General features: G+C 45.8%; 9 protein-coding genes across 12 annotated transcripts; 7 read left to right on the top strand and 2 right to left on the bottom strand.

Moving 5' to 3' along the window:
- The first annotated feature begins 8,132 nt into the window (after window positions 1-8,132).
- Window positions 8,133-16,796, top strand: OVOL1 (ovo like transcriptional repressor 1). Its single transcript, XM_089483572.1, has 4 exons — window positions 8,133-8,232; window positions 14,684-14,874; window positions 15,529-15,715; window positions 16,093-16,796. The coding sequence occupies exons 1-4, from the start codon at window positions 8,133-8,135 to the stop codon at window positions 16,398-16,400; spliced, it is 786 nt and encodes a 261-aa protein (XP_089339698.1). The 3' UTR covers window positions 16,401-16,796.
- A 12,952-nt stretch (window positions 16,797-29,748) lies between these two features.
- On the top strand, window positions 29,749-43,212 carry LOC149302073 (solute carrier family 22 member 6-A-like). The gene is made up of 10 exons (XM_089482939.1): window positions 29,749-30,154; window positions 33,954-34,057; window positions 34,553-34,707; window positions 36,207-36,375; window positions 36,832-36,955; window positions 37,810-37,925; window positions 38,326-38,540; window positions 39,964-40,072; window positions 41,299-41,502; window positions 42,188-43,212. The coding sequence occupies exons 1-10, from the start codon at window positions 29,753-29,755 to the stop codon at window positions 42,273-42,275; spliced, it is 1,686 nt and encodes a 561-aa protein (XP_089339065.1). The 5' UTR covers window positions 29,749-29,752; the 3' UTR covers window positions 42,276-43,212.
- Window positions 43,213-46,481: 3,269 nt separating this feature from the next.
- LOC149302072 (solute carrier family 22 member 6-A-like) lies at window positions 46,482-55,067 on the top strand. Its single transcript, XM_089482973.1, has 9 exons — window positions 46,482-46,892; window positions 48,630-48,733; window positions 49,317-49,471; window positions 49,554-49,722; window positions 50,967-51,090; window positions 51,668-51,783; window positions 52,537-52,751; window positions 54,004-54,112; window positions 54,860-55,067. The coding sequence occupies exons 1-9, from the start codon at window positions 46,482-46,484 to the stop codon at window positions 55,065-55,067; spliced, it is 1,611 nt and encodes a 536-aa protein (XP_089339099.1).
- Window positions 55,068-60,332: 5,265 nt separating this feature from the next.
- LOC149302071 (solute carrier family 22 member 6-A-like) lies at window positions 60,333-69,717 on the top strand. The gene is made up of 10 exons (XM_089482978.1): window positions 60,333-60,737; window positions 61,885-61,988; window positions 62,835-62,989; window positions 63,696-63,864; window positions 65,012-65,135; window positions 66,142-66,257; window positions 67,221-67,435; window positions 68,769-68,877; window positions 69,017-69,220; window positions 69,633-69,717. Exons 1-10 carry the CDS (start codon window positions 60,333-60,335, stop codon window positions 69,715-69,717), a joined length of 1,686 nt encoding a protein of 561 aa, XP_089339104.1.
- A 3,282-nt stretch (window positions 69,718-72,999) lies between these two features.
- LOC149302070 (solute carrier family 22 member 6-like) lies at window positions 73,000-78,554 on the top strand. Its single transcript, XM_089482913.1, has 9 exons — window positions 73,000-73,395; window positions 74,100-74,203; window positions 74,414-74,568; window positions 74,868-75,036; window positions 75,216-75,339; window positions 75,553-75,668; window positions 75,775-75,989; window positions 77,479-77,587; window positions 78,347-78,554. The coding sequence occupies exons 1-9, from the start codon at window positions 73,000-73,002 to the stop codon at window positions 78,552-78,554; spliced, it is 1,596 nt and encodes a 531-aa protein (XP_089339039.1).
- Window positions 78,555-81,370: 2,816 nt separating this feature from the next.
- LOC149302069 (solute carrier family 22 member 6-A-like) lies at window positions 81,371-92,856 on the top strand. The gene is made up of 10 exons (XM_089482944.1): window positions 81,371-81,868; window positions 83,307-83,410; window positions 84,225-84,379; window positions 85,595-85,763; window positions 86,636-86,759; window positions 87,535-87,650; window positions 89,497-89,711; window positions 90,014-90,122; window positions 91,506-91,709; window positions 92,637-92,856. The coding sequence occupies exons 1-10, from the start codon at window positions 81,461-81,463 to the stop codon at window positions 92,731-92,733; spliced, it is 1,701 nt and encodes a 566-aa protein (XP_089339070.1). The 5' UTR covers window positions 81,371-81,460; the 3' UTR covers window positions 92,734-92,856.
- Window positions 92,857-95,283: 2,427 nt separating this feature from the next.
- On the top strand, window positions 95,284-107,693 carry LOC149302068 (muscarinic acetylcholine receptor M1-like). The gene is made up of 2 exons (XM_089482940.1): window positions 95,284-95,377; window positions 103,493-107,693. The coding sequence occupies exon 2, from the start codon at window positions 103,591-103,593 to the stop codon at window positions 105,133-105,135; it is 1,545 nt and encodes a 514-aa protein (XP_089339066.1). The 5' UTR covers window positions 95,284-95,377; window positions 103,493-103,590; the 3' UTR covers window positions 105,136-107,693.
- A 65-nt stretch (window positions 107,694-107,758) lies between these two features.
- Window positions 107,759-124,814, bottom strand: LOC149302067 (zinc finger protein ubi-d4). 3 transcript variants are annotated; one of them, XM_089482941.1, is made up of 12 exons: window positions 124,704-124,814; window positions 122,515-122,675; window positions 121,887-121,994; window positions 121,245-121,408; window positions 120,277-120,369; window positions 119,531-119,609; window positions 118,405-118,446; window positions 113,828-113,965; window positions 113,021-113,149; window positions 112,673-112,785; window positions 112,259-112,340; window positions 107,759-111,017 (listed from the first exon to the last, which is right to left on the bottom strand). In XM_089482941.1, exons 1-12 carry the CDS (start codon window positions 124,733-124,735, stop codon window positions 110,941-110,943), a joined length of 1,218 nt encoding a protein of 405 aa, XP_089339067.1. In that variant the 5' UTR covers window positions 124,736-124,814; the 3' UTR covers window positions 107,759-110,940. The 3 variants fall into 3 exon arrangements, with proteins under 3 accessions (XP_089339067.1, XP_089339068.1, XP_089339069.1); XM_089482942.1 differs by having other exon boundaries at window positions 112,259-112,334; XM_089482943.1 differs by lacking the exon at window positions 118,405-118,446.
- A 5,312-nt stretch (window positions 124,815-130,126) lies between these two features.
- CDC42EP2 (CDC42 effector protein 2) lies at window positions 130,127-136,715 on the bottom strand. Of its 2 annotated transcripts, none has more exons than XM_089483502.1 (2): window positions 136,667-136,715; window positions 130,127-131,714 (listed from the first exon to the last, which is right to left on the bottom strand). In XM_089483502.1, the coding sequence occupies exon 2, from the start codon at window positions 131,251-131,253 to the stop codon at window positions 130,534-130,536; it is 720 nt and encodes a 239-aa protein (XP_089339628.1). In that variant the 5' UTR covers window positions 131,254-131,714; window positions 136,667-136,715; the 3' UTR covers window positions 130,127-130,533. The 2 variants fall into 2 exon arrangements, with proteins under 2 accessions (XP_089339628.1, XP_089339629.1); XM_089483503.1 differs by lacking the exon at window positions 136,667-136,715 and adding an exon at window positions 132,743-133,300.
- Window positions 136,716-141,179: the final 4,464 nt, after the last annotated feature.

Below are 141,179 nucleotides of genomic sequence, written 5' to 3'. Positions count from 1 at the left end.
AACAACTTGGAAAGCACACAACAACAACGACAAGGCTGGGGTTGCTTTGCACAACTCATTAGAAATCTGAAATGCATTCCCCGATTCATAAAATGCTGGAATTCTTCACCAGTTTGCTAACCACTCATTACTACTTCCTCAAGAACAAGACAGCACAAGACAAGGGAACTCAGGAATGCTTGTTGCTGTGTGCCTTCAAGTTGTTTCCGACTTATGGTGACCCTAAGACAAATGGGGTTGTCATGGCGAGACTTTGGCTCCGAGGAGATGTGCCAGGGCTGTCGTCCAAGGCTGAGAGAGTGTGACTTGTCCAAGGGCACCTAGTGGGTTTGCAGGGCCAAGGCAGGGCTTGAAACCTGGTCCACAAAGTCATGATCCAGCAACCCAACCACTATGCCACCCCAGCTCTTCCGGTTTATTTTCAAGAGAGCGCCAACAATAGCACTGCTTGCTTTGCATTGTCCTGGCTTTTCGGGATGCCCACTATATAACACGCCACCTTGGGCGTCATCATTCCTGTTAGTTTCTCCCTCTCCTCCTCCTGGTATTTGGAGGAACCTGTTACACTGGCGCCACGGCCGGTCCCTTTGGGCGTGAGCAGCGTCTCTCGGATGTGTTCGTATCCACTCTGGATTTCTTGCTGACAGGCAACGTTATTGGGCTGGCAGCGGGGGCAGGAAGGGCGTGGGGGTGGACGGGCAAACTGGAACCTGGGCCTCCCTCCAGGCCGCAATACCCATAACGCCGGCTTTTCTGGGGCCACCGCCTAGCAGCTTTGGCACCCCAGGAATCTGACAACTCTCTCTCCTCTGTATCCTCCTCCTTGTCCTCAGCCTTGGGCCTGCAAAACGGCATTCGCCAGTGAACACCAGAGATGGCCAACCTGTGGCCATCCAGTGGTAGTTGGATTACAACTCCCATCAGTCACAACTATAGCCATCCCTCCAGCATTAGGGGCACAGGCCCCCTGTGAAAGTGGGCAAACTACAAATACATTGCCACTGTTTCTCTAGGAATCTCTAGGTCCTCCAGTGCAACTCTGGTCCACATCTGCCAGATGTCGCATCGGCGACTATTTAATGTTTGATATTTTCGCTTTTCTCTTCATCCATCTTCGCCCACTATCTTCCATTGACTGCCCTGTTTGCTTTGTTTCCACCATTTGAATTGCATTGCTTATTATAGGCATTGTTATCAATGTTGGGTTATGATGGATGGGTGGGTGGGTCTGTGGGAGATTGCATTGCATTTATATTTTAATGTTGCAAGCTGCCTCGATTTCATTGGAGAGGCGGGGTATACATAAATATTATCCTTATCATTATCATTATTATTGTCATCATCTTTATTCTTATCCTATTCTAACACTTCTTACATTCTCAACTTTGCATTTTGTTTTGTTATTTTTAAATGATTAGTTGCCCCAATGAAATGCTTGCTGGCTTCATCCTTGCTTGGGTTGCCAGCGTCGTCTTTTTTTTGTCTTGCATCGCCTTGAGATATCGTTTGAGACATGGCAACCGGTATAGATATAGATGTAGATCAGTGGTGGCGAACCTATGGTATGGGTGCCAGTGGTGGCGAACCTATGGTATGGGTGCCAGAACCTATGGTATGGGTGCCCTCTCTATGGGCATGCGCGCTGTTGCCCCAGCACTGAGTTTGCCAGAGTTAGTACCTAGAAAGCCAAAGGAATGTGGCACTTTGCAATAAATAAGTGGGTTTTGGGTTGCAGTTTGGGCACTCGATCTCTAAAAGGATTCGCCATCACTGATATAGATATTGATCAATTAAATACATTTTAGAAAACTTTGGAAAGGCTTCCTCCCTAAATGATGCCAGCGGTGGATATTAACATTCATCCTTCATTTGCAGAGGTTAGTTACGACAAGTCATCGGAGAGGCATCTTGGAAGAGAGAAATCCGAAGAGGAAGGCCTGGGGCCGTCGGCTAGCTGAGATCTCACGGCTCAGAAATGCGCACTGGTGTTTTCCGTGCCGAGAAAAGACAACAGGACATCATTTCAGGTTACACAATGTGCTCTCCAGGGCTAGCCCTGCTATTAGACAAAAAGTGAGGCAACTGTCTCAGGCGGCGTTGCGGCAGCTTCACATTTGGAACTTCAGGCCCATTGAAAGCCATACGACACGACGCAACTTCCATCAGAGTTTGTTTCTGAGCTTGGAAAGGGTTTGGGGGCATCTTGTTCCTTTGCTTCAGGCAACAAATACTTTAGAATCATAGAATCCTAGAGTTGGAAGAGACCCCAAGGGCCATCCAGTCCAACCCCATTCTGCCATGCAGGAAATCTAAATCAAAGCATCCCCGACAGATGGCCATCCAGCCTCTGTTTAAAGACGTCTAGGATGGCTTTGGTAATTTTAGCTCTCTGTTTCACCTCCACTTTGGGTGTATTGACACTGTAGAAATATTGCAATTTCACACACACGCACATGCGCACGCACACACACACACGCACACACACACACACACACACCAGTTTAAGTACTGTAGCACCAACATATGGCATCCTTGGATTTGTATTATAAGGTCTTCTCTGCTCAAGAGTGCTGGTTCATCACCAAAAAAACCCCATGATTCTGTAGGATGGAGCGATGGCCCTTAAAGTGGGGTGAAACTGCATTATTTCTACAGTGGAGATGCACCTTGTAGACTGATCCCAGGAGTGTCAATTCTGTCCAATCCCCATTTCATACACAGATGCTACACAAATGCTTTGAGGGTTGGATTGCCAGATCTCAGGACTTGGCCCCGAGTCCCTAGTTTTTCGGGTTCATCTCTGGGCAGGAGATGAGGGTCCAAACTTCTCAGCTTTGGGAGGGCTCAGCTCCAGGCAAATCTCCAGCTCTGCTACAATTTGCAGAGTTTAATTCATTTGATTTTGATGGCAGGGGAAGACAAGAGCAAACCTCTGCACAAATGCTGCCAAGAAGACCCTTCAACAGGGTCGCCATAAACCGGCCGTATGCTTGGCCATACATTGGAGATGACTTGACTGGAGTCGGCGCTTTCCATTGCTGAGAATGCAGTTTGCATGTTGAATTCTTGCAGGAGTTAAAGTACGCTGGAGACCGAGGAGGAGGGAATTGGAAGGAGGAGAGAGAAACCGGGGCCTTTTAAAAGCAGCTGAGAAAGTGGGATGGCGGAGGATGAATCAGGGCCGTTGGAGGGCATGAGTTGCAAACCAGCACTATTTTTTTTCTTCCTGATGTTGCAAGTTTTCGTTTGAAGCTACAACCAAAGACATTTCTTTGACAGATGAGGAATGTTGTGAGTGAAAAGGATGCCCAGGACCCCTTAAGACAGCTGCTCCACCAAACTGGGGCCCCACATCAGGACAAACCGGTGTTTGCAGGAACCCCTGGCACCAGGAGTGGCATTTCATTGCCAAGAGGTGGAACGCGTTGGACAGGTGCCTGCTGAGCCAGCTGCAATTAAACCTCCTGGATGCAACCCAGAAAAGCCGGCGGGTTTGCCTTTGGACCCAGAGACCCGATGTGGCCTCTCTGTGCACACCGGGATGCCAAGGGACGCGACGCGGCTGGCTCCCGCGTGGCACGTACGGTTCAGCCCTCACCCCAAGCAGAGGAACCTGTCTGCTGGCACCGCGCAACATCGATGTCGGAGGGGTGGGGGACATGTTCCCGTTCAAGGAACGGGAAAGGAAAAGTCACTGTGCGCTGCTTCCAAGCGTGTGGCTCACCTCCCTGAGGGAAGACGGCAGGGTTTGCACTGTGCTCACACCCCTTAGCGCCAACCACCGCAAAGGACCACGTGGCACCCAGGAGGAGCATCACCCATTTTGCTGGGGCCAGTGGTCTGATGTTGCTTTGACACACGAGACGGAGAGAGCATATGAGGTCCCCTTCTTCTCCTATAGCTAGGGTTGCCAGATCTGAGGGCCTGGATCTCCAGTTATAGAGAGACATAGAATCATAAGTGTTGGAAGAGACACCAAAAGGTCATCCGGCCCAACCCCACTCTGCCATGCAGGAACTCACCATCAACGCACACTTTGCTACACTTTGCAAAGCTTCTAAATAATTAATCTCCCTTCCTTCCACTTTCCGCTCACTTATTTAAATTGTTGCAAATTAACACATTGCTGCAGCTTCTCTATATTGCATTGACTTGCCAGCTTCCTCCTTCCCTCCTTCTCCTTGTGGTGCCAGGGTTCACCTTCCACTCAGCTCCATGCCCACCCTCTGGCTGGAAGTGCACATGTTTGCACCTTCAGGTCGCCTGTCAATGTATGGCAACCCCATGAGTTTTCTTAAGCAAGGAGGTGGTTTTGCAAGAAGGCTAGATGAAGTGATCCTTATCCTGTCTCCCTTGGTTTAGGCAAAAGCAAAACGCAGCAGCCTCTCCCAGCTTGGCAAGTTGCTCTCCAGTAACATCTGCTGCCCAGAAACACATTGCAGTTCTAAGTTCATATCTGAACCAATACATGATTTTTGCTGTGACTTGTATGCAAAGGTTGATGGATCATAGAATCATAGAGTTGGAAGAGACCCCAAGGGCCATCCAGTCCAACCCCATTCTGCCATGCAGGAACTCTCCATCAAAGCATCCCCAACAGATCAATTAATCCATACCCTGGAGAAAGCTCATGCTACCAATTTCTTTCTTTCAGTTGATACTACTACAACTACTACTACTACTATCATCCTCATGGCTTTGCCACTTGCTCCTTGAGGTGTGTGCCGCTTTTGCACACTGGCGCAGGCTTGTGTGCCACAGTTGTGCATCGGAGGCATCCCAGAAACGACCAGGCCCTTTTGGAAACCACTGCCTCCAACAATTGCCCCGGAGGGATGCGGTGTGGTGCGGAGGAGGGAAAGAGTGCGCCGGGCTGTTGTTTGTGCCGCCGAGGATCCTTGTGGAGGCGGGCGGTGGAGCATATCCCAGCGGTAAGTCAGCTGGGCGGGTGGTGCGAGGTGGTAATTCATGCGTGGGTTTGCGTGCCCTGGTGCCTCCGACATCGTGTTTACCGTCTCCTTTTTGGAAATACAACAGGATTTGGGTGTGGATCCAGAGGCTCCGTCCTTCCTAGGAAGAAAAGTCGCCCGTGGGTGAAGGCGAGTCCTGCGTCTTCAAGGGAAACCAGCCTCATCCCTTGCCTCACTTACGGACTCACAGGCGAAACCTTTATTTAACCTGTTTACCAGCAGTGTGGCGTAGTGGTTTGAGCATTGGACCAGGGTTTGATTCCTTGCTTGGCCACGGAAAGCCACTGGGTGATCTTGGGCAAGGCACACTCTCTCAGCCTCAGAGGATGGCAGTGGCAAACCCCCTCGGAAGAAATCGTGCCAAGGGTTCGTCTCAGGTCAGCAAAAGTTGTAAATGACTTGAAGGCACACAACAACACAACAGCCTTTGCCAGCATGGCACAATCTTATTGGGTTGTGGAGGGACAAATGTGGATCATTGGTACCTGCTGGTGTCGGGATTCCCCATGGTTACCAAGATCGGGGGAAGTTTCCATTAAATGCCATGGACAGTAAAAAAAGGACCCTTATATAAAATGGCAAAATCAGGGTTTGCTTTTGGCTTGTCCAAAGTTACCAAACGGAGAGGCCCTGGCCAACAAAGAGTAATCTCTTGCTGTAGTCGTGTGCTTTCTTAGGGTGACTAAGGCAAACCTATCCTGCCCAGGGTCACCCAGTGTGTGTGTGTGTGTGTGTGTATATATATATATATATCCCACTTCATTTCATGCCAGCATTCTCTGAAGATGCCAAAGCCACAGATACCAGCGAAACATCAGGAATATACTCTTCTGGAACATGGCCACATTGCCCAAAACACCCACAAAAACCTATGGATGTTGGCCATGAAAGCCTTCGACGTCACCCAGCGGGTTTCATGGCTGAGCTGGGATTCGAACCCTGGTCTCCAGAGTGGTAGCCCAAGACTGGAACCACGATGCCTTAGGGTCACCGTAATTCAGAAACAACTTGAGGCCACCCAAGAAAAACAATGCTTAACTTCCAGAATCGCTTGGCCAAAATGCCCAAGAGCCATGCTGGCTGGGTGACCTAGAAATGCCAAACTGTGCTGGCTTCTCTGGGAATACTTACTCTTCCAGAAAGATAATAGATAGAATAAATAATATACATTGGGGGAAATAGTATAGAATTCATTGCTTGGTTTATTTTATTTTATTTTGTATTTTTTTAATTCTGGTTTTTTTATTCTGTATTTTTTACCCCAATATTCTGTGTTTTTATTTATTTATTTATTTATTTAGTCTGTTTTTTTTTTACTCCAATGTATAATATTTATTATTATTATTTCAAAAAATATTTCCAAGCAGGACAATAGTCCCCCTTTATAACAATTTATATCTTTATAATTATTTATATCTTTACCTTTCCTTTAAATATATATATATATAGAGAGAGAGAGAGAGAGAGAGAGCATCTGCCGGAGTTCCAAAAACCCCTCTGCATCCCCCCAAAAAGCTGAATGCTCAAGTCCCATTAAAGACAATGGGAAAATCAAGGTTTGCTTTTGGGAATATATATATATATATATATATATATATATATATCTCGATGTTTGCCTTATTTTTGCCAGAGCCTTTTGATCCATCCTTTAAAAAGGTCTCACTAAGGGCTCTGGCCTTCTTTCTCTCTGCTTTCTCCCCCTCTTGGCCCTATTGTTCCCTCCAGCTTTGGGTTTGCTAAGTGTTTACTAAGCCTCTCCTCCCAGGTGAAGAAAGGAAAGAGGAGGGTGGGGGAAGAAGGATGAATGGAGGTATGCCTGCCCCACCTTCCCAAATCCTTCCCAAATCCTTCCCAAGTTCCTCTTTTTCTGGGGCGGGGAAGCAAGAAGGCCATGCAACCGAAAAAGAGGTCTGCAATGCCAAGAGATGTTGCACAAACCAATGGACCAAGCTCTCATGTATCGCAATGCGTTGTCAATGCTGAGGCTCAGTGAAAGAAAGAAATGTATGTGCAGCAGGCGCTTTCGGAGACTTCAGTCTACCAAAAGCATCTGAGGAAGTAGTTGGAACTCTAGGAAAGCACATGTTGCCAAATTCTTTCTTTCGGCGAGTCCCAAAGGTGCTTCTAGATCTCTCTACATACTGACGCTAAGGACTAACATGGCTCCATCTTTGAAAGAAAGCCTTCCTAGACTTAAGCCTACTTCCTCAGATGCATTTCGTCTATGAAAAGCTCTATTAAAGCTTACAAGTCTCTTAAAGCTTCTTTCGATGAGCCTCAAAGGCACTCCACGATCTCTCCCTACTGAGTCCACCGATTAACAGGGCTATATCTTTGAATCAGAAGTGTTGGCTCTGCATCTGTAGTTGGAGAACTAGAACCCCCTTTTGGTCTTGTCCTCGGCTGAGATCCCAAAGGGCAGGACTTAACATCGATGGGGAGTTCCTGCATGGCAGGATGGGGTTGGACTGGATGGCCCTTGGGGGTCCCTTCAAGGAAACCACCCAAAGGGGACCTTCAGCCTTGTCCCTCCCTAGCCTTAAACTCTCAGATCCACCTCTCCTCCTCCTCCTCCTCCTCCTCCTCCTCCTCCTCCTCCTCCTCCTTTTCTTCTTTCTCCTTCCCCCTTTCCAAACCGGTTTGGCAGGAGGCAGGCCAACCCAAAAAGGTAAGGACACCGTTATTTCCCAACGCATGCGCCCTCCCCTCCACACCCCCCAGAAGCATCTGATCTCAGAAGAAGGTGAGCCTCTTAGTCTAGGCTTAGGGCTAGTCTCAGCTCGCTTCGGAACAAGCCAGGATCGACCCAAAGGAAAGAGGGAAAGAAACCTGGACAAACTGGGCTCTTCCCTGGATCCAGGTGTGAGACTCGCCTTTTGAAGGCTTTGGTCGCCTTTGGAACGTTCGATTGTCTCCAACGTTCCGTCCTTGGAACCTTCGGAGCCTCAGCGTTCCATCCTTAAGAGCCAGGCTCTTTTCTGCCTTGCTCCAAACTCGATTTTAAACCCGACTTTTTGGGTTTGGGAAGAAAAGAGGAGCTTCAGAGGACCCTCGGGGCTTTTTAAAGGGCAGGAAAAAGGCTTGTTTTAATTGCTTTTATTAATACTAATATTATTATTATTATTAATATTATTAATAATAATTATAGGAGTTTTGTCAAAGATGCCCCGAGCTTTTTTGGTAAAGAAAGCCTGCGTTTCCAACGGGAAAAGGAACTGGAGCGAACTCCCCGATGAAGAAAGAGGAGAGATCTATGTCCCAGGTGAGTCTTAAGAGCAGGAGAAGAAGAAGTACATTGGATTTAGTTTAACCTTTAAAGTGGTTGTTGTTGTTTTCAAGTCGGATCTGATTTTTTGGGAGGCCAAGAAACCTATTTCTTGGGCCAGTTTTTTTCCTCCAGTGAAGAGTTGTTGTTATTATTGTTGTTGTTGTTGTTATTATTATTTAATATTTATGTAATTATTCAATATCTATATAAAATATTTAAATAATTATTATATGATTTTTAATAATTATTAGTTAATGTTGTGTGTTTTCAAGTCGTTTCTGATTTTTTTGGAGGCCAAAAAACCTATTTCTTGGGCAGGTTTTCCCCCCCCCAGTAAAGATGTATTATTATTATAATTATTATTGTTATATAAAATTTAATATATCTATTTTAAATAGATATTATTTAAAATAGATATATTAAATATTATTAAGTTAATAATAATTTTATTTTTATTTTATTATTATTTTATTATTAATTAATTAATGTATGTTTTCAAGTCATTTCTGATTTTTTTTGGAGGCCAAGAAACCTTTTTTTGGGGGCAAGTTTTTTTTTGCAATAAGGAGGTATTGTTATTATTATTATTATTTATATAATTATTTAATAGTGATATAAAATATTTAAACAATTATATAATATTTAATATTATTTTATTAATTATTATTAATTATTATTATTTTATTAAACCCCCCCAAAACAGGGAGACCTTTATGGGGCCCTTTGTTTCTTCCATCAAGCCTAATAATAATAATAATAATAATAATAATAATAATAATAGGATATTATTTATTTATTTATAAAACGCTGTAGGTTCAATAAAAATAAAGACTAAAAAATAAAACAAAAACCTGCCAGTGGCATACATCCTGCAAAGAACCATAGAGGTTCATACCTAATAAATATGGATGGATGGATGGATGGATGGATGGATGGATAGATAGATAGAGCGAGCCCCCATGGTTTGACCCATTATGGATGGAAATGCAAAGCCAAAAATAGTTGGGTTTAGCAAAAGTAGTGTTTTTTTATGGGGGAAGAAAAGTATTGCCTCGATGGTTTATGGGTTGAGAGTGTGTCTCATCTGAATGGGATTCCTGGGGGTCTTCCATCTTCATTGACTTGGAGGGAGATCTAGTTTAGGGGGTCTGAGATTGGAAGCAAAGCAGCCCTCTAGCTTTTCCTTACTTTGACCTAACTTGCAAGTTGTATTGATTTTTCTTTTCCCAGAGGATGCTGGGAAGTGTAGTTATGCAAAACCCCCATCACCCCCCCTTCCTTCCTTAATTCCTTCCTTCCTTCCTTCCTTCTTTCCCTTTAGGAGCAGTAATGGTTCAACTGTCTGCTTGGTTCATTGGGAAGCCCCAGGCGCAAATGGAAAACCAGCGTTTGCATTGGTGCAAGGAGGATCAGGCCCACTTGATCCCTTGAGATCCACCAAGCAAAGGGGATTCTTTATAGATTCTTCTGGCGCAGACTCAGCAAAGAGATCCAGTGTCTTTTTAATAACCATTTTAATAATGCTTTCGGATGCTCTTGGGTCTGCGGTCCGAAACGCACTGCAGAAACCATCCAGTTTGGGACAGTGCTAGGGGATTCTGGGAACTGTGGCTTTCAGGAGACATTGAGCCGCCTCTGTCTTGGGGCCACAATAAACTTCAACTCCCCTTGTTCCCTAACGCTCCTTGAGCCGAAAGCGGTCTCAGACTGGATTGTTTCTGCAGTGTGTTTAGGATCTATCTTGTGTTGTGTGCCTTCAAGTCATTGTTGACTTATGGCAACCCTAAGGTGACTCTATCTTGGGGTTTTCTTGGCAAGGTTGGTTCAGAGGAGGTTCGCCATTGCCTTCCCCTGAGGCTGAGAGAGTGTGACTCGGCCAAGGTCCCCCAATGGGTTTCATGGCCGAGCCGGGATTCGAACCCTGGTCTCCAGAGTCATAGTCTAGCGCTCGAACCACTACTCTCAGGAACACTATGCCATTCACAATCCACTATGCCTGGATTATTCTTGTTCTCTTTGCAAACATAGGAAGAGCCCTGATGCAAGGTCTCCAAGGCAAGAGATGAAGCACAGATTTGTCGAGCTGCAGCACTGCAAGGGTCCCCCAAAGGCCATCCAATCTAACCTCCTCTCAAACCTATGGAGGGATCCATTTCAAACATCCCTGAAATGTATCTGTTTAGGGAAGGAGCATCCAAGATTGAATCATTCTTAAAAGTGAAGAAAATGCAAAGCTATAGCCATGTTAGTCTGTAGAATCAGTATGTAGAGAGATCTAGTAGCGCCTTTGAGACTCAATGGAAGGAAGACTATCTGCATCTGAGGAAGTAGACTTTAGTCTAGGAAAGCTCATGCGGCCAACTTCTTTCTTTCAGTGAGTCTCAAAGGTGCTACAAGATCTCTCTAAAGTAAAGTTATAGTGGGGCCATCGATCCAAGCTCAGAGGTAGACTACCATTGAGCATGGAAGATCCATTTAGAAGTTCCAGTTGCCAGCCCCACATCATGGTGGATATCAGATCTGGCTGATAGGAGTTGTAGTCCATCTCATCTGGAGGGCAACCACAATGAGGAAAGCTGATCTTATGCCTGCATTGATTCCCAAACTTTGGTCCTCCAGGCGTTTTGGACTTCAACTCCCAGCAGCCCTAGACACCTGGCCAGTGGTGAGGAATTCTGGGAGCTGCAGTCCAAAACACCTGGAGGACCAAAACACCTGGATGTCCTGGCCGTTCCAAAGCACCATTGACTGGGTGCCTTCTTCTATAACCATCTATTCATCATACATATCTCTAAAGCACTGATTCCCAAACTTTGGTCCTCCAGGCGTTTTGGACTTCAGCGCCCAGAAGCCCCAGCTGGCTTTGTCAGTGGTCAAGAATTCTGGGAGCTGCAGTCCAAAATGCCTGGAGGACCAAAACATTTGGATGCCCTGACTGCTCCAAAGCACCATGGACTGGGTGCCTTCGTCTATAACTCCATCTATTCATCGTATCTCTAAAGCATCGATTCCCAAATTTTGGTCCTCTAGGTTTTTGGACTTCAACTCCCAGCAGCCCCAGACACCTGGCCAAGGGTCAGGAATTCTGGGAGCTGAGGTCCAAAACATCTGGAGGACCAAAGTGTGGGCATCACGATGAATACAAGTTCGGTTTGACCCCTGCCCACGAGTGGCACCAACCTCTGCCCACCTTGGAAGAAGGCAGCTGGTCCATGGCGCTTTTGGCGCAGCCAGGAAAATGCCAAGTGCAGGGTTTGTAGTCCTCCCTGCCAGTCTCAGCAAACATCACAAGGCTCCGTTTTGGGAGCCTGTAATTAGCAACTAATTAATCGGGCTGGAAGCCTGGCAGAGGTTTCTGCTATAAAGTGCAACCTGAAAAGGCTTTGAAGGGGAATCTCAGCAGCGCCGCCTTTTTGGCCCAAAACTGGGAGAAAGAGCCGGTCTGAATTAGAGGATGGAATAGTTGGATGACAAAGTCTGTGTGGCTGTGTAGGGTATGTAGGGTGGCATAGTGGTTTGAGCATCGGACTACGATTCCGGACACCAAGATTTTTGTGGGCTTCTTGGACTATGTGGCCATGTTCTAGAAGAGTATTCCTGACGTTTCGCCAGCATCTGTGATTGGCATCTCCAGAGAATGCTGGCATGGAAGAGAGTGGGGCATGTGTGTATATATTTGTGTGACCCTGGGTAGAGAGGAGTATATGGCAGGGGGTTGGACTGAATGGCCCTTGTGGTCTCTTCCAGTTCTATGATTCTATATATATACCCCACTCTCCTCCATGCCAGCATTCTCTGAAGATGCCAGCCACAGCATAGCATGCACCGACTGGCATCATCTTTCCACAGCTGCAGATTCCCAGGATTAAAATAGGGACCTTCTGCATGCAAAGCGAGTGCTCTGACCCTGATTTGCAATCCCCCTCGAGCTAAAGATCCCACTGGACTGTCTCTCATCTATCTCAAACAGCATGGCCTATGGCCTGGGGTGATGGGAGCCATAGTCCCACAACATCTGGGGCAGGGGCAGATGTTCTCCACACCTGGCCTTGACCCATTTTCCAATGCGCCACCTCCGCTCTCCCTTTGAGGCGTCACTTGCTGGGCAGGGCTGAGCATAGTGACATCAAAAGAGAGAGAAGGAAAGACCATTGCAACGTGGCGATTTTGTTTTTATGGGACTACAACAAGTCTTTTTCTACTTTATGTGTTGCTTTGTTGGGGACAGGGCAGGTGCTTGGAGCATAGCTGGATTTGAATTCGACTCCGGAACAGGCCAAACAGCATAGTATGGAGCGTACCTCTGAGAACGCGCAGGCAGCTGACTAGTCACCATAACCGTCCCTCACGTGTCCGCAATTAAAAAGAGTGGGCAAAGCGGAGACTTTCAGGAAGGGTTGCGTTTACGGCGCCTCGCCTTTCCGATTGCAACCGCTTTGGCACAAAGCGTTTCGTCTCCCTTTTTAATTAAAAGCCAAAGAGAAAAAACAACAGCGCACATGTTTGACAGGCTCCAAGTCGCTCACTGCCGGTTTATGTCAGGCGCCTTTGGACGGACTCAAAGCGGGATGCGGATGCTCCTTTGGTGCAAAGGCAGCTTTTTGGAGCTGCGCACATGTAGTCATTGGACAGAAAGAGCATTCCTTCCCCCCTTTTGCCATCTATTCCGAAAATGTTGTCCTGCAAGAAATTACAGGGGATCCTTGGTATCTGCTGGGCTTTGGCTTCCTTGGTTCCATCAATGCCATTTTATTAATCCAGTTTTGCTTTTCGTCTACAATGTCCAAAATTTTTTGCATTCTCTAGATGCTCCAGTGCAACTCTGCCAGAAATTGACCATAGAGTAATGTTGGAGGACATAGAGATTGCTAGAGAAAACATTTCTCTAGGCCTTTTTTAGGTCCTCTAAATTTTAGCTTGGACTTTTGCGGATTTGATTCTTATATTCTGTATAAGAATCCCTAGGTCCTCCAGCGCAAATTCGGTCTTCTGCCTGAAATTGGCCATAGAGTTGCACTGGAGGATCTAGAGATTGCTAGAGAAAACACTTCTCTAGACTTGATTCAGTGCAACTCTGCCCGAAATTGGCCATAGAGTTGCATTGGAGGACCTATAGATTGCTAGCGAAAATGCTTCTCTAGACTTGATTCTTATATTCTCTCTAGGAATCTCTAGGTCTTCCAGCGCAACTCTGGTCTTTCGGCTTGGGCAGATGTTGTGTTATCTCGGGTAAAACTAATAATGTATTCCAATTTTACGGCAGTCCTGTGCTTCTAACCCCAGCGAATGTGGAAAGCTCACTGTTGTGGGATTCTGGGAGCTCTAGTCCTCCTCCTCCATAAAAGAGCATTCCCAACCTCTGGCCCTAGCAGCGTGCCACCGCCAAGTGCTGAGGTGTTCCTTCTCTTTGCAACGGAGCCAGGAACAAACGGGAAATGGGGCCGATGCACCTTGGATCGGGATGAAGGTGGTTGCAACACGGTGCCCTCCCACTCCGCCTTCCCCGAGGCAGGTGTGACAGGAGCTGGAATGGTGGCGCCGGCCCCGGAAACGCTTAATTAACTCCTAGGGCTGGGCCGCACGTTCCAGTAGCATCCCGGTGAACCGGTTCTCGGGTGTTTACTTGCCATTTTGCAGCTGGAGCCGAGTGCGGAGGAGAGGACCCCAGGAAACGTCCCTCCTGGTCATGAAGGCTAGCGTCACATTGATGCTCTGCGGTTGTTGTTGCGTGTCCCCAAGTCATTATTTGACTTGGGGCAACCCTATCATAAGGTTGTCCTGGAAAATTTCTTTAGATGTGGCTTGCCATGGCTATCCTCTGAAGCTGAGAGAGTGTGACTTGCCCAAGGCCACCCTTTTAAATAGAGATTCGAACCCTCGCCTCCATAGTCCAATGCTCAAACCACAACCCTATGTTGATCCTCTTACTGATACTAATTTAAGGATGCTTTTTAATGGCTTTGGTGTTCAAGTGTTAAGGATGAGCTATGCACGCCTCTGTTTTTGCGAAAGGCAGGCTCAATAAAATGTTAATGCAACTATGCGCCACTATGTGACTATGCCTTCCTTATAGGGATTGCCTTTGTGCCTTTTAATGTAGAAAACCCTGTCTGGATACATGGGGCGGAGTAGGACGGGATGTCCTTAGACTTACAAAGTGGTTTGGGTGGATTCTAATTCTGGATTCTGATTCTTCTTCCAGCACTCCAGCTGTCATGTGCTTTCTCTGTTTTAGGACTAGATTCAAGTCGCTGGAGTAGCAAAGGAAATATATTGAGAGTCATAGTAAAACGATAGCATTGGATGGTGATGGGTTCTCGCTTTGCTGGAGGTCTTCAGACAGAGACTGGAGGACCATTTCTTGGGCATGACTTACATCTAGGAGGGGTTTGGATGACCTCTGGGGACTTCTCCAATTCTATAATCTTGTTTTCTCTTCCTCTAGTCTCCCTGGGGGGATATGCCTTATGGAAAGACCCGGAGCCTTCCGTTGCCGAGCCCCCTTCCTATCCGATGCCTTTGGATATGACCATACGAAACTCTACTTATACAGCTGCACAGCCCCATTGCACAGCCCAGGTCCCAAGCGGGACGCAGCCGGATGCTGAGTCCATCTTCCTGCGGCCCAAGATCAAGGTAAGGACCCGACATGATGGTATTGCTCCATGATAAAACACCGAAGACCAGAGGTTCTTCTCTAAATTTACACCAGCTTTCAGATGTGTTGGACTACAGGTCCTACTGTCCTGCTGCCTGGGGATGGTGGATATTATAGTTCAACCTATCCAGAAGTCTAGCAAGCTGGATTTCCAATGGTGAGAGGAAAGGACATCATTGATCTGAAACATCGAAGGACTGCCATTAGTCTAGCGGTAGCCAACCATAATGGATGGTCTGGTCCTTATTTGCCCTGGTAGTGGGCTGTATGGTATCATGACCCTATTTCTGCCCCAAAATCACAACTAGAAGTGACTTCTTTGGTGTCATGTTGTTGCAGCATGCCTTCAAGTCATTTCGGACTCCTGGCAACCCTAAGGCAAACCTATCATAGGGTTTTCTTGGAAAGGTTCTTCAGAGGGGGTTTGCCATTGTCATCCTCTCAGGCCGAGAGAGTGTGACATTGCCCATGGTCACCCAGTGGGTTACAGTAGCCAAGCTGGTATTCAAACCCTGGTCTCCAGAATCCTAGTCGAATGCTTAAACCATTACACCATGCTGGCACTACACAGCCAGGCTATAACTAGGAATACTGGACATGATAATGATGTGCCCCTCTGCCCTTCTCTGCAGGTGACCCAAGGGGATACTTCAAGTGAGCAGTTTTCCTGCCCTTTCTGCCAGAAGGGCTTCTCCTACCAGCGCATGCTGAACCGTCACTTGAAGTGCCACAGCCAGGTGAAGCGCCACCTTTGCCCATATTGCAACAAGGGCTTCAACGACACCTTTGACCTCAAACGCCATGTCCGGACACACACAGGTGAGCTTTGCCAGGGATGGGTACCTAGAGAAACAGTTGGCTTTGCTGTACAGGTAGCCCTCCATATCCATATATCTTTTTTATCCACAGATTCAAGCATGCATAGCTTTAAAATATTCCAGAAATATATATATGTTCCAAAAAGCAAACCTTGATTTTTGCCCATGTTTTATAAGGGGCAGCATTTTACTCTGCCATTGCATTTAATGGGACTTGAGCATCCATCGATTTTGATATCCAGGGGAAGTCCTGGAACCAAACCACAGCAGATACCAATGCCTTACAGTACTACGAATAGTAGCCTTTATTTCTCTGCCCGGAGGAGCAAACCAACCGCAGCTCACCCCTTTCTCTCCCTGCCCTCTTGACCCTTCCAGGTGTGCGTCCGTACAAATGCGAGCTTTGCGACAAGGCCTTCACCCAGCGCTGCTCCTTGGAGTCCCACCTGAAGAAAATCCATGGTGTGCAGCAGAGCTACGCCTACAAGGAGCGCCGGGCCAAGCTCTACGTCTGCGAGGACTGCGGCTTCACGGCCGACAGCCAAGAGGGGCACTTGCTACATCTACAGGAGCGCCATCCCGACAGCCCGCTGCTGCGCAAGGCGTCGCGCAAGGCTACTCCTGCCCCGCATGGCACCGTGGTGCCACCTTCCACGGATCTGTTGCAGGGGACGGCCCACCTCTGAAACCTCTGTGTGTGTGTTAGTTTGCATGAGTGTATGTGTGTGTGTGTGGGTAGGGGAATATTAAAAATGCCTTGGGAGGAAGGAGGTTAGTTCCCACCTGCCTTTGCCTCTCCTCTTGGCAAAGGTAACCTTCCTCTAAGCTCAGGGATTCTCAGAGTTCAACGTTGGTGCCGTTCCAAATGAATGGCAACCTTGGTTCGAACCTGTGAAGGAAGAGACAAATTGATTTCTATGTCATGTAGAAAAGCTGATGGGACTCAACTTTTGATAGTTGACTCTTAATCCAGGTACTGGATAGTTGGCTCTTGATCCAAGTACTGGCAATGAGATCAGGTCCTCTGATGTATCCAAGGGTAGCAGGCCAGGCCAGGAGATGATGAAGTATATACAGCTCAATCTTCCATGGAGGAAAGTGAAGGGGCTCAGGAGGAGTGATGGTGGTCAAACCTGTTACTCCAGTTGGCCCTCCACATTTGTGGCTTTGACTTTGTGGATTTGATTATTCACAGATTTTATTAATATGTGCTCTCTAGGAACTCCTAGGTCAGTGATGTCCAAACTCTGGCCTTCCAGGTGTTTTGGACTTCAGCTCCCAGAATCCCAGACTATTGGCCAAGGTGGCTGGGGCTTCTGGGAGATGAAGTCCAAAACACCTGGAAGGCCAGAGTTTGGACATCACTGACCTAGGTCCTCCAGCACAACTCTGTGGTCAGCTTCTGCCAAAAGTTGCACTGGAGGATCTAGAGACTCCTAAAGAGATCACTTCTCTAGGCATTTATAAGTCCTCCAATTATGGTCACCATTCTGTGGTCAACTTCTGGCAGATGTTGAGCACTGACTTGTGCTGGAGGACCTAGACATTCCTAGAGAGAACACATTTGTAGGACCTCCAGCTACGGTCAACTGCTGTGGTCAACTTCCCACAGATGTTGACCACAGACCTGTGCTGGAGCACCTAGAGAGATTCCTAGAAAGAACACATCTCTAGGCATTTGTAGATCCTCCAGTTATGGTCAACTTCTGTGACCAACCTCCAACAGATGTTGACCACAGACTTGTGCTGGAGGACCGAGAGATTGCTAGAGAGAACACGTCTCTAGCCATTTGTAGGTCCTCCAGCTACGGTCAACTTCTATGGTCAACTTCTGTGGTCAGTTTCTGGTAGATGTTGACCAGCGACTTGTGGTGGGGGACCTAGAGATTCCTAGAGAGGTGTTCGTTCTGGTTAAGAAAAGGGACATGGTTTTTCCACTTCAACAGGGATTCTGAACCCCTGACCCCAGTGAATGTGAAGAGTCCTCTGTACTACCCTGTCCCTTGCAGTTGCTTCAGTGCCTTATATTGTTCCTGTCATTTAAAATGCTTATGGCAGGGATCTAGCGGAGAAACCCAAAGGAAAATATAGGACAATATATCCTTATACACAGAAGGTCTCTAAACCAATGTATAAGTCCATCCAGTTTTTGCATCCTTTCCTAAGTGTTACATCAGCATTGATCAGATTTCCCTTGTTTTAGTGATCTACCTGGGTCACATTTTAGTGATCTACTGGATCACACTTGATCTAAAGCAGGGGTGGGCAACTGTGAGAGTCTAGGAGGCCATGTTAGATCCCTAGGAGACTTTGGCGAGAGCCGCTGTAAATGAAAACCAAATATTTTTGCCGCCCCAATGTCTTCTAGTGGCTCCGGAGGGGCATTTTCACCCTCCTTTTAGTTCTCTTTGAGTCCTAAGTACCTTAAAGGCTCCAGATCCCAGATGATCAGGAAAGCTAAGCAGAGTCAGCCCTGGTTAGTACTGGGATGGGAGACCACCAGCAACTTCCAGCTGCTGTAGGCTATATTCCAGAGGAAGGAACTGGCAAAGGCCCTTCCTTGGTCTAAAATGATTTGGCTTCCAGAGAGCCAGTGTGGCATAGTGGTTTGAGTGTTGGATTGCGACTCTGGAGACCAGGGTTTGAATCACAGCTCGGCCATGAAACCCATTGGGTGACCTTAGGCAAGTCACACTCTCTCAGCCTCAGGGGAAGGCCATGGCAAACTTCCTCTGGACAAATCCTGCCAAGGAGACCCCAGGATAGGTTTGCCTTAGGGTCACCTAAGTCGGAAATGACTTGAAGGCACACAACGACAAAAACAACCTCTATTGAAGACCACCACCCTGCCTTTCCTTGCCACTAGATACCTTCACCAGGATCTGACATTCTTGGCTGTGAAGGGCAATCTAGTCTCTAGCCCTATATTGTGCGGTTTGCTTAGACCTCTGTCTTGTAAGCGGCGATGATGATGATGATGATGATGATGATGATGATGATGATGATGGGGTTTTCTGCATGCTTGTCTTCCTCGTCCATCTCCTGAACCTGGCATGATCAGTCCTTGCCAATAGCATGGTAACCAGATGTCTAAGGGAGGACAAGGAGGACCACACAATGTAGGACATTCAAGAAAAATGTAGGATATGTACCAAACAAAAGCTGAAACCTCAATTCAGGCTTCTTAGTCATGTTCAAAACAGAGAAGATTTTGGATTTGCTCCCGGACCGAAGGTTTAAAGTTGGAGTGTTGGATTGCGACTCTGCAGACCAGCGTTCGATCCGACGCCCTGGAAAAGGAGGACATCTGGTCACCATGGTCAACGGTCCCTGAATAAAACCCGCCAGGCATTTTTGCTTTCGAAAGAACACTGGAAATAATGGTGAGACCCACTGCATGAGTCGGTTTTGCGGAGTTGCAAGGACATGACCATGTCGGAAAAGCAAAAGCTGAAAGCAAAGAACATCAGGGACCAGTGTTGTTACATTTCGGGGTGTTGCAAATAACCAGACCTTGCAAAACGTGCATCTTTTTTGGACTACATCTTCCATTAGCCATGTTGGCTAGGAAATAATGGGAGCCGGAGTCTCCAAAGGACGTTTCTAAGTAATGTTTACTTGCGTTACATTGCTTTGTGTGTGTGTGTTTTTAATGCACAACTGAGCGTTGGAGAATGGTAGTGTGAGTGACTTCTCAAAACTTAAGAAGCAGCGAATTACTTGGTTGTTTAAAAATAATGTTAGATAGAAGGAAAATGGTCACAAAGAGGGAGCTCATCTCATGAAATACCTGCAAATCTAAGTTATTTAATTTATTTTTTCTTTTAATATTACTATTTTGGGAAGGGAGATTGTTCTGCCTTAGGGTTCCCAAACCATCCGGTTGCCTTTCGATACTATGCAACTTGACCAAGGTAGGATGGAGGAAAGAGTTAGATAGGTTTGTGTCGGACTGCAAAAAGTCTCGGACATATATCTTGACGGAGTCGAAGGCCGCATCTGTATTGCAGAAATAGTCCGGTTTGATACCACTCTGACTGCCATGGCTCCATAATGTGGAATTAGGTGAATTGTAGTTTTGTGAGTCATTTCTCTGGCAGAGAGCTTTGGTGCGAAAACAACCTGCACTTATCCCTCCATATTTGCGGGTTTGATTATTCATGGATTTGATTCGTATGTTCTCTCTAGGAATATTTAGGTCCTCCACTGCAACTCTATGGTAAGCTTTAACTCAAAGTGGCCCTGAAAGACCTAGAGATTCCTAGAGAGGACACTCTACTAGGCCTTTGTAGCTCCTCCAGTGAAACTCTATGGTCAGCTTTAACTAAAAGTGGCCCTGAAAGACCTAGAGATTCCTAGAGAAGATACTCTACTAGGCCTTTGTAGCTCCTCCAGTGAAACTCTATGGTCAACTTTAACTGAAAGTGGCCCTGAATGACCTAGAGATTCCTAGAGAGGACACTCTACTAGGCCTTTGTAGCTCCTCCAGTGAAACTCTATGGTCAGCTTTAACTAAAAGTGGCCCTGAAAGACCTAGAGATTCCTAGAGAAGATACTCTACTAGGCCTTTGTAGCTCCTCCAGTGAAACTCTATGGTCAACTTTAACTGAAAGTGGCCCTGAATGACCTAGAGATTCCTAGAGAGGACACTCTACTAGGCCTTTGTAGCTCCTCCAGTGAAACTCTATGGTCAGCTTTAACTAAAAGTGGCCCTGAAAGACCTAGAGATTCCTAGAGAAGATACTCTACTAGGCCTTTGTAGCTCCTCCAGTGAAACTCTATGGTCAGCTTTAACTAAAAGTGGCCCTGAAAGACCTAGAGATTCCTAGAGAAGATACTCTACTAGGCCTTTGTAGCTCCTCCAGTGAAACTCTATGGTCAACTTTAACTGAAAGTGGCCCTGAATGACCTAGAGATTCCTAGAGAAGACACTCTACTAGGCCTTTGTAGCTCCTCCAGTGAAACTCTATGGTCAGCTTTAACTAAAAGTGGCCCTGAAAGACCTAGAGATTCCTAGAGAAGATACTCTACTAGGCCTTTGTAGCTCCTCCAGTGAAACTCTATGGTCAACTTTAACTGAAAGTGGCCCTGAATGACCTAGAGATTCCTAGAGAGGACACTCTACTAGGCCTTTGTAGCTCCTCCAGTGAAACTCTATGGTCAGCTTTAACTAAAAGTGGCCCTGAAAGACCTAGAGATTCCTAGAGAAGATACTCTACTAGGCCTTTGTAGCTCCTCCAGTGAAACTCTATGGTCAGCTTTAACTAAAAGTGGCCCTGAAAGACCTAGAGATTCCTAGAGAAGATACTCTACTAGGCCTTTGTAGCTCCTCCAGTGAAACTCTATGGTCAGCTTTAACTAAAAGTGGCCCTGAATGACCTAGAGATTCCTAGAGAGGACACTCTACTAGGCCTTTGTAGCTCCTCCAGTGAAACTCTATGGTCAGCTTTAACTGAAAGTGGCCCTGAAAGACCTAGAGATTCCTAGAGAAGATACTCTACTAGGCCTTTGTAGCTCCTCCAGGGCAGTTCTGTGGTCAGTGTCTGTCGGACATTGACCACAGAGTTGCACTGGAGGACCTAGAGATTCCCAGAGAGGTGTCCTCTCAGGTAAAAACATGGCATTTTTGTTATTTGTGGTTTTTCCACATTCACGGGGGTCGTGTGCCCCTAACCCTAGCGAATATGGAGGGACAAGTGTATAATTCTTCCATAGCATTGAGCCCTGGTGGTGAAAGGGGTTTCAAACTGGATTATTTCTGCAGTGCGGACACAACCAAGTGGAAATAGCTATTTGAAACCAGAGAGCAACAATCTGTGCCTTTGGGATGGAGACTGCACAGTGCAAATTCAGTCACAGTGCAAATTCATTTGGTTCAAAACACACACTGCAGAAATAATCCAGTTTGAGATTGCTTAAACTCAGTGCTAGGGAATCCTGGGAATTGTTTGTTGTGCCACCAGGACTCTTGACGGAGAAGGCTCAGTGTCTCTCATTACAGTTCCCAGAATCCCCTAGCATTCAAGCGGTCTCAAACTGGATTATTTCTGCAGTGTGTCTTGGACCCCTGACTATAATTTAGAGACATGGCTAAAATGGTATTTGTGTGTGTTGTGCGAATGGGTGGATTTCCTTAAGGATCGCCAACTTTTCCCTCCAGCGTTGCACTTCTGCTCTTAAGAGCAGATTGCTGCCATGTTGCGTTTTTTAAACTGACTTTTAAAAGCGTAAATCTTGATGTTCAGAAGTGTGGGAGCGACTGATATTTTTTAAACTGCACAGTACCTGTCACTGCTTTCGTTGCCATGATGCCATCCAAACTCTTGTGCCATCCAAACCCGTGTGCCAGAAGGGTATCGCCATGCCCATCGGTAGAGAAAGAAGCATGGTTTGTGATATTTCCAGAGAGCACAAAATGGCTGACGCGCAAAGACGGACAAAGGCGACTTGGCGCATGCGTGGTTGTTGCGCAGGCGCAGCGGCTCATGACATCCTGTGGAACATGGGCGAAAACGTATTTTCTGAAGTTGTGAATCTTGTTTACATATTGGTCGTCTTCCTTGGACCGCTGGGGAACAAACCAGGCCTGTGAACTTTTATTATAATGTTATGATTCTGTTATTGTTATTAATAATCAATAAACCCCTCCATTAGTTAAAATAAAATAAACATCTGTCTAGTGCGTGTTTGTCTAGTGCGCTTTGAATTTAAATAGTAGAGATGTTTGTACATTACGGTCAACATGGGTACAGTCTGTGCATATAGGATCCTGACGGAGAGGTGGGTAAGAATTATTATTATTATTATTATTGATTTGGAACAAACCTCCAAGGCCATCTAGACTGTCAGCGCAGGGATCCACAGGTAAAACACGCATGAGATGTGGCACCCAAACTATGCTTAAATACCTCCAAAGGTAGAGAATGGCTCAGACTCTCAAGCGGTCTGTTCCATTGTTGAACCGGTTTCACAGTAAAGGTCTAGAAGCCATGCGCTGTGATGTTGCTGGGTATGTTTAGCCCTGTTTAAACATTTGAAAGGATGTCGTATTGAGGATGGAGCAAGCTTGTTTTTTGCAAAACACTAGTTTTCGCACATCTATTTTTGCCCGATCCAGGTATGGGCTTGAGCAAGTGAAAACGGCTGTTATAGCGCACCTTTTTGTCCAACTCAGTTGCATCGTGTACCTGATCCAGACTCCTGGTCTACTTTTTGAACCAACAATACTTTCCCGTCCTTCAAATGGTACGCCAGGAATCTGGATCAGATACGCGATGCTGCTGAATCGGTCAAAAAGGTGTGTGGCAAGATCCGTTTTCACCCTCTCGAGCCCATGCCCGGATCGGGCGAAAATAGACGTGCGATAATCTCCTAGGATGCGGAGCAATGGAGTCACACTACAAGAAAAGAGATTCCACCTAAACTATAGTTTTTTGTGGGGATTTTGGGCGATGTGGCCATGCTCTAGAAGAGATTATCCCTTATGTTTTGCCAGCATCTGTGGCTTTGGCATCTTCAGAGAATGCTGGCATGGAAGAGAGTTGTATGTGTGTGTGTGTGTGTGTGTGTGTGTGTGTGTGTGTATCCCAGTAGAGATTTCCAATCTCCGAAGTTTAAGGCTTTCATGGCCGGCAACCATGGATTTTTGTGGGTTTTTGTGGGTATGTGGCCACGTTCGACTTGACATTGGAAATCTTTATGGGGATATATATATATATATCCAACTCTCTTCCATACCAGCATGCTCTGAAGATATGATGATTTCAGGTTGCACAGCAGACGTCATGAATACACACACACACACACACACACACACACACACACAGTGATCGATAAATATGTCTTTCCTGATGAAGAGATCCGGGGGTCTCAAAAGAGCGCAACTAGGGTTGCCATGTCCAGATTTTGGCCGGGACATTTGCGGGTTGTGGAAGAGAGTTATGGCAACACTAAGCGCACTATTATTATCATTTTGACTTTTAAATTGGTTGAATAAAGCTATTGTCTTAATAGGGATTTTGGCATTTTTTTCAATGGCCCACAAAGTTTGAATTTTCGGTCTTAAAAGATGGAGAGGAGGATAACCTCCATGGCCACCAGAGGGCATAGAGGGATCATAGCTAGCAAGTATGCGCCATGTGCCATTTTAATTTCGTATGTATTGATTTGCAAGAGAAATGCTTTTTAAAACAGCAAACGGCATGTCCTTTCTAAACGAGGAGTGGCGAGCGCATAGGCTCCAAATGTTGAGAGATCTCACTTCCCATCGACCCAAGCAAAGCGTAACCAAATAATGAAGGATGACCTGAATTACTCATCCAACAACACAGGAACTGCTCCACATTTCCCATCCCTATTGTAATTTTGTATATGAATCAATACACCTGATTATTGCTTTGACTGGTATGCAAAGCTGATTGATCGATCAATACACAAAGACCATTGCATTTAACCCTCTGTTCAGCTGCTTTTAAAATATCCCCGTTTCTCTTTCCTCCTTCCAGTTTCTCTCTTTGTCCTCATTTTAGGACTTTATCACACAGGGACCATTGGTAATATAAACGGGGATTAACCCATGCAAATCGTGCATTTGCAATTAAGATTTCTGCACGACGTCGCGATCAAACGGCCGTTATCCCGGGAATATCCTGGGAATATTGCGCAATTGCAATAAAGCTTTTCACACGATGTCACGTCGAAAAGCAACTAAAGTGTCATTAACTTTTGAATAACCAGGCAATAAACAGCAACAAAACTACATCTCTCTTAAGGACAGTCGCCCTTTTGCCAGGGACGCTATATAGCCAAGGCTTTGAGGGCAGGAGTCCAGGGTTCTTCGGTCCGGCCAAATGGGCACAAGGGTTCCTAAACTTCACCAAACAACATTTTTGATGCCAAGAAAGCGATGCGCATGATCATGCCCCTCTCACTCCCCCGAAACGCCGGTGAAATCAATAAGTCCAGAGTCCAAACTTTCCTGACTGCATCACTGCCCTGACCTACCTTGCAGAGTTGTCGTAAGGACAGAAACGGAGGGGGAGAACCAGGTATGTTGTCTCTGGGACCTGGGATATTATAAATGCAGTTAAAACAGGGAGTCTACAAACTGGTCTTTGTTGGTAACCTACATTTATATGCTTTCAATCTGTTTTACGCTTATAGTGACCCTAAGGGCAATGGATGGCAGGGTTTTCTTTGCAAGATTTGTTCAGAAGGGGTTTGCCCTTGCCTTCCTTTGATACTAAGAGAGTACGACTTGCCCCAGGTCACCCAGTGGGTTTCCATGGCCGAGCCAGGATTCGAACCCTGGGCCTCTTCCCCACTACCTTTTAAATCGGATCAGTTTGAACCGATTCAAATGACCCTGGTTCCCGCTTTATCCAAATCGTTGAAGCGGTTCCAAGAGGGGTGCCATGCCCCAGGCCCATTAAACCCGCGTCTTTTTTATGCTAATTTTTTCATCTTTTCTGATGATTCTGCACAAGTGTGAACCAGAAGCGGATCGGAAGCTATTCAAATTTCCGCTTCGGCCGGCTGGAACTGAATTATTTTGTATCAATTCATTCGTGAATGGGAACCACAAGTGGGTTATTTTGGGGCCAGAAAATGCGACGGGGGCAAATGTGGCGGGAACCACACTCCGCCGTCGAATCGATCCATCGGTTCGGATCGCATGCTGATTTTATCTGTAAATGGGAATGGGTCCCTGTGGTCTCCATAGTCCAAGGCTCAAACCATTACCGATGGTCTAAACTGTCAAAGTTGGGGTAAAGTTTGCTTTCTGAATTTGGCTGCATCAGCCAACTTGGATGCATACCTCTTCCTCAGCTTTTGGGTTCTTCCAGTAAAGGAGAAAGGCAGAGTCCAAACGCTGTTCACTGGACCAAGAGAGGACCTAGCCTCCTTGTAATGGAACCATCAGCAAATAATGAAGATGTAGTTGCAAAAGGTCGACATTTAATGAACAGGAGGAGGCCTTCTGCGGAGCCAGAGCATTGGCGCATGGACGCATCGGCTGCTGACTCGAAGATTCCTGGTCTGGGCTGTGTATCTCGGGAAACCTCATATACCTCATTGGATCTCTCCTAAAGCTGATCTCTATAACAGCGCTTTGAAAGAGCAGCTTTGCAAGAGTTTAGGTGCTTTGGGGTTTTGCTTACCGGCCAATGCCTTTACGCTGTAAAAATAGAAAAGAGAGCATGGCTGGATCTTTAACATCCACAGCAACAAATGTATTGAATGTGAAGTCGAAGGCATTAAGTACAACAGCATAGTAAAATAGCGGCCTTTATGTAGAGAGATCTTGCAGCACCTTTGAGACTCATTGAAAGAAAGGAACTGGCAACATACGCTTTCCTAGACTTCACTCTCCTTCCTCAGATGCATTTGGCATCCTTTTATATAATGCAAACTCAAGGTTTGCTTTTTGGAATGTATATATTATATATTTGCCCCCTTGTCTCCTTCCTGGGTGAAAGCTGGAATAGTCTAGTGGTTTGAGCATTGGGCGATGACTCGAGACCAGGGTTCGAATCCCATCTCAGCCGTATAAGCCCCTGGGTTACTTTGGGCAAGTCACACTCTCTCAGCCTCAGGGGAAGGCAATGGCAAAACTCCTCTGAGCCAATCTTGCCGAGAAAACCCCAGGATAGATTCGCCTTACAGCCTCCATAAGTCGGAAATGACTTGAAGGTGTGCAACCACAACCGCAAGAAATATGGTGGAGGAGGGAGGATAAGGGATTTCAAGGTCTATTGGAAAAAGAAGGCATCTTATACCTGGACTGTACTTGGTCTTTTTGCTCCAGTGGTATATAGGTTTGGAGCATGGTTTGGAGCATGGCATCCTCTGCCACTGAGTCATATTCTCTGCTCTTTTTCAGTTTACCTACAGGAGGCAATTGGTCTTTTTTGTAATGCAATGTAAATGTAATGTAACAGTTCTCCTTTCAATGGGTCATTAAGAGCCATCAGCTTTGCAAAAGACCAGAGTCAGAAATGGTTGGAATGGCTTTATTGATATGGATCTCCCCAGACAGCTGCCTGGATTTATGAATTCTCCTCCAGGGCCTGGTTTATGGGGCTTCATGGAGAGCATTTGTCTTTCAGCATAGACCAATGCATGTGCTGCTCACATGTCAGGAGTGGTGAGTTGATTTTTAAAGCCTCTTTTTGAATATCATCCAGGATTTAGACTTCAAGTTCTCAGTCAGCATCACCAGACTTGAAGAATACAGTAACTTGAAGGTATACAAAAACTTCTGGAGGAGCCCACAGTTCCCACCAGTGACTTAAAATGATGCGCCAACAGCTGGAAGGAACAAGACTATTTCCATCTGGGTCTATTTCCACTCTTTCTATTCCTTTCTAAAGTTCAATCCAAGCACCACCTTCCTCCATAGAACCTTTGGTCCTCCATTAGTTTTGGATTTCAACTCCCAGAAGCCAACAGTCAGGAATTCTGGGAGCTGAAGTCCAAATCATCTGGAGGACCAAAGGGGAACCACTGCCCTAGATCATCCTTGCACATTGTGGCATCCTTCTTTCTCGTTCTTTCTTGGGTTAAATCCAGAATTAGAGAGCCTGGAGTTGAGTGTTGGACTTAGAGTCCAGGAAACCAGGATTTGAATCTCTGCTCCGCCATAGAAACCCATTGGTTAAGTCACACTCTCTCAGCCTCAGGAAGGCAATGGCTGAGAGAGTGTGACTTGCCAAAGGTCACTCAGTGGGTTTATGTGGCCGAGCCGGGACACTAACCATGTTCTTTAGAGTCATGGTCCAATGCTCGAACCACTATTATATGTTGGCTCTACTTTGGGTTGACAATCCCGTTGCTGCTTAATTCTGGAAGCGGAGAACCTGAATGCTAGCTAGCCCCAGGCCTTCAGCCAGCGGGAAAGGGAACGCAAACAAGTGTTGCAAAGTCATATTTCGATTCCAACTGTTAGTGGCTCCGTCCAAACAAACGGGCAAACAAAGAAATACGCCAGAGACATTCAGATCTCAGTTGGATTATTTTCATCCACATCTGACATCCTCTGTGCCATGGAACCTCAGCCTCCGAGGCCAAATCCGGCTCCCTTTTTGGGCTGCCAATCTCACCCTGGAGTCTTCCCTGTGACCATATTATTATTATTTACTTTTATTATTATCTTATTTTCTTATATAGGGACTCAAGGCGGTGTGTGTCTCTCCTGCTTCCCATACTGCAAGGTTGGATTGCATCTCCTAAGGCTATATTAAAGGAAGCAAGAGCCTTCGACTAAAACATGCTGAGATTTTCGTTTCCATGAGCTGGTGTGGCTGCTGTTCTATTAACTGAGCTGTGGATTTGCACCCAGGACTTTGGCTTGGAGCTAAGCCCCCTCCAAAACTGGAGTGTTGTGCACCCTTGTCTCTTGTTTGGGTGACAGCCAGCGTGGTGCAATGGTTTGAGCATTGGACTATGACTCTGGAGACCAGGGTTTGATTCCCAACTTAGCCATGAAACCCAATGGGTGACGCTGGGCATGTCACATTCTCTCAGCCTCAGGGGACGGCAATGACAAACCCCCTCTGAACAAATCCTGCTGAGAAAACCCCAGGATAGGGTCATCGTAAGTCGGAAAGGATTCGAAGGCACATAACAACAATGTTGGGTCCCACCATTTTGTGTTACCGCTAGAATGTGGTTCTAGAAAACTTATTCGGTGATTCCCAAACTTTTGTCCTCCAGGTGTTATGGACTTCGACTCCCAGAAGCCCCTAGCCAGCTTGGCCAGCCATCGGGAATTCTGGGAACCGAAGTCCCAAACATCTGGAGAACCAAAGTTGGGAAACCCACTTGGCTCTCCAAGTTGCAAGTGCTTTAAAGCCTCATCGTCGCCCCATTCGCACTTGCCAGAATGCCATACAAAGGGAGAACCTGATGCTATTATCTTACCTCTCTGCAAATGTCCTGTGCACCAATTCCTCCTTCCTTCCTTGGAAAGCATGTGAGACGGCACTTATGCCTTTGACCCTGAGCGCAATGGGACTGTTGCCTTGCCAATGGAGAGCATCAGCTGCTCTCCCTAAAATTTCCACTCTCCTGGAAGCCTTGCATCTTTGCCGGTGCTGTGACTTATAAAATGCCCGCTTTGGGGGGTTGAGAGAGTGGGGTAGATCAATGATCGACCCGTTTCCAGCTCCAGAAAACAAACCCAAAGTGGTCCGGCTCTTACTTCTTCTGCTTGCCCTTTCTTCCACATTTCTCCCTGACTCTTCTTCCTTCCCCCCCCCAATTTTTGTTCCCAAACTGTTAATCCCTCAAAACGAGAGTAAAACTTTAACCGCTTGAGCCGCTTACTGTTTTACATAAATAATCCACCCAAAGATCCAGCAAAGCCAGGAGACGTTTGCCCGCTAAGGACGAAACAAGTGGGCAAAGTGGGAGATTCCCATCCGCTTTGACACAACCGGGCAGAGAATGTAACGCCTTTAAAAAGTGCAGGCAACTGGTTAGAGACACCTCTCATATTTCTCTTACCGTAGGAATGTATTGATTTTGCAAAATTGGAGAATAAACATCAAGTGAGATATTTTTCTCCCTCTCCTTCCAAAAGAGGCCTGGGGAACTCACAGCTGGAGGAACGGAGACCCTCCGAATTCTGGCAAGCTCCTGGCACAGCCCCAGATGGGCACAGGATCCAGGGTTTCCTGGAGCGACCGTTTCTGACCCCAAACAAACCTGCTGCCTTGCTGAAAGTGGGTTATTCGATAAATTAAAATCAAGACACTCCCTTTCCTTGGACAATCTTTTTATCTCCCACAGGAACAAGCCAGAGACCCATTGTGCCCAAAAGTGCCTGCCGTCCTATTCTGCATCACTACCCGGCTCATCTTACTACAATCTTGCAAGCGGCAGTCGACCGGCTAACCATATTTGCACTCCTCCTTTTAAGCTTTGGAAGGAATTTGCTTTTGGATTAGCAAGGAGACAAGGGCACTGTTTGGGCGGCATCCGTACTTAGATATACGTTGCACCCCTGTGACCCCTTCCAGGGGTTTTCGTGAACGCCATGACTTTCGCCGAATTCCTGCAGCAAGTCGGTGGCATGGGCCGCTTCCAGATAATCCACACGGTGCTCCTGACAATCCCCATCGTATTGATGGCCAGCCACAACCTTCTCCAGAACTTCACCGCGGCGATCCCGGAGCATCACTGCCAGATCCGCATGAGCGCCAATGGCAGCGGGCATCAAAACGCCACTTACTCACTAGGCGCCAGCGGCCTTCTGAGGGTGGGCATCCCTCTCAACAGTAAACAGCAGCTGGAGAAGTGCCGTCGGTTTGTGGACATCCAGTGGCACCTTCTCAACCCAAACCTCACCAAGGCAAACCAGACCAAAATGGACACCGAGCCATGTGCCGACGGATGGGTATACGATAGGACCCTGTACTCTTCCAGCATAATTTCAGAGGTGAGATGGGATCGATCCTGGTGTATCTATGGGAATCCATGCTTGGGGATGGGTTAAGGTATGCTCAGGCCCTAATGCACGCTAACTTTAAGACTTCTCATAGTACAATCCTCCCTCCAAATTCACAGGCAATCCATTCTGGACCCCTGTGAATTCAAAAATTTGCATATATTCAAGCCTCATAGGCTTGAATGGATGTGCGCTCCCTCCAGTGCGCATGGACCGCAGGAACGGGCACCATTAACTTTAATGGAGGTTGGCCTTCCCTGAATAACCAAAACTGCGGATCTCAAGTCCGTGAAAATGGAGGGGTGACTGTATTACGAAAAAAGCTGTGTACGATTTTAATAGAAATACAGTATTTTATAATAATTTAAAGACCTTTCTTAATCCAGAGATTTGAACCTCTGATTTATAAATCTATTCCCAGCACCAGGTAGAGACCAGGGTTTGATTCCCATCTCTGCCATGAAACCCATTGGCACCCTTGGGCAAGTCACACTCTCTCAGCCTTAGGGAAGGCAATAGTAAACCTCCTCTGAACAAATCTTGCCAAGAAAACCCCAGGATAGGTTTGCCTTAGGGTCGCCATAAGTCGGAAACAACTTGAAGGCATACACATCATGCTGGCAGAGGTTAGACCTGGATCTACAGCTTAATTTGGGGGTGATTTGAGGGTAAATCGGCGATGGCTGCTGACTCTGGGTGGCTTAACAACAGAAACAACCCCATTATACAGCTGGAATAAACAAAGCTCGAAATATGCAGGAGCGCATTTTGTATGCAGAAATGCGGAGATGTGTTCCATTCTGGTAGTTCGCACAAATCCCTCAGGATCAGGCTTCTTTGGGCCGAAAGGGTACGTCTTTTGTCTCAGCCTCCTTGCTAGACCTCAGGGTTTTAGTAGAACAAATAAATGAAATGCAGAAGCACATCTCAGGAGCCTGATATCTGCCAGAATAGAAGGGACAGATGACAGGAGATAGGCAGGTAGGACCGCTAGCATGCTTAGGGTCACCTAAGTCGGAAAGGTACACAACAACAACAACAACAAAGTAGACAAGACCTGAGACATTTTATTCAACTGTCGAATGATGAGTCAGCCCAAAGGTGAATCCCATTGATTTACTAGGATTACTGTATCCAGGACTAACAAGAGGATTTGTATCAATGGCAAAGATCCTCGGTGCGCTGTGTGCCTTCGTTTCCGACTTACGGTGACCCTATCCTGGGGTTTTCTTGGCAAGATTGGTTCAGAGGAGGTTTGCCATTGCCTTCCCCTGAGGCTGAGAGTGTGTGACTTGCCCAAGTTCAACCAATGGATTTCACGGCCGAGGGCGAATCAAACCTGGTATCCAGAGATGTAGTCCAATGCTCAAACCACTATGTTAGACGATGATAGAATTCAAAGATATAGCCATGTTAGTCTGTAGAATCAGTATGTAGAGAGATCTGGTAGCACCTTTGAGACTCACTGAAAGTAAGACGTTGGCAGCATGAGCTTTCCTAGGCTTCAGTCTATTTCCCCAGATGCATATAGAACCTCAGATGCATATAGTGGAATGGAACTATATGCATCTGAGGAAGTAGACTAAAGTGAAGGCTATGAAAGTTCATGCTGCCAACTTCTTTATTCCATTTAGTCTCAAAGGTGCTACAAGATCTCTCTACAGCCTAAAAGTAAAGTTATAGTGGGGCCATTGATCCAAGCTCAGCGGTAGACTACCATTGGACATGGAAGATCCATTTAGAAATTCCAGTTGCCCCTGTCCCCTGAACCAAAAGAGATGTTAGTGGCACATGTAAGCCACTAACAGAATGTGTTGCATTTTAACTAGTGGCATAAAAATATAAAGATCAGCTATACTGGGTCAGACCAAAGGTCTCTCTCTCTCTCATCCAGTGCTCTGTTCTTGCAGTGACCGGTCAGATGTCCAAGCTGGTGGTCCTGGATCTGTCATCATCTCTCAGCCTGTCCTACCCAACAGGGTTGTTAGAAGGATAAAATATGTGTGTGTGTTTTTGGAGGGGGAAAAATACCATGCATGCCACCAAGAGAGAGTCAAGATAGTGGTTTGAGTGTTGGACTATGACTTTGGAGACCAGGGTTCAATTCTATGAAACCAATTGGGTGACCTTAGGCAAGTCACGCTCTCTCAGCCTCAGAGGATGGCAATGGCATACCTCCTCTGGACAAACCTTGCCAAGAAAACCCTAGGATAGGTTGGGAAACGACTCGAAGGCACGCAACAGCAACAGCAACAAACCTAGTATTTGTTGGCGTGGCAAACTCCCGTCCAAGTAGCCAAGATCAAGATCTTCCAAGATCAGATGGGATCTGGTGCTTTGAAGGTATTTCAGGAGGCTTGAGAAGGATGGGACAGGTAGGCTAAGAAAATATTCCACACAAAAGTACACACACACACACACGTGTGTATGGATGTTTCCAGCACAGCAAACAGTATTTGGCACCCAAAGGTTTGCCACTATTGGTGACTATGTTACGTCTGCATAACTAACATCTCCTGGCCTGGTTCCTTCTCTGAAGCTGAGAGATTGTGACTTGCCCCATGGCTTTCCATAGCCAAGTGGGGATTTGAACATAGTGGTTTGAGCATTGGTCTAAACTCTGGAGACCAGGATTTGATTCCCAGCTCATGCACGAAACCCACTGGGTGACTTTGGGCAAGTCACACGCTCTCAGCCTCAAGTGAAGGCGATGGCAAACCCTCCTCTAAACAAATCTTGCCAAGGAAAGCCCAGGATAGGTTTGCCTTAGAGTCGCCAAAGGTAACACAACAACAACAACAACAACAACAACAACAACAACAACACTGGCCGAAGCTTTCCAAGAAGCAGAAGGGTTAAGCAACAAGAGCCGCAGGAGGTGTTTTGTGTCTTATGGATAAACAGGCTTAATTGACAGACCCCCCCATCAATGCTTTCCAGTCCAAAGGCCCTGCTGGGAAGAGAGGAATTCAAAACCCAGCAGGAGATGAGGCTGGCAGCCAGCCCAAGGAAAGGAGCAGCTGATGATTCTGCAGCAAGGAAGGAAGGAAAGAAGGAAGATATATATATATATATATATATATATATATATATATATATATATGAATTTCCCTGCTCCCCTTTCCCCTCTTACAGAGATGTCCCATACATTTGGAAGGTTCAAGTCAGAAACTGACTCCCAACTTATGCACATGTACCTGGAGGCTATGCTCATGTGCACGGTGCATTTTGCACCAGAGGTGTTTTGTGTACCTCCCAAAATGTCTTCCCAGGAGCTATCGAGCCCTGACAGCATTGCTAAGGTGGCCAAACAGTCATGGTTTCCTTGTTGTTGTCCGTCTCATGGAAACCTTACCTGAAATACCTTGAAAGCACCAGATCCCGCCTGATTTTGGAAGCTCTTGATCATGGCTACTTGGATGGGAGATTGCAACGCCAACAAATACTAGGTTTGTTGTTCCTATTGCATGCCTTCGTTTCCAACTTTGGGCGACTCTAAGGTGAATCTGTCGTGGGCTTTTCTTGGCAAGATTTGTTCAGAGGATGGTTTGCCATTGCCTTCCCTTGAGGCTGAGAGTGTGTGACTTGCCCAGTGTCGCCCAGTGGGTTTCAGGCTGAGCTGGGAATCGAACCCTGGTCTCCAGAGTCATGGTCCCATACTCTCAATGCTGATTGAGAGTCCCTGCATGGCAGAATGGGGTTGGACTGGATGGCCCTTGGGCTCTCTTCCAACTCTAGGATTCTATTATTATTATTATTATTATTTACTGTGTTCTTTCTTTTGTGACAGTGGGATCTAGTGTGTGACCGACGGAAACTTCGGGAGATGGCCCAGTCCATCTACATGGCTGGAGTGCTGGTGGGGGCCCTGATTCTGGGAAATCTGGCTGACAGGTACGTTGGGCCAGGATGATGGGAGGTATTGTCCCTTTCCCGCCACCCTTAGAAACACACCGAGTAAGGACTCAAGCAAAGGCCGCCTTGGTGGCTGCTCCCAGGATCCGGGACCTCCTATCAAGAGTGTGGCCCCGGTGGCCCAAAGTAATTTTTGCTCTCTTGTGTGTCTGTGGAAGGCATCTCCGCCACATTTTGGGCTCCCTTGGAACAATATTGCCCTTCACTTTTAAGAAACTCGCATCTATCCTGAACAGACAGGCCCAAATGAAGCTGCTTCGGGTCACTTTGGAGGTATGCTGTTTAAATGATGTATGCGTCCTAAGAGGCCGGAAGCTGTGCCAAAAGGAGCGCAGCTTCTGGCTTCTTACGATGCATGTGTCATTTAAACAGCATAACTCCAAAGTGACCCGAAGCAGCTTTATTTTGGCCTGTCTTTTTTGGGCCCTAAATGCTCAACTGGTGTTTTAACTTATTGCAATGCCACCCTTGCAGGTTTGGCCGCAAGGCGCTCACCATTTGGTCGTTTCTGCAAATGGCGGTGACGGGGACCTGCGCAGCCTTTTCGCCCAACTTCATCTCCTACTGCGTTTTCCGGTTCCTGAGTGGGATGGCGCTCTCCGGATTCGGCCTGAGCATTGCCTGTTTGAGTAAGAGATGGAGCGCGTGGAGTGAAATTTGTGAACCTTTTACATATTGTGAAGTCAAAGGCTTTCATGGCTGGCATCCAGAGTTTTTTGTGGGTTTTTGGGGCTCTGTGGCCATGTTCTGGAAGTGAGCTGGGTATATATATATTTCCATGCCAGCACTCTCTGAAGAAGCCAGCCACAGATGCCGGTGAAATGTCAGGAATAAACTCTTCTAGAACATGGACACATGGCCCAAAAACCCACAAAAAACTTTTACAAATTGCATTTTAAAAAGTCTTAACGTCTGAAGTGTCTTTGCAAATTAGATTTCAGTTACATGTAGCACATTGGTTCCATGTTTATTTGAGTGCTCACATGTATGAGTAACCGAACGCACAGAGATGCACGGAAATGTGGCTTCACAGTGTGACTAACAGATCTGAAATGTGAGGTTATTTGCATTGTTTTGCTAAAAGCAACCATGTCTGAATGATCCCTCGGTTGGTGCTTTAGTGATGCTTTAGTGGTGCTTTTCTGCAACTGCATGGGATGAGACAAACTGGCCCCATTGGGGTCCCTTCCAACTCTATGCAATTCTAATTCACATTTATAGTGTTGTTATTGTTGGCTCGGTACATACCGCCCCAAACTGCGCGGCATCCCTCTGCCCCAAAAAGAACCCAGAAAAACTTGGCACACTTGGCGCACCATTGGCACACTCGTGACGTAAGTGACGCACAGCAACACCTATATGCCGCACATCGCTTACGTCACATTGGTGGCCCCGTATGGACAGGAGGCCACCATTACGCCACCGCCACGACATCCTGGGGTTAGGGACTGTGCGGTTGGTGCGTGGTCTCTAACCCTAGAATCGATGCCTGGACGCAGTTTCTTGGCGGTACGTACCGGGCCTTCGTTTAAAGTAAGGGATATGTAATTTTAATAATAATAATATTAATAATATTAATAATAGATTTTATTTATATCCCGCCTTTCCAGAAGGATCAAGGCAGGTTACAATAGAATACATAAATACACAATACATACATAATGTATTTATGTATTCTATTGTAACCCATGTTTATGTATTTTATTGTAACCTGCCCCGTATTTATGTATCCTATTGTAACCCGCCATAATGTATTTATGTACAGTCCACCCTTGGCTTACATGAGGGATCCATTCCGCCCCCCCCCCCCCCCGCGATAAGCCAAATACCACGCATACTCAAGTCCCATTCAAGTGAATGGGGCTCGTGCATGCGGCGGCATGGTGGCGTGGCGGCACGCGTGTGCCAGAGGTGCGTGTCCTATTCATTCGAATGGGACACGCCGCCCCTTGTGCTCCATGTGCTCCTGTGCAGCTTTGCGCGTATGCTCAAAGCCGCATATAGCGCACCCTCGTATAACGCAGGCACACTGTATTCTATTGAAACCCGCCTTGACCCTTCTGGAAAGGCGGGATATAAATAAAATCTATTATTATTTGACTCTTAACGTGTTTCCCTTTCCTTCCAGTTGTGGAGTGGATTCCCACCCAGTTCCGCACGATCACCATCGCCGTCACCGGCTTCACATATACGTTGGGACAGATCCTCCTCGCTGGCTTGGCCTATGGCATCCCCGACTGGCGCTGGCTCCAGTTTACCGTTTCCGCACCTTTCTTTTTCTTCCTCCTCTACTCTTGGTACGTGGCACTCGGAAGGACTTTTGCCTTCTCTGTCTACTTCCAGCCCCTGGTATGGCAGGGCAGGGCAGGGACTGGCAAGAGAAGGGCAGGGGAAAATATTTGCAGATCTGAGATACTATATCCCACTCCTCCGAACGATAGAAGCGGCTTGCATTAAAATAACCCAATAAAATACAATATCAATGCAATATCATATAATAACATGATAACCCTCCTATCAGTAATAATAAAATACAATTAAATGAGTGATTATTGTGGTAAAGGACCACGTGTTCCAGATCATCCGTAATGGATCTGCTGCCGAATGTTTGGGTTTTGCATATTATGATGATAGATGCAAGCCAAGTCCAAGTAGGAAAATTGGTTTTCTGGGGGAAAACTCTTTAAGCCTCTGTCAGTTTGTGGAAGGATCTTGCCACGGAGGTGTGACGCACCTTGTCTCCTTTTGCGCAGGTGGTTTGCCGAATCCGCTCGGTGGCTGATCCTTTCGGGAAAAGCGGGTACAGCTGTCAGCGTCCTCCAAAGAGTCGCCCGCATCAACGGGAAGCAAGAAGCCGGAGCTAGCATCACCACAGAGGTAAGAAATAGCCATATAGCTATCTTGGCGGTTGCAAATCCAGTAGCGTCTGGGGAGGTTATTCAGATGCAGAAAATAATCCAGGTAGCAATAGCAAGCACATTTCTAGACCGCTTACCAATGTACTAAGCAGCTTACAAAGTGTACCATCTGAGTTGAATCACATGCGTTTCAAATGCATCCAATGAGGTTTTTCGGGGAGCGGCAAAACCCCCCCACTGAACCTGGGATAACTGATTTCGGGGGGCTGTAAAACTCTGTATGCCTTGAAATGCTTCGAATGCATTTGCATCCTCAATTCCATCTTTATTTGAGCGCTGACATGTGTGAGCAACAGAGATGCAATGCACAGAGATGCGGTTCCATAATGTGAACAACAAACCCGGAATGCATGAGTGAGATTATTAAAAAGGACGTCTGAATGACCGCACTGGATCCTATTACATAGTTATTGCTATGTACATTCATGGGAGTGAGACAAAGGAGCCCAAGGCATTTTGTTGCCGGAGCCAAAGGACAAGATGATATCTCTCAACAACCCAAACTATGATTCTATGATTCTATGAAACCACATGCAGGTGTCCAAAAAAAGCAGATGTCTTCCTCAGTGGTTTCCATTGCAATAGGTTTAATAAAGAGCATTCAGTGGTGGTTGCAGAATTCCCAAGGAATTCAAATGATCCTCCCTCCATTCTCGTGGTCTTCAGATTCTTTTCCCTTGTTTATGCGCAAGGGACGAACGGAGGGAGAATGAATGGTGCGCACTAGCTTGCCGATGAAATGGAATGCAAGATTTCCATCTATAAAAGCAAATGTCTCAGTTCTGACCCCGTTTTTTATTTTCTGTCCGGCAGGTCCTGCTATCGAACATGGAGAAAGAGTTGTCCGTCACCAAGGCTTCTTATACCATCTCTGACTTAGTGCGCACCCCGGTCATCCGGCGCATTTTCTGTTGCCTCTCTGTAGTGTGGTAAGAAGCGCAGCCCAAAGTGTGGGCTGCATCCGCACCACAGAAATAACCCGGTTTGGCACCGCTTTAACCTCCGCGGCTCAGTGCTATGGGATTGGGGCAACTGTAGTTTGATGAGATGTTCTGCCTTCGCAACACATTACAAATCCCAGTATTATAAAGCGTTGAGCCACGGCAGTTAAAGCGGTGTCAAACTGGATCATTTCTGCAGTGCAATTGCAACCTCAAAAAAGAAATATACTTCCAGAATATCAGAAAGTGATGTGAGAAGAGGAGAAAGATATACTGCTCCTCCCTTTTGAGTACCACGGGTTTTTCTTGGCACGTATCTTCCGAGAGGGTTTGCCCATACTTCAGCCGTTGATGCCAGATCACTCCCGGTTCCTTCTATCTTTGGCAGGTTCTCGGTGAGCTTCTCTTACTACGGATTGGCGATGGACCTGCAGAATTTCGGGGTCAGCATCTACCTGATCCAGGTGATCTTTGGGGCGGTTGACTTCCCGGCCAAAGTGATCGTGACCATCACCATGAGCTACATCGGCCGGCGGTTCAGCCTTTCGTCCTTCCTCATCGTCGCCGGATTCATCATCATCATCAATATATTTGTGCCCACCGGTGAGTCTCTTCTCATTGGGGACTATCAGACGGGGGACGGGATGTCCATGTCCGGTCCTTTTCCCATCCTTGTCCCATCCTTCCTGCACAATTGCGGAAGGACTTTCAGATGACGTTGCACTGATCCTGTCATTGTCCCATCCGGGAAGCGCGAGTGACTACAAATAATAATAACAACAATAATAACAATAATAATATTTTTATCTCACCCCTTTCCGGGGTGTCTTAAACATTAAAATATACATTCCAGTAAAAATGCATTCCATATCTCACAACCCCTCCCCCTAAAATACAATTAAACAGTTGATCATTTAAAATGTCACTTAAATGATAGCAAACAAGCGATTGCTCCAAAGCCTTTCAAATGACACTGATCCTGACATGATCCCATCTGTAAAGTGGAATTGTCCCATCTTTGTCCTTCATTTTGCACTAATGGAAGAACCCGTTAATGCAATTCCACTTCACCGACAGGTTTATGGCATGATCAGCGCGACGTATGATAATGTATTTCCCGCAAACGCTGTCACGGATGAGATAAGGACGGGCTTCGCTCCCGTCCTCCATCTGATAATCTCCATTGACCACAACCACACCTCACTTTCCACCTAGGAATGTGGCAAGATCAGATCAAGATTTGGAGAAAGGAAGCAGACAACCAGGACCTCTTTATCCAGAGTGAACAACTTGGAAACATAGGGGGGCATTAATACTATGAAAACAACCCGGTACAAAACTGGGTTATTTCATTGGCATTCACACTCACCCCGAATGCATTCAGTGCACTTTGCAAGGAGGCTACCCAAAACCCCACTTAACCCGGGATATTTCATACCAGTTTTTTCCCCGCGTCTTTTTGAAAGATCCACCTTGATCCGCGTCTTCGGCAGTGTGAATACGCTACCAAACCGGTTCAGATCGCTCTGTATCTTTTAAGAGAATAGAGGCGGTTCCATTTTATCCCGAAACGATGACATGTGTGAAAAACACTAGGGTTAATATGATTCGGAGAGATTCGGGAACACAAAACGCAATGGGAACAATGATCCTGATATGCATCAGCATGGCGATGCATATCCTTTTGGGGCAAAAAAACTGAGTGTGAATGCCCCCATATAGAATCGTAATATATAGCCTGGGTAACATGCAATGAATCATAGTGTTGGAAGAGACCCTCAAGGGCCATCCAGTCTATCTCCTTTCTGCTAATGTAGGAAGACACCATCGAAGCACTCCTGATAGATGGCCAATGGTTTTTATCTTTGTATTCTTAAATTGGGCTATGAAAGGTCTGCCTTTGTTGACTTGCTTCGACTGGGAAAGTTATGGATTGGTCTGGAAGGGAATGAGTGGTTTTGGAGGTCCCACATCTAGGATTTGGGTTCAAATCATGCTGTAATCTTCCCTTTTTCTGCCCCAAAAGAGCTGCAGACTGTTCGGACAGCGCTGGCCGTCATTGGGAAAGGATGCTTGTCGGCGGCCTTCAACTGCACCTTCTTATTCACGACTGAATTGTACCCGACACCCGTCAGGTGAGGGACTCACTTTTGGACACCTCTCCGCACTTCTTTCCTGCTCCGTCCAAGGCTTCTCTAATTGGGGAAAGAGAACTTTTTGCAAGCCGCTGCTTCTATGGCACACAGTTGGCGCTGCCACCAAGTTGCGCCAATACAATCCCAATGAAAGCAGTCACTAAGTAACCCCAGAGTATTTCCTGGAAGGGACAAAAAGGAGATCTGAAGGGCTTTGGCTGGAGGCCGCGGTGGTGATGCATAGGGTTGGATCCAGATGAATGAACAAACTATTAGTCTATTTTGGTCACGGCTCTTAAAAAACGGAGAATACCTAACCTAATTTCTAAAATTAAAAGAAGGCAGTAATTGAAGCTACATCCAAATCTGATCAAAGATAATTGGAAGAATAAAGACACCAGAAGATGCTGCGGCAGTTTGCTTTTGCCTGATCCGACTGGGAAGGATGAGATGCTATCTCTCCTCTCTTCCTAAAATCCCTTCCTAAAATCATAGAATCATAGGGATGGAAGAGACCACAAGGAATAATAATAATAATAATAATAATAATAATAATAATAATAGATTTTATTTATATCCCACCTTTCCAGAAGGATCAAGGCAGGTTACAATAGAATACAAAAATACTGTATATACATAACACATACATAACAAAAAATGACATATCCCCTTATCCCTGACTTTAAAACTGAAATACTGACACTATAAATGCAAATTAAAATCAATTGAATGCAAACTACTTTTGTTGTTCGAACTCAGTTTGCAGAAACTGGAGTAAGCTGAAGCCAAAGGAGGGAGGATAAGAGAGAAACTGGGACACTTTAAAAGCATCCGAAAAAGTGGGAAGGTAGAGGATTATTCATCAGGGCTGTTCCTGACAAACTCAGGCAGTTGGAGTACATGTCATGGCATTTTATTATTTTATTACTATGATTGATTGATTGATTGATTGATTTATATCCCACCTTCCTCCCGATATCGGGACTCAAGGCGGATAATTGAATTTAAAACAATCCGAGTTAGACAGGTGCCATCCTACGCATGATATGTTTATGTGGGTCTCCTCCTAGGCATGATATCCTCATGGCAATGCTGGGAAGAATGAGACGGCTGACTCAAAGTCCCCCTGCGAATGCTATGGCTCAGTGGGGGAAACTAGGTCTCCCATGGCTGAGACCAGTCCTCTACCCACTATAACACACTGCCTTTTCTATCCCCATCCCCAGGCAGACTGGGCTGGGGTTCGGCAGCACCATGGCGCGGGTGGGAGGCATCGTGGCTCCGCTGGCCAAGATGATGGAAGACTACTATGCCCTCCTGCCACCGATCGTCTATGGGGCCGTGCCCATCTTTTCGGGCATCATTGCCTGTTTTCTCCCGGAGACCCTGAACGTCCCACTCCCAGATACCATCGAGGATGTGGAGAACAGGTGGGTGACTTTGGGAAACAGGCGTCTCTTGATGGAGCCACTTCAGATAATGATAATAATAATAGTAATAGTAATAGTAATAATAATAATAATAATAATAATAATAATAATAAATGTATTTTCCGCAAGGAGAGGTGAAACTCTGTGGTTAGGGTTTGATCATAGAATTGCGCTGGAGGACCTACAGATGCCTAGAGAAGTGTTTTCTCTAGGAACCTCTAAGTTCTCCAACACAACTCTATGGTCAACCTTTTGTTTGCGGGATGCTTTCAATGTGCAATGCAGAGTTGCGCTGGAGGACCTCGAGATTCCTAGGAGTTTGTCACACTTTGGGTTGATTTTGACGTTAAAGCGCATTGAAAACATCCCGCAAACGAAGCAGAAATGGCGAGTCACGGTGCGAACGATTATCACATGCAAAGGCACAAATACTGATATCAGAAATGCATTGTCGCCGAAATCCCGAACGTCAAAAGATGCACGTTGATGCTTCTTTGTGACCACTTTCAGGGCGGGTTTTGTGCGACTGGATAAATCCGGGATATTCATGGGATAAACTCCCGATCTCCTTTGTGTGATAAACTCCTAAGACAGGTTTTAATACTGAATGGAATGATGGATGGAACCAGAGGAAGGATGGGTTGGATTGACCGGTTGGTGAATTGTCTTTTCCTTTTCTTAAAAGGGCCAGAAAGAAGACCAAGGAAGAATTAGCCCAGGAGAAGATTCTGCTCCAAACCCAAGATAAAGCCCTGTTTAGAGACACTTGCTGATGGTCAAAGCTCTCCTTGGATCTCCACCTCTCCCAGTCATTTGGTTTTGGGGAAGAAAGGACCACAAAAGACTGACCGTTTGTTGTTCCGTCCATCCTGGGATCACCTTTTACAAAGGGTTACCTTTCACAAACTGGGAAGTCTTGAGAAGGTCTGAACTTTCTGGACATTTTTGAAAGCACTCCAAAGGTCTCCAAAAGATATAGTCTTTCTTCATGTCCCCCGAGGGTCAAACTAAAATGGGCTCTGAGATAATAAAAAGGACTGTCCAGATCAGTAAAAAGCCTCCAAGTAGTGACCCGTAGGATGAAATCCATTGTAAATGATCGATCAATTGATCGATATTCAAACCAAAGTGATATAATGAACAAAGCCTAAGCGTAAAGGAAAGTATTAAATCACAAACCAGAGAGCCATGTAAAGTCCATCTGCAACTTTGTCGACCGGCAAAATATGTTGTTGTTGCTGTTGTTGTTCTTGTTGTGTGCCTTCAATGGGGTTTTTCTTGCCAAGATGAGTTCAGAGAGGGTTTGCCATTGCCATCCTCTGAGGCTGAGAGAGTGCGACTTGACCAAGGTTACCCAATGGCTTTCATGGCTGAGCGGGAGTCGAACCCTGGTCTCCAGAGCTGTAGTCCGACACTCAAACCACCACACCATGATTTGTTATTGCCTTTGAATCTTTTCCGATTTATGGTGACCATATCATAGGGCTTTCTTGGCTGGTCATCATCTGAGGCTGAGAGAGTGTGACTTGCTCAAGATCACCCAGTGGGTTTACATGGCTGAGCCAGGATTCGAACCCTGGTCTGCAGCATCTTAGTCCATTGCTCAAACCACTTTGCAACAATGCTTACTTACCGGGAAAAGCAACTGATTGCAAATTACTAATTTAATCCAAACGACTTCACCCTTTTCAGACACAGAAATAAAACACGTTACCCACCGTCTGTCTCTTGGTCTCTCTACTATACAGCATTGGGTCTCCAAAGGCCTGATTCCCACTACCTTTTAAACTGGATCACAAATTGGTTTGGACCAGTTCAAATGACCCTGGTTTGCACTTGAACTGAATCGCTGAAGCAATTTGGAGAGGGGGGGACCATGCGCTAGACCCATTTAACCCACGTCTTTTTGACGCTGATGTTTTCCACGTCTTTTTGGATAAATTGATGCCACGTAAGTGTGAACCAGATGCGGATTGGAATCGATTTAAATTTGCCTTTTGGCTGGCCGGAGCAGGTCCGCTTTGAACCGATTCATGCATGAATGTGAACACAAGTGGGTTGTTTTGGAGGAAAAAAAATGTGATCGGGGCAAATGTAGTGTGAACCACGCACTGCTGTTGAATCGATCCATCGATTCGGATCGCAAACCAATTTATTTGTAAGTGGGAATGAAGACAAGGTTGTAACTGGAGCTGCTAGGCACCTTTCTCTCACTGTGCCAGAAACTGAATCTGGGACCTTTAGCATGCAAGGTATAGACTGCCATGGAAATACAGCAGCATTTGCTAAGAAAACCCTATGCAATTCGTAGGGTCTTCCTAAGCTGACAAGCAACTTGAAGGCACATGCACTCATATGCACCCTTCTTATAGTTCACCTAAACAGTGATGTTGTTGCCTCCGCCAGATTTGGTAAGCAGAGGTCTCTTCATATAAACCAGAGATGGGAAGCATGCATGCCCTCCAACTTCTCCAGTTTTTTGCAAGAACAGTCCTGATCAATCTCTCACTCCACTTTTGCAGCTGCTTTTCAAATGCCACAGTTTCCCATCGATCGGGATAGAAATGAGTAGGAATAGTTTAATCCCGCACAACCCTTTCAGGAACCACTTCCATTCTGGGACTGTACATTTAAGTCCCGCCACTTGCAAAAAGCAGTTAGATGTCATTCTGTGTTCCAGGAGACTTCAAATCAACATCTGTGTTTGCTTCCCAGTTTTGAAAATATCAGATGAATACGGTGGACCCTTGGTATCTGCTGGGGTTTGGTTCCAGGACACACTGTGGAGAGCAAAATCCGTTGATGCTCAAGTCCCATTAAATATCAATGGCAAAATAATAGGACATCCCTTCAATATGGCCCACAGAGGCTTCCCAGATCAATGCGCATGTTTCTTGAAGCCCTGCTTTTCAACAAAGAGAATGGGCACATTGGTGCTGGGATAAGAACTATGGACCTCTCTAGCTGACCTTATCCTCTCCATTTCCTACCCATGCAATGGAAGGGAGAAGCTGGTATTCTAAGGGCACATGGCACACTTCTGAAGCCATGGATGTGGCCCACCACAATGCCATCGGGACTGCAGGGTGCCAAAAGGGTTGGAAATCTGGACTGTCACCCTAATCTGCTCTGGTCGACATGATATTGCGCATTGGCACACCACCCATCACCAGTTGACACTACACTGACAGTCAGACCTTGGCCATAGGTTTAACAGATCTGGTCCTGAGTCTCCACTTTTCATGCTCACCAGACCTTGAGCCATTTGATTATTTCCTGTTTCCACCAATAATAATAATAATAATAATCAGGTTCCAGACCTTTTCTTATGGCCCTGTGGCCTTCAAGAACAAATCTGATGTTCAACTAGAGTGGAAACCAGAACTGATGACAGGATGCCAGCATAGGACTTTATCACAAACGTCATGTGAAAAACAACCCACTTTTGTGGGCTGTTTCCACTTTAAATCCAATTTCTGCACAGGATCTGTTTCTTGTGATAAAGTCCATAGTTGCGAAGTCAAAGGCTTTCATGGTCGGCATCCATAGTTTTTTGTGGGTTTTTCGGGCGATGTGGCCATATTCTACAAGAGTTTATTCCTGCTGTTTTGCCAGCATCTGTGGCTGGCATCTTCAGAGAATGCCAGCCACTCTCATGGAAGAGAGTGAGGCATACACAGATTAACATGGTAATTACTCCTTCCTATCCAGGGTCACACAGTATATACAGTGCTCCCTTGCTTTACGTGGGGATCCGTTCCGGACTCCCCCGTGTAAAGCAAATTCCGCCTATACTCGAGCCCCATTTAAATGAATAGGGCTCATGCACATGGTGGCACGGTGGTGCGGTGGCATGCACACGCCATGGGCACATGCCCCATTAGTCCCTATAGGATGTGCCACCCCTTCTCGCCGCGCAGCTTTCAACATATGCTGAAAGCCACGTAAAGCGCGCCCGCATATGATGCGAGCGCACTGTATATACACCTCTCTCTTCCATGCCAGCATTCTCTTAAGATGCCAGCCACAGATGCTGGCGAAACATCAGGAATAAACTATCCTAGAACATGGCCACATAGCTCAAAAAACCCATAAAAATCTAAAGTCCATAGTTGCTTATAGCTTTCCCTTCTGTTGTTCCACCAAAGAAGGCCTGCCTCGTTGCCTAGGACAGAAGGAGATATGGTCCTTTCCTGATCTCCAACATCTTCTGCATCCTTTCAACCTCAAAATGAGAGTACGGTACTCTCATTGCGTTTCAGCTCTAGCTATCCGACAAACGGCGGGGGCTCTCAGGACAGCCTGGATAGGTCCCAAGGAAAGTTAATTCCTAACACAGTTGCGTGAATAATACACCCAGACACGTGGCACAGGGTCAAAAAAAGGACCACGGCTCTTCATCCACCATGGCCCTTGGTGCCAAAAGATGCTCCTGGCATTCGCCTCTCTCCCTTTTTGACAACCTGTTCGGCTAAACAATGGTAACACTTTAACTCAGAGATGGACTGTGGGCTTTATATATTCTGCTCTTTAGGATATGTTTCACCTTCAGCTGGTTTGTTGGAGGATAGGACTTAGTGGTGGAAGTCCTATCTGGAGGTGGAACCAAGCCTTGCTCTGAGCCCTTGCTCTTTTTAAGGAACCAAGAGAAAAGAGGCCATCATGGAGCAGGCGTCCTTCACTGGCATGCGCAACACCGTCTAAGCAAGAAGATAGAAAGATGACCAAGCTACTATGTAAGGCAATACATCCAGATCCAAAGGTTATCCTTTAGAGATCCTTGGGCACCTTGTGGTAGCCACCAAGACTCACGTTCGTGGACAACTCATCTTAGTGCCTTTTCCAGTCCTTGTTTTCAGACTTGTTGCAACCAACTGGTAGATCCTGGCCCAAAGGTGGTCAGTGATTCCTCATCCCTCCATTTCCTCGCTGGTTTTTAAGAAGCGTCGCACAGCAGGGATCTCCCCCTGATCGGCGCCATGAGCTTCGCTGAGGTTTTAGAACACGTCGGCAGCATGGGACGCTTCCAGATCATCTACGTGACGCTGCTGTCCCTCCCCGTTTTCATGATGGCGTGCCACATGGTACTGCAGAACTTCACGGCGGCCGTCCCGGATCACCACTGCTTGGTCCGCCATAAGGACGGTGGGTTTGGGAATCGAAGCCTGGGAGAGGAGGACCTCCTCAAGGTCTCCATCCCTCTGGATGAAAAGCAGCGTCCCGAACAATGCCGCCGCTACGTCAGCCACCAATGGTGGCTCTTGAATGCCACCATGCTCAATGGGACTTATGGTAACACTACTGTGAACAAGACTCACTTGGAAACAGAGCCGTGCCATGATGGGTGGGTTTATGACCGGAGCACCTTTCCCAACACCTTTGTCATGGAGGTGAGGTTCTTATACAGAGTGTTATACAAGTTTTGTCGCATTATCTACTGTACTGTACTCACGCTCTTATACATTTTATTTAACCTTTTATATAGAGTTTCTATATATATTCTATATAGCTTTGTGGGCTAATCAATAAACATTGATTGATTGATAATTTAATTGCATTTTAATATTACTGATAGGAGGGGTAGGGAGCGGAAGGGTTATAATGTTATGGTATCGTATTGATATTGTATTTTATTGGTTTATTTTAATGTAAGCCACTTCGATCGTTCGGAAGAGCGGGATGTACATAAATTATTATTATTATTATTATTATTAGTAGTAGTAGTAGTAGTTGTTGTTGTTGTTGTTGTATCTGCTGGAGTTTGGACCCCCTGTGGATACCAAAATCCATCCATTTTTAAGTCCAATTATATACAATGATGTAGAAAAATGATTTCCAGATGGATAGACTCAACCAAGGAAGCCACAGCCCTACGTCTGCAAGATCTGAGAAGAACAATTGAGGACAAAGGGTGACTTGGAGGTCTCTCATTCATGGAGTCATCACAAGTCGGATTGCCTTGACGGCAACTTTTCTCTTGCACCAGGTGCAGTTTTTCATGGTGTTTCTTGCCCTGCAAGAAAAGACTTAAGGCCCAAACAGACAGGCCACAATGAAGCTACTTTGGGTCACTTTGGAGGCATGCTGTTTAAGTGACACAAGCATCTTAAGAGTCCAGAACTGCGCCAAAGCTGTGCTTCCGGCCTCTTAAGATTCATGCAGCATTTAAACAGCATAACTCCAAAATGATCCAAGCAGCTTTATTGTGGCCTGTCTGTTCAGGCCCTTAGACAAATATACCAACAGCTGTCTATATGTCAACCCTGTGATATATAAGATGCAGTGATGGTGAACCTTTTACAGACCGAGTGCCCAAATTGCAACCCAAACCCTACATATTTATCACAAAGTGCCACGTTCCTCTGGCTTTCTAGTAACAAACTGGTGAACTCTGTGCTGGGGTGACAGAGCATGTGCCCACAGAGAGGGCTCTGAGTGCCACCTCTGGCATGTGTGCCATAGGTTCACCATCACTGAGATAGGCTCAAAGAGAGAGAGGGTTTTGCCCAAGGTGGACTTCAGGGCAGAGCAGGGATCTTTTGAATCTGTCTCTCTTTGGCCCAGATTGGAGACTCTCTGACCCAAGATGGAAAATCGGGGGCACTGTTAACCCCCACGTATATTATGTAATTTTATACATAACATTTAAAAATGATTTTGTGCATGAAACAAAGTTTGTGTACATCGAACCACCAGAAGACAAAAGTGCCACTATCTTAGCCATCCATGCGGGCAGTTTGGGATTTTGGAGTACTTCAGATTTCGGCGTTCCAGGTAGCGGAGACCCATCCTCTATTGCTTCCTGGTGGTTAAGGTTTTAAGACGAACCAAACTGATCAAACCAAAGGTGATGTTTTCCCCAACTTGAACCACGTTATAAAAAATCTCTGGCCATTGGTTATGCTGACTGAGTTTAAGATTGTAGTCCCAAATGGTTGGAGGTCACCATATTCGGGGAGCTTGTTCCGACATCTTGTTTTCATTCCATGGCTAACCACTTCTAGCTATCCAAAGCCCATGGAGGTCTTTATAGTTGGGCAACACAGGGAACGTCAGGTCCTCTGGTATCTCCTAAACCGTGTGTTTTCTCTTCTTTCCTCCTCCTCCCAAACTTCACCCCGTGACAGTGGGACCTGGTTTGTTCTTCGAAAACCCTGAAACAAATGGCTCAGTCTCTCTACATGGCTGGCGTCTTGATCGGAGGCATTGTGTTTGGCGGCCTCTCAGACAGGTGAGTAAAGCTTAACCTCAGCCAAAGCATTTTGGAAACCCCACAGCATATCGAGCGCATCGAAGAGTATCTTTGGAACATGTGCAAAGTGTTTGTTTTTAAAAGACAAACTGGTGTCGCTTTACCCATTAACAGTAATGTACACTTGAGTCAATTGGCTTGGGCACAAGGTGCTCCAAGGACTTGTTTTGGACTTGACTTGGCAATAAATGGTGCATTCACCCGACTTGACTCAACTCAACTTGTGACTTGTATTTTTTAAAGTGACTGACTAGCTATTCCTGGGTTCGAAAGCCAACACTGAGGTCTACTCTGCAGCCTGTCCTTGCTGCAAATAGGAGGATAGGCTAGATCCTTCTAAAGCTATTTTTCCTTAGGACAAGTCTTGAGACTCAACTTGAGACTTGATCTTGCAAAGACTTGAGGCTCTACTTGAGGCTTGTAGATTGAGACTTGAGACTTGACAGCAGACTTGGAGTAAAAGACTCCAAGGACATCTACAACCTCCAGCCTTATAATCCTACTGCTCTCCACCATGCGTTTCTTTCCCAACATTTTACTCCTTTTCCGTTTCTCCTCCCAGGTTTGGACGCCGGTTGATCCTCATCTGGTCCTACCTGCAGCTGGCCACCTCTGGGACCGTGACGGCCTTCTCCCCCAACTTCACGGTCTACTGCGTCTTCCGCTTTCTGACAGGGATGGCCTACTCAGGCGTGGTCCTCAATTGCGTCTCTCTCTGTGAGTGCTTGGCATCGTCTCCCATAAAGTAATAATCCCATAATGCCTTGAATTAATAATCCAACCATTGACTTTCCCACAGGTGTGGAATGGACACCTACCAGGACCCGGCCCATCCTGGGAGCCTTGACCGGCTATGCCTATACCACTGGACAGATCGTCCTGGCAGGTCTGGCGTACCTCATTCCGGAGTGGCGTCACTTGCAACTGGCTGTCTCCTTGCCCTATTTCCTCTTCTTCTTCTACTCTTGGTAAAGCCCTTGCATAGTTATCCAAGTATTTGTTTTTAGAATATTGTGGTGATGCACAGCTTACTTTTTAAGACTGCAATCTCCAGAATCCTCCAGCTGGCGTGACCATGGGCCATGCTGACTCGGGGAGCTTGGGGGATGTAGTCAAAAAGGTAATTATAGTGTTTTGTGAGATTTTTGGGGCTCTGTGGCCATGTTCTAGAAGAGTTTATTCCTGACATTTCACCAGCATTTGTGGCTTTGGCATCTTCAGAGAATGCTGGCATGGAAGAGAGTTGTGTGTGTGTGTGTGTGTGTGTGTGTGTGTGTGTGTGTGTGTGTGTAGTCCAAGGCTTTCATGGCCAGTGTCCATAATATTTTGTGGGGTTTTTCAGGTTTGAGAAGAGTTTATTCCTGACGTTCCGCTGGTATCTGTGGCTGTGGCTGGCATCTTCAGAGAATACTGGCATGGAAGAGAGTGGAGTATATATATGCTCCTCCCTACTCAGGGTCACACAGTATATCTATATCTCTATCTATCTATCTATCTATCTATCTATCTATCTATCTATCTATCTATCATCTATCTATCTATACACACACATACATACATATCTCACTCTCCTCCATGCCAGCATTCTCTGAAGATGCCAAAGCCACAGATACCAAAGAAACGTCAGGAATAAACTCTTCTAGAACATGGCCAGATAGTCCGAAAAACCCACAAAAAACTATGGATGCTGGCCATGAAAGCCTTCGACTTCCCAAAAAGGTAATTCTTCATAGCTCTGGTCCAGAGACTGATGCTAAAAAGGTATTGCTTACAGGGAACACTCTTTTCTGAACCTACAAGTATAGGGTGGGGTGCCCTATTTAAATTTCTTCCTACTTTGATGGCGCCACTTCTGGGACCAAATTAAAACAGTTAAGATGGAGTCCCACAAGTCCCACAAATGTACATTTTCTATGTCCACGTTTGAAATGTAGTTTTTGGATTGTACATTCCAATCATTTATTTATTCATATGGAATCTTTATCCCCAATCCTTTAGCCATACAATCATAGAGTCATAGAATCGTAGACTTGGAAGAGACCCCAAGGGCCATCCAATCCAACCCCACTCTGCCATGCAGGAAATCCAGATCAAAGCATCCCCATTGACAGATGGCCATCCAGCCAAAAAGGAAGGTATTGTTATTGTGTGCCTTCAGATTGTTTCTGACTTGGAGAGACTTTAAGGTGAGCCTATCTTTTTCCATCCGCAGGTGGTTTGCCGAATCCGCCCGATGGCTTGTGACGGCTGGAAAGCTGGACTGGGCCGTGAAGGAGCTCAAGAGGGTGGCCAAAGTGAATGGGAAGCCCGACGCCGCTGACAAGCTGACCGCCGAGGTAGAGCCGAAATACGAGTTTGATTTAGACTCTGGTTAAGGGAGCAGAGGCATCCTGCAGCCTTTCCATCTTTAATGGCAAGTTTGGTCCTAGAGGCAAGGATAGCATGGAAAGTTTCTGCTCCAGAAAGAATGAGGAGCGGCTCCACATATTGCAGCATTTTATTTACAGTTTAAGGCTGAAGCGCCCTCTGAGATATCATACTATGGCAATATTAAGCAAAGCTGTGCATGAAATTATGGAAGGCTGACTATAGATATGTGTGTGTGTGTGTGTGTGTGTGTGTGTGTGCGCGTGTGTGTGTATGTGTATATATGTATGTGTATATATACAGGTATGTATATGTGTATATGTATGCATATGTATATACGCATATATACACATACATGCACATATGTATATGTATGTGTATATATGTATATATACATATACTATACATACTATACAGAGTTACACACACGCACATATATATTTAGCTCCACTTTGCCCTGTTTAGTATTCTAACTGTTTTTAAAAAATGAAAGAAAAGTGTTTTCCTTTCCTTTCCAAACCTCTCCTGCTTTTCATCCTTTCCTAGTTCTTGCGGTCCAAGATGAAGGAAGAAATGGCATCGATGAAATCCAGCTACTCCATTGTGGATTTGGTGCGGACACCCACCATGCGCCGTATTTCATGCTGCCTATGCTTTGTGTGGTGAGTTTGGACTCTCAGAAAGGTTGCCCTAGTCCATGCGTTGAAGACTACAATGGCCATAATCTTCTAGGCCATGGTTTATATTGTAGAATTTATTGAATTGTATTTTATTTGTGTATTGGATTTTAATCTTTGTATTATTGCGCTGGATCTTATTGTGATTGCAAGCCACCTTGATCCTACAGGAAGAGGTGGGATAATAATAATAATAATAATAATAATAATAATAATAATAATAATAATAATAATATACGCTCCTGTCTCCTAGAAGCCTCCAGGAGTGGCAATTCACATTGTCAATAGGTTGCAAGTTTTCTAGTTGCGGACAGAGAACTGGCCCATTCATGCTTGACTTAGTTTCCAATGGAGTCCATTGCTTTCCAAAGTAGTCTATTCCACTGTTGAAGAGCAGATGCCTTCAGACCTTCAAGCCGATTCTTTCTCATCATTACCCAACATCTCCTTTCTTTTCATTGGACCCCAAATGATCCGACGTCTGAGCAGGGGTTCCCAAACTTTGGTCCTCAAGGTGTTTTGGACTCCAGCTCTCATCATTCCCAACTGATGGCCACGGGATTCCTGGGAGAAGACATCCAAAACACCTGGAGGACCAAAGTTTGGGAACCACAAACAAAGTTTGGGAACCAGCTTGGGAATGATGAGAGCTGAAGTCCCAAACAGCTGGAGGACCAAAGGAAACCCGTTGCCTTTGTTGTCCTTGTGACATATTACAACGGTGTCTTTCTTGCCCAGGTTCTCCACCAGCTTTGCCTATTACGGTCTGGTCATGGACCTGCAGAACTTCGGGACCAACATCTATTTGATCCAGGTGATTTTTGGAGCTGTTGACTTCCCGGCCAAGTTCATCTCAGTGCTCACGATCAATTACATCGGGCGCCGGTCCACCCAAGCTGCTGCTCTTATTTTGGCCGGACTGACCATCCTGGCGAATATCTTCATCCCTCAAGGTAAGATGGGTCCCAGTTCTTCTGGTACGAGGCATGAATGGGGCCAGGAGGCCTCTAATGGGTCAAGACATAAGGGATTATGGGTGGAATAAACCCAAAGATGGGTGGATTGGGGTGGAGAATGGAAAAACTTCTTGCTCAACCCAACTGTTGACCATCTTCAGGACTACTGGCATCTCACTATGGAGCAAAATGGATTCTGGATTTGGAAAGAGGAGTCAGTCTCAAAAAGCTCATACTCTTGTTCCAAACACCTGAGGGCTTAAATCAAGGATTCCCAAACTTTGCTCCTCCAGGTGTTTTGGACTTCAACTCCCAGAAGTCCCAGCCAGCTTGGTCAATAGACAGGAATTCTGGGAGCTGAAATCCAAAACATCTGGAGAACCAAAGTTTTGGGAATCACTGACTTAAACCGTTCCGTTCTGGTGTCCCTAGATCTGACTTCTCAGGTATCAGCCACTTTTATTATTTTATAAAATCCTTTTGTTTTATTTGTAGGGTGTTGTTATTGTTGTTGTTGTCGTGTCGTTTCCAACTTACGGAAACCCTAAGTTGATGCTATCACAGGGTTTTCGCGGCAAGTTTAGTTCAGAGGGAGGTTGCCATTGCCTTCCTCTGAGAGAGAGTATGACTTGTCCAAAGTCACCCAGTGACTTTAAGGCTAGAAAATGTGGCGACAACCACAGAAAAAGAGACACAGAAGAATTAATTTGTGAAGAAGGATTTCCCTGAAACGCATCAAGAGGACAAATAAAAGCCTTTTCAAACTACATGTCTTGTTTGCAATTCCCAAAGTGGTCCAGGTGCCATTCGGCAATGAGAGAGGTCTCCAAGGACTCCAGGAGTTTGCCATGGCATACCAACCATGTCTTGGCCAACCTCCTTGGCACCTTTGGGTGGATGAACTGGGTCCTTCTTGGGACCTTCAGTCTCACGGAGAAGTGTACTGGCACAACTGACCCTGGAAGGCAGTTGGCACAATTGACATTGAGATGCCACTCGGTGTGGTCCGCACCTGTCGCATCCACCTAGAAACACTCCTGAGACCAACTGCCAGGTAATGCAAGTGATATCGCCCTTGCTAGACCAAAGTTTTGAGGCACCTCTATGGTCCAGATGATGGTGATGATGATTCCCAAGCAAGTCTACAGGGTGCTTCTGGCTTTCACAGATGTTTAGGAGGATAGCGGAGAACTCAATGTGGTCCTCCTCACATTGCATCTCTGAATGCTCATGCTTCCTCTTCTTCCAGAGATGCCAACCTTGCGGACGGCCTTCGCTGTCTTTGGAAAGGGTTGCTTGTCCGCCTCATTCAACTGTGTCTATTTATACACTGGAGAACTTTATCCAACGGTGCTCAGGTAAGTCTGGAGAAGACCCCAAAATGGATATATATAGGAGTTTCAAACAAGAGCTTGGGCTCAGAGCACAGAGTGAAATAGGGATGCGTTTCTAATAGCATTGCAAATGTAACATTTGGAACAGTTCCCAGACCATGCTAGCTGGGAGTTTTCTGGGAATTGTAGTTTGAAAAAGTAACTTTTCCAGGCACTCGATCCAACTCCCTGCTTTCCTCTTCTCTTTGGTGCTTCCTCCGCATCCTTCTCGCTCCTTTATCTCTGTGACTATAGTCACCTCGCTATCATATGTTTTGTTCCTTTCCCCCAAATTGCCAAGATGTTGCAAAATTAAAGGTAGAAATAGGGTTTTTTTGTGGGTTTTTGGGGCTATGTTCAAGAAGTTTATTCCTGACGTTTCGCCAACATTTGTGGCTGGCATCTTCAGAGAATGCTGGCTTGGAAGAGAGTGGGGTATATATACTTCCATGCCAGCATCCTCTGAAGATGCCAGATGCCACAGATGCTGGTGAAACATCAGAAATAAATTCTTCTAGAACGTGGCCGCATAGCCCAAAAGACCCACAAAAACTATGGATGCGGGCCAAGAAAACCTTTGACTTCATAAAGCTAGAAACTCTGGTTTCCACTCCAGAACACTATTTCTCTTACCTGAAATGAATGGTCAAGGGTTCACTCTTGGCATTTTCTAAAAGATCCCTTGAAGGATGAAGAATGAATAATGTGTTTGCTTTGTTCCCGGGTCTTTAGGCAGACTGGCATGGGCATGAGCAACACTATGGCCCGCTTGGGGGGCATGGTAGCCCCGGTGGTGAAGTTGTCTGGCGAATACCTCCCTCTCCTGCCCCATTTGTTCTATGGGGCTGCTCCCATCGTATCCGGAGTCGCCGCTGCCTTCCTACCGGAGACGCGCAACGTCCCCCTGCCAGAAACAATCGAACAAGTGGAGAACAGGTGAGCATCAAGGAGATATCAAATTCCTAGCCATGGAGACCAGGGTTTGATTCTCGGCTCAGCCATGGAAACCCACTGATTGATCTTGGGCAAGTCACACACTCTCAGCCTCAGAGGATGGCAATGGCAAACCTCCTCGGAACAAATCTCGCTAAGAAAACCTCATGATAGGTTTTCATGTGGGGGCCGCATGATGGTCGGAAATGACTTGGAGCCACACAACAAGGAAGATGGAAGTACAGCAAATGTCCACAAACACACATATTAAAAGATTCTTCTGCAGTGACCAGTTAATAACCGTAAGTTGGAAACTGCCATACGTTTCCAACCGTACGTTGGAAATGACCATAAGTTTCCAATGGTACATTGGAAATGACTTAACAACACACAACAACAACCACAACAATTCTATATCAGCTACTTGCAGAATTAACGCAGCCATGCATTCGGCATCACTTTAACTGCCATGGCTGAATGCTGTGGCCCAAATCTTATATACATCCTATGCTGTGCTTTGAGATTTTACATATGAAAACAAAACAATGCATATGTTCAATGGATGTTTTGTCTTGTTCAGGTCACAGAAGAGGAACGACGAGACACAGGAGCAAAACCACCACCAAATGCAGTCTCTGATCCACCCCATGAAGCCCGAAACAAAACAAGCCGCAGTTTAAAAAGAGAAAAGGCAAGCCCCTGGACCGTCTTTTTTGAAGGCTCTTGGCTCGTTCTTCCTCTTTTTATTATTTCTCTTTGGGAAAATGACCAAAGGTTGTGCCTTGGGAGACGTTTCGGAGAGACGGATGAATTCACCAAAGTTGATTGGGGGAAATAGTCCAGACTTTGGGGAGGCCAGGGTGGGATTACATGACGGTACTTGGGATCCTTTACACATCTTAATTCATACTCTGCCAATGAGAGCGAACGTCAGGTGCTACCCATCAAAAAACATGGTGCGACTATGGATTTCTGGATATTTGCAGACTTTTTGAGGATTTTTGATTTTGCATGGGGAGGAAGAAGAAAAAGCAAGCGGTGGAAGAACACAAGCTGGTTATGGGTTGGAGGACAATGTCATTTCTGGTCGCTCTCCTTTGTGAATGAGGCAAGCTCCTTGGCTATCCAGTGCTTTCTCTGGAAGGGATCCATTGCTGGCTACAGTCAAATAATAATAATTGCCCTTGCATTTTAGCAATTAAAGATGATCGCCATCAGATGGGCTACAAGTGTGCTTTTACATACATGATGAAAGTAGAGTTCCTTAGAAAACTGACCTTTCCAACAGTGCCAAGCTAGACATTTCTCTCCTAACAAGTGGGATGTGGGACTTCCTTTTCAAAGCCAAAAAACAGGGAAGGCTCCAAGGAAAAGGTATCATGCTCTGGACTCTTCCACCCCACATAGCTGCATGCTCAGAAGCTCATGTGGAAATGTTCGCACACTCTTTCTGTTAAAAAAAAATGCTGGGTTTTCATGTTTTTCAGAAAACATATCCAGGGCAGTCATGTTGGCCATATTGCAAAGTCCGATAACATCCAAAACCTGTCAAAGGGTGACGCATTTATTGACACCTCTGCAAGTTCAGTTGCTCACATGTGCAAACACTTCAATAAATATGTGGTTGGTGATGCAAAATGTTTTCAAAGCACATTCAAAGCATGCAAAGTTATATCCCGGGTCCATTCACATCAGTTATTCCCACAGCTGAGAGTGCAAATCTTTTAGGAAAACTAGGTGGGCAAAATATGACATTGATTATCCCGATTAAGTCATAAGCCCCCCACAAAAATGTCATCGGGTGCATTCAAAATGCATGTGAGCAACAAAGATTCAACCCAGATGGCACTTGGGTTATTTTCACCATCTGAATAACAGTCTACGGCCTCATTCCCACTTACAGATAAAGCGGTGCGCGATCTGAATCGATGGATCGATTCGACATCGGAGCATGGTTCCCACTACATTTGCCCCCGTCTCATTTTCTGGCATCAAAGTAACCCGCTTGTGGTCCACGAATGGATCGATTCAAATTGATTCAGCTCCAGCTGGACGAAGGGCAAATTTGAATCGGTTCCGATCCATTTGCAGTTCGCACTTATGTTGAATCGATTTGGTGAAAAAGACGCGGGGGAGAAAATCAGTGTCAAAAAGACACGGGTTAAATGGGTCTGGCGCATGGCCCCCCCCTCGCCAAATTGCTTCTGCGAATCGATTTAAGTGGGAACCAGGGTCGTTTGAAACGGTTCAAACCAAACTGCAATCTGGTTTAAAAGGTAGTGGGAATGAGGCTGTAGCAGTTTCATTTGCCGGTACTAAAGGGAGCTTATATGGGTTGGCAAGGGAACTCCCTCTTGCTATTTGCCTCAGGCAGCAGAATACCTTGGACTGACCCCAAGGAAAGGAAATTAATTCAGGGCAATTCAATTAATTCAAATTAATTAATTCAAAAGTAATTGGTCCCGGCAGAGCCAAGGGGGCTCTCTGGTTGCTGTCCAAGGATGCTGGATGCGGATGTGGGCCTTTCCAGTCCTCCTCCCAGCTTCCCAATCCACTTTCTGCCTCCCCAGGTTGGATTTACCCTTCCATGCTTCAAAAGAGCCCCTGTCCAATGCAAGCAAACAGCAATGAATTGTGCCCAACCAAGTCCAGAGGCGATGCATGCGACATTAATGCTTTTGCGCTCAGCCCTGTTGCTCTTGGCTGGCCGTTCAGAGACTGCGGGGAGGGAATGCAACACTCAAAGGAGGCCTTCTTTTTTTCTTCCTTCTCCAAAGCAACTTGCACAGATCAGCTAACAACCTTCCTTCCTCTCCCTGCTTTTGTTTTGCTTTCTAGTCCTGTTGCTGTGGAACAACAGGATGGGTTGCAAGAGCAAGGCTGCCAATGGATCCGCGGAGGGCCTGGTGGCTTGCTGTGGCTGTTTGTGTGTTCTTTTTGCCTTCCTTTCCGACTTATGGCGACGCTAAGGCGAACCCATCACAGGGTTTTCCTGGCAAGTTCCTTCATTGGGGATTTGCCATTGCCTTCGTATGAGGCTGAGAGTATGTGACGTGCCCTTTGCATGCTGGTTGCTTGCTGACCAACTTTTCGACCCCCAAAATGGATTGCTCAGGGCAATACCTCTGGTAAGGGTACCTATTACCCAGATGATTGTAACATCTTTCTACTCCTTAATGCCACATTTTGATACGTCATTTCATTATGCTCCATCATCAAAAGGAGTAATGAATTACAGGTAACTTGGTTACATAATAGCTTGCAATAGGCTTGAGAAAGTTCAGATTCATACTGGGAAAGGTCTACTCTATATCCTAAACACAGGAACATTAAACCGTTCCATATTCCTTTGCAGCCAAAGAGTTGGTTTAAGGCACTGGGTTCTCTTTTCCTCATTCAAGAAGTGAGTGCAGAACTTGGGATGTGTTCATTGTGGGTCGCAACAAATACCATTTTCAGACTTTGCCATAAGTGCTCTTGCATTCCCATCAAGGACAGTTCCAGTTAATCCTCTGCCATTTCATATTTCCCAGCTGCTTTTATAATGTCCCAGTTTCCCACTTTCCCTCCTTTGTTATCAGCTTACTCCAAGAGCTGCAAACTGAGATCAAAATGCAAAAGGAATTAGTATCTGGACCAGCAAGGATACTGGGTGCCATGGGTATATCAGTCACCGCAACCAGAGAATATCCATCCATGTCAAAGTGCCCACAAAGAATTAGTTATGCATCCATGCCATCCTGCCTCCTGCATTGTGCCCGCTAAACTCCTGCTTTGTAACCAAACTTAGAAGTGAAATGGCTGATGCTTCATTTTCCACACACTGTCCTAGCCACTGACCCATAGAGGATGAATCCAGCCCATTGCACATGAACGGCTGGGTGCGTTCGAGATGGCGCCAAAGGGTTGTGCGCCACCCAACACAAAGCCATTTGACTGCTCCTTGGCACCGTTCCCCAATAAATTCCAGTCAACATGCCTTTCTGTTAGGCAGAAAGTTGCCATCTTACCAGATTGGGCAACTGCACTTTGCCCATGGGATTCAAGAAGGGAAATGATCAACCAGTTTTCTTTTTGGAGAGAACAGATCCAAGCTTCAAAAGTTGGATGTAAGAGCAAGAAAGAGCAAACGTTATGCTGGCTAGCAGGATCGATTTCTCCTTTTTGTGCCCCACAAATGTAGGCGCATTTCCTTATAGTCAAGTATAGACACTATTTCCTCAGATGCATCTATGGACTTTATCATGGAAGGTAACCAAAGGCTAATCCAGGGTCATCCAAGGTATTTCACGTAATTTCACAAAAGATTTTCAAATGACGTCACATGCAAACGGATTCACAGTCAGTTCACATTTGCGTGAGTATGAAATGCATCTCCAGTTCAGACATGGGATTCTGTTCTCCCTGCGCATGCGCAAACACACTAATTCGAAACCATGGGTATGTACTCATGTGATGATTTCATTCACATTTGCACTGCTTTCTCTTTCGGATGGACGCTGTGTTCGTCTGTGCGTGTGATAAGCTACTACATAATTTCTTGCCTTTTCGGATTGCCGTCCCTTTCTTCTTCTTTCGGGACGGTGATACATTCCTCCGTGTGAAAAAGTCTTATGAAAGCTCATGCTACAACATCTTTTGCACACGATCCCTTTGCATATGTATATCACAGGAAAACTGAGACCAGGTATACCCCTCTATGGACTTGTTTATTCAGGCCACTGTTCAGATGTTGCTAACTATGGACAAGAAGCAGAGTGCCTTTGGAAATGATATATTTTCCCTTGGGGGACATAAAAAAAGATACCAGCTCCCACATTGGGTTGGATCATGAGTGCGCCTATCTCAGCTCCGTCTCCTTCTTTGGCACTGCTGACATGATGCAATGCAAGGTCCAATGGTCCAACTGGCTCGCCCCTTTCCCCACATCCTCCGAGCATCTTTTTTGGCACATTTAACCCATCGCCGCCCCCCAGAAGGAATGGCTCTTTAGGTAACAATTTAACTCGTGTAAAGTTTTATATAAGTTAGTGGGGCAAATCAGAGGGACTTTAAACCACGCCGAGCAACCAAGAAGTTCCTTAACATGCCAAGGGCAACCGAAGTGGAGAACACCAACACTGTTTGATGGAGAAAGAAAACTTGGGACGTTCATAGATTTCAACCTGCAAAATCCAGGAACCATTGAATATTCAAGTTGATTATATAAGTGTGAATCCCTATTTTCTTCTCTTCCTTTGGGGCCGAAGGTCCAGCCACCAGCTTCCTCACCATGACGTTTGCAGATATTCTGGAGAGCTTGGGGGGCATGGGGCGCTTCCAGAGGTTATCGGTCGCCTTCCTGGCCCTCCCTTTGGCCATGTTAGCCAGCCACAACCTTCTCCAGAACTTCACAGCCGGGGTTCCCGGGCACCACTGCCAGATCCGCATCACGGCCAACTACACCCGCTACGCCAACAATGTCACCAAAGAGATGGGAACAGAAAGCCTCCTGCGCATCTCCATCCCCACGGACAAGAACCAGAAGGCGGAGAGGTGTCGCCGGTTTGTTACCACCCAGTGGCGGCTCCTCGACCCAAACGCAACTCTGGCCAATGACACCAAGGTGGACACTGAGCCATGCGCCGACGGATGGACCTATGACAGGAGCATGTTCAGGAGCACCATAGTCAGTGAGGTGAGCATTAATGGATTACGTTTGGTCTGCTTTCGAGAGAGTGGGGTCAATATAGCTTAGCAGACAAAGCCAAGAACGTGATGTCAAAGGCTTTCATGTGCGGCATCCATAGTTTCTTGTGGGTTTTTTGGACTATGTGGCCATGTTCTAGAAGAGTTTATTCCTGATGATTCGCCAGCATCTGCGGCTTTGGCATCTTCAGAGAATGCTGGCATGGAAGGGAGTTGGATATATATGGCGAACATATATATATATATATCCCTAAGAACCCCCCAAAAACTAAAGCCAGTGTTTGCCAGTCGGTCCCTACCTTGCACAAAAATGTTTGGGAGTCTAAATATCCATCTCAGTCACAACAGCATCCAAAGTGTGCATTCTAACGTCAATAATAATAATGATGATAATAATGATATCATCATCATCAGAATCCAAATGCATTTGTTGGGAGACACTTGAGGTAATTGATAGGTTGATCTCAAACCTTACGATGTATGGTTGCCAAATTTCAACCCCAGTTCTCAAGGCAAAGAGGAGGAAACTCAAGGCAAGAGCACCATCTTTGAATGTGTTGCTACTAAATGTATCCAACTTAATGGCAGCACCAGGGCCTGCCTTTTCTGACTTTGCAAGGACACATCCCTCGCTTTGAGGTTTTGGCTCCGAAATCCCAGGGTCTTGTACTTTCCTGAGCTGACAATCCTATTACTGTGGGCTTTCTTTTGGTCTCATAGGTAGCACATCAAGTTGGGTGATGCATGTGATCAAGCATGCCCAATGATTCCCAAACTTTGGTCTTCCACGTGTTTTGGACTCCAGCTCCCAGAAGCCCCAGCCAGTTTGGTTAACAGTCAGGGATCCTGGGAGCTGAAGTCCAAAACATCTGGAGAACTAAAGTATGGGAATTACTGGTCTAGCCTATGGGTTTCCAAACATTGGTGCTCTAGGTGCGTTGGACTTCAACTCCAAGAAGTTCCAGCCAATTTGGCCAACCGTCATGAATTCTGGCAGTCCAAAAGACTGGTCTAGCCTAAGAGTTAGACAAGCAATTTGAACGATAAGACACAGGTCAAGGTTTTCTCGAATTCGCTAGGCTTCATGTGGTCCATGTACATCTCACATAGCTTCTGATCTACCCATATTTTGGCAGTGGGACTTAGTGTGCGACTCCTGGACCCTGAGGCAGATGGCTCAGTCCATCTACATGGCTGGAGTGCTGATTGGATCCCTGCTCATTGGTGGCCTCTCAGACAGGTGAGATGTCAGAACCGAGGGCATTGTCATTGGTATGAAAAGGCGCATGGATGGAGTCTTCTCCAATGATCGGTAAAGGGTTGGGTTGTCTCCTTCATTGGGAGTGTGGAGTGGAGAGCATATCCGTATCCACAAATTCTTTATCCACAGATTCAACCACCCATGGCTTGAAAATGCTATACATAATATAACATCACCAGGGAAGGAGGGGTTTGCAACAGGTTTCCTTGGCCAGGGAAATGCGCATCTGTACATATACAGTTGGCTCTGTTGTATCTACTGATTCTTTATCCATGGTTCCAAGCATCCAAGGTCTGAAATATATTCAATACATTTGAATATATTGAATACAGTGGGCCCTTGGTATCTGCAGGGGTTTGGTTCCAAGATGCGCCTTGGGTACCAAAATCTGCGGATGCATGTGTCTCATTAAGTATAATGGTTTGCCTTGTATATTTTGAAGCATTTCCAAGCCGTGGATGCTTGAATCCGTGGATAGAAGAATCTGTGGATAAAGAGGACTGACTGTCTATATTTGAATATATATCCATAGATATATTTGAATATATATCCATGGATTTTGGTATCCATGATAGGTCCTGGAACCAAGGCCCAGAAGATACCAAGGGCCCACTGTAAGACTAACAACAACAACACATTGGTAAATCCCACTGATCCAATGGGTCTCCCAACAATAGGATTGAGACTTAAATAAAATCATATGGTCAGGAAGATTCAGAACTCCTGAGAATTCAGTGCAAGAAGGGAACCTTGGGGCAAAAAGATAATTGGAGGTCATCTTCACGTTGCACATGAAAACATGTACAATCCTGTCTGTATTTTTAGATTTGGACGGAAGGCCCTCATCATTTGGTGCTACCTGCAGATGGGGGTCGCGGGCGCCTGCACGGCCTTTGTGCCGAATTTCACCGCTTACTGCGTCCTCCGCTTCCTATGCGGCATGGCCATGTCGGGGATCTCGCTCAACTCCGTCTCGCTCTGTGAGTATGCATTATCCCTGTAGTGCGGATGCTACCCTGGTTTAATTCCCTGATCAGTGACAGATCTTCAGAATAGAAGGTAGCCTGCAACATTCCTGAGAAATGGCCATCCAGCTTCTCATTGCAGGTCTACAATATGCAAAGGTACAGTGCCTTGCTTTGAAATAGAATTACCCTCAATAGGTTTTTTGTGGGCTTTTCAGACTATGTGGCCATATTCTACTCGACTATAAGTCGACCTCATGTATAAGTCAAGGGCACGTTTTGGGGCCAAAATGATGGATTTTGCTATGACCCATGGATACGTCGAGGGTAAAACTTAGGGGCATTATAGCAAAGGATCTAAAGGACGAAGCAAAGCAAAACAATGTCAACTTACAAAATCCCAGCAGACATAACTCTTGGTACTTACTCTTCAGAATGGATGAGAGAATAGAGAAGGCCAGTGCTTCACATATTATACTCTTGCTTTTCACCCGGTTCCTTCTTTTAAATAAGAGTTCACATACATTGACCTGTAGATAAGTCTACTAAGGTTTCTTGGATCAGTTTTTTGACCTAAATCCCACTGTGAGCAAAAACTTATATACCGTTCTGGACTCCGGTGGAGAGTTGTTGAGAGATAGTGGGAACATCTCCGTTGTTTCCCTGTTATATACCTCTTCCGATATGGAAACGAACACTTCTTGTTTTCCTCTTGTCTAAGGCATGGAGTGGATCCCAACCAAATACCGCGCCATCGTCGGCACCATCAATGGCTACTGTTACACCACTGGGCAGTTCATCCTGGCAGGAGTGGCGTATGCCATCCCGGATTGGCGGTGGTTGCAACTCGCTGTCTCCCTGCCTTTCTTTGTCTTCTTCCTTTACTCCTGGTAGGTCAGCAAGTCAGATGAAGGTCTCTTGCATGTTGTTGGGGAATGGAAGGGTTTGCAACAGATTTCCTTAGTCAGTGGAATCTGCATCTGGATGTATCCATAGTTGTGTGTGAGTTTTTCAGACTATGCGGCCATGTTCTAGAAGAGTTTGTTTCTGATGTTTCGCATGTATCTGCGGCTTTGGCATCTTCAGAGAATGCTGGCATGGAAGAGAGTGGGGTGTGTGTATATATATATATATACACACACACACACACACACACACACACACTTCGCTCTTCCCAAGGTCACACAGTATGTACTGTGTGTGTGTGTGTAATGTATCCCACTCTCTTCCATGCGAGCATTCTCTGAAGATGCCAAAGCCACAAATGCTGGCGAAACAACAGGAATAAACTCTTCTAGAACATGGCTACATCGCCCGAAAATCCCACAACAAACTATACATGCCGGCCACAAAAGCCTTCGACTGTACATATACAGTCAGCCCTTTATCCATGGATTCTTTATCCATGGATCCAAGCATCAATGGCTTGAATGAATATATATGTGTGTGTGTGTGTGTGTGTGTGTGTGTGTACACAAACACACACAGAGTTAGCCGTCCTTATCCACACATTCTTTATCCACAGATTCAAGCACCCATGGTTTGAAAATATTCAATTAGATATATATAAATTCTAAAAAGCAAACCTTGATTTTGCCGTATTTTATATAAGGGACACCATTTTATTATGCCATTGTATATAATGGGGCTTGAGCTTGTATCTACAGCAGCACCTGGAGCCAAACCGCAACAGATACCAAGGATATTTCTAGGGTCGCTGGGCTCCAAATGTTCGCCAATGTGCAGAAATAATGCAATTTGACACCGCTTTACCTGCCACGGCTCAGTGCTATGAAATTCTGGGTCTTGCAATATCTCATTGCAAGACCTCATTTGGTGAGATATTGCACCTTCTCTGTTGGAGAGCTCCGGGGCCACAACAAACTACAAACCCCCAAATCCCATAGCATTGAGCCGTGGCAGTTAAAGCAGTGCCAATCTGGATTATTTCTGCAGTGCAGATGCATCCCTAGGGTACTCTCTTTGGACCCAAGAGCCCAGTTGTAATGCTTCCCTTTCCTTGCATTTGATCTGCAGGCTTTTTGTAGAGTCGGCCCGTTGGTTGGCATCTTCAGCGAAAGAAAAGCGGGCCGTGAAAGCCCTGAAGAAAGCAGCCTGGATCAATGGGAGAAAGAAAGAAGGAGAGAAACTCAGTGTGGAGGTATAGAGCAGCAAGTGGGAATTATTATTATTATTATTATTTTCTTCTATCCCGCCTTCTTCCCATCATAGGGTCTCAAGGTGGCAAACCACATGTATAAAACAATGCAAATTATTATTATTATTATTATTATTATTATTATTATTATTATATGAATCGAGGGCAAGTTTTGGGGCCAAAATGATGGATTTTGATACGACCCGTGGATAAGTCAAGGGTAAAATTTAGGGGCATATAGGAAAGGATCTAAAGCAGTGGTTCTCAACCTTCCTAATGCCGCGACCCTTTAATACAGTTCCTCATGTTGTGGTGACCCCCAACCATACAATTATTTTCATTGCTATATGCAAATATGTGTTTTCAGATGGTCTTAGGCGACCCCTGCGAAAGGGTCATTCGACCCCCAAAGGGGTCCCAACCCACAGGTTGGGAACCACTGATCTAAAGGATGAAGCAAAGCAAAACAATGTCAAAGAACATACAAAAGTCCAACAGACATAACTCTTTGCACTTACTCTTAAGGCTGGATGGATGACAGAGTAGAGAGAGTCAATGCTTCCCATATTATACTCTTGCTTTTCACCAGAAGACGGTTCCTTCTTTTAAATAAGAGTTAAAATACAGTATTTACATTGAACCGTTGATATGTCGACTCTGGGTTTTTCGGGTCAGTTTTTGGACCTACATTTCTAGGCTTACACATGAGTATATACTAGTGAACCGGAACAAAACAGGCCTCCTTCTCTTTACTACATGCATTGGAAACAACACCTTTTGGGTTTTTATTTCAAATTTTAAAAAGGCCTCATATAGTCAAAACATTTGGCTACCTAGCTCAGATTGCTTGCTTATAGATTCGCACTTTGCACAAGGACTTTGGGTCAGTTGGGTTGCAAAGGAGTTGAGCTCCACAAGGGCATTTTTCACCCCTCATTTGGCAGCGTATAAGTCCATAAGTCTTGATCTTCTCCTCTATTCATCTCAGTTTTGCTCCTTTCTTTCTCAGGTGTTGAAATTCAGTATGCAGAAGGAGCTCTCCTCCAATAAATCTAGCCACAGCATGGCGGACCTTGTGCGCACCCCCGGCGTCCGCAAAATCTCCTGCGGCGTGTCCTTTGTCTGGCAAGTTGCTCCCTTTCTTTCCTCTTTCTATGGTTCTTTTTTGCTTCTGGATCTGATTTTTGTTTTAAATCTCATAAAGGGATTGGAGAACTGAAGCCCTTGATGCACTGAAACAGTGGCGTTGCCTTTCGATTGCTTGCAACGCTATTTTGAAAAAGCAACGCATTTTTGTAATCTGCCGCAAAGCCCGCAAGCCCAATAATTCCCATTATGATGCGTGCGAGACGCATGCATACTTATGTTACGCATCACTTTCTGGTTACATCTTAAAAAATCCTTCGTATTGGGTATTGAGGGAAGGAACTTGTGGTCTCAGATGTTGTTGTTGCATTCCTTCCAGTCATTTTAAGGTGGCCCTAAGAGGAAGCTATTCTTGGCAAGTTTGTTCAGAGGGGGATTGCCATCCTCTGAGGCTGAGAGAGTGTGACATGTCCAAGGTCACACAGTGGGTTTCCATATTAAAAATTAAGGTGGCTACCAGGCTTCTTTTGGTCCCTGTGTAACTTGAGCATTATATATGGGAAGGGCAGAGACACTCATAGGAAAGGCGACTGGAGTAGGGAGGTCAAAGTGGGGAAGAATGAAGGATGAAGGGAAGGATGAAGGGAAGGAAAGGAAAGTAGGTGTCCAAGGGAAGGATGATGTGGGCCAAAGAATAAGAGAGACTGGGAGAAAGCCTCCTAGGGTTACAAGAGGCTTGTGATTTTGGCAGAAGGAAAAGGAGGGCAATGGAAGAAAGGAGAATGAATTTAGACGTTGCATTTTGCAAAGTGCTTTTGCAAAGACCAACCTAACACCTATTATAATACATATTTATGTTATGTGTTATAGGTAAGTGTGTGTTTATGTGTTATAGGTAAGCATGTGTTATAAAACATAACATAGTCAGCCTAGCAAGGAGAGTTGTGGCTTGGGGGAAGAAACCGTCTATCCATCATTTTGATCGGTCATCTCTCATTCCAGGTTTGCCACTAGCTTTGCCTACTATGGCTTGGCCATGGATCTGCAAAACTTTGGCTTCAACCTCTACCTGACCCAGCTGGTCTTTGGAGCTGTGGACTTCCCGGCAAAGTTCATCTCAGTGATGACCATCACGTTTGTGGGCCGACGGTTCTCCCAGGCCTTGTCTCTCATCCTGGCCGGGTTGTGCATCTTGGCCAACATCTTTGTGCCACAAGGTGAGAGACTCCATTGGGAGCAAAGCAGGCGTCAGGGAGAACCTGGACTTGAATATCACCTCTGGGGAAGACTGTCAAAAGTAACATTGGAGATTATCAGATCAGGGACAGTAGCGAATCCCATCCTTATCCTTATCACGCGAAAGATGTTCACACATTCGCACTGATCCGGTCATTGGCTTACACATTGTAAACCACGTCAGGAGTGCTTAAGTGCACTGATAAGAAATGGACTTGCTATTGCTATTGCTATTGCTATTGAACTATCAGTAAATGGCAAGGATGGGATAATTCCACCTAAGGGACAGGACAATGCCAGGATAATGTGAAAACGTTTTGCGCGATAACTGTCAATCACAGTTTAATGACGGGATGCTGATGGGATAAGTGTGACGTTGTCTGAAAATCTTTCCGCAATCACGCTATAAGGACGGGATTATCCCCATCTGATAATCTCCACTGAGTGAAATCGAAGGCTTTCATGGCCGGCATCCATCGATTTTTATTGGGTTTTGGAGCTATGTGGCCATGTTCTGGAAGAGTTTATACCTGCCGTTTCGCCAGCATCTGTGGCTTTGGCATCTTCAGAGAATGCTGGCATGGAAGAGAGCTGGGTATATAGGCTTGCCATTCAACTAAAGGACAATACTCAGATTAACATGGAAATCACTCCTCCCTACCCAGGGTCACACTGTATATATATACCCCACTCTCTTCCATGCCAGCATTCTCTGAAAATGCCAGCTACAGATGCAGGCGAAATGTCAGAAATAAACTCTTCTAGAACATGGCCACATCGCCCGAAAACCCCACTAAAAACTATAATTTCCATTGATTTCAGCCATAATCCCAGGGGAGGTTCAGAGGAGGCTTGCCACTGTCTCCCTCTGAGGCTGGGAGAGTGTGACTTGACCAAGATCACAAGGGTTTCACAGCTGAAAGTCTCCAGAGCATAGTCTAATACCCAAACTACTAGACCATGCCAGCTCTCCAGGAGGGCTTACTGGTGCACTCTTGAATTTGTTTGCATGCAAACAAATGTTTTAGGTACAGTCAGCCCTTCTTATACACGGATTTGTTATACACGGATTCAAGCATACACAGTTTGAAAATGTTCCAAAAAAGTATAAATTTCAAGTATCAAACCTTGATTTTCCATTTTTTATAAGGGACACCGTTTTGCTCTGCCATTATATTTAATGGGACTTGAGCATACACGGATTTTGTTATACACGGGGATCTTGGAACCAAACACCAGCGTATAACAAGGGTCCACTGTACTTGTTCAGCCCCAAAGTCTGCATTGGACTCTCTTTTCCCTTCTGTTCCTTAGATCTGAACAACCTGCGGATGGCATTTGCAGTCATTGGGAAAGGCTCCTTGGCCGCCTCCTTCAACTGCGCCTACATTTTCTCCGGGGAGCTTTTCCCGACTGTGATCAGGTGAGTCGAAGGTTGGATGAGCATTTTTCAGGAGGCAAAACATCAGGAATAAACTCTTCTAGACCATGGCCACAGAGCCCGAAAAAGCCCACAAAAAACAAAGGGGACGTTTCACCTGTGCTCCTTTTCCCCATGGCAGGCAATCGGGGATGGGCCTTGGGGGCACCATGGCCCGGGTGGGCAGCATGATAGCCCCTCTGGTGAAGATGACTGGGGAGTTTTTCCCACCCTTGCCACTGATCATCTATGGGACGGCACCCATCATCTCTGGCACTGTCGCCTGTTTTCTTCCGGAGACCCGGAACGTTCCTTTGCCGGAGACTATAGAAGAAGTGGAAAGACGGTGAGTGCCAAAGCCATTGTATAGTACTGGGAAGTTAAGTTACTGCCTTGTTGGGAAAACCATGTTCTTTATGTGCCCAGAGGTCCCTTTCCCTTTCCATTTCTTAACTGATGGATTTGTAAGACTTTTAGATAGTAGGTCTATGATCTATGGTTCTTGGGAGGGCATGTCCAGCCAATCCAGTGCTTCCATTAAATAGTGACTATTATTATTATTATTATTATTATTATTGATGGCAGATGGAGAATGCTGGATTAGCATGATCTGGCAATATGGTATTGTCAAGTATTTTATTGTCTCTTCTTTTTCTATATATCCCATAAGTTGTTGACTTCAACATACCGGGACGCCGGGTGCACATTTGTGGGTTTCCCTCCATAATGATTATTCCTCTGGAATGATTCTTTTAAAGGTCGAGGCCCAGCCAAGAGGATGAGCAGCAGATGAAGGTGCTCCTTGACTTCACCAAACCGGATCCCAGCAAAGATGGCAGCTGAAGAGACGAAAATGCAGAGGGGTTTTCTGGACCCCAACTTGATCCGATCTGCGTACTAAAAGTTATTTAACTTCAGTCCCCTCTTCAAAGCCATTAAAAGTATTGGGGGCACTTGTGGATCACCCCAAAAACGACGATGACCAACGACGCAACTTTGCAAAAAACTTGCATCGTCTAATTTATATAAGAAGCAGTTTGGGTGCGAAAACCTGTTTCATTTTGTGTTGCATTTCTCACAGTCCCACCAGCGTCCTCATATCATCCACAGACCATTTCTAGGAAACATGCAGAGATATTGCCAATATATTGGGCAAAGGGCAAAGTGAAGGAAGGATCGAAAATGTTTCCCATTGAATTTTTGGGTCACGTTCATGCATTTTGGTTCTGTTGGTCAAGTACTCCGTTGGAATCTGGGTTTTCTTTCCCAACACATAGCTATTTAAAATATCAGAACAAATATTGGAGGCTTGTCAGTTTCTGCTCTTGTTCATGGTCATTTCATTTATAATGTATACTGAATTTTGCAAACATATACGTGCCAGACTTACATTTATTTCATGGCTGCATGGCCTTTGCTGTTTACAACTCACTGTGTGCTTTTAGTCTACTTATCTTGTCCAATGGAAGATAACATTTTGTGGAATATGATCTCTTAATAAATGTATTCACCTTTAAGGTGCTGCAAGACTCTTGGTTGTTGTTGTTCCAACAGATAAATAGATTCAGTGTGGGTGTGTTGTTTGTCTCCAAAATCATTTCCGACTTAAACCCTATCCTGGGGTTTTCTTGGCGAGTTTCTTTACAAGGGGTTTGCCCTTGCCATCCTCTGAGGATGAGAGAGTGTGACTTGCCCAAGCTCACCCAATGGGTTTACGTGGCCGAGCCGGGATTTGAACCCTGGCTTTCCAGAGCCAAACACTCAAACCGCAATGCAAATTATCACTATAAATCTATTCATCCTTAAGGTCCCACTGGACCCTTTGCCATGTCGCTTGAACATTAATCGCGCTGCTAAACAAAGATTAAACATAGACAAGATTCTATGATACTGTGATGTTTAAGGCATTTACCTATGTTCCTTTTAAAAACATAGGAAAAAGCCTTTAGATATCACAGTATCGTAGAACCATAAAGTTGGAAGAAGTCTCATAAGCCACCAAGTCCAAGGCTCCTGCTCAATGGAGGAACCCGCTGTGATTTTCAAACAATGGCCTTCCAGGTGTTTTGGAGTTCAGCTCCCAGAATCCCAGAACATTAGCCAAGGTGGCTGAGGCTTCTGGGATCTGGAGTCCAAAACCCCTGGAGGACCAGAGTTTGAATATCATTGAGGTTGACGCTGGTCTCCAAACTTTGGTTCTCCAGATTATTTGGACTTCAGCTCCCAGAATCCTAGACCATTGGCCAAGATGGCTGTGGCTTCTGGGAGCTGGAGTCCAAAACACCTGGAGAACCAGAGTTTGGACATCATTGAGGTTGACTCCAAAAAACCTGGAGAACCAGAGTTTGGATATCATTGAGGTCAACACTGGTCTCCAAACTTTGGTCATCCAGATGGTTTGCACTTCACTTCCCAGAAGTCCCAGCCAACAACCAGGAATTTGGGGAGCAGTGGTGCAAAACACCTGGAAGGTCAGAGCTTGGGCATCACTGAGCATCCCTAGCTACCCAGCATTTTTTGAAGCTATCCAAAGGAGACCTCATCAGTGATCACCTCTCCAGGCAATTGGTTCCATTGATGAACTATTCTTACTGTCAAGACGTTCCTTCTAATATTCCATCAAAATTTACTCTCATGTAACTTCAGACCATTAGATCTGGTCCTAACCTCTGGAGCGGCAGAGGACAAGTGTGCTATCTCCTCTCTGTGACAACCACTGAGACATTTGAAGAGCACTTATTGAGAGTCTCCAGGGACAGATCTACACAGAAAATGTAATATTGTAGAGTTGCAGACCACATCCCCTCCAACATTTCACAAATGTAAAATGGGAGATGTAAGCAATATCAGAGTGGGGGCAAGATGGTAAAAGTCATTTATAAGGAAGAATGGATAAACTAGGGCCATCCCCCACTGAGTTAGTTATGTGCAAAATATTATTGCACTTTAAACTCAGTTTGCAGCAACAGAAGTAAGTTGAGGGCAAAGGAGGAGGAGGAGACAGAAACTGGGACATTTTAATAGCAGCTGAAAAGGTGGGATGGCAGAGGACTGACTTTGCCAAATCAAGACATTAGGAGGGTATAGAATTGGCTGCTAGCAAATGTTTCAGAGGCGTTTATCACACCGGGGTTGATTTCGGCATTAAAAAGAGATTAAAGCACATTTAAAGCATGCTGCAAACGGAGCAGAAATGGCAAGCAATCGGGTGAATGATGATCACACGCAATTGTGCAAATAAAGTGATGTTGGAAATGCATCGTCGACGAAATCCCGCAAGTCAAAAGATGCGTGTTAATGCTTCTTTGTGACCACTCTAATGGCGGGTTTTGTGCGATGACATGTAAAATTGTTTCACATAATTATGCAATTTTGCAGAGATATTCACGGGATAAACTCCAGAGAAGTAGCTTTTGGAACATGCCAAACGGCACCCTTTTCACTGATACCCTTCACAAACTTTTTGTTGCAATGCTTTCTTCTGCCAACTGAAATGCAAACGATTGGAAAGTTCATGTTTCGGACCAGATTCAGCTCCATTGCTCCTGCTCCCACTGTCTCCGCTAAATTCCTTGGAAATGAATTCTCCCCTCCATAAACAGCCCTGCCTTTCTTTAATATTTCCAAAACCTTGGAGACGTGGATCAAATTAAACCGGTTAAGCCGTCTAAAACTCTGCAGGGGCTTAATCGGGAGCAAAAAAAAAAAGCACCGTGCCGGACTTTATCCTTGTCGCACCTTTCGTTCCTTGGAAGGATGGGGGGGACGAAAGGTGTTTTTCCTTTGCAGGAATTCCGCGGAGAAGACACACATCTCTGGGTGACTTTGGAGCAAAGTCAAAGAGCGCGGTGGGACAATATCCTATCTTGTTTGCCCATCAGCAGGAGAAATGTCAAACAAGCCTCCTTAACTGTTTCGTCCCTTCACCACTTGGACCAACACAGACTCCCAGGATGCTGAGTTGAAATTGTGCAACAATTTTGACAGCATCGACTGGGTTAGTGCTTTCCAGACTCTTTCCTTCGCGAGTCTTCTTGCAATCGCTGCCTCTGGATCTACAATCCTGCACAAAGATTGCGAATCGTTGGATCTTTATAGCTGGACATACATCGCACCCAGGCTGCCATGACTTTTGCACAGCTTTTGGACCAAGTGGGTGGGATGGGCCGCTTCCAGGTCATCAATGTGATGTTGCTCTGCTTGCCGATGGTCCTCATGGCTGCCCATAACCTCTTGCAGAATTTCACGGCCGCTATCCCTGGCCACCATTGCCGCATCGCCATCAACAATACCTGTGGCAACATTACTACTGGAAGCTTGGACTGTAGGGATCTCCTGACAGCCTTCATCCCGACAGACAGCAAGCAGATGCTACAAAAGTGTCACCGTTTTGTCACCGCTCAACGGCGGTCCCCGAATCCCAATTTCACAGGAACGGAGGAAACGGAGGCTCAGGTGGAACCCTGCCTGGATGGATGGATCTACGAAGAGCATGTCTTTGCATCCACCATTGTAACAGAGGTAGGAAAACAGCAGCAGCTGGTGGATACCATTGCCTGGCTGGCTGTATTTCGGAGAAAAGGTGTTGTTGTTGTTGTTGTTGTTGTTGTTGTTGTGTGCCTTCAAGTCGTTTCCAACTTATGGCAACCCTAAGAGTTTTCTTGGCAAGTTTCTCCAGACGGAGCTTGCCATTGCCCAATTTGACCCCACTTTAACTACTATGGCTCCATCCTAGAAAATCCCAGGATTTGTAGTCTTTGGCAGAAAAGGCTAAAGACTTTGCAAAACTACAAACCCCAGGATTTCATAGATTGTTCTAGAAGATGGCCACATAGCTCAAAAAAACCACAAAAATCTATGGATGTCGGCCATGAAAGCCTTCGACTTCACATTTGATCGATTATTTGAAGGGTGTTTTATTATTGTTAGCCGCCTCGATCTCCTTGGAGAGGCGGGGTACAAATAAATATTATTATTATTATTATTATTATTATTATTATTATTAATAATAATAATAATAGGTTGGAGCCACAGCATTTAAAGTGGAGTCAAACGGCATCATTTCTGCAGCGCAGATGCACCCAATGTATTCTATGTCCTAAAGAAAGCACAGCCGCATTTTGATTTGGGAAGTGGAATGGAAATGCATCTCCTCCACCTTTTTGTTTTGGGTTTGGAAAATGGTCATGGAGGGCACTGCTTTCCTTCTGTTCTCCCTCTTGCAGTGGGACCTGGTGTGTGACTTCCGAAACTTGCAGCAAATAGCCCAGTCGATCTATATGGCTGGCGTGTTGGTGGGTGCGGTTGTCTTCGGCGGCCTCTCAGACAAGTAAGACAATAGACATATAAATAGGGAACTGCAGTGTGGTCCAGCCTCTCTGTCAAATGCATCCCTTTACTCCTGTTTTAAGTCTTTCTTACAACCTCCTCTGCCACCCAATCCTCTGCTTCCCGCTCCTTTTGTCTCTTTTGCCCACACATCCATACCTGGCACAGCTGACGCAGCTCGCATCTCCATTGACGCATCTCGCATCTCCAGGTTCGGACGGAAAGCCTTGCTCATCTGGTCCTGTTTCCAAATGGCCGTTTCGGGGTCTTGCGCGGCATTCGCCCCCAGCGTCACCGCTTACTGCGCCTTTCGGTTCCTATCAGGGATGGCTCTCTCGGGCGTCGGGCTGAATTGTGTGTCGCTGTGTAAGTTCCCCTTTGGCAGCTGTGGGTTGGTAACATCAGAGTGTACTGGAATGGTCAAAGGCTTTCACGGCTGGCATCCGTTTTCGCCTGCATTTGTGGCTGGCATCTTCAGGGAATAAACTCTTCTAGAACATGGCCCCATAGCCTGAAAAACCCACAAAAAATATAGTACTGGAATATCTTGCCAAGCCTCTGAGCATATGCAAAGGGCATTCTCTTCCCTGCCAACCACAGCCACGACTCCAGTGCTGCAAGGCCCTGGACTCTTCCTCCTTTTTGTCTATGTTTTCATCTTCTAGCAGTGGAATGGACCCCTATGCATTCTCGAGCAATGGTCAGCATGGTGACTGGCTACAGCTACAGCGTCGGGCAGTTCATCCTGGCAGGGGTGGCGTACGCCATCCGGGATTGGCGCTGGCTCCAGTTGGCTGTCTCCTTCCCTTACTTTGCCTTCTTTCTGTATGGCTGGTGAGTGGATCTAAACATCTGGGATGGGGAAAAAACAGGAGGCAGAGATGTTCAACTGGATCCATGGTGGCCACATGGACATGCCTTCTGGAGACCAGAGTAGATTGGCATTTGTTTGCTTCCAACTCACCTTATGTTTCCCCTTCACTTCCGTCTCCCTTCTCTTTTCTCTTCCAAAGGTGGTTTACAGAGTCTGCCCGGTGGTACGCGACAGCTGGCAAACTGGACCTGGCACTCAAGGAACTGCGGAAAGTTGCGCGGATAAACGGATGGAAAGAACAAGGGGAGAAGCTTAGCTTAGAGGTGATCACACAGTAGCTTTTTGTGGGGTTTTCAGGCTCTGTGGCCATGTTCTAGAAGAGTTTCTCCCTGATGTTTCACCACCATCTGTGGCTGGCATCTTCAGAACAATGCTTGCCTGGACTCACACAGTGTTGCCAACTCCCCCCCCCCCCAATGATGCTCTTCTACCTTTAAGCAGTTGGGCGTCAGGCAGGAATTCATTTGCTTTTCCAGGTCTTGAAAGCCAGCTTACAGAAAGAGGCTCCCTCTGCCAAATCCAACTTCACTGCGGCCGACCTGGTGCGCACGCCAAAGGTGCGCCACATCACATGCTGCCTTTGTTTCGTATGGTAAGTCAGCGCCGCAACTGCGGAGGGAGGCTTTTCGCTTCCATCTTGAGTTTACTGTGCTTTTTCCAGATGTTTCCAATTATTATTATTTTGCGCTCAACTTCAGGTTCTCCACCAGCTTTGCCTACTATGGGTTGGCTATGGACCTACAAAACTTTGGGGTCAGTGTCTACCTCATCCAGGTGGTCTTTGGTGCTGTGGACATCCCAGCCAAACTCATTGCTTTCCTCGTGATTTGCTCCTTCGGACGCCGGGTGGCCCAAGCGCTGAGTCTCATCCTCGCAGGGTTGTCCATTGTAGGCAACATCTTTGTACCCCAAGGTACGATCCATTGCCCATTTAAACCATTTCACGTCTTTAACTGGTTTTATCCTCCACTCTTGCGCCAAAAATATCGGAGTAGATAGAGAGATCTTGCCGCACCTTTGAGACTCACTGGAAGAAAAACGTTGGCAGCATGAGCTTTCCTAGACTTCGGTCTACTTCTTCAGATGCATTTGATGGAGTGGAAGCCAGGGACAAACATATATATGCTATTGGTATGGGAGGATTTGTAATGTGAACTGACATCATCACATATACCAATGGCATATATATGTCTATCCCTGGCTTCCACTCCATCAAATGCACCTGAAAAGTAGATTGAAATATAAGAAAGCTCCTGCTGCCAACTTCTTTCTTTCAATGAGTCTCAAAGATCTCTCTATGTACTGATTCTACAGACTAACATGGCTATATCTTTGAATTCTACCATATTGGAGTCTTATAGCTTTTGGCCTTTCACAGATCCAGGATTCCCAGGGTTTCCTTGGAAGCTGCTGAACCCATTGAAGTCAACAGTGGAGTTTATCACACAAAGGAGTTTATCCCATGAATATCCCGGGAAAATCACATAATTACGCAAAACGATAACCATTCGCGCTACGACTTGCCATTTTCGCTTTATCTGCGGGATGCTTTCAATGCGCTTTAATCTCTCTTTAATGCCAACATTGGCCCCGGTGTGATAAACTCCAGTGTAGCTACGTTTCAGGTTGCCATAACATTAGACAAAAGGGACCTGAGTTCGAAAGCATGTGAAGAATAGCTGAAAGAGTCCCAACCATGTGCAGAGTGCATTTATCTTACTATCTCACAGATTTCCCCATGAATGCTTTATATTGCTGTTTATCGTCTGTTTATTCCCAGGATAATGGCACTTTCATTTGCGACGTCACGTGAAAATGTTAACTGTCACTTGTTATACAAAATCCATGGATGCTTAAGTCCCAATAATAATAATAATAATAATAATAATAATAATAATAATAATATATTTGTATCCCGCTTCTCCAGAAGATCAAAGCGGCTAACACTAAAAACATCCCTAAACTACAATAATCGCACGCTACCATTGTATCCCAAACCCTCCCATCCATATTAAAGACAATTAAATTATTAAGCAGTTATTAAAACAGTGATTAATATTACAAGGCAGAGGGAGTTAAGCAGTTGTTGAATGATTAAATACAATGATTAAACGCCAAGGTTTGCTCTGCCAATAAGTATAATGGCAGAGCAAAAGAGTGTCCCTTACAGAAAATGGAAAATCAAGGTTTGCTATTTGAAGCTTATACTTCTTTGGAATATGTTCAAGCCTTGGACGCTCGAATCCATGGATAAAAAAATCTGTGGATAAAGCGGGCCGACTGTACTAATCAATGATAAGCAAATTGGAACAAGGATATCATAATAAATGATAAGCAAATTGGAACAGCCTGATGAACCAAAGGTCAACGATCCCTTGCAAAAGTGTGTCTCTTCTCTCTAGATATGCAGATCCTTCGCACTATTTTTGCCGTCTTTGGAAAGGGGTGCCTGGGGGCTTCCTTCAATTGTGTGTTTTTGTACACTGGAGAACTTTACCCCACCGTCATCAGGTTTGTCTCCACCTCGGACCGGCTTTAAGTCTTTATCTGCGAGCCATTTTATGCAGTCAGTTCGGTATCAGAGCCAGACCATGGTCCATATCCCAGGCTGCTCCAAGGCCGATTCGGTTTGCTTAAATGACAACCTCCTTCTGGACTTAAGCTCTTTATTTCATGCTCTAAGAAGTCCAAGAGGGCAACGGCTGAAAAACCCCGGCCCTCTTCAGGTAAAATCCCAGGAGGGACAGAGGTAGCTTTGCCATAGTCCAGTCCCTTATATCCGGGCATCTGCTTTGCATGTCATGCAAAGTATTATTATTATTTCAACATGTTAATCGTTGCACTTTTCAGAAGCATGCCTTGTTTCCAGTCCCAACTGTGGCCTGAAAACACCCAATGGAGTTGCAGAGGCAAAGAGTGCCTCTGAGCATGCCGACTGCCTTTCGTCGCTGTATGATCGCTTTAAAAGCCAGGCTTCTCAAAGTCTGCACCCACGCTGCGGAAATAATCCGGTTCAACGCTGCTTTAACTGCCCTGGCTCAGTACTGGTGCCAATCCCATAGCATTCAGCCAGCGCAGTCAAAGCGGTGCCAAACTGGATTACTTCTGCAGTGCGGATGCAGCCTTAGACACACCTGTTTCATTGCCTGCATCTCTCCCCTTAAAAAACAAGAACTCCCCAGAAAACTTGGGAGGAAAATGGCAGTAAGGAAAGAGGAGCATTGGGGGATTGGTCTTTGCCTAACAACTCTTCTCTCCGTTGCATGGCAGGCAGACTGGCATGGGCTTTGGCAACACCATGGCACGCGTCGGCGGGATCGTGGCACCCTTGGTGAGGATGACCAGCGAGTATTCCCCGACTCTTCCCTTACTCATCTATGGGGCAGCCCCAATCATCTCTGGCATTGCTGCCTGCTTACTTCCAGAGACCTTAAACATGCCGCTTCCAGATACAGTTGAAGACATAGAAAGCCAGTAAGTAGACTTACTTAGCAGGAATTAAGCATTGCTTTAACCACTTTGCATGTAGGCCACCATCGGGGTGACCAGGTGTCCTCTTTTCCCAGGACATGTCTTGCATTCCAGCCTTGGGTCCTGGAGGAGTTCCAAAATGGCCTCCATTTTGAGCATGACTAAGAAGCATGCATATATATATATATATATGAATGAGTGACTGTAGCTTTTGTGGTGCCTTGACCTCCTTTGCGGTTAGGACATCTGGTCACCCTGGCCATCATAGACCAGAGCTGCATATTAGAGCAAAGTTGAAGTAAGAACATGAGCCAACAGTGTGATGCAGCAGCCAAAAAAGCCTATACAGTTCTAGCTCACATCACCAAAAATATGGTGCCCAGATCAAGGGAACTATGCTAAATGGTTTGTTGTCCTGTGCCTTCAAGTCATTTCTGACTTATGGCAACCCTAAAGCGACACTATCATGGGGTTTTCTTGGCAAGGTTTGTTCAGAGGAGGTTTGCCATTGGCCTCCTCTGAGGCTGAGAGAGTGTGTTTTGCCCAAGATCACCCAATGGGTTTCATGGCCGAGCTAAGAATCAAACCCTTATAGGAATAGTCCTACTTCATTCTGTTCTGGTCAGAATAAGCTGGGATTGTTGTGACCAAGTTTTGGAAACAAGTCCTATGATGAATGGTTGAGCGATGGAGGAACGTTTAGCTTGGAGAAGAGAGGATCAAGTAGTGATATGGTAGCCATTTCCAAACATCTGAAGGGTCTATCTGTCTTTATCTAGGAACATGGAGCGACGAACAGAAGATGGAAGCTGCAAAGCTGATGCCTCCCATCAAGATGGCACCAACCTGAATCTGAAAGAAATGAAAGAAATAGATGAGGAATCCTGGCCAATGGAAAAGATAGAAAAAAGGGACGCGGCCTTTGGTGTACCCTGCAGGAGCTGAAGATGGAAGATCGTCCCTTAGAGACATTGTCGCTTGCAACGTACCACCTGAATGGACCCCACAATAAAACCCTTAGTGCCTTCTTCTTGCATATGGAAGCTGACGCATATAATATTCTAGGGAAGAGCTGGTCAAATGGTAGCTGGGTCACTATCAGATATCATCCCGAAGCCATAGGTTGAATCCTTCGGCTTGGCTGGAGATGCTGGGGCAATCGATCCTTCTTCTGGTGATCCACTAGGTAGGCTGGCAATGGGGAAGAAACTGGCAAGGGGCAAAAGGAAAGAAAGAACGGAAAAAAGAAAGATAATAGGATGGAAGAAAGAAAGGGGGAGAGGAGTGGGCCTATATTTCTTTGCACCAGCCCTGCCCACTACTAGAGATGACAAAGGTTGAGGAAAGGGCAGAAGAAGACAGAAAGGAAAGGAAAGAAAAAATGGAAGGAAGAAAAGGGTGGCAGAAAGAAGTGACTGCGGATGGTGGGAGCTATAGATTTTTGTGGGTTTTTAGGGTTATGTTGCCATGTTCTAGAAGAGTTTATTCCTGACGTTTCACCAGCAGCTGTGGCTGGCATCTTCAGAGAATGCTGGCAGGGAAGTATATATACCCCACTCTCTTCCATGCCAGCGTTCTCTGAAGATGCCAGCCACAGATGCTGGCGAAACGTCAAGAATAAACTCTTCCAGAACATGGCCACATAGCCCGAAAAACCCACAAAAATCTATGGATGCCGGCCATGAAAGCCTTCGACTTCACATGGGAGCTGTAGTCCACTTGGCTGGGGTGAAGTGCCCTATACTATCTGTTGCAGCATCTGAAGGCTGGTTAACTATCATCGATACATTTTGAGTGCCACCTTCATAGTTGTGAGAGCAGAACCTCCATTTCCACCCTACAAAAATCAAAGTGTGGTCCCTAGGAGGGCATTCAGTTCTGATCTCATCCTCCCAGAATGGAGAAACAGTTGGGGAGGGAACATCTAGTCTCAGATGTTGTTGTTCTGTGCCTTCAAGTCATTTGCTTTATATGTTTTTGGAATATGTTCAGACTGTGGATGCTTGAATCCGTGCATAAGGAGGGCTGACTGTAGATAATGACTGACTGTAGCCTCTCCCAGTTTATGTAGTCTTCCTCATTCATACCTTTCGCCATCTTGACCGTACTATAAGGTTGCTGGGCCACACACATCTCCAATGTGTGGAGATTATTCAGCTTGCATGCACCAACTGGATGCTAGGCCAGTGCAGGCCGTCGTTCATTCTTGCATTGCATCGTCCACTTTGCACATTTTGCAGCGCACCATTTCGGAAGGCCGGCATCCCTTTTAAGAGTACAAGCACATAGCAAGCAACAAAAAAGCTGTGGTTCCCGCAGCCAAGAGTACACAGCCAACTCCTCCTTTCCCACTCACCCCCCATTCTTTGCGCAATACTTGTCCCTCCCGGCACCCTGCCCCACATTTGCTGAATGCTTGCATTTTCTGCTCCTTCCTTTCCCTTTGAGTTAATCTTTCCAAAAGCCTCATTAGAACTTTGACCCAAAGCAAAGTGATTAGAGGTCTTGCATAATCCCACTGCTGCGGTGAGAGGAGCCCCCTCTTTTTGGCCACCCAGCCCCATGGCACGCACATGCAACCCCAGGGGATTTATAAACACCCCGCGCAGATTGCCGCATCCTCGGGGAAGCAATCCATGTCGGGGGTGACCTGAGTTCGCACACCGGGTTGTGCCCATGTGTTTCTTATTATGCTGTCGACGGTGCTTTCAGCCGCGGCCAAAATGGGGGTGGCGGCGTGGGCCTTTATTTCCGAGATCCTGACCCTGAATTAGGGAGAGGAAACTTTTCCAGAAAGGGCTGGATGTAAGCTGGCATGTGTTTGCGAGAGACGGACTATGAACGGCCGGCTCTGAAATTAGCTCCTTTCCAACAAACCCTCTGCGTTGCCATCCAAAGTGTCCCGATTTGGCCATGACGTTTGCAGAGCTTCTGGACCGGATTGGGGGCATGGGGCGCTTCCAGATCATCCACGTGGCCTTGCTGGTGATCCCCATCATACTGATGGCCAGCCACAACCTCCTCCAGAACTTCTCGGCGGCCATCCCTGAGCATCACTGCCGGATCCGGTTGGTCAACAACGGCACCGACTGGCACGCAAACAGGACTCAGGCCGTGGGAGTGGAAGAGGACCTCCTGTGGGTCTCCATCCCCAAAGATGCCAGTGGGAAGCCAGAGAAATGCCGCCGGTTCGTCACCCCGCATTGGCACCTTCTCAACTCCAGCGCCGGCAGGAGCAACGAGACTGAGATGGAGACTGAGCCGTGCCACGACGGATGGGTCTACGACAGGAGCATTTTCACAAACACCATCATCATGGAGGTGAGAGGGCTTGGAGAGGGGTCAGACTTGCAATGGCCCCCTATGTAGAGGCAAAATGGCAGTGACGTTTCCAAAGGGGAAGTCACAGCGGGCCTCCATCATACAAAAACTGATGCTTTCCAACTCAGTGACGTTAAGAATCAATTGGCTCAAGTCACAAATACTTTGGATATGTTCGCTTTTTGCATGAAAAAATGTCCCAAGAAGTCTTTGGATCAGTTGCATTGCGAATGAAGTGAGGATCTATTCACACTTTAGGGTGCTTTTTTATAATCATGTGCAATATCATTTTCAGCACCAGGTCACGTGTATTCATGCTGTTTGCGGTTGTTGTTGTGTGTCTTCAAGTCATTTCCGATTTATGGCAACCCTAAGGAGAACCTATAATGGGGTTTTCTTGGCAAGAAAACCATGGCCTTCCCCTTGAAGCTGAGAGAGTGTGACTTGGCCAAGGACACCCAGTGGGTTTCATAGCGGAGCATGGAATCGAATCCTGGTTTCCAGAGTTATAGTCCAACACTCAAACCACTATGCCAAGCTGCCTCATTATGAGCGCAAGGGGTTTAAACTGGAAACACTTTCCATTACAAAAGGGGAGGTTTAAGGATCAGAGGCACAAAAAGGCTGGAAGAGGAGGCAGATTTTAACCCGTTCCTCTGCTGCTATGGTCCACACAAGGACCAGTCTCTTGCAAGCGCATCGTATATCAGGAGGGAAATTCCCCATTGGTGCGGATAATGGCTCTCTTCCTTAGTGCGCATGTCATGCGCACAGAAGACTGCACCATGAAGAAATGGGTTCAATTCCCCATACCTCCCATGAACTTGGTATTTATCATCCACACACACCAATGTGCACCGCTGGCCTCTGAGAAGCTACCTATTGAACTGCAATGCCTCCTACGGGCAGGATGTTGTTAATATATATATATATTATAGATAGATAGATAGATAGATAGATAGATAGATAGATAGATAGATAGATAGATAGATATCTCCTCAGAGGTGGTTTTGCCAGTTTCTTTCACCTTAGAGTCACCACCATAAGTCAGATATGACTTCAAGGCACACAACAACAACAACAACAACAACAATAACTCTGCTGAAATATAGCCTGCAGCTTCTGGTACTTATTGGTGGTCTACCATTCAAGTATAAGCAGAGCTAATCTTACTTAGCTTCCAAGGTGGGACAAAATCTGGTGCCCGTTGTTGTTGTCATTGTGCCTTCAAGTCATTTCCAACTTATGGCGACCCTAAGATGAACCGATCGTGGGGTTTTCTTGGCAAGGTTTGTTCAGAGGAGGTTTGCCATTGCCTTCTCCTGAGGATGAGAGAATATGACTTGCCCAAGGGCATCCAGTTGGTTTCATGGCCAAGCTAGGAATGGTCTCCAGAGTCATAGTCTCGTATGTAACCTGCCTCCTCTCTTCCATGCAGTGGGACCTGGTGTGTCACCTGCGGACCAGAAGACAAATGGCGCAGTCGATTTACATGGGAGGCGTCCTGATGGGAGCTCTTGTGTTCGGCACCTTAGCCGACAGGTGGGTCCTGGGAGCGAAATTGCTTTGACTTCCACCAGCCTTCCTCAATCTGGGGTGTCCAGATGTGCCAGTCTGTGCTTCCTATCATCCCCAGGCAGCATGCAACCTGGGAAGGATGGAAATGAGAGGCCACATGTGGGCAGCCCAGGGTTATATACATTTATCTGCCTATTGCAAATTATGCATGAATTGAAAGAATAGGATGAAGGCCTGGGTACAATATGTTGTGTGCATAAGTCGTTTCCATCTTATGGCAACCCATGGGATTTTTCTTGGCAAGATTTGTTCAGAGGAGGTTTGCCATGGCCTTCCCCTGAGGCTGAGAGAGTGTGACTTGCCCAAGGTTACCCAGTGGGTTTCATGGCCGAGTGGGAAATCGAACCCAGGTCTCCAGAGTTGTGGCCCAACTCTCAAACCCTAACCCTAACCCTACCACTGAGCCATGGCTGCGCTATTATAAATGCTGGATAGGTTGCATTTAGGGTCTCCAATTCAGGACTATCCCGAGCCTTGAGGTTTTCATGCCAAACCTGAGACCTAGGGATGGACCCTGGTGAGGCTGTTAACCGTTGTGCATTAAGTACCAACCGACAATTGCCCACAGCTTGTCATTCAAACACACAGACATAGGACTTAATAAGAAAGAAGCCATAGCCCCATGGGGGACAATTGCTTTTTGGGGACCTGACTGTGTGTTCAGCTCAACCAGTTTGCAGGGAAGAATTGCCAGTGAGTGATACAGAGAACGCACCCAAAGAGCTGACTTCGTATGGAGAGCAGTAATGATATATTCACATCCAGCCCTGTGTTTTAGGTTTGGGCGCAAAGCAGTGCTAAGCTGGTCCTACTTGCAGATGGCTGTTTCAGGTCTATGCACAGCTTTCTCACCAAGTCTCACTGCTTACTGCGTCTTCCGTTTCTTGGTCGGCATGGCGCTTTCCGGGATTGTCCTGAACTGCATGTCCTTAGGTAAGAACCGAAAGGCCAGGTAACAGGTGAACATCATAGTATCCACTGAGATATGGCAGCCATGGGGACAGTCTGCTGGTGCCCATGTCAGTGGGGCAATGAATCCATGCCACGTTTGGGTCCAAATGGTTAATGGAGGAGTCCAAGGTGTTCAAGCTACTTTGGCTGACAGGGATCTGAGAGACGGGGCATGAGAGATGGGAGTGTTCAATCGGTTTCAATGGCCCATCATCTGGAAAGTGTTTGGAGACAGGATAGTGACGGGATTGCTCCCGCGTCCTTATCGCGTCCATGATAGCGATCGCGCTAAAGCCTTTCATAACATAGCGCTGATCCAGTCACTGAAGTGGCACTGCATTAATGCAAACTCCCGTTAATGCAAAATGCCATTTCAATGGCAAGACAATGGCGAGACAGTGAAAGATATGCAGATCTCTCTGCATATTGATGCTACAAACACGGCTACATCTTTGCATTCTACCACTTGGCAATGATGGGTGTTGCAATCCATGAACCATAAGTGCCCATCCCCACAGTGCTGGGGGGTAAGGTCGGCCATGCGACCATCACAGAAACATGATTATAAAAACATATTTCGGGAATCTGGTGCATTGATCCCAGATGCCAAATAGCCAGGGGCTATTTCTTTAGTGCAGAAAATGGGCTTTTGGGCAAAACTGCACCGTCTAGATTTCTGCACTTTGCAAAGTGGGATACAGGGAGAGTGTTCTCTGCATTTGCATTTCCTTGCATTCCTGACCCCATTAGCAATGTTTTGTCCTCAGCATGCTGTTGAGCTATACAAATATTTATTCCCTCTGATTTGGCGCACTGGATTTATGAGTTGCTCGGCGCATGCTGGGAGGAAAAGGGGTCACATGATGTGCCAACTGCGGAGATGGGTTTTGGTGGGGTGGTGGGGAGGCATGCCAGGCTTCTTTGGTCATCTTGGAGCAATCGAGGCGGATTTGATCGGTGCCCGGCTATTTTTGCCAACTGGCTGGAAAGAAAAAAGCTGTGATGCTCTTCTGCCCATTGACTGTGGCTTAATAGGGAGCAGAAACCAGCAATAGGCATTGGATAGCTGAAAAACAGAAATCCACTGCAACTTATTATTACAGGCATATGAACGGAGAGTGGTAAGAAAGTTGGCAACCCAGCGTCAGCCCAGACTTTAATGTACGCATTTCTTCTTTCTCTCTGGCTTTCCTTTAGTCCTCGAATGGGTACCAACCAAAGTTCGCACTGTGGCTGGCACGATAGTGAGCTACAGCGCAACCATCGGTCAAATCATCCTACCCGGTCTTGCCTATGCCCTCCCGGACTGGCGCTGGCTGCAGTTTGTCATTTCGATGCCCTACTTTGCCTTTTTCATATACTCCTGGTAAGCAAACATATACAATCTCCTTCGCAGTCGTGGGAAACTCAGCAACTGGGAAAGGCGTAATCTCTCGACCATTTAGAGAAGAACATCCAGGGGTAGCCGTGTTGGCTGCATCAATAGAAGTCTAGTGTCTAGATAAAGGGAAGTCATAGTGCCACTCTGTTCTGCTTTGGTCAGGACTCACTTGGGATACTACTGCGTCCAGTTCTGGGCACCAAAATTCAAAAAGGATGTGGAGAAACTGGAGCCATGTGTCCAAAGGAGGGTGACTAAAATGGTGAAAGGTCTGGAAACCATGCTGTATGAGGAACGACTCAGGAAGCTGGGGATGTTTAGCCTGGAGAAGAGAAGGTTAAGAGGGGACATGATAGCCCTGTTTGAATATTTGAAGGCCATGCTGAGGAAGGCCATGCTGAGGATGGAGCAAGCTTGTTTTCTGCTGCTCCAGAGAATAGGACCTGGAGCAATGGATGCAAGTTCCAGGAAAAGAGATGCCATCTCAACATTAGGAAGATTTTCCTGACAGTAAGAGATGTTTGATGGTAGAAGACACTCCCTCGGAGTGTAGTGGAGTCTCCTTCTTTGGAGGTCTTTAAGCAGAGGCTGGATGGCCATCTTTTTGGGATGCTTTGATGTAGAGTTCCTGCATGGCAGAATGGGGTTGGACTGGATGGCCCTTGGGGTCTCTTCCAACTCTACGATTCTATGAATGCTGGGCATTGCAATCCCCAACATTATCTGTCGATAGGGCTGAACTTTCCCCGTCTTGCAAGAACCAAGTTTGACACCTGGCTCAACAGGTGCCTGGATGTGCCAGGTCTTGGTGCTTTTGTGGGTTGGATGCCAGTCTGAAAGTGGGTTCTTCTGCCCAGGTGGTTTGCAGAATCAGCCCGCTGGCTGGTCCTTTCGGGGAAGCTGGAGCAGGCAGTCAAAGTGCTGAAGAAGGTGGCCCAGTTCAATGGGAAGAAGGAAGAAGGAGAGAAACTCACTACGCAGGTACTCACCAGTCAGACTCATCAAACAGTGGAGGCTGCATCTAAACTATGGAATTAATGCACCTTGACACTGCTTTAACAGCCACGGTTCAATGCTATGGGATCCTGGGATTTGCAGTTTCCCTCCCAATATTAAAATTAAATGTAAAAAAATGCTATATACAGTGTGTGTGTGTGTGTGTGTGTGTGTGTGTGTGTGGTATCTTCTGGGGTTTGGATCCAGGGATACCAAAATCTGTGGATGCCCAAGTCCCATTAAACGCAATGGCAGACTAAAATGGCATCCCTTATATAAAATGGCAAAATCAAGGTTTATACTTATTAGCATTTATACTTATTACCATATGCTTATTAACCATTACCTTTGCCTAATTATTACATCTAATTAATCTCTAAGGTATTTTCCCCATCCATAATTTCATTTTGTTCTAATTACTATCAACAAATTAAAAAAGATTCCCATTATTTCTATTAACTACATAAAGTCTTGTAAGGTATTTAGTCTTCTCTTTCATAGAGCTCTGGTGCTTCAACAAAGTACAAATCCTAGGATGCCATAGGATGGAGCCATATTAAAAAGCCATATGAAAGCACCATGAAGCGACATGATTCAGTAATGCGGCAGCAGCCCAAGATTGCCCAAATTGCCCCAAAAATAACATCAGGGTAACAAATCGTACCTTGGACCGTGGTGACATTAAATGGCAATTGGGACGCAACCCAGGAAAGCCTTTTGCAGCATCACCGGTTCTGATATTCTCCTTTTCCTCCCGCAGGTTTTGAAGTCCAGCATGCAGAAAGAACTGGCCCTGGCGCAAACCTCGTACACGCTTGTCAGCTTGGTGCGCACACCGACCGTGCGCCGGATCTCCTTTTGCATTTCCAGCGTCTGGTATATTTGCTTAATTTCACTGCCTTATACATTGTCAGTTCCCAGCCACTTGGGCAGCAACCCGAGTCTGGAGGTCTGGAAAAATGCAAAACTTAATTTTCAATATTCGCAATTTACCAAATTACTCCATGTTCAGACTTCCTTGTTTAGGGGGTTGATTGGGAAACTGGAGGTTGGAAAAGATGTCCAGGTCTAATCTGCACTGCAGAATTAAAGCAGTTTGTGGGGGTTTTTGGGGGGTTGGGCTATATGGCCATGTTCTAGAAGAATTTATTCCTGATGTTTCGCCAGCATCTGTTGCTGGCATCTTCAGAGAATGCTGGCATGGAAGAGAGTGGGATATAGACACACACAGAGAGAGAGAGAGAGAGAGAGAGAGAGAAAGATATAAATGTAGATAGATATATACTGTGTGACTCCACTCGCTCCCATGCCAGCATTCTCTGAAAATGGAACTGATACACACACACACACACACACACACACACACACACACACACACTGCTACATATTTGCGGCTTTGATATTTGCAGATTTGATTATTCACGGATTTGATTAATATGTTATCTCTAGGAAAATGTAGCTCCTATAGTGCAACTCTATGGTCAATTTTAACTAAAGGTTGCCCTGAAAGACCTAGAGATTCCTAGAGAGGACACTCTACTAGGCCTTTGTAACTCCTCCAGTGAAACTCTATGGTCATCTTTAACTGAAAGTGGCACTGAAAGACCTAGAGATTCCTAGATAGAATACTCTACTAGGCCTTTGTAGCTCCTTCAGTGCAACTCTATGGTTAGTGTCTGTCAGACGTTGACCACAGAGTTGCCTTGGAGGACCTAGAGATTCCTAGAGAGGTGTCCTCTCAGATAAAAACATAGTGTTTTTGTTATTTGTATTTTTTTCCATATTCATGGGGGTCTTGTGCCTCTAACCCTAGCGAACATGGAGGGACAAGTGTATAAATACTGTGTGAACCCACTGACTCCCATGCCAGCAGTCTGTGAAGATAGAAGTGAGCGGTGGATAGAGAGAGAGAGAGAGAGAGAGAGAGAGAGAGAAAGTGACCCTACTCTCTTCCATGCTGGCATTCTCTGAAGTTGCCAGCCACAGATTCTGGCGAAACGTCAGGAATAAACTTTTCTGGAACATGGCCATATTGCCTGAAAAACCCACAAAAACCCACGGATGCTGGTTGTGAAAACCTTTGACGTCACAGTTTGACACTGCTTTATTTAACTGCTGTGGCTTTATAGAATCATGAGATCTGTAGCATTGTTGCTGTTGTTGTTGGCCTCTAAAGGACATTTGTTTTATATTCTATTTTTGAAGTAGAATATAAAATATATGCTTAGACAAAGCCTCAAAGAAACATCCAGACTAAATATTGGATGTGTGTTATCTTCACATTTTAGATTAACGTTCATCTTTTGCCTTCCTAATAAAACAGTTGTCTTAACGCCATAAGACATTTTCCCAATATCTGACATAATTGTCTTAAGGCAGTGATTCCCAAACTTTGGTCCTCCAAGTGTTTTGGACTTCAACTACCAGAAGTCCCAGCTAGCTTGGCCAACAGTATGGAATTCTGGGAGCTGAAGTGCAAAACGTCTGGAGGACCAACGTTTGGGAACCACTGCTCTAAGACCTATGAGCATTTATTTACTCACCAAAGGGATCTGTAGTTTTGTGCGATATTCCACCTTCTCTGCAAGAGAGCGCCTGCACCACAGCAAACGACAGTTCCCAGAATTCCACAGCCCACAGGACGTGGACATCCGCTGGTTTTATTTATGTGTTGCAATCTTTAACACCATTGTCCTGACTTCTCCTTCAATCCCAACTTCAGGTTTGCTACCAGTTTCGCCTACTATGGTCTTTCCATGGATCTCCAGAACTTTGGCTTCAGCATCTACTTGATTCAAGTGGCGTTTGGCTCCATTGACATTCCGGCCAAACTGGCTGCTGCCGTTGGCATGAGCTACATCGGCCGGAGGACCACTCAAGCCTCTTCAGTCATCTTGGCCGGCCTGGCCATCTTGGCCAATATATTCGTTCCCCAAGGTGAGTTGCTTCCAGTGGAGCTGGTGGGTTTCGCCACTGAGTTCCCTCAATGTCTAGGCTGAGATGGTCCAGAGCCCAGCAATAAAACGAACCCTTTTATGTTGCATCCAGTTGGAGGTGGTTCCTGATCATCAAAGCAAATGCACTCTGCACACACTCAGGAACCCCTTCGTCCCATTCCCTTGCTATTCTTGGAGCAGGAGAGGGCAGAGTTTAGGCTTCAGGTTAGACATTGAACAGCAAAGCTCATGCCATCCCTTTTGTCTCTCTCTTGCCTCCTTTCATGCCCCCAATTTCTCAAGATCTGAAGACGCTGAGGACATCTTTGGCGGTGCTTGGGAAAGGTTGCCTGGCCTCATCCTTCAACTGCCTTTACCTCTACACAGGGGAGCTCTACCCGACTGTGATCAGGTATGTCCCTACCAGCGTTGGACTAGGACTTCGGAGACCAGGGTTTGGCCATGGAGACCCAATGGGTGGCCATTTGGCCAAGTCACGATCTCTTAGTCTCCAAGGATGGCCAGGGCAAACCCTTTATGAAGACACTTGCCAAGGAAACCCCATGATATGGCCTTAGGGTCACCATAAATTGGAAACAACTTGAAGGCACACAACAACAACATCCCTATTAGTTACTGAGTGGAACTTTGCATAAGGACAAGCATAAGGCTGGCTTACAAGGGGGGTTTCCATCTCATCTCCCCACCTCAGCCATCCCAGAGAGTAGAAGATATCCCTCCATTTCCGCAGATGCTTTATCCACGGTTTCAAGCATCCACGCCTTGCAAAAAGCAGACTTTGATTTGGCCAATTTATATACGAATCACCATTTTACTATCCGTTGTATTTCATGGGACTTGGAATATCCACGGATTTTGGTAACCATGAAAGGTCCTGGAACCAAACCCTGGCGGATACAAAGGTCCTACTATATCATCATCTCTGCTATTCAAAAATCCTTGGGGCTGCTTTCTCGTGATCCCTGGTTCCACTTTCCTCTGTCTGCAAACTATTTTGTCGGCTGGGATGGAAAGTCCAAATCATACAGTCTGCCCTCCTTATCCACGGATTTTGTATCCACGGATTCAAACATCCTCGGTTCAAAAATATTCCAAAAAAGGTATAATTCCAAATAGCAAGTCTTGATTTTCCATTTTATATGAGGGACCATTTTGCTATGCCAAAGTCTTTAATGGGACTTGAGCATCTAAAGATTTTGTTATCCACCAAACCCCAGTGGATAACAAGGGCCCACTGTACCCCTTTCTTCCTGAAGTTGTTGTTGTTGTTGTTATTATTATTAAGCTTTATTTATAAAGTGCTGTAAATTTACACAGCGCTGTGCATGCAAGTTGCACAAACCAACCTGTGAAATTCTCCTCTGCAAACTTGACTGAAATACACAGAGGTTGCAATGGTCTTCTTGCATTTCTGCCACTGTCTTTTAGTTAGAACAGCGTTCCTCCAGGTGTTCTGGACTTCAACTCCCAGAATCCCCGGCCAGCTCAATCAACGGTCAGGAATTCTGGGAACAGAGGTCCAAAACATCTGGAGGACCAGAGTTTGGGCATCACCAAGTTAGAAGATCTCATTGTCTTTGCTCATCCGAAAGCCCTGGCATCTCAACCCTATGAGCCCTAGATCCATGACAACCCTTTGAGCAAACTCTGCTCAAAGGAATGATTGCTTTTGTTCAAATAATAAAATGCATGTTGAAAAATCTGAAAGACATCAACGCTTTATGTTTTACAGTTCTATGGTTTCTCCTTTAAAGGTTCTTTTCTACACTTGCAGACAGACCGGGATGGGGATGGGCAGTACCCTGGCTCGTGTGGGGGGCATAGTGGCGCCAATGGTCAAAATGACCGGGGAATACTTCCCGTACCTTCCGCCGCTCATATACGGGACGGCCCCGATCCTGTCTGGCATCGCTGCCATCTTCTTGCCGGAAACGCTCAACGTCCCGCTTCCAGATACCATTGAAGAAGTTGAGAGCGGGTAAGTTGCTTCTTCTTCTTATCCTTTATGTTTATTTTTCAAAGCGTATTTCGAATGACATACTGGGGGTGCCAATAGTCCAGCTCACAGGCCTCATTCGTGGATGTTGTAGTGGTTTCCCACGTAGGGTTTCTTCCACCCTGGAAATGACAATGCTATAGGTTTGCATTAAAAGAAGGTTTTACATTTAACTGCAATGAGGTTCACGCATTGGAAAGGTTTTGTGTGACACACAGTTGCCAGAAAAGCTCATGCATTACACGAGACATTTTGATATCTTGGCCTGATTCCCACTACCCTTTAAACTGGATCGCAAATCGGTGTGAACAGGTTCAAATGACCCTGGCTCCCACTTGAACCGATTTTCTGAAGCGATTCGGAGATGGGGGCCATGCGCTAGACCCATTTAACCCACAACTTTTTGACGCTGATGTTTTCCGCGTCTCTTCGGATAAACTGATTCTGCACAAGTGTGAACCAGATGCGGATCGGAATCATTTTAAATTTACCCTTCGGCCGACTGGAACGGATCCATTTTGAACCGATTCGTTTGTGAATGTGAACCACAAGTGGGTTATTTTACAGGGGGAAAATGCGACCAGGGCAAATGTATGGGAACATTTGTCGAATTGATCCATCAATTTGGATCACAAACTGATTTATTTGTAAGTGGGAATGAGGCCCTCGTTTGTTGCCGTCACCAAAAGCATCTGAGGAAGTAGACCGAGGCCTCCGAAAACTCATGCTGCCAACTTTTTTCTTTCAGTTACTCTCAAAGTTGCTACAGGATCTCTCTACACACTCATAGTATTACATAGACACAAACACACACACCATTGACCTCCTCCCATACTATGCAATACAGGTGTCGGCAGTAATGTTGAAGATAGCTTACTAAAATCTGCTTTTGCCTTTCTTCCCCAACAGAAGGCCGCCGCAGCAATGCCTCCCTGCCAAAGGCCAAGAACAGGTTTTGCTACAGAAGATGAACTCAGGTGTTCCCCAGGAAGATGGACTTTGCTAAGATGGCAGAACGAGAAGCGGAGCATCCGCTGCTGGGAAAACATGGCCTCCTGACTTGCTTGGCACTTTCTGTCCCGGTGGGATTTGCGGTGCTGCGCTGGGATACAAACGGACTAAATAAACACCTTTCCAAAATGGTGGCTCCTTTGTCACCTAAATTGCAAGGGGTCCCAAGAGGGCACCTACTAATTGTATTGAACGGGGAAGTTTAATTTAGCTCAACTGGGATCAGCGAAAGGGCTAAGGTGATGATAGCTGGGATCTCGCCTATGCAGAACAGGTCCAAGATCTAGAACTTTGGAGGACTAAGTACAACTCAGTTTTATTATATGAACCACTAGAGGGATGTCAACATTCACACAAAGCCGTTACACACACACAAGGACTTGGGGGATTATGGCACGGAGGCACTGACGTTGCCAAAACGTTGCCAAACTGTGGCAGAAGCGTGAAGGTGGGATTGTCCAGCGCACTTAGAATGTAATGGGGGCTTCCCACTTTCTTTCTGGAGACGAAGTTTTCGCAGGAAAGCTATATTTTTAATAACTGGATATCTGTTATGCAAAAAATTACTTCTCTTGGCTTTTCCGCGAATGCTTTGTCGACAGAAGGAAAGTGGGAAGTCCCAATTATATTTTAGAAGTGCGACCGACGACCCCACCTTCGTGCTTCGGCAATATTTCAGCAACGTTTTGGCAACATAAGTGCATCCGTGTGATAAGGTCCTAAGATGCAAAAGGTAGTAGTGGACGGCAAATCAAAAGATTGCAATGGACAACGGGAGAAGTTGAATATGTCATGGCCTGCTTCTGTATAGTACTAAGGGGCAAAGTTTGAATCTGATAGAGTTTCCGTCCAATTGCAAACTGGATCGAACTGCCATTGCTAAGGCGCATGTACTTATAGCAAGGAATGGGTCCTGGGGCAGTATTTTAGGATTTAAGAGGCTTAAGTGACTTTTTCCGGGGAGAAGAATGGGATGGGAGATATGCAAGAACGACTGGACAATTGGCTCAAAGGTCCTCCGAGAAAGAGAGTTCCCATCTCCAAAGGAAATTTGCAATTTGCAGATGACCTCCAGGTCGACTATAAGTCGACTTCATGGACAAGTCGAAGGCACGTTTTGGGGCCAGAATTATGGTTTTTGACATGGCCTGTGATAAATCGGTCAATTTTAGAGGCTTAAGCAAAGGATCTAAAGGATGGAACTTTTTTTGGAACCAGAAAAGGGGAAGGAAAATGGGTTAAAAACAAAAGAAAGTGGAAATGCCACATTGTGCATTTGAGCACAGGCCTTGTCAATGGGAGACCAGTAGAGAAATGCAAGGCAACGCAACAGAGAGTTGTTTCCGTTGTTTCCCTGCATAGACCTTCTCTATGGCCGAGGCCTTTTCCTTTCCCACAAAAACACAGCGGCCGCTGCCAAAAGCCCAGCTGTGTCCCGTGGCCAATGCACCCCATCAATCCTGGCCCCTGTTACATCAAGTTTGCACAAACAGGCGTTACACTGGACAAAGGAGAGACGTTTCAACGCTACAGCTGTTCCCTAGCCTCTGAACGGTGACCAGAGAAAGGTTCCCATGGTCTCCAGATCCAGTCCTTTGTTGTTCATGGTCCAAAAATTGGCCTCAATCAGAACTTGGGAACATTGCTTTTGGACTGTAAGTCCCAGAATCCCCAGCCAGTGTGATGATTCTGCAACTTGGAGCCCCAAAGGTACTTTCCCCAGGCATGGCGCTTGAAACATATATATATATTATGATCAATTTGGAGGAGAAAATCCCATTTCGGTAAAAAGTGTGCTTTGACGAAAGTATTACATGGAAGCTAAAGAAGTGAAGATACGTCTGGCTTGAAACACGTATGAGATTGCAATGTAAAATGCTTTTAAAAAATAGAGGTGGGCTTTAGTGACCCCCAAACTCTGGCCTTCCAGGCGTTTTGGACTTCAGCTCCCAGCATCCAAGGCTATCGGCCAAGATGGGAGAAGCTACTGGGAGCTGTGGTTGGAAATGCCTGGAGAGCCAGAGTTTGGGAATCGACTCCCGGTTGCTTTAACCGTTGCAGAGAAAGAGGAATTTTGGCGCTGTGATATAACAAGATGCACCTGCTTAAGTTTCCTCTTCAACTCTGCCGTGGAGCCAAGTCTTCCATTGCATCTGGCCAGAGTCAGATGCGATGTTTGCTCCGACAGAGCTGTCAAAAAAAGGAAAGCTGGGATGAGCCAAAAGCTATAAAGATGGAGAGGTAGAGATTGCGCATCCCTATTTGGGACAAGACTCGCCACCAATACGTTTGTTGTGTTTCTTTTTTCTCCTATTATTATTATTATTATTATTATTATTATTGGGACCCATTTCATATTTGGTGGCTCGGCATCCATCTCCTAAACCTTTGCAGAAAAATCCAGCAGCCTCTGGGTATCATATCCAGCAGAGGGAGCGGAGGAGAGGTGGACCATTGATCGGAGCAGAGTATTTTTAGACTCCTGTATTTGCTCCCGCTTCCCAGCCTTGCCAGAAGGATCAAAAAACCGTCAGCTAGGCAACAGGCAACTACTTTGGTCTCAAAGGAACCAGGGTCCGGTTGACGTTTCCACCCGAACGGGCCTCAAGAAAAAAGCACCTGAGTTTGGACCAAGGCAGGTGAGTGTGAAATGGTCGGTGCATTAACATACAGAAGATATAAGAGACGCCTTATTCAGAGACGCCTTGTTCGGAGACTTGTATCTAATAGATCTGATCCATATATGATCAATTTCTTGACTAGGGGATACTGAACCATACACCTCCAAAAAGGTGGCCTGTTTCCGTTTTAAAGCCTCGCTCTTAAGGATGAAGTTCTGCAATGAAGGCAAATAGTTTTTCAGCTCCAATGAAGTTTTTGGAGGATTTTAGTCCTCGGGTGTAATGTGTTAGCAATGTCACTGACCTATGCGTTTTATTTGGTGCAATGATCGGAGCCTATAACAAGGATGTTTTGGGGTGGTTTTGGCTCCGTGATGCAATGCAATCTAATGTAATGTATCTGACCTTTGTGTTTTATCTGCTTTCTTTTTGTAATGGCTTATTCCACACATAATTTTCCTATCCAGAAAACTCAAAGGTTTCTTGCAACCTTTGTTACTCTGGCATTATCTGCGCAGTTTGCAGCTCCCATCGGCACAGCTAACAGTCGTGGCTAATGGGCTTTGTAGTCTGAGTCCCTCCTTTAATTTTACAACCGCAAATAATAAAACTTACACCTGCAGCAACAGAATGGCCACAAATAACACAGTCCAATACTCTTAAGGTTTTTTTCCTTCCCTTTCGCAGTCATTAACTATATATTCACTTATCTGACATGAGTATTTCCCTTAGTTAATCTGGTTTGTGACAACACCTTTTATTTATTCGTCCAGACTCCAGATCGAAATAACAGTCGATCTTTCCAAAAACGTCTCTCGGGTTTGTTGCTTATATTTTTAATCATTTCCGATCAAACCGTCGTCCGGTTTTATGTTCTGTCGCCACGACACTGTCCTTTCCATTTCTTTTGGCACCTGTTTGAAAGGACAACTCTGTTATTAAATTTCTATTATTATTGATTATATTATTATATTATTGAATTATAATATATATTATATTATTATATAATAAATATAATTATATTGATTATATTATATTAATATTAATAATAATAATAATAATATTGCAATTCTTTTAATGCTTTTAATTGAATTTTATTACAGTTATTGTTATGCTGTACTTATTGTTGATTTGGGTTTCAGGAGGGAGGGAGATTGTGGAGTTTTATTCTGTTGTGTTGTATGGATTTTACTGATGCAAGCCGCCTCGATCTTGTCGGAGAGGCAGGGTAGAAATGATAATAATAATAACTATTATTATTATTATTATTATTGCTCAGGTGGGTCAAGTTGCCAATAGGGTTTCTATTTGTTTGTAGGTCTTTTTTGCAGCATAAACTATGCTGCCAAAATATGTATCCATAGACCTTTAAATTAAATCTCTTTATGCATACACTAGATTTAGCATAAGCTCGGCTTAGTAGAAAGAAGACATCATTGGACAGGAACTGTGGAAATACAAAAAACTGGGTTTGCGCAACAGAAGAAAAGCCACAACAAAGGGCTCATTTTTGTACAGATGCAATATGGACCTCCATGGCGATGCGATCCCAAATCGGTGCTCACATTACATTTAGCGTAATCGGATCTCTCCAACCCGGACCGGCATCCATGTTGGCCGCACTTGCAAATCAACATGGCTGCGCCGCGTGGCCGGGAATGGATCCAAGCAATCCGGAGTGATTTGGTACTGCGTTTGCACTGTCAGAGATAGGAACTGCTTTGGACGCCCCCCCCCAAAAAAAGACGCGGTTATTTACCCGGTGCCAAATGCGCCAGGTAAAGTTGCTTTTTCACACCCCGCCACCACAAATCCCGCCAGGTGCATTTGGTTTGAACAACCCTTGTTTCCACACTGGGTTATTTCATAGTGTGAATGACCCCAAAGACATGACACTCTACCTTCACCTTATAATGTAAAATGGTTTCCAACTTATAGCAACCTCCTATCAGGTCCGTAAGTTTCCGACTTATGGTGACCCCATCAAGAGGTTTTCTTGGCAAGGTTTGTTCGGAGGAGGTTTGCCATGGCCTTCCCCTGAGGCTGAGAAAGTGTGGCTTGCACAAGGGCACCCAATGGATTTAATGGAGATGCTAGGAATCGAACCCTGGTCTCCAGAGTTGTAGTCCAACACTCAAACCATTACTTTCCCTTCTACTCTAGACAACCATCAGGATGCAAATCCCTGGCTTTTCGATGGTATTTCTGGCGCTGGCTCAAGGTTGTTGTCTCTTTCTTTCTTGGAAGGATTCAAAGATATAGCCGTGTTTGTCTGTAGGCTCAGTACGTAGAGAGATCTTGCGGCACCTTTGAGACTAAATGCATTTGGAAGAAGTAGACCTACGTCTACGAAAGCTCATGCTGCCAACTTCTTCCTTTCAGTTAATAATAATAATAATAATAATGATCAAATCCAAAGACATAGCCATGTTAGTCTGTAGGCTCAGTACATAGAGAGATCTTGCAGCACCTTGTAGGCCTTTAGCATCTCTAACAGCTGCACAGCAGTACAAACAACTTGCTTTTAGGGCAAGACCTCTGCCAAGATGTCAAATTGCTTTATGGAAAGAATTTGTTTTGCAATATATATGTGTATATATATATCACATGCAACAGAAGGCAAGACTGACAGATCGGCCTATCTTTGCTCTGGGGAATTCCCGTTTGTGGGTTTCAAGCCTTGGCACAGAAGGGAGAAAATGGGCCTGGGTCTTATTCCAATGTTCATAAGAAACTTCCGAACGCTGATGTGTTTAGAAATTCTTGCAAGTTGAGTACAATGGCAAGCGCATGGCTTCCAGAGATGCAGAGAAGGAGAGACACCAACATATAAGGGGAAGCGAAGGGGAGAAGCCATCCGACTATTTGGAGGGGATTCTTTCAGACAGTAACATTAACCATCTGCCAAGGAAGACAGCAGCGTTCACCTCCCGTCTTTCGTTCCTTCCGCGAAACCATGCACTCTAAGACAAATTTATTTGCTTCTTCACCAAGGAAAGATGTTCCAAATCATCCAGGAGAAGAAAAGGACGGGTGGTCAGAGTCTCAGGGCTACATTTTGCGCAGGGATCTTGTAGCAACTTTGAGACTAACTGTGCGCATGAATTCAAAGACATAGCCGTGTTAGTCTGAAGAATCAGTCTGGAGAGAGATCCTGTAGCGCCTTTGAGACTAACTGTGCGCATGAATTCAAAGACATAGCCATGTTAGTCTGAAGAATCAGTCTAGAGAGAGATCTTATAGCAAAATCCGTGGATGTTCAAGTCCCATGAAATAGAATAGCACAGTAATGCTCAAGTCCCATGAACAAGAATGGCATAGCAATGTTCAAGTCCCATGAACCAGAATGGCATGGTGTCCCTTATATAAAGTGGCAAAATCAAGGTTTGCTTTTTGGAATGTGCATACATATATATATATATATATATATAGAGAGAGAGAGAGAGAGAGAGAGAGCCATGAATGCTTGACTCCGTGGATCAAAAACCCAGTGGATACAGAGGCCTGGCTGTACCTCTCCATGATGCTCCAATGCTATAAAAATGCTGCACTTAATGGTCCTATACTACAAAAACTGCTCCACATGACACTCCTATGCTAAAATATTGCTGCACATGACACTCCTGTGTTACAAAAATGCTGCACATGATGTACTACTAAAATGTTGCATGCGATGCTCCTCTGCTACTAAAACGCTGCACCTTATGAAACTTTGTATTCAGAAAGAGAGAGAGAGAGTGAGACAAACAGACCAAGAAATGCACTTGCTAGCAACCAAGAACGACAAACGATGGCAACGCAACTGGTATCTACAAAGGAATGATTAGCTTCCCAGCGATGGCAATGTCGCCGCCTCCGATCTCCGCCAATTGCAAGCCACCTTCCCTCTCACACTAGAAGCACCGACCCACTGAGTTGTGAAACCTCAACACACAACGGTTCTAGGAATGGCAGGAGCAAACAGGGAGGCAAAGTCAAGGCAGGGCGATGTGTCAGTCTCTGGATTTATTCCATAAACAGCGCATGAGGAAGAACACACTCCGGCAGATTCCAGAGGGTTCAAAACAGCAGAGGTGCTAAGTGTTCCTGCGAAGGCACATGGGTGCTTTGACTCATCGGTGCGCATGCCGCTTTGCTGAGTGTACAGCTTGGAGGAATGGAAATTGTTCCTAATAGGTGACCTGTAGACCCAAGTTAGCCGGGGATGTTCTGAAGATGCGAGTGACAGATGCTGACGAAACATCAGGAATAAACTCTTCTAAAACATGGCCAGCCACAGATGTTGGTGAGGATGCTGGCATGGAAGTATATACACTCTCTCCCATGCCAGCATTCTCTGAAGATGCCAACCACAGATGCTGACGAAACGTCAGGATGGCCACAGAGCCCGAAAAACCCACATAAATCTATGGGTGCCAGCCATGAAAGCCTTCGACTTCACCCAAGACTAAACTTGGCACCTCTGCATGTAAAATGGTGCGCTCTGACACCGACCTGTGGTCCTTTTCTTAAAAAGAAAGGTTCCAGTCCTAATGGTTCTGAATAAGGGCCTACCATAAAATATCCCATGAGCAGCTGTTACAAGTCACAAACCCTAATGCCATTACCAAAATAATTTTTTGAGTGCCATCTAGACCCTTAGCAGCTAAGGAAAAGGCAGAAGTGCAGGAGGAAAACAAACCAATGGTTGACTGTGAAGTTGAAGGCTTTCATGGTCAGCATCCATACTTTTTTGTAAGTTTTGGGGCTCTGTGGCCATGTTCTAGAAGAGTTTATTGCTGACGTTTTGCCAGCATCTGTGGCTGGCACCTTCAGAGAATGCTGGCATGGAAGAGAGTGGGATGTGTTTGTATACACACACACACACACACACACCACTTCTTCCATGCCAGCATCCTCACCAGCATCTGTGGCTGGCATCTCTAGAGAATGCTGGCATGGAAGAGAGTGGGATGTGTTTGTACACACACACACACACACACACACACACACACCCTACCCAGGGTCACACAGTACACACACACACACACACACACATCACTTCTTCCATGCCAGCATCCTCACCAGCATCTGTGGCTGGCATCTCTAGAGAATGCTGGCATGGAAGAGAGTGGGATGTGTTTGTATACACACACACACACACACACATCACTTCTTCCATGCCAGCATCCTCACCAGCATCTGTGGCTGGCATCTCTAGAGAATGCTGGCATGGAAGAGAGTGGTGTGTGTGTGTGTGTGTGTGTGTGTGTGTGTGTGTACACACACCCCATTCTCTTCCATTCTCTGAAGATGCCAGCCACAGATGCTGGCAAAACGTCAGGAATAAACTCCTCTAGAACATGGCCACATAGCCCCAAACCCCACAAAAAACAAGGGTTGACTACTTATGCGTCGCCAAAAGGAGTGTTTCTTTGCATCAGATTTGCACATTCCAACTTGGGCACATGGGTGTGCACTTGGGGATCATGACAAACATTTTAAAAGCCATGCAACGCCACTCAGGGAGACAGGGACCAAGTGGCCTTGCAGGCTGGAAAAGGGGCCCTAGAGATCAAAATGGCCGGAATGCCCTTTCAGAGCCTCGACAAGAGACGATATAGTCAGAGGGTACATTTGTGCATCTCTTGGGAGCTTTCAGCTTCTTATTGCATCGAAATGATGGCAGGAGGGACGCTGCTCCCCATCCGTGCCTCTATATGATGACATCCAGAACGCCATCCATCAAGGCGAATATAAATATTCCCCACCAATGGGCAGATGCCCAAGAGAGGGAGCATTCTTCACCACTCTTGGTCTGAGCCATGCACCGCAGGCACCTGACCGCCTTCTCCTCCTCCTCCTCCCCTCTTGGAACACATTTACTTCTCTCCCGGACTTGGTAGAAATTTATTAACTATAAACTGTTTGGATAAAGCTAGATTAATGATTCCCTGGCTCTGCAAATACTGGGATGGGCCTGGGATGGTGGCACATCCAGGCTTGGCACCAAGAGTTGGACCAGAGCCCTAGCATGGCTGCAAAGCACTAACACCCATCCGGGGCATCATAGGATAATACATAGACCCTCCTTATCCACAGATTCAAGTATCCACAGCTTGAAAATATCCCGAAAAAGCATACATTCCCAATAGCAAACCTTATAAATTCTTTGATATGATTTTATCATGATCTTGTTATAATCTAACATAACATGAGAGAAAGACGTATTATCCTATATTGCATATCTGTTTCGCATTTGTTGTTAGGGGACTACGCTGGTTTTCTTTTTGCACCTGCTTTTAAATCATGCTCAAGAGTCCCTGAGGAAGCAGCATTGCTCAGTGGTTTGTGGGAGGTTTAAATGGGGAATTGCAACTCGCCCGCTACTACTAGGTGCGCCCACAACCGAGATTTACTGGGAGATTTTATAATGCTGCCATGTAAGTCAATGAGCCACCAGTGTGATGCAGCAGCTAAACCAGCCAATGCAATCGTACAGATGATAGAAAACAGGATCAAGAGCATGGGAACATTAACCTTTTTTTGGACTATGATGAAAAGCGCATACACACACACACACACACACACACACACACACATATGCCTCTCCCTTGCTATCTTCCAAGGTGACTCCGAGGCGTGAGGCAGTTGTGTTTGAACACGTGAGTTTTAATATTAACAGAAGGACAAACAGAGAACAATACGGAGCCATTGAAAGGAAGGAACGGAGGACAATTACGCTCCAGTTCCCCTTTACTTTCTTGGTAGAGAGGAACGTGACGGATTAAATAAAATGAAGGCGAAAGGAAATGAGGCTTTCAGGCTTTGCAGAAAAATATGACTTTGTAGAGCAAAATTGATAGATGGATGGATGGATAGATAGATCTATTTCCACATTTGGAGGTAGGGCTCATTGCTGTCCCTTGTCTTTAGAGAAGATCCTTGCAGAAGATGGATCTCACATGGGGACCCCTATGGAGACCCCCCTTTCCTCAGGTTTCATGCACTAGTTAGTGCCGCCAGGGTGACCAGATGTCATAACCGCAAAGGACAATGGACAAAGCACATGTAAATTCATGCTTCTTAGCCATGCTCAAAATGGAGGATGCTTTGAAATCCCTCCAGGACAGAAGGGCTGAAATATAGGGCATGCCCTGAGAAAGGAGGGCATTTGGTCATCCTGACCACCTTGAGGCAAGATGTCCTTGGTCCGAAAGAGGGCTGGGGTCCCAAGCAAAGGTTGGCTTGCCATGTTTCGAAACCAAAGGGACACAGATGACATTCCAAATAGTGACGGTAGTGGTTGGGATATAGGAAGTCAAAGGCTTTCATGGCTGGCATCCATAGAATTTTGTGGGTTTTTCGAGCTATATGGCCATCTTCTAGAACAGTTTATTCCTGACGTTTCGCCGGCATCTGTGACTTTGGCATCTACTTGAAGATCCCAGCCACAGATGCAAGTGAACTGTGGTCTTAGATTGTGCGCCATAGGTAGGCCTTCACTTCTATTTTGGATTGGTGTTCTCTCTCCGTTGCAAAGTGCTATGCAAAACCTATGGCGCTATACAAATAAACGTAATAAGAACATTAAGGCAAGGGTCTATAACATTCAGTGCCAGCCTTACTCTCCTGGGCAGAGTGATTTTGGGCATGCGGTTTGGCATGTCTTGAAAAGCCAGCCTATTTTTTAGTATTGTTGTCAATGCATTTTTTTACGGTGGAAGATGGGGACAGGTGCTTTAGGGATAGGTCTGCCTTAGAGTCGACATAAATTGGAAACAAATTTGAAGGCACCCAACAACAAATGAGAGGCAATATGTTGGGGAAATAGGACCATGGTGTTGTAGTGTTGTGTGTTTTGTGAGGTTGCCACTGAAAAATGTAACTGGCAACTTTGCAAACAGAAGGCTAGACCAGAGATGCTTTTGGTCTGATCCAGTACAATCCTTAGGAAGAGAGTCACTGTTTTCTAATGTACAGTAGTCCATTTCTAAATGCCAACTCTATAGGACTGAGAAGGTGGTACTGTGCTCATGTCCTGCATGTGGGCTTCTCATTGAAACATCTATTGTTCTTCACCAGAGGTGCTGATATGATCTAGCTGAGTCCCTCTTCCACAGCTCACTTCTGTTTTCATTCTTCTCCTTCCAGATGAGACCTTTGGACTGAGGAACGCTCGAGCATCATCACTTCGCTGTCATAAAGGCATCTTGAATGCATGTGGTTGTCTTCCTGGAGCCCCTTCTTGGATGGTGGCACCTCATGGTGAAATTATGAACCTCTCCGGTATTCCTCTCTCTCCCAATGCCACCCTGGAACCTACAAAGCCTTCGTCGGAAGGCGGCTACTCATCATTGGAGATAGCGCTGATCGTTTTAATAACCGGGATCCTCTCAGTGGTCACTGTGGTGGGAAACCTTCTGGTGATGGTCTCCTTCAAGGTGAACCGGGAGCTGAAGACCGTCAACAACTACTTCTTGCTCAGCTTAGCAGCCGCCGACCTCATCATTGGCACCATCTCCATGAACTTGTACACCACCTACATCGTCATGGGGCAATGGGTCATGGGCAGCTTGGCCTGCGACTTGTGGCTGGCCCTGGATTACGTGGCCAGCAACGCCTCCGTCATGAGCCTCTTGCTTATCAGCTTTGACCGCTACTTCTCCATCACCCATCCCCTCACTTATAGGGCCAAGCGGACGCCAAAGAGGGCGACGGTGATGATAGTCATGGCGTGGCTGATCTCCTTCGTCCTGTGGGCACCCGCCATCTTGTTCTGGCAGAAGTTTGTTGGGAAACGGACAGTGGCCGAACATGAGTGCTACATCCAGTTCTTCTCAGAGCCCATAATCACCTTCGGCACGGCCATCGCTGCCTTCTACCTTCCAGTCACCATCATGGTGGTACTCTACTGGAGAATCTATCAAGAGACCCAGAAGAGGGCCAAGGAACTATGTGGGCTGCAAGGCTCAGAATTCAAGAAGAGTCTAGACTCAAGTGCATCTGGAACAACCAGAGACGGAGGCAGCGGAGGTAGTAGTAGCAGCAGCTCAGAGCCATCCCATCCTCTCGCCTCTTCTTCAACCACGGGAGGACTTCCCCTGCAAAAGTGCTGCTTCGCCAAGCAGAGAACCGACGATCTCTACATAGAGCAGAGCAGCAATGGCAGCTGGAACACCACAGAGGAGGAAGAGGCAGGAGAGGCCTCTGCCGACTCCTTGACATCTTCTGAGGGCGAGGAGCAACCCTTTGAGGTCCACAACATTTGCTCAGCCGTCATTCATCTCCCCATGATCGGCACCATCATGCAGCCGCCACGAGAGGCGCAGCGCCGAGATCCCAAGGCAGTAGCTGGAATGGACTGGGTGGGAGGAAAGGTCTTTGTTGCGATCCCCAAACAACCGCTGAGCATGGACAAGAGGCTCAAGAAAGTGGCCTTAATGGAGAAGACACCGGTGATGGCCAAGAACCAGGTCATGAGCGCAGGGAGAAAGAGGAGGAGGAGGAGAAGTCTCTCTAAGCGGAAAACTCTCTCCCTGATGAAGGAGAAGAAAGCGGCCCGGACGCTCAGCGCAATCCTGTTGGCCTTCCTCATCACTTGGACACCCTACAACATCATGGTGCTGGTCTCGACTTTTTGCGAGGGATGCATCCCTCAAAGCCTCTGGGAACTGGGCTACTGGCTTTGCTACGTCAACAGCACCGTCAACCCCATGTGCTATGCACTGTGCAACAGGTCCTTCCGGACCACCTTCCGGAGGCTGCTGCAATGCCGTGGGGCTCAGCATTGCTGAAGGAAAGGGGCCAAGAAACAGTGGGGCTATTTCCTGGGGAGAAGGGACCAGTCCGCTGGTCTATTCAGTTCTGAATGCAGGGTATGAAAGCCATGTTGGTAAGCCTAAAGCAGGGATGGGAACCTGTGGTCCCCAGATGGTGTTGGACCAACTCCCATCATCCACACCAGCCTTGCTAGTGTTTGGGACTAAGGGTTATTTTTTGCCTGGCAAAAGTTGGCAGGCCATGGATTGCCCATCTCCGACATAATATGAGCAAAGAGAACAAGACACTAGAAAAGTAAGAAATATAGTGGGAGAGAAATTAGAAAGGCCTTTGGTTACCAAAAAGAAAAGAGAACAAAGCAGGTTTTAACAGTCATGGGCTACTGGTGCAACTCCGTCTTCCTCCATGGTGGGCTGCTGTGGCCCACTGCTGTCGGTTTTGTGATAAAGTTTAAGCCCACGGTTATGTTCATGTACCCCAAACTGGGAAATGCTTGTGCAGAATTGTCGCTTGAAGCTGCCCCAGTATTGTGACAATATTGCAATGATGCCCGCAAACCAAGCTTGCGACAGGCCAGCTACCAAATACCATGTCTTTTTGCCACAGGCCTGACAGGCCTGGTCCTCTCCAAAACCCAACTCTGGATGTACCAGAGGCATTTGAATGCTCAAATCCTGGCACGAAAGAACCAGAAGCACTTTCTCTAGTCCAACGACTGCGTAGGAAATCCACACCTAAAGCATCCATTACAGCTGTCTATCTAACCTGTTTTAAAACCTCCAGTGAAGGAGATTGAATGCTTCAATTGTGAAATCTATTATAAAAGCAAATGCATGTGCTCAAGGCTTTTTTGAAGCCTATTAAGTTTGCACCTATGAACCAGGTAACTAGAGATGATTTCTCTGCCTGAAACCTGGAGAGAGGCATTCTTGCCAGTCCAGCTTACATTGCAACAAACCTGACAGATTTTAAGACTATTTGTGCCTTTTGCTTGGCAACGGATTTGAATATGTTCTCTCCGGGAATCTCTAGGCCAGTGATGTCCAAACTCTGGCTTTCCAGGTGTTTTGGACTTCAGCTTCCAGAAGCCTCAGCCATCTTGGCTAATGGTCTGGGATTCTGGGAGCTGAAGTCCGAAACACCTGGAGGACTAGAGTTTGCACATCACTGCTCTAGGCCCTCCATCACGAATCCGCCAGACACTGACGATAAGACTTAGTCCTAGAGAAAACACTTCTCTAGGCATTTGGAGATCCTCCAATGTGATTCTATGGCCAACCTCTGCTGGCTGTTGATCACAGAGTTGTGCTGGAGGACCTAGAGAGGTGTTCTCTTAGGTTTTAAAAAAGTACTTTTTATGTGTTGTTTTTCCACTTTCTCAGGAGTCCTATGCCATTAACCCCAGATGTAGATTTTTAAAACAGATCAGACACACTAAAAATACTACAAAACCCATCACACTGGAATTATGAGAGCACAACCATAACACTAAGCACTACCAAACTACACTGAAAATGTCAACATACTAAAACCAAAGCCAGACATGTTTAGACCCAAGTTGTCTTTAGTGGTGTGACAATGCAGCGTTCGGTAATAACTAAGCAACTAGAAATGACTAGGAAAACATATTACAACAAAAGCATTAAGTAACCAATATGCTAAGAGGGACACAGCTCCACGCAGCTTTCCAGCATTAAGCCAAAAAGATTAACAGTTTCCATGAGCAAACCCTTCTCTTTTCATGCCTCCTTCCCAGATAAGGCAATCCAAACATATAAGGGACAGAACAGCAGCTGGCAAAAGCGGCTAGTCAGTTTAATATTTGGAAGTTGGAACGGAGATTTAGCTTCCTTAGTATACCTTAAGGATACTCTGATTATTTTCCAAACCCCAATGGATAACAAGGGCCCACTGTATATTAATTTTGCATTAATTTTATATTCTATGTATTTTGCATGCTATTAAGAGAAAGCCTAGGAGCCGTATCTGTATAAGTCAGAAACGACTTGAAGGCACCCAAGAAATGCCAAACAAGAGAAAGAGGGTATGCTGCCTCCTGGTGACCATAGGAAAGTCCTTTGATATTCAAATGATGTGTGCACTGTGTGCCTTCAAATCAATTCTGACCTACGGCAAAAAATAAGGCGACCCGATCATGAAGGTTTCTTGTCATGATTTGTTCAGAGGTTTGCCATTACCTTCCCTTGAGGCTGAGAGTGTGTGACTTGGAAAAAGTCACCTAGTGAGTTTCATGGCTGAGCTAGGAACTAAATCTTCATCTCAAGAGTTACGGTCCAACATTCAAAAGCACCTGTTCAACACATAAAATGCAAGTCACATATTTGTGGTTCAAAACCATTGTCCCTATATACACAGTTCAAAACATATAATGGAAGCCAGATATTTGTGGCTCTCCAGAGTTGTGGTCCAACACTCAAAACCACTGTCCCTAGATACACAGTTCAAAACATATGATGCAAGACACATATTTCATGGACAAACTCACCCCTAGCATCCCAAATCATCTTCTAAGAGAGCAAACTCATCCCCATTTTACTCTAATCTGAAACCTTCCTATTTGCTTTCACAGCTTCGCCCGGGGAAAGAGGATTCGAGGACAGAAACAAGAGAGCAGTCTTCTGTGTAAAAATGAAATTTATTCACTAATGTTTATTACAGTACCTTAAAATAATAATAAAAAAGAAAAAGCCAAAACACATTTTAGCTTCGACGGCAATAAAAAGAAGGGCAGGAGGAGAGCCTCAGAACTTCTCTTTCAAATGAAAATCCCACATTTTGCAAAATGAATGCATTTGCAACAAAATGTGCAATCCTTGGCGGTCAAAATGAAAGGTAGGAAGAGGAAGAGGAGGAAGGAGGGATGCAAAGTAGGGGAAGGACGACAACTCGGGGGCAAGGGGTTGCAAAACCGACAGGCGGACACTTAAAAAGCAAAGGGCTGAGGTATTTTGGCCTCCTGAGCGCCCTTAAGAAATGAAAGGATGCAAGAAGAAAGGATAAAGAAACTGAGGACTGTCCCATGCCACAAAAGACAGCATCGAACCAAGCCAATGTAAGAAGCCTGAACCTGCTCTCTCTTTTTCCAAGGCTTATGCCACCCGACCTCAATCTAACAAACTAACCTGAGCATGAAATCCTCACAACGCAGCAGGGGTTGCACATGGATTATTACTGTTTAACCTATCCCCACCACACAGACAGTAAGACTACAATAAAAGAGAAGTCAAAAAAGCCATTTTGGTGTTTTATTCAGGTAATGATTTTTGTTTTTAAGACACAGGTGTGATGCTTTGAATGTTGGGGCTGGGACGACAAGCCCGCCCCGTCATGTTTCCTCAATGACTGGCACCTCCACATTTTGTGCATCCAACTACCTTCTCCCCGACCTGCCGCCATCTCCGCAAACTGCGCAGAGAAATCCAGTGCAACACTAAGGAAACTAAACGAGTTCCTTTTGTGGCGCTGTGGCCCTAAAAGAGATCCAGGGTTATGTAAGTGCGCAATGATGCTACCTTCTCCTCAACCTGGAGACCGCTCTTGGCACCCCGAATGAACCCCAAAGAGTTCACAGGAAAACAATGACATTTAAACCCTGAAACCCTCTCGTCCGCATGAAAACCTGGCATAACACACAGGCAAAGGGGCCAACTCTTCCCATCCCATTGCCAAAGAGCCTCTTTCTCCCCTACAGAGATCTATGCTATCTATCAGTGTGGTGATACCAAGATGGCATCCTTCCACAATTTAGGCCTTATGTGAAGTTAAACCAAACTATTTTAGTGTCCACGTTTGGGCTAAACTTGAATTCCTAACCTAAGAGAGGCACAACACTTGTAGCAGCCCCTTCTCACATTCCTCAGCCACCTTGCGCCACCTAACGCAGAAGTAAAAGGGAACATGGGTTCGAAGGAGCGTGGAAGGACGCGTCAATAGGGGAAGGGCTTTCGGAGGTAGGTCTGAAGTCAATTTTAGAAAAAACAGGCACATATCTCATATATTATTACACAGAACCCTATTCCAGAGAAGAACACTTCCAATTGCCATTCCTTGAAAAAGGAGGAGTCGGAATCGAGAAGGGCTTTTCAAACGGTTACTTGCGAGGACAAACGCCTCCAACGAGGAGGCAAAAGCCAGGTGGGCGATGGAAGGGAGAAATCATTTTCATTCACTCCGGCACAGCAAGAGCAATAGCAAGCACATTTCTATACCGCTTACCAGTGCGCTTAAGCACTCAATAAGCAGTTTACAAAGTGTCAGCTAGTGCCAGCTCCCATTAGATTCTCACCAGACAGCAGTAAGGGATGAAAAGCGTAACCGTTCACCGCACACTGCCTCCCTCCCACACATCCGTGCGCGCGCACACATACATACGGTGCGACAAATCAAAACTTGGCAGAAGTCAAGTAAGGCTAAGATTCCCCCCCCCCCCAAAAAAAAATACAGTGGCCCACAGAAGGTGGCACAGAGACCAGTGGTCAATGTCACAGAGAGGCACCTAATGCATGGAGGGTGGGGAAATGGGCAAAAGGCCTTGGGATGGTCTTCCTTTGAGCTCTACTGCTTAACAGAAGGGAAGGATGCTCCCTCCACAAAGGCAGGTAAAGGATCATCCATACAGGAGGCTGTCCGCTCTCTGCCCTTCAAGCGACACCCATTTTCCTGAAGAGGTCCAAAAACAAGCAAAGCTATTTCTACACCAAATAGGGGGGAAGCGTAATACAAGAGGAATAATCTAAAATGCAAGCAAAAAACAGGGGCAGGCTCTCCGGGGATTAAAAACATGATTAAAACCCACCATTACACAGATATGCCACCTTAGAACTGCGGTCAAAACCCCACAGGCGAGGGACATGATAAAATAAGATGGAGACAAGCTCTTACGAAGAAAGGGCTTTCCCCAACCCCAAGACACAGTCCTGGTTAAAAATATGGTAACGGTTCGTGAAAAAAAGGAGAGGGCGCTTTTGGGTTGAGAGAAAGTTCTTTGGATTCAAATCCAGAGAGAGCAAATCTTTCAAAATCTTCTCCAAGCCGGGAAAAACAGTCACCTTGTTTTCACACCTGTCTGAGCTAAGTCCAAGGCTGGGTTTCCACCAGTATGATGCAGATTTCCTTGGGATTCAGAGGCTGAAATAAGCTGGTACTGGATCAATATTAACCATGTTGGGGAACAAAATCACTTTCTTAAGGAGATGCAGGTGACCTGAATGGGCAGGACTCAATAGCCTCTGTTTGTGTTGAGTTATTTGTTAGCCAACTTGGGTGGCACTGGAACACAGGGGGGAAAGGATTTTAAAAGTCATAATGCTCAAACAGATTTTCTTTTCCAAGCTGCCAGCTCTGCTCACAAGACAGAAGTGTGAGAATTCACTCTTGATAGAATAGCATATCAGTGAGGTGAAAGGAGCTGCCTTTCATACAGCACATATCACAAGGTGCGCACCCAGCTCAAGTGAAGATTTTATCCTGGAACATTAAGGCCATAGATAACAGGGATCTCCATTTGGCGCTTCTGAGCCAGCCGTGAACACTTTGGCCTCCCGAGGAAAGGACCATGAATTCCTTACATCTAGGGCAGAAGCTATGGGGTGTGGGATTGTACCCTGAAACTGTGCACAGGACGGAGACAGTCAGCAGAGGCCTGATCCAACCGGTGAGGGAGAAGACACGGACGAAGAGCAGAAGGCTGTGTAACAGAAGACTAAACCAAGAAAGAAAGAAGGAAAAAAGAGCCCTGTAATGCAGCAGACAACCAAAGGTGTCTCTTCTCTTGACCTCTCTTTCTCCTCTGCAGCCCATCAGGAGGAGTTCTGGTTCTGATAGATCGAGGCTTTCTCCTTCAGCAAGTCCAGACACAAGTGGCAGCTCCAGCTCCCTGTAAAGACAAAGAGGGCACAGACAAAGAATCTAAGTAAACAGTCTCCAAACCATGCAGATGCCTCTGGGATGAAATGGAGTTGGAACAGTCATGCGCACTTACAAAACCAATGGTCCTCCCCACCGTTCCTATTGTACCATCTGAGTGAGGGATGCTGCCTAAAGAAGCAATAGTGCAGCACGATGGATGGAGCTTTTAAAAGCCTGGGTACCTTTTGGTCTTGTGATCCCATTCATTTTGCCAAGTTCAAATGAGGAAAAGGTTAGATAGTCCTATGTACAAAGCTCTGAGTTCGTAGGTAAAACTATGGGATAGAAATGCTGTGGCTCAGTTGTGAGACATCTCTTTAATTTATTGATGCCCTCTCACTGAGCATACACCTTACGCTAACATACATTTCAACCCATGATAAGATGTCTTCACCTTGGCTAGCAAACACTAAACAAATATATCCAACAACAGTTTGAGGAAGATACTTGGGCCCAGTTCTCTGAGGTCCCCAGGGAAAAGGACCAGAGGCATCATATTCAGTAACTGACATTACCTCTCTCCACAGCCAATTACTGCTTGGGTGCAGTGACTGCAATAGGAAGTGAAGAAGGTAGGCAAATGCATTGATGTTTATGCCTCAACATCAGCTTGACTATGTTGTTCCACATTGTCTCTCCTGCATTTGAACATGCATACCTGCTTCATATTCAATCAGGGTTCTCTGGATTTAAATTCAAGACCCCTTCAGTAGCAAGTATTCTACCCTCAGTCTAAAGGCATGCAATAAAAGGACTGCTTCCTTGTCTGATGCAGTGTAATTATGTAGCTTTGGTAACAGCTTGAACCTTGACCCCATAATCCCTTTCCTCCATGATGTAAAAATTAACAGGCAATTTAAGATTAACACAAACTGCAGGCCTCTGGCTGGAAGCGTTCTTTCAAAACACCAAGTCAGCTGTGGCTCAGGAAATGAGTCAGTAAACTGTTTGCTACACATCAGCAACCTTTGCTATGTCATGCTGTGCGCACTGTTTTTCCCCCACATGCATGTCCCATTACTCTCAGGAACATAACAGAATTTAAAGCCCCCATATGTTGCAATGTGCACATGCACATGTGTCTTATGTCATATACAACGTGTCATATACAATGTGTTATTGCTCAATGCATGCCCCCGCTTTCTTCTGACCTCAAAAGTACACACAATGAAAAGATGGAGGGGAAACAGGTAACTAAGCAGCACTTACCTTCAGGTGGTTCTGACATGGGTGGCGTGAGGCAGTACATGTGATACCCACGGTCACAATCATCACAAAAGAGCAGCTGGTCCTAAGCAAAATGGGGAGGAAAGGATGAAGACAAAAAAGGAGAATGCAGATTATTCCTTTGGGATGGGAGGTGGTTCGGGGGGGGGGGGGGTTCAATATCCCACCGACATTGGCTTTCCCCAATACACATACCTTATGACTACTTAGCAACCACTTTATGGGGTCAGCTAGACTGAGACTTAAGGACCAGTCTGAAGGAGCTCTTCTCTTCCTCATCCAACCAAAGTTCTTACTAAATCTTAATCTCTTTTATTTAGAGGCGGGCAAGTTTGAATCCATTCTCAGTCTTAGAGGCAGGAGATTCAGCTCTGCGATGGGGATGAGGGTACTCACATCATTTTCAGAGGTCCCACAAATGTTACAGCACTTGCATTCAATACACTGCCAGCGATAGGTCTTCACTGCTGCCATCATGACTGGTGTGAACTGCAGGCAGGAAGGGTGTCCTGGTGGGGACGAAACAGCAGAAGAGGCATTGAGATGAATCTCCCAACAAGAGAAATGAAACATGCAGTTCCCTCTATTCTATTTATTCTTGCCTTCCAAAGTGGGAAAGCAGAGAGGTAAACAGACCAAAAACACTGGCTTCTGTACCTCACTTATTTCCATCCACAAGCCACACAAGGAGCACACAGAGCAACACTTGGGAGGACCCAGCCTCGCCATCATCCAGCCACATACCCGATCGGCCACAGTCAGAACATGAAACCAGCTCTTCAGGTTGTCCTGTTTTCTTATTGATTTTGGAATCTCCCAGGCAGAAGTCACAGTAATTGTTGGGCAAGGCCAAGCCATCTGGGCCTTTCTTGGCTAAGAGGAAAGAAGGCATTTCAGCATCAAATGGCAAGAATACACCCCACCTCCAACTAGTTCTTCTGAAGCTGCAGCCCAACCTAACCTCAATACTAAAGAAAACTTACACACACCTCCTGCGTGGCATAAGAAGCACTCTTTGGCTCCTTCTCCATCTTCTGTGCCCAGGCCACTCTCCCTTTATTTGCCACTTGAAACCTAAGTTGAACCATGGATGGTAACTACAGTTACCATAGTTATATGTGGGTTGAAAACCTAACAGAGTTCTCCTTAAAACAGTTGAAGGTAGAGAGGAACTTGCCAGCAAAAATGAAAAGGATTACACAACTCAGAGGGTGTTCTCCTGGTTCACTGCCTTGGAGACTAGGCACTACTGTCCCAACCTGGTTCTGTATAATTTGCAAAATGAGAGACATAATGGGGGATAACTCTTGCCTGGAAGATGTATCACCTAAAAATGAACACTATTCCCTAATTTCAGATTGGCTGGATCCAGTGGGGAAACAAAAGGCAGTAAGTATTTGCTCAGGGGCATTCCTCTATTTTAGTATGACTCCTAAATCTAAGTGCTAAATTCAGGTACCAATCAAGCCTCATCTCCAGCTGAAATGAAGCCAACCACCGTAAATAACTTCTTGCCTTCGAGAAGTGTGCCGGAAGGGGTAGGCAACTTACATTTTTGTTCCTCCGATCTCTGAGAGACAGGTGTGGGGGGCTGCGAGTCTTCCTTGTCCTCTCCCTCTTCCTCCGCCAGATGGGAATGTGCGTAATGGTAGCTTAACCCAGGGCGATTCTTGTAGCGCTTACCACAGACTGAACCAGAGGAGATGGTGAGAAAAGACAGAGACAACAACTGAGCTTTCTTGGTGGCCAAGGTGTGCTCTCCCTCATCTCATTATAACAAATCCCATTACCAGCCCATTCATAGCTGGTTTTTAACTCCAAAAGACGCTGCTCGCCCCCTCAATCTGCTACTGGCCCAGCCACATATTGAAGCAGAAAGCATCCATAACAGCACAACCGAAGGCAACACTCTTCCTGGACACCAGATTCAGATATTTAAACATATCTTGGATTTTGTCCATTATCATCTTTGTAGTAACACACCTCTATTATACTTTCAGAGCCCACCCGGCCCCACATTCAGGCACATTACCTAAAGAACAACTAATGCACAATTGAACAGTTAGGAACTATAAGCAGTCCCAGGTTCTTTTCTTAAAATCAAAAGAGAAGCATGTTTCTTCTCCTCATGAAAGAGAAGTCTGAAACATGATAAGGTGCATCTGGAGTTGTAAGGGGAAAGGGTTAGAGCACATACTCCACTCATGTGAAGAAAACCCGCTCCTCTGAACTATGATGCTGGAAGGAGGTTCTATGGGTACCATGGAATGAGCATCTCAAACCCCACCAAATACATGGGTGCCACAATGTTCGCCTGTCCCGATGCATAAACTGCATGACAAGGAGCTACTGTTAGGATAGAATAGGGAGAATCAGACAAGGCTGAGTTTTTATCACCCTATCTGTTCAACTTGTATGCTGCTGCACATATCATACGTAAAGCAGGATTAGATACAGAAGATGTAAGGTGTGAACATTGGAGGAAGGAAAATCAACGATATAAGGTACATGGATAACACCATATTACTAGCCAATAGCAAAATCCTTTAAAGACCTGACTTTTGTGTTTAATAACCCACATCTATTACCGCTCAGAAGCTCACGCTCAGTTACCAAACCATGCGCTTGCCCGCAAACAAGGGCATATTTAGATGGTAGAGGTGCTGGAAGAAGGGAAAAGATATACAGCGCCACATGTCTTGGCTCTCTAACCTTGCATAAGGATGGAAAACAAGATATATCCTTTCTGGAGTCCATTATGTCATGTAAGGTTTTCTGCGAAGCAACTCAAGAGCTATTTCATCCGAGGGGGGAAAGTAATGGCTCTCTTAAGGGCTGTGTAAACACAGCTGAGAAAGTAAGAGCCTGTGTTGTCAAGTTCCCCTCCAGCACTGCTACTGTTACGCTCTAGTTTACTGAAAAATCCTAACTAGGTGTGCAAAAGATGCACACTTGCTGTTTTTGCACAACCGCTGGAAAAAAGAGGGGAAAAACTTTGCCTTAGGATATAGTTCCAAAGTTTCTCGCTTGGATCCCTTTCCAAGGCTGCACTGGAATGATTTCTCTGACAAGACCTGTCAATTTCTCTAATAAATAGTCAAAAGTACATTGCAATACAGTTTGTACGCAAGTATCAAAACAGGGCAAGATATTACTTTCAATGCTTTCAACACTGTCTAGTAAAACATTTGGGTTGAAACTGCACCCAAAAGTACACCAAGGTGGAAATGTCAATGCCAGGAGCGACCAAGTACTGTTTTTGCACTGCTAATATTTTTGAGACAAACCCCCACACCCCCGGTATTGTTCTTTTTCTGGTTAAACCAAAGAAAACTGCTTTTCCTGGAAAGTGGCAGGAGCACTAAAGTTCACAAGGTGCCCTTTGTATGTTTAATAAAAGCCTACCAAACCCAGAAATGGACTTCTGGCCCTTCTAAGGCTTTTTGTTTTGGTTGTTGCTTGGTCTTTCATTTTTGGCCAGAGGGCAACAAGGGCAGAAAGTTGGCCACTGGCCCTGCCAAAAGTTGCCTAACTATTGCTCTAAACAATGACAAAAGAGAGAAGATTTTAACTTTTTCTTTGCAGCTGAAGTGACAAAGAAGAACGACAGAGTTGGACACCTGGCACACTTTACACATTTTTAACAACCTGAGGCAAAATGGACATATGCAAGATTGTGTCTTATTCCCATGAGGCTACAGCAGTACTAGTGATATACCCTTTTCCTGTACTATAATGCTTAGAAACATAATAAAAATGATTTTTAACATGAGATTATAGCTAGGTGTAGCATTAGTTCTTTGCCTGAGTCCTCAAGCAAAGAGTACAAAGGACATTTAAAACCAAAGACTGAGAGTCTGACCCGTTATTAACAGTTTGCAAGATGCCAAGGCTTCTTGGACTAAGGGGCTGTGTTAATACATTACCACGGTTATGAAAGGAAAAGGAGGCAACTCAAGAAACTTTCCCCATATCCAGAATCAGAACTAGCAGCATGTATCCTATGTTCAGCCACTTGGGGGTGTGAGAATACTAGTATTACAACAGCCAGGATGGAAAGAAGGGTTGAACTATGCAGCAAGTCTTTGCAGATGCTGCTGGCAGAGAAGAGCTGCATCAAAGAAAGACTAGATGTAGAATGTAAAGTTCTCACTCGTTTCAGTGAATCAGTCTATACACTGCAGGAATGAAAATGCACACTGTTGTTGCCCAACAATTTCTTGATCCCAAATACAGAGTCACTGCCTACAGAAGAATTAAAATGATTAAAATGATTTTGATCAACTGGAATTGATTCCAGTATCTTTTGATCAACTGGAACCAACTCCAATTTATCTGGATGCACAAACTATACAGGCACAAGAAGCTAGCCAGCTCCTCCCTAATAAAATAATGCTATCTCATTTAGGATCATTTCATCCTGTTTTATTGGGACATAATCATTTTCCAAATCATATAATCGTATTATGAAATGTGGTGCATCATTACATTACACTCTTATTCCACCCAGCCTCTCTCCAACGGCCGCAAGTGGAGACGATCTTCTTGTAGCAGCAGTTTTAAATCACAATGTCTCTGATTCCCTAAGAAGTGGCAACGCTGCCACCGGGAAGAAGCATTCCCTCTTTTGCAAAAAGGGATTTACATTGCCAAAAGACCAGCATAAGTTCAAGTTGGCTGGTTTCCCCCTCCCTCCCAGTAGTAATACTATTCCACCTATCAACCTGAGTGTGAATGTAGGACTTTTCCATTGGCGACATCAGACTTTGGGATGCCCACCTGCCAAGGCACTGCTTGAATACACATCTCTTCACTAAAACATTTTCATTTGTTTCACAGTTTAATATTGCTTGTACTGTTTTGAGCTGGTTGATGGGTTTCTTTGTCCCTCTCAGTCTTGTCCTTAGTGTTTACTTGATCATACTGTTGATGTCCATGCTACCTGTGTAAGATCCCCACTTCTGTGGATATAGGGCAGCCTACTAACCCTTAAACATAGTTTAAAAATCAGCAATAAATGCAGTACCAAGGGAGAGGGCACGCTGGCCCTTGGCACCAGGCAGAGAACGAGAAGTCTCTGCACTTTCTTTTCCATAAAGAATATGGACACCATGGATGCACATACCTGACAACAACAGCTATGTTAATTTGAGCATGGGCTACCTGATCTTTTTCCTGTTCCCCTTCTCATCCTCTAAGCTTATGTTGTTATTCAGTATCTAAACCAGAGAGCTCTGCCAGTATTTCTTTTGCATTACTATGCGGCATTCAACAGTAACACTTTTTATCATTCCCTGCACTTCCAGTGATTTTTGCTGTTGTTCATGTGTCCAAAATGGAACTATGCAGGGATGAAGCATTAGAAGGTATCAACAGACCTGGGGGAACCCTAAGCAGCCTTAATTCCCACCCCACAAAGCAACAGAAAGTGTGATCAATGGCCATGCAGTGATGGCGAACCTATGGCATGCGTGCCAGAGGTGGCACTCAGAGCCCTCTCTGTGGGCACATGTGCCATCGTCCCTGTACAGAGTTTGCCAGAGTTTGTTACTAGAAAGCCAGAGGGACATGGCACTTTGCAATAAATAAGTGGGTTTTGGGTTGCAGTTTGGGCACTTGGCCTCTAAAAGGTTCACTATCACTGTCTGAGGGATGGAAGACAGAGAATACAAGCTGGGGATAAGGAATAAAATGGAGTACCCGAGGGCATGGCTGACTAGAAGGGTAAATAGGAGTATTCATTGCTGTGTTTTAATTCCCATGAGACAGTTTTGTCTGAAAATATAACCAACAACATTTCTGGATCTGTGCACTTGACTTTTAAACACACAACCGATGGATGCAAGAGTGCATTTTCTTTAGTCCAGCTGTGCATTTATTTCCTCGGAACTGGACCTTTCAAATAAAACACATGAATCTTCAACTCAACTCCCCATACTTCCAATGACGCTTCAGAAATAAGGTTCTACACTACATATAAAGTTATTTGCCTATTGCAAGGAGGGATAGATTTTTGGTGCCCTGCATCAAAGGACCACTTTTTCGTTCAAAAAAGAGTTTTTAAAACTAACATTTCAGAAGAACAAAGTCAGGAAGAAATAAAATAGCAGACAGAGAGAATGGACTACCTCGGTCAGGAGGTTTCGAGGTATGCTTTTGTTTGTAACTATCTGAAATATAGAAAAGAGAATGAGAGAAAGGTGAACACATTCTAGATCACACACGTAACATGCACACAGTAAGCTATACAGAGCGATTAAAAAGGAGAAAAGGAAAAAAATGCTAGTCGGTGTTATTTCAAATCAAAAAGGGGAGTATATAAAATTCTTGCAGGACAGTAAAAGGAGGAGAGAAAGAAAAGTAATTTCAAAAACTCATTCATTGGCGTTTGGAAAATGCTTGCCAATTGCACCCCAACTTTGACATCGGTCTCCAAGTTTGCATGGGCGTTACATTTCCAGATTGGTACACAGGGAATGGCCCCAAAGCAGGGAAAAGTAATATAAGATGGAATGAAAGGAAGCAGCCACACACAACTCCAATATTGGAGACCTGGTAAGCAGGGACCAAACACATTAATACTGGAATACCCAGGCAAAACAGTGGCTCCTTTTGCACTGTCTGCCTATCCAGGTTTGGTATACACCAGAGGAGGAGAAAGAGGAGAAAGGACTGGAGCTCTATTATAGGGCACCTGCTTCCCGGCAATGCAGCCATGGACTTAAATCCTAATACTGGGCCGTTAAAAGGATCCCAGGTGTCAGGTTACTGACAGCACTGAGTTTGTCCCAAAGGATTTAAGAACACTCTCTTTTATCAGACCAATTTGAACAGGAGTCCAGGGTTTTGTGTTTTCACAGACCTCTTCACCAAGCAAACAAAAGCTCTGTGAAAATGGGAAAAACCAAAACCAAAATAAAACTTACAAACTTGTAAGTTAGACAAAGCAATGTATTGTTTTATTGGTTTAATATCTTATGACAAACCGACTCCTTGTATCTTCAGGAAACCTGTGTGACTGTCATTCCCCAGAGAAGCAGACATCAGTGTACCAGCCTCCGAAAAGGTGCATGGAAAAGCAAGGCACTAAGAACAAGGACGCTCACCCAGATCTTCCATGCATCTTTCTAAGAGATCAAACCACAGCATTAGCCTATGCCCCCATCCTACCACTCCGCCCGCCCATCCAGTAAAACCAAGCGCACTCCGCTCATAGTAGCTCAGTGCTACCACAAAGCCCGCCTTCTTACTCACTGTCACAGGCATAAGGTTTGTCTCTGTCTTCCAAAATAGCCGCATCCAGCTTTTTTCGGGCGGATCCAACTCCTTTACCCTAGGATCCCAGAGAGCAGGAAGTCACAAAATTGCTGTTATGTAGCAGGTGCGCAATATTCTGCCTTGCTGGCTCAAGAAAGGAACACAGCCCAGGACAGTTTACCAGGCTGGGTGTGACATGTAGCATTTGAACACTGTTAGTTCTACTACTGCTGAACAAACTGAGTAGCTCTTAAGGTTTGCAGCAGTGATGGGGAACATGTCCCTCCAGATGTTGTTGCACTGAAACATCCTTCAACACAGCTAATGGTGAAGAATGATGGGAGCTGCAGCTGAATAGCATCTCAAGGGCCACACATTTCCAATCCCTGGTTTACAAGAAAGTGAACAGATTTAGCTCTTAGATAGTAGCTGTTGGAAAGTTGCAGAGAACAGGTCAATTGCACATGAACCAAAACCATCAAATAAAGCCTTCTGGTTCAGAGGCAATCTACCCATAAACACAGCCCTTCCATGCAACCCGCTAGTACCAGGCTGTTGCCAGGAGGAAGGTTTTGGATAATGCAAAAAGGGCTAATGGCCCATCCAGAACCTCCAAAAAGACATGCATGCACATAATGCTAGGTTAGCCATGTATATGTCACTTACAGTTTTCTAGCCAAAGACTGCACAAACCAGATGTCCAGGAGGACAGAAATTTCAAAACCAAAATATACTAGCTGTACCTTGGCTTTGCCTTTGCCTCGACGCTTTGGAGTGTCTTCTTCATAGTCCTCATCGTCCAAGTCATCCAAGAAATCATCAGGATCCAAAATGCGCTGAAACAAGAAAGCAATACTATTGTAGAGAGAGCAAGGGTACACAACTAGCTTGGGGGAGGAGATTAAGTTTTGCTAAGGAGCATTTGTAATATCAAAGGGGCTGTGGTCCCAATGGTCAGGAATTACAGGAGATGGGAATCCCTGTTTTGAATGAATGGCATGTTTCCAACAGAGACCAATGAGATGCTCCAACCAGATGCCTATAAGCAGAACAAGAGAGCAGTGTGCCTTCTCTGCTATTTCCCCCCAGGAATTGGGACCATGGAGGTACTATATATGCATCATCATCTGTAGCCATTGATAACCCTTCCTATGTGAGTTCAGCTCTAAGTTGGGTAACCATGGCCACTACTTGTGGTAGCAAATTCCACTTTAACTATATGTATAACTTCATCCTGAAACTTTCACTGTTTCTCATTCCTAGCTAGGAAAATGTCCCTCCCTCACACAATGTGTTCTGCCTCCCTGGATTCTGGAAAACAAGCTACAACTTTTCGTCTTTGGATGCCTTACTAGGCTATTGAAGTCGTTGCTGGATGTTGGCCAATATGTTATGAGATTCAGCAGCTAGCCAAGCCAAAAATATGATGGAAACCAGAACACTGCTGCATCCATCCCCGCTTCCCTTGGCTGTTGCAAAGCAAAGCGATTTGTATTTCACACTTAACTCTATCATGGTTGAAAAGTCAATTCCCATGAGCCAAAAGAACAGTTTTGCAGTGAAAGAAGGTTAGGGTATCCAGGTAAAATAATGTGATTGATTAGGCAAAATTTGGGATGGAGATGATATTAAGACTCTGGATCCCTTTTTTATGTGCCAATGTTTCTGCCTTATGCACTTTGCTCAAACTGTCTTCCGTTTCTGCCATTACCTTCCGTGCGCGGCTGTTGGCGACAGGGAACTCGCCAAGGCTATCTTCGTCCGTGCGCGGATCCGGCAGGCTGCGTTTCTCGAGAGAGTCCGTCCGCAAGAGGGCCTCCAGGCTGCTGCCATCCTGAGAGATCAAGCCCTCTTTCTTTAGTGTCTGCTCAGTGTCTGCGGAGGGAAAGTTCACAGAAATGGTTATGTTAGTCTGCTCTAGCAAACACACAAAGGGCTCTGTGGCACCTTAGAAGACTAACTTATTGAGGCGAAAGTTTTATGGTAGACCAGAACAAACTACAACAGAGGCACAAAGCATAACGTTCACATGGCAAACATACACAAATGTGCACGCACAGGGAAGTAGAGAGGAAACCAGAACAATAGGAGCGATAAGAAAGCACTCTGCTATGGGCGAATGGAGCAAGAACTTTTAGATGGCCAAAAGGGAAGAGCCTGTTTTGCTGTTCAGCTTTTGTTAAGCCTCAGTGGTTCTTCGTGTCTGTCTCTGCGCACTGACAGAGAAACTCAAGTTGTGTGGATTATTCCTCTCACTAACCCAGCAAATTGCATATGCTGGAAAGGGCTCCAAGACCCGTTCTTGCCAGTGAAACACCTCAACCAGAAAAAAAGACATCTGCTAGGTACAAACCTGGTTTAATAGAAGGGAAGGAAAGCCTTGGATCCTCGGGAGGGTGAGCACGCCGTTTTTTCCTCCAGCGCCGAGCCGGATAAGAATAGAGTTGGCCAGACGCCAAACCTTTCCCCGCAAAAAACGAAAGCAAATCCGTGTGAAGAAGGTTAGTTTCCAAAACACCAGAATTGACAAAGCTCAAAGATCAAGATGGCATTTCTAGTCTCTGCCTCAGGGGCTGTGTAATGTTCATAACTGTTTAAAAATTACACAGTACAGGTTGTGCAGCATCCTACAACAAGCAAAGGGGTTTCCATAAGGAAAAGGGGACCCACTCTGCCACAAATTCATCCCCATATATTCAAGGGAGCCGTTAAAGAATAGGAGCAGTGAATACTGTATATACTCGACTATAAATTGACCTCATGTCTAAGCCAAGGACAGTTTTAGGGGCCAAAATTATGGATTTTGATATGACCTGTGGGTAAGTTGAGGGTAAAACTTAGCAGCATGTAACGAAGGACATGAGTATATACAGTAAGCAAAGGTGTAAACTGCTGCTGCTGTTGCAAGCCGCACCCCACCACCAGGAAACCAAACTGCATCGCTATGCCTCACAATCCCCGATTCCACAACTTCACTCAACCTGGTCCTCTGTGCCGCTTCTCCATCCAGATGTAGCAGTTACTCTGGGCCACTCCGGTCTGCGAGTCGAGGAACGGCAAGCGGACGCTCCTCTCAGCGCACAGTCGAGCATTGTAGTTGTGGCACTGCTCCATGGCGTCCTTATAATACTGTTCACCAAGGCTAGAAAGAAGAAAACATGTGTCAGAGGAAAGCTTTTCCTTACAGAAAACATTCTCCAACAGCAAGGGTACATAACTTTGGCCCTACAGATATTTTGGGACTGGAGCGCCAATAACCCATAGGGATTCTTATACTTGCCCATAGGGAAACATAGGGATTGCTTGCCCGTAGGGAAACATAGGGATTGCTTGCCCACAGGGAAACATAGGGATTGCTTGCCCACAGGGAAACATAGGGATTGCTTGTCCATAGGGAAACATAGGGATTGCTTGCCCATAGGGAAACATAGGGAATTATTTGCCCATAGGGATTACTTGCCCATAGGGAAACATTGGGAATACCTGCCCATAGGAAATCATGAGGATTACTTGATTCTCTATGGGCATGTATTCTCCAAGCTTCTCTACGGGGAAGTAATCCCCATGCTTCTCTATGGGCAAGTATTCTCCAGTGATTCTCTACGGGCAAGTACTGTACTGTCCTGTGCTTCAGTACACCTCTTCAATAAGTACTTTGCTTTCTTACAGATCCGTCACATACCAAACACCTCTCATTTTTCAACGTTGTCAAAGCCATTGTTTCGGGTTTGCTATTAGGCTCCCTTCCTACGAACAAAAGGCATCTGCAAAGCCAGCATTTGACGGTGCTATTTCTAATGTTCCATATTAAAACCACAGGGGAGGAAAAAGAAGAAAACTCCCAGTTCTGTTCAATAATCCCATTAGCAAAACGGCTCCAGTGGAAAGTCCTCAGAGCAGAGGTAAAAGGAATGAAGGGGGGAATAAACCCCAACTTCCATTTCCATTCTTGTACTTTAAAAACCCAGCAGCTATGAAGTCTCCTGAACAGGCTCTAATTACAGCCATTGTGGCGTTTTAAGTCTTGCTGCACAAAATAACCCAAGCAGGGCATAGAAGCCAGTGGATGATGCTCAGAGGCCTCCAGCATGATGCCAGGATCGGCTTTTGGCAGGTGTTGATCCCAGCATTTGCCTGGAGGACCTGGAGAGGCCTAGAGAGGTGTTCTCTCGGCTGAATAGGATAATGTGAAGCCGGAGGCGTTCATGGCCGGGGCATCCGTAGCTTTTTGTGGGGTTTCAGGCTATGGGCCCATGTTCCAGGAGGGTTCCTTCCTTCCCGTCTCACCAGCATCTGAGGCTTTGGCATCGACAGAGAAGTCTCAGAGGCTCTGAAGATGCCAGCCACAGACGCCGGTGAAATGTCAGGAAGAGACTCTACACACACACAATCACACACTATATCTCACACACACACATATGCATATATATATATATATATATACAAACACAATCACACACTATATCACACACACACACACATATATATATATATATATACACACATACAAACACAATCACACAATATATCACACACATATATACACGTATACTAAATCACACACATACACACACACACATATATATACACATATATACATACATATATATACACACACACAATCACACACAATATATCACACACATATACTGTATACACATATACTAAATCACACACATATATCACACACACACACAATCACACACATATAGCTGCTCTGAGTCCAAGTCCTGGGAAAAGAGTAGGATACAACACACACAATCACACTCCTTTGAGCAAATACAGGAGACCATCCCAAACTGGAAAGAGAAGAAACACAGCCTCCATCTCAATGTAAATTAAATGCATATTAAAAGGGGAAGGGTCCCTTCTTCATACAGAGACCCTTTAAGAAACTTTAAGACCAACGTACACTTTTCCCTCTCTGCCCTTCTCCCCCTCTTTTAAACAGAAACCATCATATATTCACATATATATAAACTTTAGCACTGCACAATGAAAGAGATCCAAGAGGTTCCTCCAGACCTTCCATTCTTCCCCTCTTTCCAAATGGACCACCCCCAAGAATGGAATGGACTCGCCCTCCGCTCCCGCTTCTCAAAGGTTCGGGCTGTACCATTGAAACCGAAAAGGGGGGGGAAACAGGGGACAGAAGGAGCGTTCCACTCACAGCTTCACCACATTCTGAACCACCGCCGCCATCTTAGCCCCTGCCACCTGGGGCCTCGGACTCCTCCACTGCGCATGCGCGACCCGCCCGGTTCCAGCTCACCCGGTCGAGAGCTCTTTGCCTCACCTCCCGCAAACATTCGGCGGAGGCCCGACACAGGACGCATGCGCGCAATTGCTGCACATGCGCAGCCGAAGGCTCATTAGCAACGATATTGCTTACAAAATCTATGTACGCTTTTGCGCATGTGCCAAAAGGACTCTTCACCCTGAAACGCCCACTGAGCAAGCGAGGGCGAGGTTTTGTGTGTGATTGGCAGGAAGAGCATAGGCCCAACCTCCTTAACTGTCATGGCTCCATGCGATTGAATTATGGGATTTGTAGTTTTGTGAAGTGTTTACCCTTCTCTGTCAGAAAGGTCACAACAAACTAAAAATCCCAGGATTCCATAGTAATAAAAGAGCCAGAGTGTTATTAAACACACTTACCTGAACACCCGAAAGTGCACTAATACACCATTTACACACATATACACACTAATGTTTTAGATTTTGCCAAATTTCAAATAAAGATTTCCTCAGATGTGTTTGTGTTATTATGGCCTGCTTCATATTTTTAAAATAGCACTGAAATTATATATATATATATATATATATATATATATATATAATTTATATTATATATTATGTATATTATCCATATATAATTTTATATATAATTTATATTTCAGCTGGCACGAGATGTGATTTTATTGCTGTAGTTGGTGTTCTGATGTTTTATATGATGTTTTGTATTTTGATGGTTTTAGATTGTATTTGCACATGTTGTTAACTGCTTTGATTTTTAGAAAAGCAGTATATAAATAAAAAATTATATATATATATATATATATATATATTCATTCATATTTATTTAAAATAAATAAATAAATAAAATATATGTTATATATTTTAAATAACAATGAATATACTATATGTATTAAATATATTAATATTAAATATTTTAAATATTGTTACTCTTGAAAGTGCATCAAGATTCTTCAGATGCTTTTGGGGCAACAAACTATTACAGGAGCAGCAGGCAGCCTTTCCAGAAAGTGATTTATTGTACCACCGTTATTATATAAAAATGGCATTTTGAAAAATATATTGCTTTTATTGTTAGCCGCTTCGATCTGTCTGGAGAAGCGGATGATGATGATGATGATGATGATAATAATAATAATTATTATTATTATTCACAAAAGCCATGTTCCAAAACAATATCGTTGCAAAGAAAAGCATCAGCAGTCCAATTGTTCTAGCAGCCTAGTAGGTTATAATTTGTCATTGAACATGTGTTTGGCATTGCCAAAGGAATTCAAGTGGGAGAGAAAACAACCAAGCCGCCATGCGCAAGCATTATGTGCAAATGTACATATTTGCAAGGAAACAGTGCAGGAAGAAAGAGAACACGGATGCCTAAATGCGCCGGGGATATTTCTTGCGCCGTGTCTCTCTTGGGTAACAACACCATTCTTTTGGCTGAAGTGGAGGATTGCTCCATCGCGGGATGGACGTCACGCCACGGGTTTTGCGCAACCCAGCTGCACACGGCGGAGACAGCTTCTTGGCACGGCGGAGAGCCAGCGAGGAGCAAAAGCCAACATTTCCATGCTCCGTGCGCACGGTTTTTTATTTCCTTTAGGGATTATGCAGCTGTTGTCTTTGGAGGGAAGAGGATGAGCCTTGCTAGAAAAATTCAGCGCAGTCACAACAACATGCGCACTGGGCCGGATCAGACCCAAAAAGCCCGTACGGTCTGGTATTCTGGACTGTCATAAGTAAAATAATGCCTCTAGAAAACATCTCAGCAAACCCTATCACATCCATACTGGGACAAGCAAAATGCAGTTAAATGTTGCAAGGTTTCAAAGGCACATTGGCTCTAGAAAGCCTGCAAGGTGGGTTCCCATCCTATTCCTGGTGTTTGCATGTAAAGCTCAGCTGCCATTGCACTTGATATTCCATTTTAGATTTGGTGGCTAATAAAGAATAGATCTTTCCACTACAGACTGGTCAAGATTGGATGTTATTCATGTTGAACCCAACTTATGGCGACCCGATGGATGAGACCATTTCCAAGACCAGCTATCCTCAACCTCTTTTCAAATCCTGTGGGCACAGGGCCATCATCATGACCTCCTTTTTGTCTATCCGTCTGATGCATATCTTGGGGTAGCCGTGTTGGCCATATGGCAAACTCAACAACATCCAAACACTGACACCTTTAGAGGAGTTTGCTCCTGATGTTTCGCTGGCACCTTACGATCTTCTCAGAAGATGCCAGCCACAGATGCCAGTGAAACGTCAGGAACCACCAACTCTCCGAATGTTGAGCTGGGATCTCTTTCCCTGGAGCTTGTATCCATTGCTCCATTGGGTCCTAGTCCTGAAGCAGCAGAAAACAAGCTTGCTCCCTCCTCAATATGACATCCCTTCAAGTATTTAAACAGGGCTATCATATCCCCTCTTAACCTTCTCTTCTCCAGGCTAAACATCCCCAGCTTCCTAAGGCGTTCTTCATAGGGTTTCATGGTTTCTAGACCACCATTTTAGTCGCCCTCCTTTGGACATATGGCTCCAGTTTCTCAGCATCCTTTTTGAATTGTGGTGCCTAGAACTGGTGATATGATATCCCCTTTTAACTAACTAGGGGAAGTGAGGAGAATGGAAGGGCCATGGTTCTTCTTGCATTCAAACCCTATTTGAGCCTCTGACTTGGATGAGAAAAGCCCTAAAAACAAACATCACTGGACTACTACTGTAGCGTTAGCATCCATCATATCCAAAGTTGGTCTGCGCAAGGATCAGCAAGGGAAGCAGAGGGGGTCGGCCTATTGGGATCAGACCGGCTTTTTCGCCCAACGCAATATGACTTGTTCCAGAATCTTGCTTCACGTTTGTTTGACCGAACAATAAAAGCTGCCTACCATCAGGAAAACAAAAGACTGTGAAAAGGGACTGTGGAGAGATGGACAAAAAGGGCTTGAAAAGGCTTTGCTCTGGGAACTGATGCTGGAACAAAACTTACAGTAGATAAAATATGTTGATTTTTAAGGTGCCATAAGACTTTATTCTGCATTTGATAATTGTGCCCCCTTCTAATTTCAAATCACTCAGAAAACCCCACCTTTTCCCTGCGAATTGTTGAGGTTTGGGGAAAACTTTGGGTTGTGATTTCCAATTCCAACACAAAGACCAAGCAGAGACATATTATCAGGAAATCCACACTTGGCTTTTTTTGGCTGTACATAGAAGGCTTTTGGATGTGTGTTTTGGCCCACTTTTTAAGTACTGCATTCTTTCCTAACGTTGGCGTTTGGAACAACTCCCATCCTTCCCAGCCGGCATGGTCAATGGTTGAGAATGATGGGAGCTGTGGTCCACTAATCTCTGGAGGCGTAATGCCCATCACCCTTTGAATGAGCTCTTTTGAAGAAGCAATTTCAACAGAGGAGTTTATCAGAAAAGGGGACTAGGGTTCGCTCCCAGGCAAAGAAAGTCCTATCCAAGCTTCACCTTCGTTCCTCATTTGGTGGAACAGTGGGCCTTACATTATAGAGTGCCTTGCAAAGACGCCGGCCTCCTTGCCTTTGCAATAACAGATGGCTAGCAGGAGGGGGGAAGCATGCCCTCCAAAGTGACGGTTGCCTGGGGACAATGCTAAGCTTTGTTGGTTCAGTTAGTCACTATTTATTCATCCCCGAAGGCGAGTCCTGCGGAACAAAGCTTTACGGCAGAAAGGATGACGCAGGGAAACCAGTGCACGCAGAACGCATGAAAAGAGAGGCGCGGACGCTTGGCAATGGCCTCCTCTGAACAACAAACAGAAAATGAGAACGGAATTATAGTCTAGTTACGCTAAAGTATTCGATCCAAGGCAAATCAGTCCGTTGGTCCATTGAGTTCATCGCTGTCTAAGCCCCAATTCTTCCCTAATGTTCTCTGGATGTTGTGAGACTGCAGCTCCCATCAGCTTTAGCCAGCAAAGCCAATGGTGAGGAAGCATGGAAGATACATGCATCAGAGGAAGTAAGCGCAAGTATACGAAAGCTCATGCTGCCAACTTCTTTCCTGCAGTTAGTCTCAAAGGTGCTACAAGATCCGTTTGGATACTGATTTTCCAGACTAACACAGCTAGATCTTTGAATTTTACTTAACTGGAAGTTGTGTAAGTGGAAACTAGGAACAACGTGGGTTATTCTGCGTGAGAAAAATGTATTCTGAGAAGGGAGAGTTTGGCCAATAACTAGACTAGCCAGCGGAGTCTAGTGCTTGGAACATACTATGACTCTGGAGACTGGGGTTCAGTTCCCAGCCATGAAGCCCATTGGGTAAGCCTGGGCAAGTCACATACTCTCAGCCTCAGGGCAAATCAATGGCAAACTTCCTCTGAACAAGTCTGGCCGAGAAAACCCCAGGATAGGGTCGCCATAAGTCAGAAATGACTTGAAGACACACAACAACAACAACAACAACAAGAAGTCATGCCTGAGGCTATCTCAGAGAGAGGCAGAGCACTGGTAGCCATTCTGGCTGGGGTTTGTAGCCCAAAACATCTGGAAGGTACAAAACCACCTACTCCTATCTCAGAAAATGGCACTCCGGTCAAACAGATAGTTTTGTTTGGTATGAGGTGGTTCTTAAACACTCCTTGTCCACCGCAGCTGTAATCCTATGATTTAAGACTGAAAGCCAGTTCTTTCTGTTTCCTAGACAGCAATCTGATATTAGCTTTTTGTGGGTTTTTTAGGCTATGTGTCCATGTTCTAGAAGAGTTCATTCCTGGCATTTCGTCAGCATCTGTGGCTGGCATCTTCAGAGGATGCTGGCATGGAAGTATATATACCCCACTCTCTTCCATGCCAGCGTTCTCTGAAGATGCCAGTAAGAGATGCTTGCAAAACATCAGGAATAAATTCTTTTAGAGAATATGGCTACATAGCCTGAAAAACCCACACACACAAAAAAAACTATGCATGCCGGCCATGAAAGCCTTCAACTTCACAAATCTGATATTAATTTACATGGCCATACTACCCACGTAAGAATTTACCCACAACCAAACTCCTCTTTAAATCCCAACACAGGTACCCAGCATCCCCACTGGCATTCATCAAAGCTGCTGGACTGGACATTTCCCCCATCTTAGCCTTTCGATCCATACTCATAGCATTATGCAAAAGGATCTTGAGTCTAACTGAAAGAAATTGTATGCCTACTTCCTCAGATGCATGCTTAGAGTGGATTCTGGATTCTCCCCTCCAAACATGCATCTGACGAAGTAGGCTCAAGTCTAGGAAAGCTCATGCTACCAACTACTCTCTTTCAACTTAGTCTTAAAGCTGCTTCAAGATCCCTTTGCACACTTATTTTCCAGACTAACATGGCTATGTCTTTGAATTCTCCCATTCATACCATTGTGATTCTCGCTGGCAAGTGATAGCTCACCAGTGCTTGTGAATTTATTGCTTTGTTTCTAATATAGGTACACAGTAGCAATGGGGAAGATAGGTTAGGGGACACCTTGTAGGGAGCGTGTTGGGTAGGGACCCACTTAAAAGTCAACTTTCCTTGGCACATGTTTGAGGGAGAGGTAGCTGTACATGGCAAGCTAGCTCTTTGCAAAAGTGTCGGTGGGGAGGAATTAGTGAAGCTGCACCCAAAGATGTCACACATGTTCACACAAACCAGTCAAGGTGGTCCAAGTTCACAGCAGCAAACTCTGTTATTTACAAAACACTGTGTTTGTTAACGTCCCGAGTCCCGTTTGTTGAATGTCCTCTTCCTCACGTCAGGATTTCTTTCCTGCTGGAATCGCGCAACGGAGCAGCTGCCTCCCTGGTTTGATGCTTGTCCATCACCTGGAGAACATCATCCAAAATTGACGGACCCAAGTCCACATGGAGGGAGAGCAGTGAGCCTGCGTGGGACAAGATGACGGCCTCATCTTTGTCCTCCTCCTCCGTGAAGCCATTCAGAGAAGCCACGCACTTGCCGTTGGTGGCACCTTGGAGATCCAGAGTCCTACTGCCGTTGGCTTGGTTCTGGGTAGGGTCAACCATTTGGGGCGGAGAAGGACTCTTGTCGTCAAGATGGAGGCGAGGCGGCTTCGGTGGCGCTTGGGCAGAAGGCAAGGTTAAGGCCTGAAGCCCACCAATGACAGGGAGAGAGATGGCATTCTTCAGGAGAGGGGATGGGATGTCCAAAGATGGGGGTTCATAACCCGAAATGGTAGCAGTCCGGGAGAACTCGAAGGGTACCACGTAATGGCCGTCCGCATCCGGGCTCAGGTTGCTCTCGGACCGCGGCAGGAGATGGAACTTCCCTTGGAGGAAAGAAATGTCTCCAAACATATCGTTCTCCCCGCCGCTCCCAATATGGATGGTGTGCCGGAAATCTCCCAGCGGCGGGCTGATCATATCCGAAGAAAGGATGTCACGGAGCTTCTCCTTTTTCCCACGCCGGCTTCCCCTTTTCAAATAAATTGGTACTTTGGTGGTGGACATCTTGGCGATAAACGTATACAGGAACAAAGGGTGTAAGGAAGAAAAGATGCTACTCGGTGCCGGTATTACCCATCAGAAATAAAATGAAATCGGGAATGCTGTGATACAATTGGACCAGCAGTCTTTTGAGGTGTCAAATGCTCACAAATCACATTGGAGAAATTAAGTGTTGTCCATAGGATCAGTTTCCTCGTGAGATCAGATTTCCAGAGCTCTTTACCAGCAACAACAAGGAGGCTTAGGATGTGTTGCTGTGCGGCGTCAAGATCTGTAGTTTGAGGAAGGGAAGGATTCCAGAGCAGCTATGTAATGCTGATGCTCATTTGCAGACAGAGATGCACGGCCGAAGAGAGAAACATACGGATCTTCTCAAAGGTCAGTTCACGCTTGCCTGCATCCGAACGGAGAGAAACTTCAAGCCGTCTCGCGCTGGGGGATATTTCCACCTTCTTGCAATGGCTCTGAAAAAGAGATGGAAGAAAACAATAAGCATTCCATTTTGAATTTTGACTACAAGCCACACTGAAACCAGCAGAGAGATTTGGCATATAAATGAAACAAATGAATGAAGAAATAAATGAAAGACATACAACTGTAAAGAGTAAAGACATGCATGCAAAGTCCCAAAGGCAACCCCTATCCTAAAGAGTAACCGCATGCAGCTGAGCACCCAAGTTAGAATTGTGCAATCCCTATCTGATTCAGTGAGTAAAAAAGAGACAACTGGCACGCCTGGGTCTGAATCAGCGGAGTTTGGCATATTGCAGCCCATGCGGAACGGGGCAGGCAAGGCGGGTGAAATGGCCCTTTTGTCTAAGCCCCTGGCAAGGCCCTGGCACCAAGTGGAGCATCCTGCTGACGGAGCAGGTGTCCAAAAGCAGCCGCTGAATGGACCGGCCAGAGCTTCAGCAGAAAGGGAAGGCTGTCGAAAGGCCATCGGTCCTCATTAGCAGAAAAGCAACCTGATTTGTTCTGGAGCAGAGCCAGGCGTGCGTGACGCCAAAAACTATGCCAAGGGCCCGAGGGAGCACCATCCTAAGCTGGACGGAGCATGCCCATTCTCTCTCTACCAAAGATCTTACATACTTCTTGATTCAAAGACATAGCTGTGCTAGTCTGGAAAACCAGGGAGCAAAGGGATCTTGTAGCACCTTTGAGACTAACTGAAAGAAAGAGGTTGATAGCATGAGCTTTTGTAGACTTGAGCGTACCTCTGAAGATAGTTTTGCAGTCTCCAAAACATGCATCTGAGGAAGAAGACTCATGTCTACAAAGGCTCATGCTAACAACGTCTTTCTTTCAAGGTGCAACAAGATCCCTTTGCACACATACGGCTTTATTATTATAGTGATCTTAAGAAATAAGATACATCCAGTGTGGCATAGTAGTGTGAGTCCGCGACTGAGTCTAGACATCTGGTGTGGCCCAGATTTAAAAGTCTGGATTGCCCTCAAAAGCAATGGGAAACTGTAAGAAGGAAGGCACTCACGAATGAATGGAGCACGAAGGCACTGAAATAAGTTCATGATGTTCCAAAAGTCATTGACAGAATGGATGCTGGAGTCAAGAAATCAGAAGGAGGCTCGGACTTGGGAGGACAGCTATGAAAGAAGTAGACAAGATCCTGACATATCATGGGATACTAGAGTTAGCACGGTCCATGCCATTGTATTTCCCATTTCTATGCATGGTTGTGAAAGCTGAACAGTGAAGAAAGCTGATAGGAAGATAGGAAGAAAACGGTGCGGGAGAACTACAGATACCACGAACTGATAAAAAACCCAATAAACAGATCCTAGAGCAAATCAAGCTGGAACACTCCCTAAAAGTCAAGATGACGCAACGGAGTCGGTTGTACTTTGGACTATCATGAGAAGACATGACTCAATAACACTAGGTAAGGTGGAAGGCAATAGGAAAAGAGGAAGATCACACTGAAGATGGAGGGACACAGTCAAGGAAGCCATAGTCCTGAGACTGGAAATACTATCCGTTGATAAAAGGGTGACTTGAAGGTTTCTCATTCATGGGGCAACCAGAAGCAGAAGTCAACTTGAGGACGGTTAACAAGAAAATCTTAACTCCTTGGAAGAAGCCACTACACAGCTGTAAAAATCTGGGCAGCTTCACAGATTTGTCCTTGGTTTCTGAATCGTTTTAATACCCAACAAGACGCAAACGGATGTCCAATTTCTTGGACCAGTACCCACCATCCCAGCAACAACCAAAGACGTGCCAGACTACAATTCCTATCATGCCCAGTCCGCTTTGGTGCATATAGCTCCTTCTCCTTAGTTTATCTTCCCCATATGCCTTCAGGTTGTGAATATATGTGACTGGTCCCACATTGCACAGCAAGTGTTGTGGTTGAAGGAAACCCACCAGTATAGCAACTGGTTTTGGTTCTGGAACAAAATTGGTTTGTTATCCTTTAAATGATGGACCTGTAACATGGTCTTCCTCCATCTCTGCCTTCCTCTCCATTGTTGCTGTGGGCCTTCAAGTCATTTCCAACTTATAGCAACCCTATTATGGGGTTTTCTTGGCAAGTTTCTTCAGAAGCGGTTTGCCATTGCTTTCCCTAAGGCTGAGAGAGTGCAACTTGCCCAGGGTCACCCAACTGCTTTCTATGGCCGAGCCGGGATTTGAACCAGAGTCTGTAGTCCTATGCTCCAACCAGACTGGTTCTCAACAAACCGACAGTGCATCCTTCTTGGAAACATTATGCCTCTGACAGAACCGACCCAAGACATTTTGCTGCCTAAGATAAAGAACGAGAAAGTGTCCCCTTCCCTTTCCGGCATACAAACCCCAAAGAGTCTGTATGTGTGTCTATGGGCCTGAACAGACAGGCCAAAATAAATCTGCTTCAGGTCACTTTGGAGGTATGCTGTTTAAATGATTCATGCATCCTAAGAGGCCAAAAGCCATGCCAAAGGAGCGCAGCTTTGGCGCGGCTTCTGGCCTCTTAAGATGCATGTGTCATTTAAACAGCATGCCACCAAAGTGACCCAAAGCAGCCTTATTTTGGCCTGTCTGTTCGGGCCCTATAAAGCCTAGGACTTTCTGACTGGCAGGAACAGCTCTTCTGGGTCTCAGAGAAGACCCGGACGTTTTGAAGGGAAAAGGAAGCTGAACCCTGCCCTACAACATATTAAGCATTTTATCTACATCTTCTCATCCTCCCCTTCCAAATCTGTGACGGTCCCTGGAGATCCACCCCATATGTACACCATCCATCCTCCCCAGCCACCAACCAACGCTATGCCAGGTATGCGCCATGCCCAGTTATTCTCTGCCAGACCTTCGGGATCCATTTCACAGCCGAGCTGCAGCCAAAGATAGTTCCTACTACGCAGGTCTAAAGTTACAAAGCACCGCCCTGGGCAGGTATTGTTGGTACGGACCGCGACACGGGTGCCACAGGCCCCAATGCAGTGTCCTGATACAAAACTATTCCATCCTCCTCATGCAATAGTAGTGCATTGTTGTGCAAAATACAACCCAACAACAAGGGATGGTACAAGAATCTGGAAAGCTGGAGGGGAACGAAAGATGAGGCATGTTTGCAAAAGTCTTTATATAGCCTAGAAGAGGACTCTCCTGGGGAGTATGGTGGCAATGCAATCCACCGCAAACTCGAGAGTTTACAGTTACTGCATGACAACCTTCCCTGTTCAACCACACCCTTGTTGTCAACAGTCCAACACAACGCACACATACACACACATAACTCCTAGCTGCTAGGTTCCTTTCCCCAAATATAGAGGGCTGTGGAAATGCAAGCCAAGACAGATGGGAACAGGCCAACCTGGTTGCCAGATGGCTTGGTTTATGGTCCGGGTGAGATAGATGGAGTGTGCAAGTGTGTGTGTGTGTTTATGCGTTTTAAAGGGAGGGCTTTACTTTTGCTAGCGTCGTCGCCAAAAAACGCTGACACTGTAAATCTAGTGTTTGTTTCCAAAAAGGAAAAAAAAGAAGAGACTGGAACAAGAGCCGCATAGAAACAAATAGGGGACTCTTTAGGGGCATTTCATCGCCTTTCATGATCTATGCAGTCAAAGGCCTTGGTATAGTCCATAAAGTGCATGATGGTTTTATTTTGGAACTCCCCAGTGCGCTCCATTATCCATATTTCCAATGTGATCCCTAGTGCCTCTTCCTTTCCCGAACCCCGCTTGAATACGGAAAACAAAATGATGGCTGACAGACCGGAAACGATCAACATACATCCCCATCCACAAAAACCAAGGAGACAGAAAAGATCGCAGCGGCTATAGAACGGAATCATAGAGTTGGAAATGACCCCAAGGGCCATCCAGTCCAACCCCATTCTGCCATGCAGGAACTCTCAGTCAAAAACATCCCCGACAGACGGCCATCTAGCCTCTGCTTAAAGGCCTCCAAGGACAGAGACTCCATCGCACTCCACTGTCAAGCAAGTTCCTCCTAATGTTGAGCTGGAATCTCTTTTCCTGAAGCTGGCATCCATTGCTCCATTGCTTCCCTTGATCTAGACACTAGACTTCTATTGATGCAGCCTAGAATCGCATTGGCCTTTTTAGCTGCCGCATCACACTGTTGACTCATGTTCAACATGTTCATTCAACTTAGTGGTTCCCAAACTCTAGTCCTCCAGATGTTTCAGACTTCAGTCCCTTGATGCCACCTTGGTCTGGGATCCTGGGAGCTCAAGTCTGAAAGCACCTGGGAAGCCATAAAGAGTTCCTCTTCCTTGGATCAAACATTGATCTGAAAGGAGACTGCGGTCAAGAAGGCAGAGGTCAGGAATGGGAAGGAGAGGCATGAAAGAACGATAGAACGGTGGCAAACTGGGCTTCTGAGCATGCGCAGAGTGCCTCCCCCTCCCCCAAACATGACAGCTACTTAGCGCTGAGTGTCTGAAAATGCATAGTGCATGTATGGCAGCTTGATAGAGATAGAATGGTCACAAACTGGGCTTCTGAGCATGTACAAAGGGCCTTTCCCCCCCCAAATGACAGCTATTGAGCAATATAAGAGAGGCAATCTGGGCTTTCTGAGCACGTACAGATTGCCTTTTTCTCAATATGGCTGCTAGGTAGTGATAGAATGGCAACCAACTGGGTTTGTGAACATGCACAAAGGGAATGGCAGCTATTGAGCTATATGACAGCAGCAATCTGGACTTCTGAGCATGCACAGAGTGCCTTTCCCCCCCAAACATGGCAGCTATTGAGCAATATGACAGCAGGAAACTGGGCTTCTGAGCATGCATAGAGTGCTTTCCTCCCCCAAAATGACAGCTATTGAGCAATGCAAGCAAACCCCCCAAACCTGGCCCTTCTGGAGCCCTGCAAGAGCCGTGTCTCTTTGCAGGGCGTCTCCCAGCCGCCTCCCTTCCCTTCCTTTCTGCAAGCGGTGCCTGACTTACTCCGCATCCGGAGCCTCCTCTGGACCGCTCCCTCTCCTGCGGCGACCCACCAGCCACTGAGCAGCCTTTGCCAGCCAAGGCTCGCCACCCACCACGACGCCACGCCCCCACCAATCCCCGCCAATCAGAGCCGACATGCAAATCGGGCAGGCGTTCCATCCACGCCCCCTCCCTTTGAACTCTTTCCCTTCCTTTCTTCCGCCTATTGCAACATTCTGCCATGCAGGGATACAGAGACTCATGGTTGGAAGGGACCCCAAGGGCCACCCAATCCAACCCCACCATGCAGGGATACATAGAATCCTAAAGCAGGAAGGGACCTCAAGGGTCACCCAGTTCAACCCCATTCTGAATCACAGAATTGGAAGAGACCCCAAGGGCCATCCAGTCCAACCCTCTTCTGCCATGCAGGGATACATAGACTCATAGTTGGAAGGGACCCCAAGGGCCATCCAGTGCAACCCCATTCTGCCATGCAGGAATACATAGAATCATAGACTTGGGAGAGACCCTCCAAGGACCATCCAACCCCTTCTGCCATGCAGGAAGGGACCCCAAGGGCCATCCAGTCCAACCCCATTCTGCCATGCAGGAATACATAGAATCATAGACTTGGGAGAGACCCTCCAATGACCATCCAACCCCTTCTGCCATGCAGGAAGGGACCCCAAGGGCCATCCAGTCCAACCCCATTCTGCCATGCAGGAATACATAGAATCATAGACTTGGGAGAGACCCCCCAAGGACCATCCAACCCCTTCTGCCATGTAGGAAGGGACCCCAAGGGCCATCCAATCCAACCCCACCATGCAGGGATACATAGAATCCTAAAGCAGGAAGGGACCTCAAGGGTCACCCAGTTCAACCCCATTCTGAATCACAGAATTGGAAGAGACCCCAAGGGCCATCCAGTCCAACCCTCTTCTGCCATGCAGGGATACATAGACTCATAGTTGGAAGGGACCCCAAGGGCCATCCAGTGCAACCCCATTCTGCCATGCAGGAATACATAGAATCATAGACTTGGGAGAGACCCCCCAAGGACCATCCAACCCCTTCTGCCATGCAGGAAGGGACCCCAAGGGCCATCCAGTCCAACCCCATTCTGCCATGCAGGAATACATAGAATCATAGACTTGGGAGAGACCCTCCAAGGACCATCCAACCCCTTCTGCCATGCAGGAAGGGACCCCAAGGGCCATCCAGTGCAACCCCATTCTGCCATGCAGGAATACATAGAATCATAGACTTGGGAGAGACCCCCCAAGGACCATCCAACCCCTTCTGCCATGCAGGAAGGGACCCCAAGGGCCAACCAGTGCAACCCCATTCTGCCATGCAGGAATACATAGAATCATAGACTTGGGAGAGACCCCCCAAGGACCATCCAACCCCTTCTGCCATGCAGGAAGGGACCCCAAGGGCCATCCAGTCCAACCCCATTCTGGCATGCAGGAATACATAGAATCATAGACTTGGGAGAGACCCCCCAAGGACCATCCAACCCCTTCTGCCATGCAGGAAGGGACCCCAAGGGCCATCCAGTCCAACCCCATTCTGCCATGCAGGAATACATAGAATCATAGACTTGGGAGAGACCCTCCAAGGACCATCCAACCCCTTCTGCCATGCAGGAAGGGACCCCAAGGGCCATCCAGTCCAACCCCATTCTGAATCACAGAATTGGAAGAGACCCCAAGGGCCATCCAGTCCACCCCTCTTCTGCCATGCAGAATCCCATGCCATGCAGAATCAATCCCATTGTGCCATGCAGGAAAAATAGAATAATAGAGTTGGAAGAGACCTCCTCCCCCTAGGGCCATCCAACCTCTTCAGCCATGCAGGAATACATAGAATCATAAAGCTGGAAGTGACCCCAAGGGCCATGCAAAATTAATAAGTTTAAACAAAGAGGGCCTGGGGGCTGCAACTGAATAAGCAATTTACTTTTCTGTTCCACTATAAGATATTCCCATCATGGTCACTTTGGCTGGTTTGTTGCCATTTGGATATGGGTTTTTTGAGCTAGGCTGACTGGTCAGCCTGACTCCAGGGGGTTTCAGATTAGTTTCTTGGAGCAACAACTGCACTTTTGGGGAAGGAAAGTGTTGAAACAGGGTGAGAAACGGATTTGACGCTCCTTGCGACATAAGAAGAAAAGCAAGCATAGGGAAGTTAATGGAAGGGCAGGAGGGTTGGCAGGGATTCCACCACTCTGTGGCTTGGGCTTGCTTGCCAACATTTTCTGCCCTTTCCATCATCTACTCAAGGCTTTGCAAATGCCCAGCTTTCCTTGTAGTACCAAATTTCACTTTAGAACCCTGAGCAAAATAATCTCCACCTTTTTGTTTTTTGCAAGGCATTTAATAATAATAAAAACTTTGATTTGTTGGGAGAAAAAGATGCTTGCCCAGAAAGATGCCGGGCGATTTTGTGGGTTTTTCGAGCTTATGTGGCCATGTTCTAGAAGAGTTGATTCCTGACGTTTCGCCAGCATCTGTGGCTTTGGCATCTTCAGAGAATGCTGGCATGGAAGGGAGTTGGGTGTGTGTGTATGTATGTATATGTGTATGTATGTATGTATATGTGTGTACACACACACACACACACACACACACACATATATATCCCACTCTCTTCCATGCCAGCATTCTCTGAAGATGCCACTCACCGATGCTGGCAAAACGTTGGGAATAAACTCTTCTAGAACATGGCCACATATTCCAAAAACCCACAAAAAAACTATTGATGCCGGCCATGAAAGCCTTCGACTTCACAGATGCAGGGGTACCCTGGCGTGCCAAGAAGACGCCATGGCAATGAACGAACGCCGCCGCCGGATCCATTCGTTAATCGCCGGCTTAAAACACGGGGCATTTTAATCACGCCTTTCTCTCACCCTTTCCTCTTTTCCTCCCATGGGAACCTGCGCTTAACACTTTCTTAATCCGATCCGCGCCTCCAATTAAGAAGGCAGAAAAGCAGCTGACAAAGTACGGCTGGGCCTTGTAATGCCATCCTTCCTCCCTGCTGCAATTGTTGGGGGGAAACGTGTGGGAAATGTGCAAATATTCAGGGGGACCAAATCCTACCCTCCGACTGTTCCAATTTAGTAGGGGCAATCCAAATTATAGGATTTACTCATCCAATTTACCCTGCCGTGAGCAAACATGAACAGGGTTGAAGCCTCAGTCTGTTAAACCAGGAGTAGGAATTGTGTAGGAATCCAGGTGTGTTGGGATGCATTAATAGTGTTGTTGTTGTTTTCGTTGCATGCCTTCAAGTCATTTCTGACTTACAGCTACCCAAAGGCGAATCTGTCATGGGGTTTTCTTGGCAAGATTTGTTGAAACCAAATTTGTGCCACCTATAAATAACAAGCCAGTGTTGTTGTTGTTGTATGCCTTCAAGTCATTTCCAACTTACGACAACCCAAAGGCAAATCTGTCATGGGGTTTTCTTGGCAAGGTTTGTTCAAACCAAATTGGTGTCAGGTATAAATAACAAGCCAGTGTTGTAGTTGTTGTTGTGCGCCTCCAAGTCATTTTTGACTTACGGCAACCCTAAGGCAAACCTATCAATGGGAGTTTATCCCACCGGGGCTAATTTTGGCATTAAAGAGAGATTAAAGCGCATTTGAAGCATCCCTCAAAGCAAAAACGGCAAGTGATTGCACAAACGATTATCACACACAGTTGCGCAAATAAAGCCATATTGGAAATGCATTGTGGCTGAAACCCCCAAAGTAAAAAAATGTGCTTGTTTGTGACCACTTTAATGGCGATGTTGCATGAAATTGTTTCATGTAACGACACGATTTCCCCAGGATATTAATGGGATAAGCTCCCGATCGGCTTTATGGGATAAACTTGATAGGGTTTTCTTGGCAAGGTTTGTTTGGAGGGAGTTTGCCATTGCCATCCTCTGAGGCTGGGAGAGTGCGACTTGCTCGAGTTGTGTGCTGTCAAACCCTTTCCAAACCTATGGCAGCCCTATCCTGGGGTTTTCTTGGCCAGTTTCTTCAGAAGGTGTTTGCCATTGCCACCTTCTGAGGCTGAGAGAGTGTGACTTGCCCAAGGATACGCATTGAGTTTCATGGCTGAGCTGGGAATCGAACCCTGGTCTCCAGAGTTGTTGTCCAACACTCACACCATTGCACTACTCACTACTGATGTTAGGAAAGCCTGGGAGTTGCCAACTCCCGCCACGTCTTAAACTGCAATCCTGGATACGTGGAAATATTATTTACCATCTGCACCCATTATCCTAGGGAGTGATAATTCATCCCATAATTGAATTTTATCTACACAACAACCCTGAGAAGGTGGCCTAGCTCCCCAACATGGCGACTTGCCTCCAAAGGGCCACCCAATGTGTGATACACAAGATTTAAATAAGCATTTCTTGCTCTAAAAAGGAAAAAAGAAATCCCCTTGGCTCTGTGGCATTCACACTTAAGCTGGTAATAACACGGTACCCAAATTAGTTTAGTGTTAGTTTAAAGATATTTTAA

This window comes from Sceloporus occidentalis, unplaced genomic scaffold, assembly GCF_023333645.1.
Source record: "Sceloporus occidentalis isolate IW3139 unplaced genomic scaffold, rSceOcc1.0.p SCAF_20, whole genome shotgun sequence".
In the NCBI taxonomy this organism is placed as follows: Eukaryota; Metazoa; Chordata; class Lepidosauria; order Squamata; family Phrynosomatidae; genus Sceloporus; species Sceloporus occidentalis.
The sequence above is the reverse complement of the archived record's forward strand: the minus strand, read 5'-3'. Positions and strand labels throughout refer to the sequence as shown.

What these genes read in the sequence shown, in the direction of transcription:
- CDC42EP2 (XM_089483502.1), bottom strand. Translation starts at nt 131,253, where the DNA reads ATGTCCACCACCAAAGTACCAATTTATTTGAAAAGGGGAAGCCGGCGT.
- LOC149302071 (XM_089482978.1), top strand. Translation starts at nt 60,333, where the DNA reads ATGACGTTTGCAGATATTCTGGAGAGCTTGGGGGGCATGGGGCGCTTC. An exon ending in ATTGGTGGCCTCTCAGACAG is followed by an intron (nt 61,989 to 62,834) that starts GTGAGATGTCAG and finishes CTGTATTTTTAG; the next exon opens with ATTTGGACGGAAGGCCCTCA. An exon ending in CTTTTCCCGACTGTGATCAG is followed by an intron (nt 68,878 to 69,016) that starts GTGAGTCGAAGG and finishes TCCCCATGGCAG; the next exon opens with GCAATCGGGGATGGGCCTTG.
- LOC149302070 (XM_089482913.1), top strand. Translation starts at nt 73,000, where the DNA reads ATGACTTTTGCACAGCTTTTGGACCAAGTGGGTGGGATGGGCCGCTTC. An exon ending in CATCCACCATTGTAACAGAG is followed by an intron (nt 73,396 to 74,099) that starts GTAGGAAAACAG and finishes TCCCTCTTGCAG; the next exon opens with TGGGACCTGGTGTGTGACTT. An exon ending in CAACATCTTTGTACCCCAAG is followed by an intron (nt 75,990 to 77,478) that starts GTACGATCCATT and finishes TCTTCTCTCTAG; the next exon opens with ATATGCAGATCCTTCGCACT.
- OVOL1 (XM_089483572.1), top strand. Translation starts at nt 8,133, where the DNA reads ATGCCCCGAGCTTTTTTGGTAAAGAAAGCCTGCGTTTCCAACGGGAAA. An exon ending in AGGAGAGATCTATGTCCCAG is followed by an intron (nt 8,233 to 14,683) that starts GTGAGTCTTAAG and finishes CTCTTCCTCTAG; the next exon opens with TCTCCCTGGGGGGATATGCC. An exon ending in TCCTGCGGCCCAAGATCAAG is followed by an intron (nt 14,875 to 15,528) that starts GTAAGGACCCGA and finishes CCTTCTCTGCAG; the next exon opens with GTGACCCAAGGGGATACTTC.
- LOC149302072 (XM_089482973.1), top strand. Translation starts at nt 46,482, where the DNA reads ATGAGCTTCGCTGAGGTTTTAGAACACGTCGGCAGCATGGGACGCTTC. An exon ending in CTGACAAGCTGACCGCCGAG is followed by an intron (nt 51,091 to 51,667) that starts GTAGAGCCGAAA and finishes ATCCTTTCCTAG; the next exon opens with TTCTTGCGGTCCAAGATGAA. An exon ending in TGCTGCCTATGCTTTGTGTG is followed by an intron (nt 51,784 to 52,536) that starts GTGAGTTTGGAC and finishes TTTCTTGCCCAG; the next exon opens with GTTCTCCACCAGCTTTGCCT.
- LOC149302068 (XM_089482940.1), top strand. Translation starts at nt 103,591, where the DNA reads ATGGTGGCACCTCATGGTGAAATTATGAACCTCTCCGGTATTCCTCTC.
- LOC149302073 (XM_089482939.1), top strand. Translation starts at nt 29,753, where the DNA reads ATGACTTTCGCCGAATTCCTGCAGCAAGTCGGTGGCATGGGCCGCTTC. An exon ending in GAGCTAGCATCACCACAGAG is followed by an intron (nt 36,956 to 37,809) that starts GTAAGAAATAGC and finishes TCTGTCCGGCAG; the next exon opens with GTCCTGCTATCGAACATGGA. An exon ending in ATCGAGGATGTGGAGAACAG is followed by an intron (nt 41,503 to 42,187) that starts GTGGGTGACTTT and finishes TTTTCTTAAAAG; the next exon opens with GGCCAGAAAGAAGACCAAGG.
- LOC149302067 (XM_089482941.1), bottom strand. Translation starts at nt 124,735, where the DNA reads ATGGCGGCGGTGGTTCAGAATGTGGTGAAGCT. An exon ending in GTGGGACCTCTGAAAATGAT is followed by an intron (nt 112,341 to 112,672) that starts GTGAGTACCCTC and finishes CATTTTGCTTAG; the next exon opens with GACCAGCTGCTCTTTTGTGA. An exon ending in CATGTCAGAACCACCTGAAG is followed by an intron (nt 111,018 to 112,258) that starts GTAAGTGCTGCT and finishes TTGTCTTTACAG; the next exon opens with GGAGCTGGAGCTGCCACTTG.
- LOC149302069 (XM_089482944.1), top strand. Translation starts at nt 81,461, where the DNA reads ATGACGTTTGCAGAGCTTCTGGACCGGATTGGGGGCATGGGGCGCTTC. An exon ending in GAGAGAAACTCACTACGCAG is followed by an intron (nt 86,760 to 87,534) that starts GTACTCACCAGT and finishes TTCCTCCCGCAG; the next exon opens with GTTTTGAAGTCCAGCATGCA. An exon ending in TTTTGCATTTCCAGCGTCTG is followed by an intron (nt 87,651 to 89,496) that starts GTATATTTGCTT and finishes TCCCAACTTCAG; the next exon opens with GTTTGCTACCAGTTTCGCCT.